The 144,179-nt window shown below is 36.5% G+C and overlaps 1 protein-coding gene across 1 annotated transcript; it reads right to left on the bottom strand.

Moving 5' to 3' along the window:
- Nucleotides 1-122,662: 122,662 nt before the first annotated feature.
- LOC149231771 (cytochrome P450 76T24-like) lies at nt 122,663-124,867 on the bottom strand. Its single transcript, XM_089376369.1, has 2 exons — nt 123,735-124,867; nt 122,663-123,584 (listed from the first exon to the last, which is right to left on the bottom strand). The coding sequence occupies exons 1-2, from the start codon at nt 124,620-124,622 to the stop codon at nt 122,952-122,954; spliced, it is 1,521 nt and encodes a 506-aa protein (XP_089232495.1). The 5' UTR covers nt 124,623-124,867; the 3' UTR covers nt 122,663-122,951.
- Nucleotides 124,868-144,179: the final 19,312 nt, after the last annotated feature.

The following is a 144,179-nucleotide window of genomic DNA, read 5'->3' on the forward strand; positions in this document are numbered from 1 at the left end:
ATACTCATAAGGCATAGGAACTTATTTGTTATCAGCACATATAGTGCATCAACTCTACTGATTACGATTCCTTGGTTGATAATTTAATTTTTGGTGATATATCATTCATATAATTGCCCCAACATTTTTGACGTTGTTGCCGAGGAGATGCAAATGGTAATGGGTAATGGTTTGGTTTTTTTTATGACTTTTGAGTGATATTGAGGATGACCTAAGGGCAGAGAGAAGATGGTAAGATGAGAGGTAAGAATATGCGCATCCACTTTAGTGGGGTTGCTCCAAATTTAAGTTGTCCTCTCTTTTGGTAAGTAGTTAAAGTTTGATGCTTTAAGTTCATGAGAAGAATTAGAGATAGGAAAGGTAGGTTTGTTTCATAAAAAATCCCAGAAAATGTATATGGTCCCAAAATTGTTAACCCAACTAATTCTTTTAATGCTATGCAAGGAAAACTCTAAAGGAGAAAAGTCTGGTGGCAGCAGTAGAGGGGACATCAGTAAAGTAGCTTGGAGCAGAAAGTATAGGAAGTTCAGACTACAATGGAGATAGTACCTTGGAACATTGAAGATAATCCAGTGTCTGAACCATCATCTTCTAGAGGAGAGACATCTCCTATTTCCACAAATTCCAAATTGTGGGAAGAAATAATGGAAGGAGGAGGAAGAGTAGACAATCCAAAAAACAATGAACCATAAATGTTTAGATTTCCAATTCTTGACATTACCAGGAATGTCACCATGAAGAATATGCCTTTGCCATCATTAACTCACGTCAACAATATGTCTTTTGAAGATAGTGATTCATTTGTATTCGAATTTCATATACTGTTTAGAAGTTATAATTATATAGATAATGCTCAAAAGTTAAAACTTTTTCTAGCCACCTTAAAAAACTTAGCATTGAGATGGTTCATGAGTCTGGGGGAACACACTATTACATCTTTGGATGATATGAAAGCATCCTTTCTCTATAAATACCAGGATTAATGTAGGCCTAGGGATGCCAAGAATGACATCTCTAAAATGCAGCAGACCGAAGAAGAAAGCCTAGAAGACTACCTAGAAAGGTTCCTTTACAACTACCAAAATACCAAGCAAGTTTCTCTCGACCTAGCCACAGTCAGAAACATTTTTATAAAAGGAGTATGGGATGAATGCATAGAAGTACTTAACATCATGAGCTCTTATGATGCTTATGAAAAATCATTTGCTGAAATTGTTGAATACTATAATAAGTACTCTTCTAGTCAAGCTAAAGCTGGGTCATTGAAATTCTTGACCCTATGTGGTCATTGGAATTCTTGAACTGGTTGGCCAGTGGAATTCCACACTAGGCCTGGTATTTCTTTTGTCAAATAACTATTTGGATGTGAAAATGACTCGATCTGGTTGTGGAAACTAGTTCCCATGGGTTAGGAGGAGAATTCTTTAGCCTATGTGGTTCTCATAGCTAAAGAAATTAACTAATCAGCTATATGTTATGTTAAAAATGAATTTTATATATAATTGTGTAAATATGTAATGTACATCTTAACAGGTAAGGATCCTTGTGCTCGGTAAGGAATTATTGGCAGTGGAGTTCCTTTGTTGTATTGCTAATCTTTTAAATGTCTTAGAATGAGTTAGGACAGTATGCACTTTTTGCATTTATTGATCATTTTGATGATTAGAGAGATAGGTGCTCTCTGAATACTTTTAGAAGTACTGTGTGGATGTCTTTACTGAGAGTTAATACAGTGTGCATGTGGTGCAGTGATTTATCATGTTGATGATTAGTGTTAGTGCTCTCTAAGTACTTGTAAAAGTACTGTGATTTAAATATCATCTAACATTGCACAATTGATTGATAGTTAAAAGTATTTCATTTGACTCAAAATATTGTGACTAATGTGATTGAATTTGTTAGTCATACATTACAGGTTACTTACCATGGAGTGTTGATGGGTTGTCCAAACACTATTAAAATGCTTACGTGAAAGTGCTCATGATTTTCAAGAGTAATTGGTAAGTAATGGTAAGTTGATATAGAGATTTGTTTTTGTATATTATGAATTTGAATAAGGGCCAAGTGATGGAAATTAGAACTTGCATATTTTTGCAGTTATAAATGCTTATGACTATTGATTTTTTCTTATGTTATAACATTACAATTTTTGTTTATTGTCATTTCTTGGAATGAAATCTTTGATTTTAAAGAGGAAGGATCACTTTTTGTGCGGTTTAGATGGTTATATCATGAGTAAAATCTAAGGTTCCAATGAGAGATGAACACCGAGGACGGTGTTCTTGTTAAGGGGGGCAGTATGTAGCATCCCTAAAATAACTCAGCGTAAAATCAAACAATTATGAATAGTAATTTTAAAAGTTACGCATCAGTTACAAAACTGATTCTTGATATTCATGAAACTAAATGAGGATGAAGATAGAAAGAAAATGAGAATCCCAGGGAAGAAACGAGGGAACTCTCCTAGGCAATGGCTAATTATATGGAAGAAAATGATTACACGTTGGGTTCAAATCCGTTTGCCTCACATCGATGACATTACGTGGAAGCTTGCATATGTTTTCGAGTCCATACTTATCGTCTTGTTTCTTTCCCTTTCCTTCTTTTGCGGTGGGTGTAAGATGTAGCCAGACCTGCTAATTGCATTGGACTTTCACTGACATTTCTGTCTGTACTTTTGCTTATTTGTTTCGAATATTCAAACTGTGGTTCTCAAGAAACGCGAAGGTGAGAGAATGCATTGGTTCAATGATCCCGTTTCAGTTGCACACGATAAATGAAGCATCGTATTTGCTGTCATAATTTTAAATCTGACAATCATGTGATAATAGGATATTGTGCATAGAGAGAGGTGGCCCCTCGTCGACCTCAGGGGACAATTTCAAAGAGTATATGGCCCAAAGGGCGTCGAGAAGTCGGAGAGAATCGGTAATATGTGGACCTGCACATGAACTTGGTCAGGTTTTCCTTTTCAATTAAAGAAAAGGAAAGGGCGTGTAGTTCTTCTTTCTGAAAGGGGCGTACAGTGCTTCTGTCCTGCCTTGCTGATTGTAAACATGCAATCGCTTTTGTTTTGATAGCAAAGACAACAGGCAACGATCAGCGTTTTTCATTGACTAATTGCACGGTGAAATTGGGTGGCCAAGTAAACTCTTCACTACTGTGGATGTTTCTTGAACGACAATGCAATGAGGGAAGAAAACTTTTGCACCCCGAAAGAAAAGTATTAAATGTTCAGACAATTGAGATTCTCACTTTTGGTTCCCTCTGCAAATTCCTACATGATACCAAGTATTCTTCATAAGGTTTTTACTTGAATAACCTAAAAAGGGTTTTTACTTAAATAACTTTAGTATGGGTAATTTAATATATTACTACATGTAGATTAAGGTTATATATGTTTTCTTCGTAAAGAAAATATATTAATGCATGCAATTAAAGATTGATTATTTTATATGTTTTCTTGGTAAAGAAAATATATTAATGCATGCAGTTAAAGATTGATTATTTTATATGTTTTCTTGGTAAAGAAAATATATTAATGCATGTAGTTCTTAATAACTACCTTATGTGTGAGTAATCTTTCTTGTTTTTATAAAACATTGCAAATACCTTTTATCTAAGAAAAGATAGGATGCATACTCTTTTCTTATCTAGGTTATTTTCTTTGAAGTGAATATTTATCCAAGTTATTTTCTTGGAAGTGAATATAGATTAAAGGGGGTAATTTGTGAAATATTCTCATGGGTAGAGAGTTCTCTTGAAAATCAATACTTAGTTATGAGAAAATATAATAACCTATGCATAGATGAAATGCACAAAGATAAGTCATAGGAACCTTCTTTGGAAAGAATATATCCTTTTATGTAGGAAAGATAATTTAATGGTGTTAGTCCCTTCACAAGAGTTCACAAAAGTTACATGTTTCGGTGAGTAAATAGGTAAAGGACTAGATTGTTGCATATTGGGTATTTTAATTTATTTGCATGATTTAATGCATAAACGGTTACCATTATTATTATCCTAGTTCTTATGTGCAAAAGAAAGGTTGATTATGAGACTTTGTTGAAAACAAATGCATGAGGACCTTGTTATGATACTTTCATGGAAACAAATGCATAATAACTTTGTACATAAATGAATAGAAGAACTATGTTGGGTTCTTGAAAAATAACTATGTGAAAAGAACACATGCAAAAGCATAGAAATAGTAGTTTATTACATGTATGGAGATATAACTATTGTGTTATATATTTTAAAGAGAAACATGGATTTGTAGAACTATTGGGTTAGATCTTTTAAAGAGAAATGTGCATTAGTGTGAAGAAGTATTGTGGAAAGTAAAACAAGTATTTACTTGAATAAATGTACTAGTTAATTATTATGACATGCTGGATAATTATTTGTGCATATCGTTAGAAGAAGCATGTTGTGATATTCTATTTACAACTCATGCACATGAGTAGATGTTAAAGATCACTTTTAGAGGCTGATTATTGATTGATCAATATCGTATCTAATCTTGTTGCCGAAGCTTGTTGACGACAACAATGACAGGAAACGATGGTGGTTTGTGCCAAGGAAAAATGATGTTTAACATTGTGCTAGGTAAAGAACTAATGGTCCATGCTCATGAGTACGAGTTGCAAGATCGTACATTGATAGAACAATCATGCCACAAGGAAGTAGAGAGTAGTGATATGTAGGTAAAGGGTTTCATGGAAAATGTAATAGCTTTTAGCTAGTTATGTGACATTTAATGTTATTTCATTGTAATATTTTATGACAATGGAAAGGGATGGAATCCCTTATAGGCCATTGAGTGGAGGGTGAAAACCCTCACGAGCATTTAATAATAAAATTAAACGTTTGCTGGTTTTCACCCTACGGGGTTTCCAGGGTATATCGGTGTTCAATGATGTGATTGCTTATTGTGTCAGAATGATGGTGTTACATCCTTGATGATGTTGATTCCTTATTTTTTGTGATAATCATAATGTCAAGTATGTGATTAATTAGTATGGTTAAGGGAATCATGAAATGGATGCAAGGTTCATCAGACAATTTATGTTAATGTACTACAGCATGGGTTGACAATGGTTATGCAACTTATTGTCCTCTATTGAAATTTACTTTATGTACTAATGAACATTATATCTAATGGCTAATGAGGAATGTGGAGTTGTGATTTGGATAATTACTTGTGGGTAATATGTGTAAAAAAATCTAACTCCCTGCTTTTACATGTGAGGTTACCGGGGTATGTTACAAGTCAAGTTGGAAAACCCACCACAAGTGGTTTAACCATAATAGAATTGGGAAATCTATTGGAAAATATTAAAACTGATATCCTTAGTACAATTAGTAACCAACTAGATACCCTCAATAGTAAGAGGAAACAAGAAGAGGAAAGAATTGCTTTAGCTATCTTTTGTCCTCGTTGTAGGAAGAAACATCCTGAAAAAGAATGCCCTTTTAATGCCATAGAGGTCTGTGGAATTTTCATGGATAATCACCCAACTAATGAATTCCCTTCATTACTTGGGTTGCAAGCTATTTACAAAGGGGGAACAGAACCACAAGATCCACCTTATCCCCCTAGGAGACCATGGAGGCAACAAAACCCCTCCATGTTCCAGGACCCTTCCATGCAGTTTACACAACAATAGTGGGCCCCTCAAATGCCTTACTCTCAATGGGGGCCTCAACCATCACAAGGAAATTCTTGGCAACAAGGTTGGAGGGGGACTACCTATGGGAATATTCCTCCACAACCATACCAAATAGCTTCTTACCCAACCTACACACAATATCCTCCAAATATTTCTTAGCTATTGCCAGGGTTTAACCCACCCCTATTACCTTCATTTCCTCAACAACAGCTGCCTATGAACCCAAGTTCACAATAACCTTCTCTTCCCATGAATCCAAGTCAACAACAACTACCTATGAACCCAAGTCCACAACAACTTGCTTTGCCCATGAATTTGACTCAATAACAAATTCCACCAAATCCAAATCCTCCTTGACCTACTCAATTACCTGCACAGCCTATTCCAAACCCTAATAATAAGTCAGCTCAACTTATACATAATATGGAGCTGTAAAAGTTCCCTACCTACACTATCACTTCAGTTCCAATAAATGAAATTCGACTAAGGTCCAGGAAGGTATTAAATAAAACAGGACTTGTAGTGATATTTCAAGAAGGACAACCAACAAACCCACCTCTTGAAGACAAGGAAACACTTATAAAAGAGGAATATTTTCCTCCCGATGAAGAAGACCAATTCATTCTACCATACAACCTAAACCATCTCAAGAGGTTACTCAACCACTCTATCTAGTGAGATTACTTGTCAAAAATCCTGAGGTCCTACTAGGATATGAATTAGAGGTTGAACTGTGAAATATATGTGTAAGGATACCCTTGTTGCAAGCTATCAAAGATATTCCTATCTATTCCAATATTGTAAGGTACATTTGCATCAAAAATCCAGGAAGAAAAAGGAATTATCTCCTTATTATAAAAGTATTTGGCCAATTTTCAGAAAACATGTCGCGGATGCCTTCTAAATACACTGATCCTAGGAATCCAGTAGTGACCATCCAAATTTTTGGTTTATCTTTACCAAACACTCTTGTCAGCCTAGGTGCAGCAATAAATGTCATGGCTGCATGGATATTATGCAAAATCTATAGTTAGAAGGCTTGAGTCCAACCCAAACACTATTGGAATTAACAGACAGATCCATCCTTAAACCTGCAAGAAGCATGTATGATATAACAATCATAGTAGCCTCCTAGGAATATCCTATAGATTTCATTGTAATCCATCCAAAATCCTCCAAACCTAGACTTCTAGTAGTACTCGACTGACACTAGCTAGCCAATATTGATGCCTTTATTGGATGCAGGTATGGAGAGATGATAATTTCCAATAGATGTCAAAGCCAAAAAAAAATGTATTTCCTCCTTCCCAACCTGCTACATAAATCCCTTTATGGATAGAAAACCCATATGGAGAGGAGGAATGTACTCAACTATTGTTAAAAATTGAACAATTTAAAGGTCTTCAAGAAAAAACTGAAGATCAAGTTTTGAACTTGTTCTTAGCTACAATGGGATGTATTGATTTTCCACAATCCTTTCAAGAATATGAGCACATTTTTAGCTCTGAATTTCAGGAAGCATGTCATCCTTCTACCTCCACATTGTTTGCCATAACAGCAATAGGTGAAGGTAAAGAGTCCTCTGTCCATGCTGTTGAAATTAACCCTGGGAAGTGTCTATATATTAATTTAGGCCTAGAAGTAGAACAACAATAACGATTTATTCAAATGCTTAAAAGACAATGTTATCTTTTGCATGGGATTACTATGATATGAAAGGAATCCACCTCGACACCTGCATGCATCACATATATACAAATGATGAAATTAGACTAGTGAGGCAGCCTCAAAGAAGGATGAACCCAACCCTAAAAGATATAGTAAAAGAAGAACTTCAAAAGCTCTTAAATGCTAACTTCATTTATCCTATTTCTGATAGTAAGTGGGTGTCACCACTAGTCATTGTACCTAAGAAAAATGGTAAATGGAGAATTTTTGTGGATTTTAGGGAACTGAATAAGGCTACCTTTAGAGACTACTTCCCCTTGCCTTTCATTGATCAGGTATTGGATACCTTATCTAGGAAAAAATATTTTTCCTTTTTGGATGGGTTTAGTGGCTACAATCAAATCCAAATTTCACCCGAAGACCAAGAAAAGACTACCTTCACTTGTCCATGGGGTACTTATGCCTATAAGGTTCTTCCTTTTGGGTTATGAAATTCCCATGCCAAATTTCAAAGGGTTTTCCTTGTTATTTTCTTCGATCTAACCCACGACTGTGTGGAAGTCTATATGGATGACTTCATAGTATATGGGGAAGATTTCCAACGAGCTTTAGACAACTTAAGAGAAAGTTTTAATTAGGTGTCAAGAGACTAACCTTGCCCTTAACAATGAAAAATATAGAATGATTCTTACTGAGGGTATTGTGTTAGGCCATCATATTTCCGATACTGGGATAAGAGTAGACCCTTCTAAGATTGAAATAATCGCTCAGATAAAAAATCCTAGCTCTCAAATAGAGGTTAGAATCTTTCTCGGGAATGTCGGGTATTATAGAGGACTTATTTATAATTTTACAACAATAGTCACTCCTATGTTCAAACTTTTAACCAAAGATGTGGATTTCCAGTGGGATTCGAAGTGTCAAATTTCCCTTGAAACTATTAAACAGAAACTGACAACTGCTCCAGTTCTGAGAGGACTAAATTGGGCCCTCCCTTTTCACATCTGTACTAATGCTTCATACACAACTTTGGGTGTTTTTTTGGGAAAACGATAGAATAAAATTAACTATGCCATTTATTTTTTTAACAAGAATATCTCTCCTACATAACTAAACTATACGGTCACTGAAAATAATTCTTATCAGTAGTTCATGCCATTAATAAATTTAGACGTTATATATTTGGGTATGAAGTTTTTGTACACACAGACCATTCAGCTATTAGATTCTTACTGAATAAAACTATCACCAATGCTCGTGTTACTAGATGGTTGTTACTACAGCAAGAGTTTAATATTACTATCATCGACAGTCCAAGAAAAGATAATCTTGTTGCTGATTTCTTGTCTATACTTATCCACACAGGTGACAATGCACTAGTCATTGATGATTTTCCGGATAAGAATTTATTTTCTATTTCTACTTATACTCCTTGGTATGAAGATGTTGCTAATTACCTGGTTACAAGATAGTTTCCACCAAATTTTTCTTCAACAAAAAAATAGATAATCATACAACTTAGTGCTAACTATATGTAGCATGAGGATTGTTTATACCGTACTGGACCAAATCTGGTAATCAGAAGATGTGTACGAGAAGATGAGATGCAAGACATTCTAAAATATTTCCATAATGATCCGTGTGGTGGAAATTTCGCTGACAAAAGAACTGCATATAAAGTGTTACAATCTGAGTATTATTGGCCCGCCATTTTTAAGGATGCAAAGAAATATGTGGCCAGCTATGATGATTGTCAAAGGATGGGGAAACCTATCCCAACAGATGAAATTCCTCTTCAAGCACAAGTAGTCATCAAACCTTTTGATAAATGGGCATTATATTTTGTAGGACCAATTTCTCCTATGTCCAAAAAGAAGAAATATATTATGGTATGTACGGATTATGTAACCAAATGGGTAGAGGCTAAAGAACTATATTATGCTAATGAACAATCTGTTGTTGATTTTTTATTTGAAGATATATTTACCCGTTTTGGTGTACCAAGGGAAATAATAACTGATCAAGGCACTCAATTCACTTCCAAATTGGCCAAAGCTTACAGAGTAGTATAGAATCAGACATTGAAAATCTTCACCTTACCACCCCCAGGTGAATGGACAAGTATAGTCTACCAATAAAGTAATCGAGGCCATTCTCAACCAAGATAGTACAACTGCATCATAAAGACTGGTTTGATAGGTTACCGAAAGCTTTGTGGGCCTATAAGACAACTTGGAGAAACACAACAGGGCATTCTCCTTATGAGTTGGTTTAAGGGAAACAGGTATTTCTTCCTATAGAATTCCAAGTTAAAACCTTCATAACTTCCATGCAGCTAGGAATGGATATAGATGCAGAAAAACAAAGGCTAATGGAATTGAACGGATTGGATGAGATTAGAAAAGATTCTCTTCAAAGGATGATGTTTGTTGAGGATCAGAGAACCAAATGGCACGATATGTTTATTAAGAAGAAACATTTTCAACTAGGTGACTGGGCCTTGTTTTATGATAGGATGTTTAAGAATTTCAAAGGAAAATTGTCAACACGGTGGCTAGGACCTTATGAGGTAGATACAATCTATGCCAATGGCTCGGTCAAGATAAAAACTATCGATGCAAATAAAACTTCCTTTTTTGTAAATGGACATCGATTGAAAGTTTATCATAACCACTCTTTAAAAAGGATTTTATCAAACATGTTCTTCAAAATTATGAAATGAAATTGGTTAGAAAGGGGAGTTCTGCTCTTGTTGATCCACCACTGCAAGTTTTGTTGTATAATTTGATTTAATTTTGTACATATATGTATATAGGTGTGTTGTTGGATAATGATTTTGTTGTTACTAACAAGAGAAAAAGCTAATTGTGTTTTCATATAGATAAGAAATAAGGAGGACATCTGCCAGGTGTAATTTTATTCCTTTATCCAACCCTAGTAGATTACTTATGGAAGAGGAGCCTAATGGAGTTTTCTTTAAGTTTTTCAGACTCCTAAAAATTTAAAACACTGGCGAGCAGGAACTGGTCTAGGCTCAAGAAAAATCCACGGGACAGTAAATGGAGTTTTCTTTAAGTTTTTCATACTCCTAAAAATTGAAAACACTGATGAGAAGGAACTGGCTCGAGCTCGAGAAAAATCCATGGGACAATAAATGGAGTTTTCTTTCAGTTTTTCAAACTCCTAAATTGAAAACACTGGCAAGATTTAACTGATCTGGGCTAGAGAAAAATACACAGAACAACAGTAGTAGCTAGGTTTATTTTCCAATAAGATTGAAGTGGCAACAAAAGAAATGGCTAGTTTGGTTCCAAAAAGTGGTGGTTGTCCAGCTACAGAATGCCTTCTTGTTACAGAGCTTAGAGCTTGATCATTGAATTCTCTTGCCTCATTTTCTGACCCTTCAATTGCAATTTCAAAGTTCCTATACCAATGTGTTGTTTGTAGTTTTTCTAATGTGATCCTTCAAGCAGAACAAATTCACATGCACAGTAATAGTAATCACTAGCACCTACTCCAGCTTGACCCTCAGAACATGCTAAGATACAAAGAGAAGCCTACAGGATCCTAATTTGAATACTATACATTTGGGTACCTTATTAAAATTTCATCAGGCACTGAAGAAAAATTCCTTGTATTTATCTAGTACTAGAAAGAAGTCTCCTGTGTTCGTCCAGTACTGGAAAATAGTTTTCATCCGGTATTAAAAAAAAAACTTGTGTTGATCTATTAATATAGGTATGAGGTCATTGGTTTATTTTATTCTATTAAGATTCATATTAATCATGTGATGGATATATAATTACCCTCATAAATTTTTATTACCATCAATTGTTAAGCCCCTATCCTAAATTCCGAAATACTCACTTGTATTCCCCTATTTTTCTAAAAAAAAAACATTTTTTATGATATGGTTTAATGGGATAATCATGGGTGTGATTGGACAGATGCCAATCATAATTTAAGAAAATGAATTATAAGTTGAATATCTCATGATAGAACTTTTATTTCCTAGGGTTGTTAAAACAATGATTTTATCACCATTTCATAACCATAATCTGAATGTTATGATGAATGATTACCGGAACCTTGACATTGGTTGTCCCATAATGACGTAGTTGGTCAAATCAACCACATTTTTTCCATCGTATCTAACATTCATTTGAATGAGATTCTACATCATTAATGGAGATGATCTTCCAAATAATCTCTGCATACTACTTATTTCCATCATTTCTGTATGAGCTTACCTTTCAGTTATGGAAACAATTTAACTGTTACCATCTCCTTTCAAATTATAAATTCTCTTTTGGATTGCTTCACCATCTATATGAGCATAATTTCTCTCCTGCATACCATTCGGCCTTCATTTCACTCATCCCGACTAATTCATCTAGTGCTAGCTCTGTCACATTGTTTCCATAACCAAACTTCTGGTACTATGTCATTTCCAGTACTAAACCCTTCTCGAGTTTTATCCCTAGAAATTGTCTGAGACTTGTTTGTAAAGCTGGCATGGGGGTAGATCGACATTAACTAGTGTTCCAGTTTTATCGAGAAACAAAGGAGTATTAGTTGTGCAAAGAAAAGTTCGAGCAAGCTGGATGGATCGTGTCTCTGGAAAAGTTTAAATGATACCATAAGGTCATTTCTCATGCCTTCACTGAAAGTTATGATGGAAAATATGTTCAGCTAGGAGGCCTGCAATTAAAGATCACATAATCTACCATAGAGGAGGCTACATGATTACCATCTACATGGGGAAATACTTCAAAGGTATAAGTATTAAAAAAGAGCTCTATCGAAAGTTCTTAAAGCATGAACATTTGAATCCTGACTAGACTAAGGGTATTCTTGGGAACTGGATAAAAGAAGAATATATGTTGGTGCTTAATAGCTTGCAGAGATTCTTAACATGTGAAGGAAAGTATGTAGCCATGTTTCTTTTATCATTTAATACTTTTATTACATTTTTAAGGGGGGCAATAGATAGACTCCCATTACTTCCTTTGGATGAATTTAAACAATATGTTAAGAGGAGTTAAATTAGTTTCCAAAAAGGTTGAAACTAGTATTTACCATCATGGATTGATAAAACTATTAGTTATTCACGAAATAAGGAAGTATGGCAGCAACGGGAAAACATTACTCACACAAAAAGTTTCTCCAGAAAAAAAGTTCCAAATCCATAGAAGAAAGCATGCCAAGGGATAGTAATAAGGATCGAGACAGCAAACAGGAGAGTATTAGGAAGAAACAGAAGAAGTCAAGAACTAAAGAAGGCATTGTTGGCCCTACTTCACCAGAATTCGTTAATAAGTCAAACAAGGGTAAAATGGTAGAGGAGGAGGAATCTCCTGCACCAACATTGAGGCGATCATTAAAAGGTAAAAGACCTTCTCTTGATTCATCCACTCAAATTAAAACCTCAAATAGTGAGAAGAAGAAAAGGAAGCAAGTTGATAGTGATGCAAGAGAACTCACAGGTAATATTTCAGAGGTATTTGTTGAGTTACCCAAGGAGGAGACTCTTGAGATAAGGGTTAAAGAGACGAAATAGCCTAGAATAAGTGAAAAAGGTGACATAACACAAACTTCTTAAATAAGGGAGAAACATGCACGGAAAGGATAAATATCAGGGTCCATGTCACAGACCAAAAGGAAGAAGTGGTGATTGTTTGAAGATAATATCCTCACTCCCGACAACAAATCTGTTGAGTCATCAACACCTACACAACAAACTACTAGGAGCATGGTAAAATAGGTAATGGCCACTCATACCCCTTCTCTTCCATAAAATGCAGTAGACGTCTTTGCCTCACCTGAAAAGAAACATGCACATGTTGAAATGCTTAGTGAAACAGAGGAATTAGTTATAGAAACCTTGAAAGAATTAAGAAAATAAGTTGAGGCTAGTGAAGAAATCACTAAGCATGAAACAATTGAACCTACTAGTTCTTTAACTAGACATCAGATGACAATTAGAATTGAAAGACTTCGGAGGAAAAATGAAAAACTAAAGGAAGAAGTGAAAGAGTATAAGTTGTTGGACAGGTACATCAAGAAAGAGAATGAGAAATTAAAGGAGAATAGCCAAAGGTTGCAAGATGAGTACGATGAGGTCTCCACCAAGCTTAAGAAGTTTCTTCGCCTTATACAATATACAAGGGTTATTAAAAGGGAACTCAAAGAAGAGGCTTCAGGTTTTAATATCTTAGATCCAAATAGATAATGTTCAAGAAAGTTGTAAGAAGACTCCATTTCTGAAATTTTGAGGAATAGTTCAACACTTTTTGCATGAGGACATGCAATGACTTAGGCATGGGGGAATGTTGGGTCTCCTTTTTGATGCCTTTAATACCCCATATTGTCCTCTATTTTTGAACAAATTTACCTCAAACCTATTCACCACTTTCCTATCTTCTTCAAGAACATAACTTTTAGCATCCTTGTGTATCTATGAGGTAATTTATATTTAAAGCATGGTTTTTATGATTTCTTGTTAGTAGAAATAGAATAATTGATTCTTTATATTCTATAATTATTTGGATTGACTCAAATATATTTTAAGACTAAGTCCCTATTCATCCAACACCAATATTATCCATCTGGCACTTGTGTTTGTCCGGTACTTGTGTTCGTCTGGTAGCTGCATTCGTCTAGTGCTAACTACGTTCATCCAGTAATGAACCCGAATTTTCAGTGTTCCATGGTTCGAGTGAGATATTTTTGATGAGACCAAGGGAAATGATTGTCAAAGCATCATATTTTTATGGAAAATCAAGATATGCTTCATCCTCATGCACTACGTGTCATGAGGATGAAGGAAAATATGTGAAGGAAAGTCATGTGATGGATTGATTGTGATATTTACACAATGATTTGACAATATATTTAAGTTTTGTATGTAGCGGACATTCCTCTATAAGAGAATGTGATGCAGGTGCATCTACCCTAGGTCAATCATTTACTAGAGGAGTTAGTTTGTAAAGTGGGGATTTAATTATTTATTGTATTTTTCTATAGTTTTTAAGAGAGAATGAAAATTATTGTAAATAGGAGAAGATTTTAGAGTATTGTTGAAGGTTTGAGAGGATTATGGATTAGTTAGCTCTTATATAGGGTTAAGGGATTAGATGAAAGATTTTATGGATTATGAGAGATATTTTGGGAGTTTGTTGAGGCTCTAGAACCTATTTGGGTTTAGATCCATTTGTATAAATTGAGGTGAACCTATGAGGCATGTAAGATGTAGAAGTGTATGAGTGACTACGAGGAATGAAAGGCCATGAATAGGCTATGATTTCTCCTATAATTATTTTTATATATTAATTAAACATTTTTTGAGTTTATGTGCATATCGATTGGTTGCTTTTCAGTTTGATATGCCTTTGATCCTATGTTCTTTGTACCTGCGTCAATGGTATGATGTGGATGTTGTTAATTATTAGTTCAAGGCCACGACTTCGCTGATTCAAGACTTCCTTTCAATCCATGGGCTTTGAACAAACATATGTTGTTACGTTGAAACAACTCGTATGCAATTGGAATGCTAATTCTGGTGCAGACACAGTTGCCAAAGCCTCAACCGTGGTGTAAAAATTGAAATATATTTTTAGGAGTTACAGGGTACGTGGAAAAGCTTCTTAAAAAAAAGGACAAGAGCAAAGCTGGACTTTTCCGGCGAAATCCCTCGCATAGTCGACTTTCGATTTTGCAAAAATTATCAACCATTGTGATTTCCGGCCGAAATCCCTACCTCTGAAGATCTCTTCTTCAGATCATCAATTGTGTTTTCCCTATCTATAAGGGCCTGTTTGTGGAAGAATTCAAAAAAAGGTTGTAAGTAGAAGCTCTCCTTTGTGGCTACCTATGCTTGTAGCAGGTAATTGTTTGCTCCATGCTCCAGATAAGAGTTTGCATTTTTAGAAGCAACATTTTTTTTTTATTATCGTACTCATGCTTCAGCTGAATTGTCTTTTCAAGATCTAATATGGCAGAATAATACATGTTGTACGTGGAGATTGCGTGATTGGAAACAACGTAAATATCATTTAATTTTGAATGTGGGGAAGGAATTACATGTAAGTGAATTAATTTTCACATGACGTGAATATATGTGAAGGTTTAATAAAATTCTCATGAGAGAAAATAAATGGACAAGAAAATAAGTGCATTATTTTTATATATGGTGGTGTTTTATATTCAAAATTATAATTCCATATTGTATATACGTGGACTATAAAGGAAAGAGTTTTGTAATTTTAAGTGGAGGTATAAGGGTAAATATATATCATAAAAATAAAGTTGAGAGCTATGAGGGATTTATATAAGACTTTGTAAAGGAGTTATGTTCCTTGTTTTAAGCATTTTTGTAAAGGGTGATACCATAAGGATTGTTGAAATAAGATTATTGAGTCATGAAAAGAGTTGTAATTGTGAAGTTAATGTCTAAAGCTTGAGTTAGGTCAAGATAGAGTCTAAAGTCCACCATTAATTATTGAGTTATTGTACAAAAGGGTGCATTCTCAGTTATACCCGACACTCAAGGTCCACTAATGCAGAATTGATGTAAAAGTTTGGAGTCAAAAGGAAATTTACATTCAAGTCAAAAATGTCATTGTTTGTAATGGGTGCATGATCGACGGAGCCCGACACCCAAAGTCTGGTCAAAGTGTTGTAAGGACAATTTGAAGAGTTACTGCAGTTGTTGTTTGCAGCAAAAGGAAGCAGAGGAGCAAGGAGTGCTCAAAAAGAAGGTTCAAGTGAAGTGAACCATTGGCCAAGTTCAGAGGAGATAAATTGGTAAAGTGATTCAATTGTAGGTTACAGTGAACAAGGTGAAGTTCACAAAAGGAGAAGAATATGAAGTTGCAGATTGCAAAGAAAGGCCACAATGATGCTACAGAAGTTATCATTGGTGATGAAGAGAAAGAGATCATGGAATTCAAGGCACGACTTGACATATTAATAGAGTTTTTACAAAAACAAATACTGGGATGGATAATAAATCGAATAGTTAAATGGCCAATTAAACAATTGATGGAAATAAGACAAGCGTAAACTGAAAGTTTTAGAAGCAGAGAAACTCCAGACAAATATATACATTTGTGAACCAGAGCAAGGATCATTTCTTGGTGACAAGGATGATGAATGTATGGATATGTACACCAATAAGAAACTTGAAGAAGATGAGGAAGATTCAGTGGACAACTTGAATGATTGTATGCTACACAAGGAAGAGATGTAGGAAGTTATAAGAGAGACCTCGAGGTCTCACGATTTTGAAACTAATACTTATTTTGTGTTTTCAGGTAGTGGAGAATCACAAGAAAATGAGAGCAAGCTCGAAATTAAGAAAGCTCAGGAACTATTAGAGGAACCTATGCAAGTCTACAAAGGCATAGATATGGAGGTTGTTAATGCATAAATGAATTTTTTAGAGGATTGGTTGGACAATCCAAAGAACAGTTTTGAAGCAAATGAAATGATGATGGTCTGCAACAATTTCATAGAGGATGAGGACAAGGTTTCAATGAAGAAAATGCAACAGTAAAGTGGCAAAAATAAGGACGAATTCCGAGAGAAGAGGCAGAGAATGATAGAAGATGAGTGGTACCCTAGTGAATTCATGGAGGACAAGAGTAATTTTCAACAAAGAATGGGTGATTTTTACCAGCAAGAAGACAAGTTGGACATGGAAATTGAAGAGATTAGAAGATTGATGGTGAAAGTGTCACAAAAGAGACATATTGCAGGAAGAAAAGAAGATAGCAGAATCTTGTTGATGACAACAAAACAAGCATATATCAGCAAGGAGAAGGGAGAATTGCAACATAAAGTTTGGAATCCTGGAAGACAAGAAAAAACAACCACAAAACATCAACAACATAACAAAGTACATGATCAGCGACAAACTAAAGTTTGGGATCCAGGAGGATTTTTATCATCTTATGAAGACTAATGGTCAGGAGACCATGATTTTCTTTTACCTGGGGAGTCTGATGCAGGTGCATCTAACCTAGGTCAATCGTTTATTAGAGGAGTTAGTTTGTAAAGTGGGGATTTAATTATTTATTGTATTTTTCTATAGTTTTTAAGAGAGAATGAAAATTATTGTAAATAGGAGAAGATTCGAGAGTATTGTGGAAGGTTTGAGAGGATTATGGATTAGTTAGCTCTTATCTAGGGATAAGGGATTAGATGAGAGATTTTATGGATTATGAGAGATATTTTGGGAGTTTGTTGAGGCTCTAGAACCTATTTTGGTTCAAATCCATTTGTATAAATTGAGGTGAGCCTATGAGGCATGTATGATGTAGAAGTGTGTGAGTGAGTGTGAGGAATGAGAGGCCATGAATAGGCCATGATTTCTCCTATAATTATTTTTATTTATTAATTAATTATTTTATGAGTTTATGTGCATACCAATTGCTTGCTTTTTAGTTTTATATGCGTTTGATCCTATGTTATTTGTACCTGCGTCAGAAGGCTCATAGATGATAGGTGATATACAGAGATTTAGATAATATTATTATGTTGGAGATTTAATTGAGAAAATAGTTTTGTAAACCTTTTCTGAAATCAATGGTATGAGCAGCAGTTGATAAGTCTGTTGTGTTAATAGAATTTTTAGTTTTGTAGTTCTCTTAGCTTTCCTTGTTAGCTCAACAAGGGCCCATCGAAGCCATCAAGGTAAGTTTTTATTATAATTATTGTGAATATAGCTTGGTATGTGTGTGAAGAGTGACTCAGTGTTATGATTTGATTTCAAAACATTTGATGTGATTTTAGTTATGTTCTATGCGAGTAATCTGTTTGAGAGTGTGTGATATAAGTCTAGAGTTGTTAGTTTTTGAGTAAGGATTCATTAGTTTTGTGAATGCAAAATTTATTTCTCAGGTTGTATGTTTAATTGTTGATTTCTATTTTGAAGAACAAGAAAAGTTAAGATAAGAGATCTCACCATTCACCTACATGTGTTGTTAAGTGAAGACTCTTGTTATACCTAACATTTTCTGTATAAGAATGCATAGCTTCCTTCAGAACTAGTTAAATTAGGAATGATTGCTTTTCTTGATATTTGAGTGCAGTGAGTTGATTTTAGTTCAATGATTGAAACCAGTTGCTATAGGAAAACAGAGTTGAATCCATATTTTATTTCATGAGCCTGTAAATGGACAAACTCATTACATGAGCAAGAACCTTTAGATCACATGCTTGTTGAGATTCTATTTATGATTTTTTCTTTCTGATATTTAAGCTGTGTGAGGAAGTTAGATTGAAAATTGTAAAATGGAGTATTGGTTTTGAGTGCTTCTTATCTAGGCTATACTCATCAAACATAGGAACTTATCTATTATCGACACATATAGTGAATCAAATCTACTGATTACAATTCCCTGGTTGATAATTTAATTTGTGGCGATATATCATTCATATAATTGCCACAACAAGCCCAAAATTGCCTCTTTTTGACAACCTTCTTACACTCCATCCTCCTTCTTTTTTACTCTAATAACTCTAATTGAGCATTAGTTTACAAGGTTCATGGAAATAACAGGTACTCAAACATATTATTTCATAAGTTTCATTTTTCTTTATTATTTAACTCAATATTTTCATAAGCTACTAAATTTCACCAATTCTCTAGCTAACGATTGATTCTACAGCATAGTTGAAGGTTCGATGTGTTTTGAAACTCCAGCTGAGGAACGAGACATATGGGTAGGTGGATAATAGCTGGCATAACAATATTTACCTATCTTCATGCCCTGTATTGATGATAAGAACACCGCATAAGCGTAGTCAACGTGGAAGTCAACCGATGAAGAAGGAGTCGAAGGCGAACCAGGCAAGCGGGAAAATTAATGGAAGTAGATGTTTAGCCTCATTGTAACAACCTTGGTGAAAATTCCATGTAATAAAAGTTAAAAACAATAACCACGGTCGATGGGAAACTTATTCCTAGCTAAATGTTGGGCAAGACATCATAGGGGGTGTTCATTTGGTTATTTATGGCTAAGGAAACTGGAAAAGGAAATGGTTAAGGATTTGGAAAGGAAAAATGGAATTTTTGGCACATTTATTTATGAAAATAATGGAAATCAGGAGAAAAAGGAGGTGACATGTCATAGGTTTCATGTGAGGAGAAAAATGAAGGAAAATAATGAAAAATGAAGAAAATAGAGGCCTCATTCATAAAAAGACTTATGAGGATCAGTGGGTAACCTTTTGTTATTTCAGTGTTGGAGCTCTCTCATTATTCTCTCTCTCTCTCTCTCTCACTCTTGGACACTTAGATTTTCTTGGAGCACTTTGGCATTGGATAAAATAAGGAAAAAGAAAGCAAAGATCACGCAGGGAAAGGCAGGATCAAGCAGCTACAATAGGGTTCACTGCCAGTATCGACTTGCATGTGTATTTTGCTTGCTAGATTTGGAATGCATGGGATTGGATGTGTTTCTTTTCTACCATGACATGGGTTTTTCCAGGTGTGACAATATTTTTAGCCTAGCCTTTCCATTTCCTGATAGATTTGATGAGATGGGTTCTCTCATTCGATTTATGTGGGATGGTCAGATTGGATTTGAAGATGAGGGGTGGATCTCTGAATTGACAAACACATGGTCTAAGTGGTTGCTGAACTAGACTGAGGATCATGAAGCCAATGGCCTGGTAACCCTTGAACTAGACTATGGGTTGTAGTAAAGCCATATTGTGTGCCTCAGTCGGCCTAGGAATCCTTTATGGTGAATGGTGGGATATATGGTAAATCCAAGAGGTGAATTTTCTCTCCATTTGGCCTAGTGATCCCAGGATGTGATGCATGATAAAGCCTGGAGAGAATGTCTCGTTGTAGGGCCTAGTGATCCCTAGATCAGACTGTGGGTGCACGGTAAAGACTGAGAGACTAGGAGGCACTCAAATTCATCACGGTGTAGGCAGAGAACTATGTTGGCATCCATGTTGATTGGTGTTTATGATGTGTTATATGAGTCCCACATTCATGCTTGGAATATGGCACAGGGGTGATTGGTTGAAGAGAGATTTGGCTCAGCTAATCTATGGTCGGGTGGAATGCGGTGGTCCCTTCTCTGGTTGGTTCATTGCACTCATTAATGAGAAATTGATTCCCTTATTTTCATGTGTAAATGTATTGATGTATATGTGGATTTTGATGGCTGATATGTCCATGGTATTTCTATTCCTATTATGTTGGTTATATGTATATTTTATGACATCATCTATGTATGGCTCTCAACATGCTTTTACTTGTATATGAATGGATGATGTGTCTATGACCAAATAGAGGATAATGTAGCAATTAACATAAGGGAAAAATGGCTCATAGTGATTCTCAGATAAGTATGAGATCGCTACACTTAATTTTGTTGCTTACACCTGTAGGTTACATGTTGATGATTTGTTTGGCGAAATTCTTGTCATGGTTGGTAGGGCTCTGGTTATGGTCTTGTTCAGTTTATTGCTTTTGCATCATTGTTTCCCTATATTTTTACGGATTTTAAGATATCACTCTATTCTAGGAAGTGGCCTGGGCTCTGGGCCTGAAAAATTGGCATAAATCCCCATGTCACTGGCATAAAATTGGCAATTTTGGTCCCTCGCCGCTTGCAGGCAAAGCCCGTGAGAGCGACTTTAGGTTGTTGGTCGCTCCCTTGCCCATAGCATGATATAAGAGATCCAAAGCAACAGTGGGACCTAGGGACATGATGTTTGAGTGGATGACTTGTCTCCTAAGGCTTTTGTTGATGATATTGGATGATTGTGTGTGATGTTTTGTCAATTCCACTTCCTTAAGGTCACATAGGAGGTCAAATTTGATCATAGTAGCCTATCGTCTCATGTTTACCTCAATTGGCAGGGTTACTTGGGTGGATGTGGGAGGAGGGTGTTACAGAGTGGTATCAAAGCATGGTTCAACTCTCAGACTAGATGGGCAGTGTGTGTTGGTCATGCATGCATGTCAGTTGCATGTGTGTCTCTTACATTTGCATTTCATGTGTTTGTTGCATTGGCTTGGTGATTGATTATGGTTGTAGTATGGTTGTTATGGAGAATTTGATATTAATATTTTAGAATGTATTTTTCATGAGTATGTGACTAATTGGATATGGTTAAATGTCACTTACATGTTGATTTTATGTCACCTATCTACATCCTTGTATGTTAGGTTACATTCTTGAATATGTTGATTACATGTATTAGTATTGTAGGTTGATTACAAGAATTGATCGCTTATGTTTGACTACATGCATTTATGCATATGTGTAGTTGATTAGGCATTGCTTATGCATGTTGTTGGTTGCATGTGGCAATGTGTACAATGGAGTAATAGTTGTTGTCATGCATGAGGTCATAACATGCATTGTTGATATGGCCTTGCATTGATGACTGGACCCTAACTAGAGTGATGATTATATGTTGATACATTTATTTGCATATGTATATATGTTGTTATGATTATGTTATACATGTATCACACTGATTTGGCAATCTTGCAGACAAGGTATCCTCCCCGAGCTATACTAAGGTACATTGATTTATTGTGATTTGGTTTATCTAACATATTATGCATTGCAGGAAAGAGATCAAATGGCTAGAAAGATGGTTGAATACAAAGACTCTCCCTGTGAATTCAAAGAGTAGTATGGTGTTAGAAATCCTTCCGAATTGGTAGTTACACTGAGGAGCTTAAAGGAAGAGATAAGGAGTTGTAAGGTAGATAATGACCAGATCATACAGGCACAAGAGAAGCAAGCAGAGGTTAATGCTATACTTCTTCATAGTTTGTTGGAATTGCAGTGACAAGGGCCACTTCAAATCAGCCATGGACATTAGGACAGAATGAATGGGGCATATGGTAGTAGGTCTCCTAGTAGACATAGGTTAGATATATCTGATACAATGAGAGATGACAGGTTGTTGGACCATCTCGATAGGAGGGGCGATGAGTACAAGTACTATTCTAGTTCTAGTTCTGATAGACATCATGATCATGATCATTATCATTCTTACAGAAGGAATGAAATGGGATACTTGCCAGAAAAATTCAAGAAAGAAAAACCACCTACTTTTGATGGATATGTGAAGAATCTAGAAGATGCAGAGGCTTGGATACATGGGATGAACAAATTCTTCGAGTTGCATGAGTACACAGATAACATGGAGGTCAAAATAACTATATTCATCTTGAAAGGTAAAGAAGACATTTGGTGGGAAGATATTAAGCGGGTTAGAGACATCAAGACAGATGATTTGAGTTGGTGGGAGTTCAATAGGATTTTCAGGAAGAAATACTTGTCATAGAGGTACTATGATAGTAAGGCTAAAGAATTCTTTGAGCTAAAGATGGGATCAATGACAGATGAAGAGTACACAACCAAGTTTCTAGAGCTATTGAGGTATCTATCGTATCTCACTGATGAGAAGGCTAAAGTTTAGGGATTTGTTAGTGGTTTTCCATTGGCATTTACAGATCGGATTGAATATGAAGAGCCTTGGTCACTTGAGGAAGTCATTGGGAAATTGAAGCATTGTTATGAAAAGTAAAAGCGTAAGAATGAATCTCAGCATGGATGGAAGGGAAAGGACAAAGGTAGAGGTAAATGAAATCCTAAGAGAATAAGGCCTCATAATGTAGATGGGAAAGAAAATATGGCACCGCAAAAGAAGTTTAATGCAATTGGATAGGGACATGGGTCACAAAAACAACGTCATAGAGGTGAGGTCACTGGTCAGTTGGAGTGTTGGACATGTGGTGAGGAACACCTTAGGAGAGATTGTCCGCATCATCAAGGTGGAAGGCCTAAGATATATAGTGCACAAGAAGCGTAGACTGTTGGGGATGTCGGTCATATTATTCCACGTATCTATGCAGCAGTGGACAACATGCATGCAGAACACTAAGAATATATCATTGAGATGGACAGTAAGATTTGTGATCAAGTTATTTTAAATTTGATTGACCTTGGATCTAATTATAGCTATGTTAGTCTTGACTTGGTGGATAAGTGTGGTTTGAGTAAGGAATTGCATGCAGAGTCTTGGTTAGTGCAGTTGGCTACAGGTACAAAGAAGAAAGTTAATCATTGGGTAAGAGTTTTTGCATTTGACTTGAATGGTATGCCTACCACAACACATCTAAATATATTACTGTTGGGATCATATAAAATGTTGTTGGGCATGGATTGGTTGTATCTTCATAGAACCAAGGTAGATTGCTTTGATAAAGCTATTGAGTTTGTTGATGACAATGGGGAATGAATAGTCTTGCAGGGTAAGAAGAAAGCTGCATCAGTTAGGATGGTGACAACTATGCAAGCAAATCATAGCCACAGGAAAGGGTGTATGTTATTTGTAGTACACATTTCTAGTGATAACGATGTTGAGGACACAGATGTGTTGAGCAAGTACTTAGTTTTACAACATTTTCAGGATGTATTTCGCGAGGAAATTACAGAGTTTCCACCTCACAAGGAAGTATAACTTTTTATTGATTAGTTCATGGGGAAACTCCAGCATCGAAAGCACCTTCTAAGATGAGCACACCTGAGTTGGTTGAGTTGAAATCACAGTTGAAGGAAATATTGGACAAGGGATACATTAGGACAGGTGTATCGCCTTTGGGTGCACCGATACTATTTGTGAAGAAGAAAGTGATAAGCCTCAGTATTACAGAAAGGATGTTGCAACTCCTAGGGATACCAACTTTACTTTATTAACCCGGGGTTTCATAAAAACTTGGAGGTGAGAATGCTATATACACAATAGATGCATCATTCTATTCATATCACTTCTCAATTGGGGCACTTGACCATTAGGGTTCTAAACCAATCCTCTATTGACTAAAAGGAGTCTGACCATTAGGGTTCTAAACCAATCCTCTTTTGACTAAAATGAGTCTGACTACTAACACTGAATGTAAAGCTAGTTCTAATGCAGGAAAGAAAATGCTTGTCTATTCAGGAAATGAAAGCTGTCAAATGGTAAATGATAAGGAATGCCATAAATCATCTAGCTATGGAATGACACAAATCACTTTGCAAAAAGGAAACTATGCTAAGCTTGCAATTGATCATCTAACTATTAATACTGCTTAGAAATGGAAAGTTACTCTATCATCTTAGACTTCACACATGCATGCATTAACTATCTCATTTACATCTACAAAGAAGAAGAGTCTTTAAATGCTAATTTCAGAAATATAAATGCCAATGTTATATGTTCTTGCAGGAGGGAAAGGAATGTGAAGGTTGGTCTAGGTGGCACTCATGGGCATGGAATCCAAGATGAGGGGTTAACCTACTCCTATAATAGGCTATCCTATCATTTCTAGTCAAAACAAGGTCAAACCAGGCTGCCATAGGAGATCCTGTAGCTGCTACAAGAAAATGCAATAGGATGTCCTAATCTGCTATAGGATGTCCTGAAGTGCTACAGGAAGTTAGTTGAAGGGTTTTGGAGGGAAAAAATAGTGAGGTGAGTTGTTGGAGGGGTGTATTATAGTTGTAGAAGGTGTAGAGAAGGTGAAAATTTCCAAAGGCTAAGCCCAACACTCCAAGGAGGTTGGATTTGCCTAAGGTGGCTGTTCACGGTGGCTGGAAAATAGAGGTTCGGAATATGGGCTGGTATGCCGCAATAGAAGGTGGATAAGACTTAGGTGAAGATGGTTGGATGAGTGCCTTCCTACATATCAATAATCCCTACAACAAAACCTATTTCTCTTTCCATTTATGCATCACTACATGTCCACATGGAATAAAATGAATTGAATCCTAGGAAGATGATATATCTACTGTTAAGGACTAGGTCTATGATATGGATTGATTTTTAAGCTACAAAAAACTTAAGAAAACAAGATAAAAACTATAGGTGCTTCCAAGAAATCATAAACAGTGATCTAACTAAGAATGGTTCCCAATCTATGCAATGATCAAAAGACAACTCTATTTTTGGGGCTATGAGAGTGGGGTATTCTAGTCATGATCCCATGAGGGAGATGACGTAGGGGCCATTGTCACCATCTTTTCTGGTACAATTTCTCCACTAAACGGAAACACTAATCTACCTCTTCAAACTAATGGAAACAAGGTTGAAGAACAAATTAAGTACTTGTTAAGCTAATCAGAAGAAAAACATAAATAAACTTCAGCAGCTAACTATCATTCTAGGCTAAGAATATAACTTCAAAAGAGGAACTTATGCTACTGGGGTTGGGCCCTAACCTAAGAGCTTCACCCCTCAGCTCATTTGAGTGCTAGATCAAAACAAAATTTCTCATTATCTTAAAAATATCAATTACATCATAACAATAACGGTCAAAATTTTTTAGCTCAAAAGGACCTCTTGGCTACAATAATGAGTCCCTTGGCTCTCTTATTTATACAAAATTGGAGCTACCAACATCTCCCTAGTAAATAGAGATGCTTGGCTCCGTAACTCAAGAATAACTCTCCCTTGACTATCACTGGGTTGGCTACCAATGGACTTGGCTTGCTTGGCTACCAATGATACCGAGTTGATGAAATATGGTGGAGGAATCTTCAAATGATTTGAGGAGTTAAGGAGGGAGACCAACTCCTAAAATATCTCTTGCTTGCCTACTCTGAATTCCTACACTTAAGTCAACCCAAAACTACTCCAATTCTTGCATTTAACACAAATTAGGCCACATGACATAGAAACTTACCTTTACTCTTCTCACTAAGAAAAATATAACAAAATATGTAAATAAATGTGAGAAAAGTCAATTTAATAAGCTAAAGAGTGGCATTGTGACCCATATAGTTTACCTATTGATGAGGCTCATCATCACCCCCTACTGAAATTCTCTGAGCAACCTAGTCATCTATATCCATATCTTTCATAGCCCCGGTGGCCTCTCTGACATCCCAGACTTCTGTGGATGGTGCCTCTTCTTGAGGATAAAACCCTACATTTTTCTCTATCTCTTCCTACTGATTTCTTTCCTTTTCTTCTTTCCTACCTTCCAACAAAACCAATAGAAAAGGTGGATTGAGATTTAGTCCAACCCAATTGATCTTCAGCCTTTGCATGACCTTCTTATACAAGGGTGTCCTTTCCAATGCATTTCTTAATCTCTCAGGAGAGTGGTACTCCCCGATCCAGAGACTGCGTGGTAGGTTATTCCAACAATCTTAAAGTGTTCTCAAAATGGGAGATGGCCTGTTCTTGGGTAGCCAAGTATCTTGGTGCAAGTTGAGCATCATTGGAAATGATGTTGTGGTTACTAATAACAACCATGGAATTTATTTGTTCTACTTTGATGTAGAGGGGATCTCTTTCCTCTTTTTCTACTATTCTCTTCACCTCCTCAGCCCTGACCTCCTCATGACTCATCCATGATGCAAGGGCCATCAGCTGCAAGTCCCCCAACTTCACATTGGGGTCCCACACATTCAAGTATGTCAAGGCAAGGTTGTGCAGGTAGAATTCAGATAATTTGGCCTTGCCTTAAAAGGTGCTCTTGTCACTTAGCTCGATGAATTGCATATAATCTTGGAATGTAATGGTATTTTGTTTTGCTAATGTCCTGATTTTAAGATGCATCCATTGATATTTGAGGTGTATTGCATATGATTTGGATGGTAGCCTGCATTGAAGTGCCTCATTGGAGAGGCTTTCCATAGTGGCCAATTAGCTCTCCTTTTCTTGCAACTTCCTCCTCAACCATGTGTTTTCTGCATGCAATTGTGTTCTTATGGTGTGTTCTCTATCTCTCAATTCACTCAACTCCCTACCCATATCTATGATTTTTTCTTCCATATGGCCCACATATTCTACTTTCTTTGACTTAGCAATTTGCATCTAGCGATGTGTCCTTCCTCTTTCTTTCTCAAGATCAAAGAAGAGAGGGATCGCAGATCTTTCTGGTATTACTCTACCTCTCTCAATGAACTTGTAGTAGGAGCATAGATTTGGCTGTGGGCTAGGCTCCTATAACTCTGGAAAATATCCCTCAAATGTCTTTGGAGAACTTGCCCCCTCCTATACCTGTGGGTGTTTTGGGAAGCTTTAGTGTCTATAGATAAACGCTTAAACCCCTAGACTAGTAGCTAAGTCTAGAACAACATTGCAAAGCATTCTCTACTTTTTCTATGATCAACAAATTAAATAAGAGGTAAAGAAGCCTACCTGTAGCTTTCACTTACTCCTTATCTCCCTTGATCAATTCTTTCGCTCCTCTCCGTACTTAATCTACTTGAAGAGTACCTGCACATGGACAGAAGACAAAAACCGATCAAAGCATATGATAATGATCTATTGATTAAGCATAGCATGGAATCAAGTACATGATACACATATGAAAGAATAAATGAATAACACAAGCATATGAAAAATGATTTGAACACTTTATTAGTAGAAGGAAGAGTTACAACCCAATTTGCTCGATTCAAAATCACTCCTCCAGTTCAATCCCATCCTCTCCTCATAACAACAAGACATTTTGACATCATTACAATACTTGAAATCAACTCAAGTCTCATACTAACAACATCTCCCTATAATTCAATAATTTCCAGCCCAACCAGCCCCTGATCACTTAGATGAGTGGTCTTTTTATAGGTGACTGAAGGAAGTTAGGCCATTAATGGTGATTATGAATGCTCTCCCAATTTAGGATTTAGTTCCATGGAGAAAGGGATAAAGGGATTGATGTTCCTTAACTCCCTCCCTCATCCAAATACAAACCCAAAGGAGTGGATAGCCTTGAGAAACTTCTAGAGGCATCCAATGGATAAGGAATCTTTCAAACCCTCATGGAAATTCACTCAAATTTGCCCAGTGCAGGCCAAAGAGGGACCAAGTGCGCTGCAATGCACATTGACAGTGTATTGGCTGCACTGTAGTGCACCCTGGTAGTGTATCTACCTGCACTGATCCACCCTGCTAGTGTACTGGGCTGCACTGCAGTGCACCCTGGTAGTGTACTGGGCTGCACTATAGTGCACCCTCATGAAAGCTTGCCTGCGCTGATCTTCTTAGAGGTAGTTTCTGGATGATTTCAGTCATGGAACTTCTTGGGAAGCTAAGCATTCTGATGGTTGACTTCTTTAGGGCATGTAACAACTAAATTAGGGGTTGATGGGCCCTAAAGTACTGATCTATAAGATGGGAGTGATGTGCCCAAATCGATCTGTAACAGTTGCCCCTTAAATCATGAAGTCGAAAATATATATGTTGAGTGAAATGCTTTACCATGTGGAGAGGAGGTTTCGAAGTGGAAGGTGAACTGCATCAATTACAATACATATATCATGATAATTTGTTTTTTTCTCATGAACTACTGAGGGAAGGCATACCCATGCTCAGCATATAAAATTTCATTACATGTACATAAATCAGATAGTCATCTACAGATATAGATTCATGTTTCTACAGATATAGACCCATGATTAGGATGACCATCTGTGTAAGGCCATTGTACATTTTATTTAGTACTCCTAAAAATATTGTAGCCCGGATGGATGAAACTAGATCCGGGGTCTTCAATCTCGTTCAATCTTTTGCTCAAGTACAAGTCTAACCATGTGAATAGATGATTTGAAGTCGAACATGGGAAGACATCGTCTGATTACCAGCCAATGATGTAAGTCGTTAACAGACGCGAGAGGAATCACCGATAATGATAATGACCCTCAAGGTACTACAGTACATTTTGCATGGTGTGAATAAATGATTTGATGTCGAACACCATACAAAGTCTTTCGGTCGAAGGCCAATGATGTCAACCTATTGCCAGAAGTGAGAAACCTGCCATTGATGTATGCAAGCCTCAAGGTACTGAAGGGGTGTTTCTAAGTAAACTTCTTGGATGATGTGCTGATTTCAACAAGAAGCGACTCGTCACAAGAGGGCCTTGATGTATCCCACATCAATGACATGAAACGAGGTAAATGATTTTGGAGATGAAAAATCGACTGACAACAGAAGGTTCAGGAATGGCGGTCATGAAAATGAAGGTTTACGGTATTGCAAAGGATGAAGTTTGAACTGAATGACTTCTCTTGAACATGTCGGTGACACTAAGATGAATTGGTAGCATTGACCCAAAACAAAGTAATGGATGGTATGATAGACCAACAATGTGATAACCATCAAGCTAAATGACCCAACCCACATAATCATGGTGATGAGGTGAAAGTGTCATGCTCAAGAGCGACTTGCTACCATAAAGTGTTTTCCCATTTTTCCAATTTTCCCCAATCATTGCTGACCAGTACCTCTTTATTTTTAATCAAGCTTGAGGAGGATAACATATGCTTGTCGCTATTTGATGCTTTAACGAGTTTAGCAAAGGTGAAACTCAGTCTTGTCTAGATGGACAAGTTTGTCGCTATTTGATGTTTTTAACGAGTTTAACGACAAAGATAACTCAATAATTTTCATGTTTAGGGAGTTTGAAAAGCGATGAAAAGGAAACTCCACAAGTTATTTTTCGTAGATTAATCTCTCAAGCTCGAAAAAGCGTAAAATAATACAAGAGAGATATCAATTCCAATCCGTTAACAAGCTGGAAAGGACAAGTGCTCGACAATCTTTTCATATTTAGAGAATCTGAAAAGAGCTTAAAGAGGACTCCAATTTGAGGAATGAGTGGTGTCTAGGATAGAAACTGGTTCCGGTGATGTTGGAACTTCTTAAAATATGTTGATTTATCTGAAGAGGCTGGCTAATAAGACCACTCATTGCAACTGTTCCTCAAAAGGGTAAACAACCAAGTGAAAGCGTATGGTTGGCCAAAGGGATGGTGGCGATGGGATGAAAACAACCAAGGTTCAAAAGGCTGATAGAATGGCAATCACAAGGGTTAAAATGGAAATGGGTTCATTTTTACACAAGCTTGAACCATAGGGAACTATGCTTGGATTCAGTTTCATGTTTATACAAGCTTGAAACGAAAAACTATGCTTGGATTCAATTTCATTTTTACACAAGATTAAAATGAAAAACTATGCTTGAGATTGGTTTACATGCCCCCAGCATGATGAAAGGGAGAGTCTCCTATAACCAGATGGAAGTCGCTATGGTGAAGCAGGATGGTTATCCAACACCTTTTTGGCTTCGTCCAGATAGGGACAAAGGTGAATGGGGTGATTCCCTTCACATAACCTATAGGGAAACTTAACTTTACCACTAGGTGCATGCCCCCCAAGCTTCATTACATTCACCTAAGTAGACTACTCGTGGCTATTAGGTGGATGGAATGAAGGTTCTTTTACGAGATCAAGTGAAAGACTCGACTGGGATTTTACGAGATCTAATCAAAGACTCGACTTGGAACTTTGCTCCAGGGGACCTTGTTTCATTTTTTAATGAGCTTGACATAAGACAAGGAACTCTGCTCATATTCCTTGGTTTCATTTTTTAATGAGGTTGACACAAGACCAGGAACTATCCTCATGGGGCCTGTTTCATTTTTTAATGAGGTTGACACAGTAAAAGAACTATCCTCATATTCCTTGTTTCATTTTTTAACGAGGTTGACACAAGACCAGGAACTATCCTCATATTCCTTGGTTTCATTTTTTAATGAGGTTGACACAAGACCAGGAACTATCCTCATACTCCTTGTTTCACAACTCATAAGAGGTCATGAAGGAGAGATCTGGTTCCAATGCCCCCAGTACATGATGTACAACATCACTGAATTGATCGTCAGTTAATGTAGGTATGGAACGGGTTGCCACATAATTAACCCGTGGTGGGGATGATACCATTGGTACAAAAGGACCATTTAGGGAATATGGTTGACTGGGAGCCATATTTGGACCGGGAAATGAAAGCTGGTCAACGGTGACAATTTTTCCTTTATGCGAGACATAAATCACTTGAAAGAGTGTTGAAGCAATAGCTCCCATGTCATAAACATAGTCGCGCCCAAGTAGTAAGTTATAATCTAAAGGGCCTGGGACTACCATCACGTTCAGATAAATGATTTTTCCTCCCAAAGTAATCGGTAACCGAGGGAGGATCCCTAATGGTTGACTGGTTCCTTTGTTAAAAGCCAACAAATTCTAGGTAACTCGCACAAGTGGCGGCGAACCAAGTGCTTGCTAAGAAGTTGAGGAAAGGATGCTCACTAATGCACCTTCATCTATAATAGTGCCAGATACAATCATATTACAAACTTGTACTATGATTTGGAAAGGCACATAAGAAGGAAGATGAAATCTATCCAGTCGATTCCAATCAAAGGAAGTGACCAGACTACTTGGAGGGGGTACTGTAAGAACAAGAGAATTAACCCCTTGAGTTACGAGAACGGGAGGATTTTCCTCCTGTCTTGATGGAATAGGCAGATTGCCCCCAAGCTCATTTGAATCTAAAGAAAGAAAAAGAACTTGAGTGGTATCATATTCACTCTCTTCGGGAAAGGTACGATTTACTGAAGGTGAAATTGGGTCAATTGTTACCTCGACCTATTGATTTGGGTCGGGTATAGACTCAAAGGATTCACTTTCAGAGAGAGTGGGTTTGACCGACAGTTGATTTTGGTCAGTCAAATCATCAACTAGTGAAGGATTTAGGGAGAGTTTCCTGTAACCAGATGGAAGTCGTTGCGGTGAAGCAGGATGGTTATCCAACACTTTTTTGGCTTCATCCAGATAGGGACAAAGGTGAATGGGGTGATTTCCTTCACATAACCTACAGGGAAACTTAACTTTACACTTCTTTCCATGAACTTTACTATCATTAGTTGATGGTGTGTCACCAGCGTGATCTCGAGAAGTTGATGACACAAGATGATGTCAACGAGAAGACCATTCTGCTAAGATATGAGAAATATCAGGACAATTTCGAAGAAGGTGGTCTCCCGCACAAAGTTTGCATGGATATCGAACTTTGTGAGGCTTGATGGACGGTTTCTCATCAGATGTTGCATTCAAAGCAATGGTTGCTTGGTTGCCCCTCTGCTGAATTTGCTTCTTCTTCTTCTTCTTCCCTTTCTTCTTCTTCTTAGCCACCTGGTTACTAGTACCAATACTTTCACCAGGTGAAGAGGAAGAAGGGGAGGAAGAAACAACCGAGGAAGAAGGCAAAGGGTCAACTGGAGGTTGATTTTGTCTAGTTGGAGGTGTACTTGATTGTGGATAAATCACGACATTTTGAACCAAGGAGGTTGAAAACAACCATACTAGCAAGCCAATGGTAAATCCCGGTAGGGATAATGTAGCCATATATGGAGCACCAATATTTCCGAAAGGAGGAAAAGGACTAGGATTCCCATCAAAAGGAATTCCTTGATCGGTGGACTCCGGATTTGTCGCCATATGTCTCAACCTAAGATCAACTAAGGAGTGAGCATGGAGTATGTTATCTGCGGTCGATTAATTTTATTTTAACCAAAGTAACATAACAAAACAAAAGAGGGATAATCTAGGAAAAAGGTTTACCAAGCAACTTTGAATTGCAGAATACCTCCTGGCGAACCAAGAAGTACAGGCAGGCAATCTCCTCGAATGTTGTGTTTGGTGTATCACAGTTTACAAGGCGGCTGACTCGGTTATCTAAGGATGGATAGAAACCTAGAGTTTTCCTCCCATATATACCCGAAAGTACGTGGAGGCCCAATCCGTATAAGCATTGTCTAATGAAAAACCGCACAGTGAGAGCATTCCCATATACTTTACGTATTGTAACACTACCCTATATACCCGAAGGTACGTGGACAAGCTACGATATACTCATGTACGTGGAATGAGGTATCACACTCAGGATGTATTGCAGACAAGTTAGTGACAGCTGCTTTGTTTTATGACGCCGGAACACGTCTCTAGCCTAGACCTCTAAATGTTTTTCGTTAGGTGAAAATGCTCCATTAGGTAAATTCAGATAAATTTTAAGTTGATCTTCTTTAAAATTTTCCTTTCAGGTTCACCATGTGATGTATATTTGCAATTCCTAAAATGCAACTAATATGATAAGCATTCTTTCCATTCAATTTAACAATGAAAATCCTTAGCTAGTAGGGATAGAGCAATCAAATTTTTGACAAAGAGCAAAGAGCACATCTAATGCAATTTCCCTAGCTATTCCTTTCAAGCATTCACAAACTACAATATCTATAATGCAAAATGCATGTATTTCTTTTCGATTTCCCTTAATGTGAATGAACAAAAAGGAAAACTAATGCACAATCGATCAATAAACTCTTTTCATAAAAATGACAATTTTGCGACAATTTCTTTTCAAGGAAAGGAAGACTTTACGACACTTTCGTTTTCAAAGAAATGAGGAATTACGACACTTTCAACGAAAAGACTAATCATATGCACACATCAATCAATCGATCTTTCGTGAATGAATACTTTTACGACAATTCAATTTTCGAAGGAAAAGACGATTTTATGACACTTTCTATCGACAAAGATCAATCAACTAAAACACTAACTTTCGATTATAGATTGAAAATGACAAAGTAAATACAGAACAAACATTTATCAATCCTAGTCTAAGTAGGGCCTGCTAAGGAGATGAAAACCTATTTTCTGAGACATGACATCCATTTACAATCAACAAACAAGCAATTAGAAGAATTTTGGCAAAAATTAAATTCCAAGGGTGGGAATCTGACCCTAGGAAGATCAGCGCAGGCCAAAGAGGGAGTAACTGCACTGCAGTGCATTGTCTCTAACTGGAGGGTGCATTGCAGTGCACTGTCTCTAAGGCTAGCCTGTGCTGATTCCTATGAGGCCACTCAAGAGTCATCTAACCTCAAATTTTGACCAAAATTCAATGCAAAAGGCTGAATTACAACAAGTAAAGTATGTCAAGGTGTCTAAAGAGGCTAATAAGCTACTAAGATGGATGATCAGTCCCCAGTGGAGTCGCCAATTTGTTTTGGGAAGTTTTAGTGTCTACGGATAAACGCTTAAACCCCTAGACTAGTAGCTAAGTCTAGAACAACAGTGCAAAGCATTCTCTACTTTTTCTATGATCAACAGATTAAATAAGAGGTAAAGAAGCCTACCTGTAGCTTTCACTTACTCCTTATCTCCCTTGATCAATTATGTTGCTCCTCTCCATACTTAATCCGCTTGAAGAGTACCTGCACACAGACAGAAGACAAAAACCAATCAAAGCATATGATAATGATCTATTGATTAAACATAGCATGGAATCAAGTACATGATACACATATGAAAGCATAAATGAATAACACAAGCATATGGAAAAAGCTTTGAACACTTTATTAGTAAAAGGAAGAGTTACAACCCAATTTGCTTGATTCAACATCACTCCTCCAGTTCAATCCCATCCTCTCCTCATAACAAGCAAGACATTTTGACATCATTACAATACTTGAAATCAACTCAAGTCTCATACTAACAACATCTCCCTATAATTCAATAATTTCTAGCCCAGCCAGCCCCTGATCACTTAGATGAGTGGTCTTTTTATAGGTGATTGAAGGAAGTTAGGCCATTAATGGTGATTATGAATGCTCTCCCAATTTAGGATTTAGTTCCATGGAGAAAGGGATAAAGGGATTGATGTTCCTTAACTCCCTCCCTCATCCAAATATGAACCCAAAGGAGTGGATAGCCTTGAGAAACTTCTAGAGGCATCCAATAGATAAGGAATCTTTCAAACCCTCATGGAAATTCGCTCAAATTTGCCCAACGCAGGCCAAATAGGGACCAAGTGCACTGCAATGCACATTGATAGTGTATTGGCTACACTATAGTGCACCCTGGTAGTGTATCTACCTACGCTGATCTACCCTGCTAGTGTATTGGGCTGCACTGCAGTGCACCCTGGTAGTGTACTAGGCTGCACTGCAGCGCACCCTAATGAAGGCCTACCTACGCTGATCTTCTTAGAGGCAGTTTCTGGATGATTTTAGTCATGGAACTTCTTGGGAAGCTAGGCATTCTGATGGTTGACTTCTTTAGGGCATGTAACAATTGAATTAGGGTTTTATGGGCCCTAAAGTACTAATCTATAAGATGGGAGTGATGTGCCCAAATGGATCTGTAACAGTGGGGTTGCTTCCTTGCCTTCTTTATGCCCCTACTTTCCTTCCTGTAGCTCTTTATTTCTTTCCTGTAGCACTGTTTGGGGATCCTGTAGTAGGCCCTTTCCTTTCTGTTGGAGGGTGACAGGTGCCTTGGTTTGCTTAGATGATGTTGACCTGGTGACAGGCTTCCTGACATAGGTGATGGTAGCCTTTGGGGTTTCTTGCGGTGATGTTCCTTCCTCAACCTTCATTCCAAAGAACCTAGCTCCTCCTACTTGTTTGGTGATTATTCGATTATGATGGGAGTTTTTATAGGTGTTTTTGGTTTCCCCTGCTTGATCCTAGTGCTTCTTCTTGTTCCAAACTAGAGGGTAGTCTGCCTCTTCCATTTCCTCTTGGACTTGATGGGTGTGCTCAAGGTAGCCAAGGTAGAAACTTCCTCCTTTTCAGTGGGTTCAGGGGACAAACTTGGAAAAATCTCCCCTTCTGCAATATTTGTCCTAGGGCTAGTCTTTGCCTTCTGCTGCTCCTCTTCTTCTTTTTCTTCTTCCTCTTCTACTTCTTCTTCTTCCTTTTCTTCTTGCTTTGTTTTATCTGTGTCTACTTCCTCTTTTTCTTTTGCTTCATCTTCATCTTCCTCTTCTTCCTCTTCATCACTAGAGGTAGGGGTCCCACCATGTTCAACGGCTCAGGCTTCAAGGAAGGCTTTTCTGTCCATGTCCCTAAATGTGGACCAGAGAACAAGAATTCTCAATTGGCTTAAGGCATCTTCCATTATTAGCTTGATGAGACCATGGTGTGCTAACTGCTGGTGCTTCCCTTCTTTCACCTTCTCACTCATGTCTATAATGGATTGTAAAAGGAAATAAGGCACACTAAGCCTCTGGTTTATGGGTACTCTGTCTCTGAATCTCAACTCATGGAGGAGTCTGAATTGGTAGCCATAGACTACACTTAGTCTCCCTTCACAAGAAATGTACTTAAGGATGTGGTAGCTCACCTCATCCCAGGGATAGGGAAGGCTCTCCCTTCTAACCCCATTTTGCCTTTAATTGGTTATTCTTCATTTAGGAAGAAGTTTTTCTTAGCAAAAGTGCTACTAGCCTTGTCCTGTCTTCTCCATTGTATCCCTAGAGGAAGTGTGGTTACTCTATTGATCACATCAAGGTTTATTGTAATGGACAATCCTCTCACCATAGTGGTAACACTTGTTCTCAATTGAGGGTTTAGTGCCATGGAAAAGTCATAGGCTATATCATCATCGTATCCCTTGAGTAACTCAAAGAAGCCTAACCAATGATGCCTCCTAAATATATCTACCACAGGGGGATGAAGGTGAATCCTTGATGTATCTGTGGGTTCTATTCTATTGCATCCCTCTCCCATTTCTCTTCTCTCGTTATAGCTAAATGCAATATTTTTTGTAGGTGAGCTTTAGTATAGGTTTTAGGGTGCACTAAGAGCTTAAAATTTTTAGTGGATGACTGTAATTTATACCATTTCTTATAGCCACACAATTTCCTTATATTGCCCCAAAAATATGTTTAATTCTTAAGCTCATTGTAGTTACTAGAAGATTGCAAAGTTTTTTTAGTTATCAAAGCATGAACAGAGGAGATATGGGCCACTTACTTCTCACTATGATGCTTGGGATTATGAAAATTGATGACCAATTTGATCCCAGGCACCCCCTTGCAAACTCCTATGGGATTCCAGTGCTTCTTTGTTGTGGGGAAAAATGCCTATGTAGGACGATCCTATCCACCTAAGGTGTGACAGTGCCTTAGCAACAAACGGAGACAACTATTTTGGTTTCCTCCTTTATGAAATGTGAAAGAGGAGAGATCAATAGACTTACCGGTGTCTTCCGTTTGTCCCTCGATCCAGATCCTCTTCTCTTTGGGTGTTCACAGCTACTTGCCTCCTCGCTCACCCAAGAGAACAGCTACTTGATTCTTGCGAGATCACAAGAGAACAACTACTTGCGACAAGAGAACAACTACTTGCGACAAGAGAAGAACACAACACAAAGGCAAATATTCATATTCATAAATGATTCAGGATTAGAAATAAATCAAATACACTAATGCAATCATACATCAAGAAAACATCAGCATATAGGAGAAACCAAGATAGCTTTATTGATGAATAACAAGGTTCAGAAAGAGATACAACCCAGAGGGCTCCAATCCAGCATCTCCTTCCCAGCAAATGGAATTCCTATCTTCACCCCTTTCAAAGCATTAAGGACCTAATAGCTCCAGTCTCAAACCAACAGCAATTCTTTGCAATAACAAAATTCCAGCCTCCAGATCTCATGGAGGAGAGATCCATATATAGATGTTTGGAGAGAGGATGAGTCAGCTTGAGATGTGACTAGTTTCCTCTCCCTCTGTCAGTTCTTGAGTCCACTTGGAGGTTCTTGCTTCCACTTGGAGATTTGGAACCTCTTACTCATCACCAGTCGAATTCCCTGAGGCAAGTGTCATTTTGGAAGCTTCCTGGGTTTTGACACCTTGAGAAATGAGCTTGCCACTTGTCCATTCTCGTTCAGCGCAGGTAGCCAGTGTTCCAGTTGACATTCAACGCAGGTAGCCAGTGTTGGCTTTGACATTCAGCGCAAACAGCTAGTGTAGCCACTGAAATGATCCTGATTTGACTTGTTTTGAGTAGTTTTTGGTGGAGAACTTCTGTGAATTGTTGTGGTTTGTTAGCCTTGTTCCTCTAGGGGTAGGAACAACATGTTTAGGGACTTTGGATCCCTTAGATTATGGACATTCCATGCTCAATGCTGTAAGGCACAAAAATGTCTATAACAGTTGCCCCCTAAACTATGAGGCTGTTTATCGGATGAAATGCTTTATCAGGGGGATCCGAAGTTCATCCAATGCTGGGAGGAGACCTGTAATAAGATACAATACAATACATTATTTTTCATACTGCTTTCATGATCTAGCTGAGACGGGCATTCCCATGCTCAACTTTATAAATTCATTTTTCTGTACATAGAACAGACAATCGTCTGATGGTAGACTGATAATTTTGATGAAATTATCATCCTTTGAGTAGGATGATCATCTGCTGCAATGATGTACATGTCAATGTCTTTATCTTTCCTGAATATATATCGCAGCCCGGATGGATGACACTAGATCCGAGGTCTTCAAACTCGTTCGATCTTCACTCTAAGTACAAGTTGATCCATGTGAGAATTGTTCTGAAGTCGAACATGGAAAGACATCGCTTGATTACCGGTCAATGATGTAAACCGTTAACAAGCGTGAGAGGAATCACCGATAATGATAATGACCCTCAAGGTACTGCAGTACAATTCACGTGGTGTGAATAAAGGACTTGGCATCGAACACCACGCGAAATCTTTCGGTCGAAGGTCATTGATGTATACCTGTCGCCGGAAGTGAGAAACTTGCCATTGAGGCATGCAAGCTTCAAAGTACTGAAGGGGTTGTTCCTAGATCAACTTCTCGGATAATGAGCTGATGTCGACAAGAAGCGATCCATCAAAGGAGGGCCTTAATGAATCCCACATCAGTGACACGGAACGGAGCTAATGATTTTAATGGAGGTGAAAACGATCTGTGACATATGATTCAGGGTGGCGGTCATGAAAGGATGAAGGATAATGTATGGCAGTCGATGGGACACGGTTGACTTTTCTGAACGACTTCTCTTGAACATATGGCGACACTGATGCGATGGATTGGTAGCATTACCCCAAAGATGGATGGTATGGCGAGACCATGGATGTGACCGGTGAATGATACAACCCAACCCGATTGTGGTACGGAGGAAAAGTGTCATGTTCAAGAGCGACTTGCTACCATCAAAGTTTTCTTTAGTTTCTCCCAATTTTTCCCCAGTCATTGCTGTCCAGTACCTCTTTATTTTTGTCAAGCTTGAGGAGGATAACATATGCTTGTTCTATAACCTGCCCTTCGGGCAAGCCCATCGCTATGTTTTAACGAGCCTAGCGATAGTGAAACTCGTTCTCGTCTAAAGACAAGTTTGTCGCTATTTAATGATTTTAACGAGTCTAACGACAAGGATAACTCGGTCCTTTTCATTTTCAGAGAGTCTGAAAAGGTACATAAAGTTAACTTCGAAAGTCCTTTTTCGTCATCTAATCCCTTAAGTCCGAAAAAGTATAAAACAATACAGAAGGGATGAGTTTTCGATAGTTTTAACGTGTCGAATAAAAAAAGCGCTCGATCTTTTTGTGCAATAATCCCTCAGGTCCAAAAAGATTAAAATCTAGAGGGATAGCTCTTCCGGTCGCTTTAACGAGCTGGAAGGCCAAACCTCGGCAATCTTTTCATATTTTTACGAGTCAGATGAAAAGAGCTTAAAGAAGACTCATCTTTTGAGGAACGAGTGATAAACAGGGTTAGCAGCTGATTCCAGGTACAGGTTGGAATTTTCCAATCACGGCAGTGTCACAAGGATGGCTAGGTGAAATCACTCTTCGCAGCTGTTCCTCAAAATGGGTAAACAATCATATGGAGGTGAACGATCGGCCAAATGAAAAGTGGAGGTGACGGTGCAAACACGACCAAGGCTTTAATGGCTGATGATATTACATTCACAGTGGTTATTTACCGGGATAGTTCATTTTTTAACGAGCTTAAACGCGGGTGGAAACATTTGCTCGGTCTTATGTTTATTTTTTAACGAGCATGAACTATGTGCTAAAACTTCTCGGATCTTGCGTTTATTTTTTAACGAGCATGAACTTTGTGCTAAAACTGCTCGATATAAGTTTGCATGCCCCCAGCATAATAACGCAAATCGAGGTGCATGCCCCCCAAGCTTCATTGCATTCAACTTGGTGGTTGGAATGAAGGTTTACCTTTGAGATTTGGAAAGGGGATTGTTTTCATTTTTTAATGAGGTTGACACAATAAAAGAACTATCCTCATGACTCCTTGTTTCATTTTTTAACGAGGTTGACACGAGATTAGAACCGTCCTCGGAGCCCACTGTATTTACAGTATTTCTATTAGGGCGATGATCCACGCTGACAAAATGTTTAGGAATCTTCCGAATCCATTAGATATAGAAGATTTCATATTGTAGGTTTCCACTGTGGCCACTTTCGCCAGATTACTTGCAGGCGGTAGGGCAAAAGTACCCATTAAGGCAGGTTCTTTTAGGAGACCTACTCCAATATTTTGAAGCGAATGATTGCTTCCATGGATCATTGGAATGCTTCCCGTAACTTGTGAACTGTCGGGGAGGAAAGTTTGTTGGTCGACGACTGTAATTCCTCCTTGAAAGGGAAATGCAATCTTCCTAAAGTAGGTCGACACAACTGCGGCCATGGCATATATCCAGGGCCTTCCCAGTAGGATGTTGTAATCGAGGTTTCCATCAATTACTTCAACATCAATTCCTACTGTTTTACCTCCTAGTTCAACTTGCAAGTTACTTAAAATCCTGTATGGAGTGTATGATCGTCCATCAAATGCTTTTAACGTTGTTGACGATCTCGACAAGGGTGGTGAGCCTAAATTCTTCCAGCAACTCATCGACATAATACACGTAGATGCCCCCTCATCAATAATTGTTCGATGAATAGTTTTGTTGAGGGCTTTCACTTGAATAAGGAAAGCTAGTTGAGCTGGTAACTAAGGGTCATATCCTTTATGATCAAAGGCCACAAGATTGGAGTCCATTGGGTCAATTTCACCTATTGCTGATAATAAAGCTTGCTCTTGGGAGAGGCAATTTTGCGGTACCTCAAGCGTCGACATAGCGGACGACGATTGGGCCAGGTCCTCTATTATATTATAATTTTGTGCTATTTTTGCACAAGGATTAAATGTCGACTTGTACACTACTCCCTTTGGTGACTTTATCATTTGTTCAGGAATGGTGAGTGGGACAACTTTGGTCAAAGTTGTTGTCGAACTACTAGGTTGTTCATTAGCCTTGTTATTCGACACCTGTGGATTCCCGTAATCTTTATTCCTTGCCAAAGCATCATTCTGCTGCTTTGAGGCAGACAACATAAGCACTTGGGATCGGGAAGCATTTTGATTAGCAACCAGTTTGGTTCCCGGGCTTGGAAACGGATCAGTCAATACTGCTGGGGTTTTTGAACCCTTAAAGAGTTTCTTAACTTCAGCTATATGTGGACAATCTCTCGTCAAATGATCCTCATCGCATATATGACACCCTGCAGGGGGTTTCCTTTTTCTCCCTTTCTTTTTCTTCTTGCCCGCTGGTTGCTTCAGTTGTTTGCCCTTGTCGGTCGACATGGCATTTACTTCCGAGGCAAGAAGTTCTTCATTTGCATTTTGACTAGAAATCTCACAGGACTTCTTAGATGTAGCCTTTGTCGATTTCGTATCTGTTTTGCCAATCACGCCATCGCCGGCGTGAGAGTCATTGTTTGATTTAGGAGGAGGAGGAATTGAGAATTCCGGTCTAGGGGCGTCAGGTATTTTGTCGTAGAGCGTGCCAGACTGAGTATAGACTAAGTCTAGATATTGCGCACGAGCAATAACTTGCTCCTCTGTTACGACTCCCCCCTTGGCCACATCTTTTGTTATAGCAGGAAGTAACGACTTTATAAACCATTCAGCTAATAGCTGATCGGGAACATACGCTTTCACCATCCTACGACGACGACGCCACTCATGTATATGATCAGATATGTGAGTGGCCGTTGTCTGCTTGAAGTTGATTAAGATTTCTGTTCCCGTTTCATACCTTATCGGTAATTGAAAATGGGTTAAGAAAGTCGTGGCTAGGGAGCTGAAATTGTCGAACGAGGCTCTAGGTAATTCAATATACCATTTAGCCACTGGACCCGTTAACGTCCTCTGAAAAAGGTGAAGCCTTATCGAATCATCGTTCAGGATGTTTGATGAACACCACAGATGAAAAGTCATCACATGATTCGATGGGTCTTCACCTGGATTTCCATTGAATTTAGGAATGTCCGAAGGAAGTTTGTGAGGAATCGTTGGCCACCAAGGGGCGTAAGCAATTGGATCGTTTGTTAATCGGTGTAAATCGGGTAACTCTAAAGTTGCCACGAATGGTAACTGTTGATTCAAGTTAGGTGAAGCATACCCAGGATACGATGGGATCACCTGAGCAGTTGGCCTTTGCATACCAGCATAATGTAATTGATGTTGGTATGACTGATACGGTTGGTGGACTTGACCACTGTAAAGCGGTTGGTTTTGACCGTTTTGAATATACGGTTGTCCACTGTTCGCAAAGATCTGCTGCTCAGAACCTTGGTACACTTGCTGGAATTGTGGTTGTTGGTATTGCACCAGCCATGGTTGTGAAGCCATGTTCTGCTGTGCTATACTAACCGTTGGACCAAGGTGTGGGGTAATTGTACCCGTTTGGACCTGTGTCGCCCCACCAGTTGGCGATTGTGGTTGTGTCCCAGGGTCAAGGGGTTGTTGCATTACAACTTGAGAAATATGAGGTTGACATACAACAGGCAACGTTTGAACTTGCGACACTGTTACAATAGCCGGTGTGGTCGGGATGTTCGACATAGGTACACATTGTTGCATAGAATACACAACCCTTGGTTGTTGAGGTAGCATAGGTACCAAACCACTTGATGGAACTCCAGTATAACCCGAATACTGTTGTGAACTCCCGTATGGATATCCTCCCGGAGGGGGTAATGAAAGGGCATACTGCCCCCCATACGGTAGCAATCCGGAACTCAAGGGGATTGTTTGTTGTTGGGGACTGGATTGCCCAAATTTTCCTCCAAATGGATCAATCTGGCGAGTTTCAACATAAGAGTTGCCGGATATTATTCCGGATGAACAAACTGGAACAGACCACACTGTCGAAATAGTCCCTTGGTGGACTCCTTCTAGCAGTTGTGAGCTAGTCGGGACAGATGGTATGCTGGCAAACATTGTCGGAGTGACGGCAGGGGCTTCTGCTGTCGCTGTGTCATTCGACACAGTCCTAGATGTTGACGGTTGTTCAGAAATTTTGAGTCTATCCAATAGATTGCCTAGCGATTCTACAGGAACTTCCACTTGTGGTAGACTAACTTCTGATGTAGAAGGAAATAGAGTGACCCCTACTCCAAAATGGGTTGGAGTACTTGCTTGCGGATCCTCTACAATTTCCTCTATCGCAATCAAACCAGGTGGAAGAGGAAGACCGTCAGGTCCGTAAAATATTTCTGGTGCCGAAGAAGGGGTTGAATCGACAGCGACAGTTGTTTGAGGAGCAAGACTCTCTGAACCGGTCACAGATGGAACTGGTTCAGTAACGCAAGTATTTGCCCCCAGACTAGGATCAGTGTTACTGTCCCTCTGCGGCTGTTGAACTTCTTCTATAGAGGCAGGGTTTCCAGAAATGTTTGGAGTAACCGGAATCTCAGATGTTGTTGGAACACTTGTTCTAACTTTGATAGGAGATTTCGAACCGGTTAAACGAGTTCGCTTTGTCCGTATTGTTTTCGATTCCAGAGACAAAGACGGTTGACTCGTAAGCCTCCGCGAACGACGGGGTTTCAATTGACTTTCTTCCACGATTGCGGATTACTTGATCAACCAAAATACAAAAGGGGAAAGTGTGTTTCCGAATTAAATGCATTTTTAGACGCTTTTAGACATAACTTGCTTTTTCAATTTTAAAGAGTCGAGAAAAAGCTAAAGATGACTCTAGTCTCCTTCGATGTTTTAACGAGCCCGAAGTGACAAATGCTCGAATGGAATTTTTCCGTTATAGAGTCTGAAAAAGGCCCAAAAGGAACTGCTCTGGAGTTCTAGGCAGAGGGTGTGCCAAACTTTTCGCAAAACCGCAGAATACTTTTTAGGGTACGGGCGGTCGATCTTCCTGAATGTTGTGTTCAGTGCATTGTGATCAGTAGGGCGGCCGACACGGCTTCCTAAGGATAAAGGTTTTATGCCTATAGGGGTATCCCAATATATACGCGATGGTACGTGGGAGCACAATCCGTACTGGCGCTATCGTCCCTCAGGAGGAATTACCCACCATCAACGAGATCGACAGTCACCAGGCTTTACGACGTCGGAACACATCTCTAGCCTAGACCTCTATGTTGTGCGTTATGTTGCAAAGCGTTGTTAAGTTCATTCAACTTATTTTAGGTTGATCTTCTTAAAGTTTGCCTTTCAAGGTTCACCACGAGATGTATGATACAAATTCCTAAATGCAGTCTAAAGATGATAAGCAAGCTTTATATCTTTTCAACTTTGAAAATCCTAGCTACTAAGGGAAAAGAAAGACACCATCTTTTCTCAAAGAGCAATCAGCACACTCTAATGCACTTTTCCTAAATCAAACATGCAAACTATCAAGATGAAAATGCACAATGCAGGTGTTTGTTTTCCGCTTTCTTAGTATTGATGCCTACAAAGAAAGCTTTTTTGTACAACTTTGAATTTGCTTTTAAATGATCAATACAAACAAGTTTACTTTTTCGAAATCAGAGAGGGTAGAAGAGATTAAAACACTTAACGATTTTCGAAAATGAAGACTTGTTTCGACACTTAAAAGAGACAAATTCAAACCAATAAGCAAGAGTAAATGTATAATCAATCTGCAAACAGCCAATGAACTCTCTTCTAAGATCACAATCAACAGATCTAAATCAAGGGCTACAGGATGACTATTTCACTCATGCAAAGGAAAACTGTAAATGATGCCACAAACATATAAAAACACTCACAGTCTTTTTGTACAAAAGGAGGTGGAATCTAAGCAGACAAAAGGAGTTATCAGACTGGTACCTATGCTGGTTACAGGCTGCAAAAATCAGAGATCAAAACAAGGCAAAACAGAGCAGAGAACCCCAGTTGCACTAGGACAAACTGGTTCAGCGCAACCTCAACACAGGGGTTTTGACATTCAGCGCAGGTAGCCTTCACGGGACCTGCGTTGAAATGCAGAATCCCTTCACTGGGTCTGCACTGAAGGAGAAACTCTCGTTTCCCACTGGTTCTGGGTCACAGATTGTTATTTAATCTACTGTTTCAGGCCAAATCAAAGCAACAAGCAAGGTGTAATCAAAGGGATGCTTTGAGGGAGTACTAAGATCTATCACAAAGGATCATCAAATCATTTGTGAGTCCATTGTTCAGATCATAGACAAGTCCAGTGATTGGATCAAAGCAGCAACTGTCTACTTTGCATCCGGGAAAATCAGATGCAGTTCGATTGTTGCTGTCAAGTCTATGAAACAAACAATGATAGAAACACAAATAAAATGACTAAACAGATCTCCCCAGCGGAGTCGCCAATTTGTTGTGGGGAAAAATGCCTATGCAGGACGATCCTATCCACCTAAGGTGTGACAGTGCCTTAGCAACAAACAGAGACAGCTATTCTGGTTTCTTCCTTTATGAAATGCGAAAGAGGAGAGATCAATAGACTTACCGGTGTCTTCCGTTTGTCCCTCGATCCAGATCCTCTTCTCTTTGGGTGTTCACAGCTACTTGCCTCCTCGCTCGCCCAAGAGAACAGCTACTTGATTCCTGCGAGATCACAAGAGAACAGCTACTTGCGACAAGAGAAGAACACAACACAAAGGCAAATATTCATATTCATAAATGATTCAGGATTAGAAATAAATCAAATACACTAATGCAATCATACATCAAGAAAACATCAGCATATAGGAGAAACCAAGATAGCTTTATTGATGAATAACAAGGTTTAGGAAGAGATACAACCCAGAGGGCTCCAATCCAGCATCTCCTTCCCAGAAAATTGAATTCCTATCTTCACCCCTTTCAAAGCATTAAGCACCCAATAGCTCCAGTCTCAAACCAACAGCAATTCTTTGCAATAACAAAATTCCAGCCTCTAGATCTCATGGAGGAGAGATCCATATATATATGTTTGGAGAGAGGATGAGTCAGCTTGAGATGTCACTAGTGTCCTCTCCCTCTGTCAGTTCTTGAGTCCACTTGGAGGTTCTTGCTTCCACTTGGAGATTTGGAACCTCTTACTCATCACCAGTCGAATTCCCTGAGGCAAGTGTCATTTTGGAAGCTTCCTGGGTTTTGACACCTTGAGAAATGAGCTTGCGACTTGTCCATTCTCGTTCAGCGCAGGTAGCTAGTGTTCCAGTTGACATTCAATGCAGGTAGCCAGTGTTGGCTTTGACATTCAGCGCAAACAGCTAGTGTAGCCACTGAAATGATCCTGATTTGACTTGTTTTGAGTAGTTTTTGGTGGAGAACTTCTGTGAATTGCTGTGGTTTGTTAGCCTTGTTCCTCTAGGGGTAGGAACAACATGTTTAGGGACTTTGGATCCCTTAGATTATGGACATTCCATGCTCAATGTTGTAAGGCACAAAAATGTCTATAACATTCTTGTAGCTTCCTATAGGTTTTTGAGTTTCCTGTAGCTTCCTGTAGCTTTGTTTCCTGTAGGATGGCCAGAGCAGGGTTTGACTTTCTGATGGCTTCCCAAGATGGTCCCTATCTCTTTGATTTTGAAATGAGCAACAAGTGCATGAAAGTTTGTGTTTTTATGACATTTATGGTCAAGGCTTGGAGTGTTGTGCTGGATGTCAGTGGTACGCTATTTCCTAATTGGGACTGTTGGACCACTGTTGGTAATCATGCACTTGCTCCTTGTAATTATCACCCACTCTGACATAACTAAATCAACCACATTTTTAACCAATTCCCATTGATTTTACACTCCGACGTGTGCTAACTGGAAGTTCACTTTTGATCACAAGCTGAGGGTTTCCAAGTTAACTGGCAAACTCCAACTTATAAAAATATATTTTTTGACATTTATACATTTTCCATCATATTGTACTCAGAGAAGAGTTGGGTGAGTTTCCATACCTGTGCCTACATTTTGATGATCAATGCATGTTGGAGGGTTGGCATTATGTGTTGCTACTCAGGAAAGTTTTCCTTTGCTCTCTTCCTATGTATTTCTTCCTGCTTGTATAACTGATTGCTTGTTGGTTCACGTGTGCAAGTGCTTGATATATATTTGTTGTTGTTACTGTTGTGGAGCTTTGGCTAGGAGAAACAAGGTATTCAGGGATGACAGTGCTCCCATTTTCTCTAGGTGGGAAGAAAAATTAAAGCTTTGGTTGCAGTGATGGCACACATTGCTACAAGAGATCTTTTAGCTGCTACAGGAAATCCTGTAGTTGCCTTTTCTTCCTTTTTTCAATGATTTTTCTTAGAGGGAGGCTGGGTAGTGGTGTAGGGTTTGGAGAATGATGGAAGGGCTTTGATGGAGTAGTGAATGGTTGGGGCAAGGGAGGACATGTCCTATGGTCTTTTTTTTTTTTTTTTTTATGTTTTGGACATTTTCCTGTGTTTTTTTGAGTGAGACAAAGCTAGATATGGGTATGGTGACTTGGACCAGGGATGCATGGATGATGGGTGAGTGGTTTGATGAGGTGTAGTGTCCCCAATCAACCTAGAATAGGGCTACCTGATGATTTTCCTATCGAGATCCCTTTCCTATAGCATTTCAAGACATCTTGTAGTGCTAAAGGATCTTCTTATAGCAGCTACAGGACATCCTGTAGCAAGCTAGAAAATGAAAAAAAAAGATTTTGATGCCTGAAAATGGATATGAGTGGTAGGGACATGGTAGGCATGGATGAGATGGAGTTAGAGGGAGAAATGAGATGAAAATTAGCATTTTTTCCCTCTATCTCTACATCTTTTACTGCCTTCAAAACAAAATTTATTAGTGGACAAGTTTGAGGTCCCTACCATGGTATTTATTTATTTATTTTTTCTTCTCAAAAGCACACAGGCTGCCTCAAAACAAGTTTTTAACCTGCTTGCCTACCCTAGGCACCTCAAAGTAGGTTTTCACCCAGTGATCTTTTTATTTATTTATTTTCACTCATAGGCTGCCTCAAGGAGGTTTTCAACCGAAGAGTTGGCCTCAAATGCCTCATAGAGGTTTTCACTTAGGCCTCTTATTATTATTATTATTATTATTATTTCTTTTTTCCTTTTTTCACACAAATAAAAAATGGTCTTCAAGAATTGTGTGACTTGGAAGCTAAGACATTTCCAATCACATTCACCTCCTTACTAATGGTGTTGATGAAATCCTCCCTAGACAAAGGTCTTTTATAAGCTTTCAATCTATATACACTGACAAGTAGGGGAATACCTTCCTCATCAATGTTTCTGATTTGAACAACCCCGTTGTATGGCACTTCTGTCTCAGGTATGGACCTAACCAACTGGTCATAAATTTGCATTTGAAGTCCTTGAACCTGGAGTCATATAGTAGATCCCATTCCCCTTCTTGAAAAACCATTTCCTTGATGTTCTTGTTATGCCAAACCTTCCTCTGTACTTGGATAACTTCAGTGTGTAGGAGGGCCTGCATCCTGAATTCATCCAAGCCCATTCAGCTAGAGAAACCTCTCCTATTGTGCCTTTGTAACATCCAAATCCAACTGTGTTTCCATTCTCAAAGTGTTGTACTCAAACTCAATGGATATCAGAGCCTTCTTTCCATAGACCAAGTCATAAGGGGTGAAACCTGTAATGATCCTGGTGAAAATTCCATGTAATAAAAGTTAAAAACAATAACCATAGATGAATGAGACACTTATTCCAAGTTGAATGTTGGGAAAGACATCCTAAGGGGTTTTCATTTGATTTTTTATGGATAAGGAAATTGGCAATGGAAATGGCTCAGGCTTTGGAAAGGCAAAATGGCATTTTTGGCACATTTATTTATGAAAATAATGGAAATTGGGAGAAAAAGGAGGTGAAAGGTCACATGTTGCATGTGAGGAGGAAAATGAAGGAAAATAATGGAAAATGAAGAAAATAGAGGCCTCATCCATAAAAAGGCTTTTGAAGATCAGTTGGTAACCTTTTCTCGGTTTAGATTTGGAGCTCCTTCATTATTTTCTCTCTCTCTCTCATACTCTTGGACACTTAAGAGTTTTCTTGGAGCATTTTGGCATTGGAGAAAGAAAGGTAAAGAAGGCAAGAGGAAGCAAAGATCAAGCATGGAAGGGTAGGATCAAGCCGCTACAACAAGCTTCATTGCAAGTATAGACTTGCATGTGCTTCTTTTCTACCATGGCGTGGGTTTTGCCTGGTGTGATTCTATTTTCAGCCTACCTTGCCATTTCCTGATAGCTTTGATGAGATGGTTTCTCTCATTCGATTTATGTGGGATGGCCAGATTGGATTCCAAGTTGAGTGGGGTGGATCTTTGAATTGACAAACACACGGTGTAGTGGTCCTTGAACTAGACTGAGGATGCATGAAGCCACTGGCCTAGTAACCCCTGAACCAGAATGTGGTTGCAGTAAAGTGAAATTGTGTGCCTCGGTGGGCCTAGGAATCCTTGCCGCTGAATGGCAGGATATACGGTAAAGCCAAGAGGTGGATTTTCTCTCCATTGGGCCTAGTGATTATGGGATGGAATGCATGGTAAATCCCAGAGGGTATGTCTCGTTGTAGGGCCTAGTGATCCCTGCATCAGACTGTGGATGCATGGTAAAGCCTAAAAGACTAGGAGGCACTCAAATTCCTCACGGTGTAGGCGAAGAAGTCTCGTGGCATCCACATTGATTGGTGTTTTTGATGTGTTCTATGAGTCCCACATTCATGATTGGAATATGGCACGAGGGTGACTGGATAAAGAGAGACTTGGCTCAACCAATCTATGGTCAGGTGGAACGTGGTAGTCCCATCTCCAGTTGGTTCATTGTATTCACTAATGAGAAATTCATTTCATTGATTTTCATGTGTGAATGTACTGTGTATATATGGATTTTAATGGTTGATATGTTTATTATATTTTTGTTCTTATTATGCTGGTTAGATGTATATTTTGTGACAACAGCTATGTATGGCTCTCAACATGTTTTTACTTGTATTTGAATGGATATGGTATCTATGACCTAATAAGTGATAAGGCAACAAATGACATGAGGAAACAATGGTTCATGGTGATTCTTAGATAAGTATGAGATCCCTACACTTAATTATGTTGTTTACACTTGTAGGTTACATGTTGAGAATATGTTTGATGAAATTCCTGTCATGGCTAGTATGGGTCTAGGTAAGGTCTTGAATAACTATTTACTTTTGCATAATTGTTTCCCTGTACTTTACTTGATTATGAGCTTTCATTCCATTCTGAGCAGTGGCCTAGCCTCTGGGCCTAAAAAAGTGGCTTAAATCCTGAGGTCATTAGCACAGGACTGGCAAGTTTGGTCCACAGTCACTGGCATATAAGCCTATGAGAGTGACCTTAGGTTTGTGGTCACTCCCTTTCCCATAACATGAGAGCGAATATGGCCTCAAAGGTCCAGAACAATAGTGGGACCCAGGGACAGGATATCTGAGTAGCTGACTTGTCTCCTAAGGGTTCTGTTGATGATGTTGGATGGTTGTGTGTGATGTTCAGTTGATTCCACTTCCTTAACATTACATAGGAGGTCAAACCTGATCATAGTAGCCTCTCGTCTGATGTTTACCCCGGTTGGCATGGTTACTTGGGTGCATGTGGGAGGAGGGTGTTAGAGAGTGGTATCAAAGCATGGTTCAACTCTTGGATTGGATGGGTTGAATGTGTTAGTTAGGCATGCATGTCAGTTACGTGTATGTATCTTACACTTATATACTTGTTGCATTTTCTTGATGTTGGATTAGGGTTGTAGTATGGTTATCATGGAGAAGTTGATTTTGATTTCGTGAAGAGTATTTGACATGAGTATGTGATTGATTGTATATGGTTATTTGTCACTTACATGTTTATTTTATGTCACCTACTTACTGTTGATCAATGGTTGTCATTGATGTCAACCCAAGCAACACCAAGGGCTACTTCGATGTTATATGGGCATTTTGACTTGACAAATCATCCTATTCTAGGTCAAGGATCTTCTAGATGGATTCTAGTCATCAAGATGTTTCCATTGATATATGTCACGCCACATAGTTCTTTGCAGTTTGAGATTTATTCGTGTTTGAAGTTAGTAACCCCAGTTAGTGGGCTAAAGCCCCATGGGTTGTGGCATGACACTCATCGTTGGTTTTGGTAATTGAATAATCAAAAATTAATAATGTTTTATGCTCCTAAAATCCCTCTGACGTTCACTTGTTGAGGACCCTCTCAACTCAAGACATTTCTATAAATAATGACCCCCATATCCTCCTCCAGTAAGCCTTTTCAACAAACTATGTTGTGAGAAGACCTCTGTAATTTTTCGGCCCTCATGAGCTTCTAACATAGGATCTATTGCGGGGATTTTATGGTTTCGTTGAGGTCTAGTGAGGGCAAAAAATTATGATCATGTTTCAAGGTCAGTTTTGAAGCAAGTTTAGAGCCTTGGATTGTAGGATTTTGTTGCTTCAAACAGGTCATTATTGAATTTTTGCTATAACGTTGTTTCTACGAAGATTCAGAAGTTGATATTAAAACCCATTTGAGCCTAAATCTTAATGAACTTCATGACCTAATTTCATATCTTTGGTGTCTCCATTTTTGGAGATATGATTTGAGGAAGTTAGGGTTTTTGTAGGCTCCTGAATTCCATGTCAAACAGGTGACCTTGGGAAAATTATCATAACCTTCTCTCTACACATTGGATTCAAATTTCGTAAACATTGACATAAAGAGAACATAATATAGTTTTTTAGGTATCATTTTAGGGCCTAAGTTCAAAACCATGACAAGTGGAACTTCGTACAAGTTCGCTGTACTGAACTAGTCTATAATCAGGTCATTGTGGGAGATTGGGCATAACTCTTTCTTGATTAATCCAATATCAATCAGAATTGTGAAGTTGGAAAGAGGACTGAGAGTGCTACCACAAAACAAAAATTCATACCTTGGAGATCTGAAATTACATATATACAACACATTCAATATCGAGCTCCTAGAAGGTAAGAAAAAGTATGCATTAAAGGATCACTGCAATAAGGACCACACATCAATAGTCAAGGGTAAGTCTGCTACATCAAGGAATGTTTGATTAGTGTTTGCATTTGAATTTTGAGAATCATCTCTAACACATGTTTTCGTAGGACAACGTATGTATATTTCTTTGTATTTGTTTGGGTCTTGCTTGTTAATGCATGTGTAGGAAGGATGACACTTTAGAACAACTCAGACACATACTAGAACAACATGCAATTCCAAAGTACCATTACTTGAAGCAAGCACAAGAATACCTCAACAGTTGTAAGTGATCCAAGAAGTAATGTTGAGTCAAGTGTCAGGCCTTGTCAAAAAGCCAGTGTTGTAAAAGAATCAACATTGTAAATTTGTAAAAGAGTCATCATTGCAAATTTGTAAAAGAGTCATCATTGAAAGAGTCATTATTGTAAAAGAGTCGTCATTGAAAGATTCATTATTTTAAAAGAGTCAATCTACCTAGAGTCGAAGAGGCATTGTTGGGAGGTATAGGAGTCATTGTTGGGATGATGTCATAGTTGGGTTGCAGGTCATAATGTGATTGGGTGTTCGGTCAAGTACAAGGAAACCATTGTAAATCCTATTGTATCGTGGATCATTGTCCTTGGTACGGGAGTCCACACTCTTGTCTCATTTCTGGTCATTATAGGGTGGCAGGGAGGTGCTAGGCAGGTGCATGAATTCGCCTACAAGTTGGAGCCTATGAACACTTCAGGGTGGTAGGTTGGTATAAGATGTTGGGGCATCCATTTAGTTGACTACTAAAGAAACTAGGGCATTGGGGCATCCTTCTATGGGAGCTGGAGAAGAATGATTTTCTAGAATTCTAGGAAGTTGTAACTTTTATTTTAGTTCGGGCTAAAGATTAAATAATTTATTAGAAAAGCGTTCAGTGGTTTTTGACTCAGATGGCGTTTTCCACCTAAAATTATTATGCCTATTGTGTTATTTTTTTTATTGTTGCTACTGGATAAACATTAATAATAATTGACGATTAACTAATGCTATGAAAAGATTTAAAAGTTCTAATTGCGAAGGAATACTGGTTCACACCCCCCTCTCAGTATTTCCAACAATTGGTATCAAAGATTGGTTCCTTCAATATAAGTATAACAACTAGAAGGAGATCATGGGATACACCAAGGATAGAGTTCCATTGCTCACTGGAAATAACTATGCACTTTGGAGTGGAAGAATGCAGGTTCATTTGCTGGCACAAGGATACAAAGTATAGGAAATCATTGAAAACGGCTTCACATCGACCCCAGATGAACAAGGTAAGAAAAATATGGTATATGATGCAAAAGCTAAAGATCTTATTATCAATGGGATTATTGAATTTGTCTATCTTAAGGTATTGAGTTACAAAACTGGTAAAGAGGTATGGGGCAAGCTTGTGAATATATATGCAGGTGACTCACAGGTTAAAGAAGCAAAGCTTCAATTTTTTAGGGAAAATTTTGAGCAACTCAGAATGAAGGAAGATGAATATATTTATGCATACTTTTAGCATGTTGATGAAACAACAAATACATTGGAAGGTTTGGGAGAACCCATCGAAACAAAAATTGTTGTCCGAAAGACCCTCAGAACCTTCCCAACAAGATTCAACCTAAAGGTATTTGTCTTGGAAGATAGATCGAATATGACCAATATCAACATAGATGAATTGCATGAAATTATTACGGCACATGAAATGGGGATTGAAGAAGAGGATGGCACATCTCACTTAGAAACAACATTTTCCACATCCAAGAAGACTAGTAAGGAAAAGCAGACTCCGGAAGAAAAAACTTGTAGTTGTAAGGATGAAGAAAAGGAAGAATATGAAGAAGAATTTTCAAATAAATAATTTGGCTACTTAACACAGAAAATGAGAACAGGTATGGGAAAATTCAAAGGCAAACTTCCATTAATATGTTTTGATTGTGGTGAGGTTAGGCATTTTGCAGCCAAGTGTCCTCACAAAAATGAGGTTGTTATGAAGGGAAAGAAAGGTCCTAGGAAGTACAACAAGAAAGGCAAGAAGAAATGGTTTAAGAAGAGTTTATTATCCAAAGAAGATAGCTCCTCATCAGATGAAGACAATGACAACAAAGAAGAAATCAATGGAAGAGTATTGTTTATGACCAAGCACAATAAGTAAGAGGCATCTGACAAAGAAGGAGAAGAAGAGATGGCTGAGGTTTAATTTCAAAACGTGGTGATTAGGCTTATCAAAGAGCTCAAGGCTAAAAAGAAGCAATTCAACACTCTTGAAGACAAATTAAAGGCAGAAAGGGAACATGTCCTAAATCTTAAAATCAAGGTTGAAGAATACAAACGAATTGAATAATCGCTCAAGAAAGAATTAAAGGAAATCAACAAGGAAAGAGAGGCATTGGAAGTTGAAATAGTCTCTCTATGAAAGGAAGTAAAAAATTGAAAAAATATTCAAAACTATGCCAACAAATCAAAGGCATTGGAAGAACTCATCGGGAATCAACGATCATGCAGTGACAAGAGTGGTCTTGGTTACAAAGAAAAATATGGAAAGAACTCTCGTCCTTCTATGAAACCAAAAGAATATGGATATGAAAAATCTACCAAGAAGGTAGATCTCTCAGCTAAATCAAGAAATCAAGACTCGCTGGAAGAACCATGGAAAACAATTCGTCGAAGAAGATTTCCTCCCAGATATCAAACTATCTTTTATGGTCATTGTGATTCATGTGGAACGTTTGGACATTGAGCTGTAGAATGTCTCATGTATGTTTGGAATGAATATAGTTCCGGGAGATCTTTTAGAAATGGATATTCTATAACTCAACAGATTTGATCATTTGAGAGATGATGTCGAATGTTACAATGTAACAGTTTTGTCCAGACACCTGGCTAAAGATTGCAGACTTGGAATCTCTTCAAAGGAATTGTCACAAAATCGGAATTAACAAGTACAGAAAAAGAAGACTGAAAAATGTGTTTTCGCTCTGAAGGCTCAAAGCAATAGAAACATTTGGTATGTTGACAGTGGTCGCTCAATGCATATGACCGGAGATAAAAATAAGTTCATATCCTTGAAGGAAAAGAAGGATGGAACGATGTCTTTTTGAAATGACGGGTCTTCAAATGTCATAGGAGCAGATACAGTCACACTTGGAAGCAAGGATGAATTAGTGAAGGATGTGTTGTTGGTTGAAAATATGAATTGTAATATGCTTAGCATTGGACAAATGTGCGATCAAGGACACACAATGCTATTCAACTCTAAGAAATGTGAAATCAGGAAAGGCAAACTTGGAAAAATTGTGGCTACAACAAGCAGAGCTCCAAATCGCATATACATTTTGGATGAAACACCTAAAGGGTGCTTTTTGGAAAAAGAAGATGAAAGTTGGTTATGGCACAAACCAATGGGACATATAAATTTCGACAATTTGGTCAGGATCAGAAAAAAGGAAGCTTAAATGCCTAAAATTTCAAAACCTACCAATACGATATGTGAATCTTGTCAGCATGACAAATAGAAAAAAGTTGAGTTCATGACAAAGTAACACTTTGTGTCACGTCCATTGGAATTAATACATACTGATCTATGTGGTCATATGAGAACAAAAGGTTTAGATGATGAATTATACTTTATGCTAATGATAGATGATTACACCAGAATGACAGTCGCCAGTTTCTTAAAGAAAAAATGTGAGGCATTCGAATGTTTGAAAATCTACAATAAATTGGTCGAAAATGAAAGTGATTTGAAGATCAAATGTCTGGGATCAGATAATGGAAAAGAATTTACGTCCAAAGTATTTCAGCAATACCGTGATGGAAATGGAATAAAAAGGAAATTCTCAACAGCCAGAACACCACAGCAAAACGGAGTTGCTGAAAGAAAAAACATAATCGTATAGGAAATGGCTAGAACAATGTTAAATGACTCAAAATTGGATGATAAATTCTCGATTCAAGCAATCGATACTACTGTATTCATTATAAATAGAGGTCTGCTAAGGAACAATTGTAACATGAATCTGTACGAACTATGGAAGGGAAGACCGGCTAATGTGAAATACTTCAAAATATTTGGAAGTAAATTCTACATAAAAAGAGAAGACCAAAAATTGGACGCGTTCGATTCCCGTGTTGACGAAGGTATTTTCGTTGGTTATTCATGCAAAAGAAAGGCTTATAGATGCTACAATTTGAGGTGAAAACAAATAGTTGAAAGCATAAATGTTACTTTTGACGAAGGCCGTGTTCTAAAGGATAACAATGAGATTGTCTCTGAGAGGTTTGAGGTAGAATCTATGAAGGATGAAGAAGAAGCTCCAGAAGAAGACCAATCAAATAAGGAAACAATAGTCAACCAAGAGGAAATAAGAAATGATCAGCAAGATGTACAAGAAACTTCTCCAAAAGTTTTAAAAGAATGGTGTCAAAAGAATCATCTGTCAAATCAAATCATCGGCAACATAAATGAAGGAATTAGAACTAGAATAAGTCGACAGCTTCGTTCATCACAACAAGCCCACCTTTCTCTTTTAGCAACTTTTGAGCCTAGCAATTTTGAGGAAGCTAGTCAAGATGAACACTTGGTAGCAACTATGAATGAAGAATTGGATCAAATTGAGAAGAATGACACTTGGGAATTGGTTCCACGATCAAAGGATAAATTTTTTATTGGAACTAAATGGGTCTTCATAAAAAAATTTGAATTAGGGCGGACATGTTACCAGGAATAAGGCAAGATTAGTCTGCAAAGGATATGCACAAGTAGAAGGAATTGATTTTGAAGAAACATTTTCTCCCGTTGCCAAAATGGAAGCTATCAGGATGTTTCTCGCTTATGCATTCTTGAGAAAAATCAAGGTGTACCAAATGGATGTTAAGTCAGCCTTTCTAAATGGTGAATTGGAAGAAGAAGTATACATTGAACAACTCGATGTTTACATTGAACAACCTGAAGCTTTTGAACAAGTAGCAAGATTCCAAGCAGAACCAAAATAATCTCATATTATTACCATCAAAATAATTCTTTGATATCTTAAGGGCACAATAGAATATGGTTTATGGTATCCCAAAGGAACTAATCTAGTTATCCAAGCTTATACAGATGTAGATTGGGCAAGAAGTGTTAATGATAAAAAGAGTACCAATGGAGAAACATTCTATCTAGGTGGTTGCTTTGTTTCATGGTTAAGTAAAAGCAGTCTTCAATCTTGTTATCCAGAGTGGAAGCCGAATATATTCTGGTAACATCTTGTTGTACTCAAGTTCTCTGGATGAAGCAAACTTTACAAGATCTTCAAGTCAAGTTTGATGAGCCTATTCCCATTTTCTACGATAACACCAATGCCATCAGTATCTCCAAGAATCCTATGATGCATTCCAAAACAAAGCACATTTCGATCAAATATCATTTCGTTAAATAGAAAGTCACCGAAAATAATATCAAGCTTGAATATGTTGGCACAAAGGAACAAATTTCTAACATCTTTACCAAACCATTACCTCGTGAAGAATTTGAGTATATTTGCCAAACTCTTTGGATTTTCCCACATTCTCATTAGACTCTTTCTCTTATCTAAGTAAGTAGAAAGGGGGAGTGGAGGTGTGTACAGGTCCGTAGGATGACCATTTGTCAGGGGGAGTTACCCTTTGTGATTGAGGACAAAGGGGGAGGGAAGGCAGTAGGAAGAGGTGTCATGATCACAGGGGGAGTACTTGTGTTGCCATCAATGCCAAAGGGGGAGATTGTTGATCAATGGCACCATGGGCTACCTTGACTTTAAAACTCATCCTATTCTGAGTCAAGGACCTTCTAGATAGATTCTACTCATCGAGATGTTTCCGTTGATATATGTCATGCCACGTAGTTCTTCACGGTTTGAGAGTTATTCATGTTTGAAGTTAGTAACCCCAAGTAGTGGGCTAAAACCCCATTGGGTTGTGGCATGACACTCATCATTAGTTGTGGTCATTGAATAGTCAATAATTAATAATATTTTATGCTCCTAAAAGCCCTCCAACATTCACTTGTTGAGGACCTTCTCAACTCAAGACATTTCTATAAATAATGACCCTCACATCCTCCTCTAGCAAGCCTTTTCAATGAACTATCTTGTTAGAAGACCTATGTAAATTTTAAGCCCTCATGAGATTCTAACGTAGGATTTGTTGTAGGGAGTTTAAGGTTTCATTGAGGTTTGGTTAGGGAACAAAATTATGATCAAGTTTGAAGGCTTGTTTTGAAGCAAGTTTAGAGCCTTGGATTCTAGGATTTCTCTGCTTGAAACAGGACATCATGGAATTTTTGGTATAACGTTTTTTTGCTACGAATATTCAGAAGATCAAATTAAAACCCATTTGAGACGACATCTGGATGAACCTCGTCAAATAATTTCAGATCTTGGTTCGCTATATTTTCGAAGATATGATCTCAGGAAGTTAGGGTTTTTGCAGGCTCCCAAATTCCATGTCAAACATGTGACCTCGGGAAACTCGTCATAAATTTCTCTATGAGCATTGGATTCAAATTTTGTAAATAGTTATAGAAAAAGGATGGACTGTAATTTGTTGGGTATTTTTTTTAGGGCTGAAGGTTGAAACAATGACATGTGTCACTTCGTACACATTCGCTCTACTGAACCAGGTCATTGTGGGATATTAGGCATAACTCTTTCTTGAAGAATCCAATATCAATAAGACATATGCAGTTGGAAAGAGGACTCGGAGGGTAACTCAATGACTAAATTTCAGACCTTGGAGATCTGAAATTACATAGATACAACATATTCAATATCAAGCTCCTAGAAGGCAAGAAATAGTATGCATTCACGGATCATTGCAGTAAGGACCACACAAACAAACAAGGGTAAGTCTACTACAACAAGGTATGCATGATTAGTGTTTGAATTTTTAATTTTGAGTATCATCTCTGACATATGTTTTTGTAGGACAACGTAATTATATTGTTTTGTATTTGTTTGGGTCTTTCTTGTTAATTCATGTGCAGGAAGGACGACACTTTAGAACAACTCAGACACATACTAGAAGGAAAAGCAATGCCAAAGTACCATTACTTGAAGCAAGCACAATATTACCTCAGCATATGCAAGTGATCCAAGAAGAAATGTTGAGTCAAGTGTCAGGTCTTGTCAAAATGCCAGTGCTATAAAAGGGTCATCATTGTAGATTTGTAAAATAGTCATTATTGTAAAAGAGTCAATCTGCCAAGAGTTGAAGAGGCATTGTTGGGAGGTATGGAGTATTTGTTGGGATGATCTCATAGTTGGGTTGCAGGTCATATTATGATTGGGTGTTCGGTCAAGTACAAGGAAACCATTGTAAATCATATGTATTGTGGATCATTGTCCCTGGTATAGGAGTCTACACTCTTGTCTCATTTCTGGTCCTTATAGGGTGGCAGGGAGGTGCTAGGCAGGTGCATGAAGTCTCCTATAGGTTGGAGCCTGTGAACACTTTAGGGTGGTAGGTTGGTCTAGGATGTTGGGGCATCCATTCAGTTGACTACTGAAGAAACAAGGGCGTTGAGGTGTCTTTCCAGTGGGAGTTGGAGAAGAATTCTTTTCTAGAATTCTAGGAAGTTTTTACTTTCATTTCAGTTGGGGTTGAATATTAAAGAATTTATTAGAAAATAATTTGGTGGTTTTTGACCTCGAGGGGGTTTTTCGACTAAAATTATTGTGCCTATTTTGTTCTTTTGTTTACTTTTGTTACTAGATAAGCATTAATAATAATTGAAGATTAACTAATGATCTGGAAATATTTAAAAGTGATAATTGCTAAGGAATATTGATTCTGCCCCCCTCCTAGTATTTCCAACACTTACATCCTTGTATGTTAGGTTAAATTTTGAATATTTTGATTGCATTTATCAGCCTTGTAGGTTGATTGCAATAATTGATCGATCATGTTCGACTACATGAGTTTATGCGTAGGTGTAGTTGATTTGGCATTGCTTATGCATATTTTTGGTTGCATGTAGCAATGTGTCTAATGGAGTAATGGTTGTTTTCAAGCATGAGGTCATAGCATGCATTGTTGATATGGCCTTGCATTGATGATTGGATCCTATTTAGAGTGATGTTTATGCATTGATGCATTTACTTGTGTATGTCGATATGCTATTAGGATTATGTTATACATGTATCATGCTGATTCAGTGATCTTGCAGACAAGGTATCCTCCCCAAGCTATACTAAGGTACATTGGTTTATTTTGATTTGGTTTATCTAACATACTATGCATTGCAGGAAGAGAAATATCAAATGGCTAGAAAGGTGGTAGACTACATAGAATCTCCCTATGCATCAAATGAGCAATGTGGTGTGGGGCATACTTCTAATTTGGCTGATACATTGAGAAGCTTGAAGGAAGAGATAAGGATTTGTAAGGCAGATAATGATAAGATCATACAGGCACAAGAGAAGCAAGCAGAAGTCAATGCTATACTTCTTCAGAGTTTGTAAAAACTACAGTGACAAGGGCCACTTCAAATCAACCATGCACATGAGGATGGGACTAATGGAGCATATGGAAGTAGATCTCCTGGTAGACACAGGTCGGATAGATCTAACATAGTGAGAGATGGAAGGTTGTTGCACACTCCGAAAAGGAGGGGCGATGAGTACAATATTATTTTAGTTTTGGATCTGATAGACATCATGATCATCGTCACTATCATCATTACAAGAGGAATGGTACGAGATACTAATGAATTCAAGAAAGAAAAACCACCTACTTTTGATGGAGACGTGAAGAAGAAGGAAGATGCAGAGGCTTGGATACTTGGGATGAACAAATCCTTTGAATTGCATGAGTACATGGATAACATGAAGGCTATAATAGTTATCTTCAGCTTCAACGGTAAAGCATACATCTGGTGGTAATATGTTAAGCGGGTTATTGACATCAAGACAGATGACTTGAGTTGGCGAGAATTCAAGAGGATTTTCAGGAAGAAGTACTTGTCAGAAAGGTACTATGACAGTAAGGCTAAAGAATTCTATGAGCTAAAGGTGGGATCAAAGATAGACAAAGAGTACATGACTAATGTTCTGAAGCTATTGAGGTATGTACTATATCTTATTGATGAGAAGCCTAAAGTTCATCGTTTTGTCAGTGGTTTTCCATTAGCATTTAGAGATTAGATTGAGTATAATGAGCCTCCCTCACTTGAGGAATTTATTGGGAAACTGAAGCATTTCTATGAGCAATCAAAGTGCAAGAATGAATCTCAACATGGATGGAAGGAAAAAGACCAAGGTAGAGGTAAATGGTAGCCTAAGAGGACAAGGCCTCAACATGTAGATGGGAAATAAAATGTGGCTTCGTAAAAGAGATTTAATGGAACTAGATAGGGACATGGATCACAACAACAACAACAATAGCATAAAGGTGAGTGCACTGGTCGGTTGGAGTGTTTGAAATGTGGTGAGGAACATCTTAGGAGATATTTTCCGCGACATCAAGGTGAAAGGCCTAAGATATACAGTGTACAAGAGATGCAAATTGTTAGGGATGTTGGTCATAGTATTCCACGTATCTATGCAACAATGGAAAACGATTAAGTAGAACACTAAGAATCTATCATTAAGGTGGACTGTAAGCTTTGTGATTAAGTTACTTCTATTTTGATTGACCCTGGATCTAATTATAGCTATGTTAGTCCTAACTTGGTGTATAAGTGTGGTTTGAGTAAGGAATTGCATGCAGAGTCTTGGTTAGTATAGTTAGCTACAAGTACAAAGAAGCAAGTTCATCACTCGGTAAGAGCTTGTGCAATTGATTTAAATGGTATGCCTACAGCAACACATTTGAATGTGTTACCGTTGGGATCCTACAGTATGTTGTTGGGCATGGATTGGTTGCATATACATAGAACTAAGGTAGACTTCTATGACAAAGTTGTTGAGTGTGTTGATGACAATGGAGAACCAAGAGTCTTACAAGGTAAGAAGAAAGCCACATCAGTTAGGATGGTGACAACTATGTAAGCAAAGCATAGCCGCAAGAAAGGTTGCAAGCTATTCACAGTAAAAATTTCTAGTGATAAGGGTAAGGAAGCTAAGGATGCGGATGTGTTGAGTAAATATCCAGTCTTGCAGCAGTTCTAGGATGTATTTCCTGAGGACATTATAGAGTTTCCACCTCACAGGGAGGTAGAATTTTCGATTGAGTTAGTGCTAGGGATAGCTCCAACGTTGAAAGCACCTTACAGGATGAGCACGCCTGAGTTGGTTGAGTTAAAATTGTAGTTGAAGGAAATGTTGGACAAGGGATCCATTACGCCAAGTGTATCACCTTGGGGCGCACCGGTCTTGTTTGTGAGGAAGAAAGATGGTACTCTCATATTATGCATTGATTATAGGTAGTTGAACAAAGTGACTATCAAGAACATATATCCTTTGCCAAGGATTGATGACTTGTTCAATCAGCTGAAGGGAGAAACAGTGTTCTCGAAGATTCACTTGAGATATGAATACCATCAGGCGTGCATCAAAGAGTAGGATATTTACAAGACTGCATTGAAGACTAGGTATGGGAATTATGAGTTTGTTGTTATTCCATTTGGCTGAACTAATGCTCCAACTACATTCATGTGTTTGATGAATAGTGTGTTGGGTCCATATTTGGATAAGTTTGTTATTGTGTTCATTGATGATATACTGGTATATTCTAAAAATGAGGAAGAGCATGCTGAACATTTAGCAATAGTGTTGAGGTTGTTGAGGGATCATCAGTTGTATGCTAAGCTCAACAAGTGTAGTTTCTTTCAGTTTGAGGTCCACTAATTGGGACATGTTGTCTCCAAGGAAGGCATTGCAGTAGATACATTGAAGATAAGGGCCATCATGGAGTGGGTAGCTCCTAAGAATGTGGATGAGGTAAGATCTGTCATGGGTCTGGAAGGCTATTATAGGAGGTTCATCAAGAACTTCTCATAGATTTCTTATACCATGACATCATTGCAAAGGAAAGGTAAGAAGTTCAAATGGACAGAGGAGTGCAAGGCTAGATTTGAGCATCTTAAGTAGTTGTTGACGTATGCACCAATACTACAGATTTCAAATATGAACAAAGAGTTTTTGGTATGAACAGATGCTTGCAAGAGAGGGCTTGGTGGAGTCCTTATGCAAGATGGACAAGTGGTATAGTATGAGTCCCGAAAACTAAAAAAGCACGAGAAAAACTACCTAACACTTGATCTTGAGTTAGCAGAAATTATACATGCACTGAAGATGTGGAGGCACTATCTTCTTGGTAGGAAGTTTGTGCTTATGAGTGATAACATTAGGTTGAGGTATTTGTTTGACCAGCTGAATCTGAATGCTAGGCAGGCTAGATGGTTTGCCACGATCAATGAGTTTGACTTCGAGATAAGGTACATCAATGGTAAAGATAACAGGGTGGCAGATGCTCTCAGTAGAAGAATACAGGTAAATCACTTAGCAGTTATGAGCTCCTGTGGGACAGACTTATAGGATAGGACCTTGCAGGCAGGACAGTAGGAAGTTTGGTATATGGAGATTGTGCACAGGTTGTAGGAGGGTGATAGTACAAGTACATGTCATGGTATAGGTACATGTGCAGGTATAGGTACATGTAGTGGTACAGGTACATGTGGCAGTTTAGGTATAGGTATAGGTACAGGTACAGGTGCACGGAGCATGGACTATCATCTCACCATAGATGGATTGGTCAAGTTCCGAGATAGGATATATGTACCAGATAGAAATGAGCTCAAGAAGGTGATCTTGAGGGAGTTTCATTCGAAACCATATTCAGGTAATCCAGGTTATCATAAGACACTGACAGTGGAAAATATATATTACTATTGGCCGAATTTGAAGAGGGATATAGCAGAGTTTGTGGCTAGATGCTTGATTATCATATAGTGAAGGCAGAGTGTAAACATCCAAATGGATTGCTACATCCAATCGCGATTCCAGAATGGAAATGGGAGGTCATTTCCATGGACTTCATCACACGGTTGCCAAAGACAATGAAGTAGCATGATTCCATGATGGTCATTTTCATTAGGGGACTTTTGAGGTTTAAAATGGATCTCCTAAAAAAATGTAGAACAAAAATAAACTTTATAAGAACCAATAGTATTCAAGATGATAATGTCAACCATGGGGGATGATTCACCATTTTTGGAGTAAAAATATTAAAAAATAATAAAATTATTTTTTTAACTCGTATTTTTAACTTATCTCCCTAAGTTTTTGCTCAAATTTTGAGCGGGAGTACTCATTGGATGAAAAATTTAATTCCTCATCCAAGGATTACCCATGTTTCATACTTTCAATGGACATTGCTACACGAAAAATGAGAAATACATGAAAAAATGTGATTGCAATCACGTTTTTCATTTATTTCTAATTTTTCCTGTAGCGGGGTCGATCGAAAGTATGCAACATGGGTACTCCTTGGATGAGGAATCAAATTTTGCACCCAACAAGTGTTTCCACTCGAAATTTGAGTAAACCCATAGGGAGATAAGTTGAAAATACAAGTTGAAAAAATAGTTTTTTATTTCTTCCCTCTAAAATTTGATGATGTAATCTAATCTTATTTTATTATTTGCAATATTATTTTATAATTTCCTTAGGAGGGCCATTTTAGACCTCAAAATTCCCCTAATGGGACAGATTGACAAAGGTTGCACACTTCATTCCGATGAAGTCTACGTTCTCAGATAGTGATGTGGCACATGTATTCATCAGAGATGTGGTTAGACTACAAGGTGTATTGAAGAAGATTGTGTCAGACAGGGATGTGAAGTTCACTTCCAAGTTTTGAAAGGAGTTATTTGCAAGTTGGGGCACAGAGTTGGCCTTCAACAAAACTTATCATCTGCAGACAAATGGATAGACAAAGAGGGTTCAACAAGATATTAGACGATATGTTGAGGATGTATGTGATGCATCAACAACGGAAGTGGGAAGAATATTTCCCTTTGGTAGTGTTCACATACAACAACAATTATCAAGAGTCATTGAGGATGAGTCCTTTTGAGGCATTGTATGTGCAGAGTTGTAACAATCCCATTAGTTGGAGTGATCCAATTAGCAGAGTATTGATTGGACCAGATATGTTGGCAGACATGGAACGAGAGATGCAGGTGATAAAGAAGAATCTTAAAGCAACACAGGATAGGCATAAGAGTTATGCAGATAGGAACAGGGTGTTCAAGGAGTTCCAGGTTTGGTAACAGGTGTACTTGTGTATCAAACCGAAGTAGAGATCCTTGTGGATTAGCTCATGTGCCAAGCAGGCACAATGGCTTTGTGGACCCTTCAGTATCATTGAAAGGATTGGGCCAGTAGCCTATCGACATGCACTGCCTCGAACAATGAAAGTCCACAATGTTTTCCATGTATATTTGATTAAGAAGTATGTTAAGGATGTTGATCATGTAATTCACTGGTATGTATTGTAGGTGGAACCAGGTGGAGAATTCCAGCTAGAGCCTTAGTGCATATTACAGAAAAAGTTGCTCATTCTCCAGAACTGAGCAATCGAGAAAGTTAAAGTTCAATGGAAGCCCTTTGGGTCCGGTGAAGCTACATGGGAGATGACAGATAAGATGTGGGCCATGTATCCTTCCTTGTTTGTCGGTTGAGATAAAGCAGCTTGACATGGTGGTTTGGTATTTTCTTATGGTGGTTTGGTATTTTCTTATGGTGGTTTGGTATTTACTTATGGTGGTTTAGTATATGCTTTATGGTGGTTTGATATATGCTTTATGATGGTTTGATATATGCTATATGATGTTTTGATATGTGCTTAGACATGATGTTTAGTATATGTTTTGATATATGTTTTGGTATATGATTTGGCATATGTTTTGGTATCTATATTTTGATGATTTTTCTATATGTACACCTAGGTATGGATGTAAATACCGTAACGAGCTATGTTATAAAGCTCCACTATGCAGTATGGGTGTCATGTAATTATGGTTATGTTGTCATGTTATTATGCTATCATGTGGTTATGTTATCATGATGTTATTATGTCATGTGGATTGGCACTCAGCAGGATGATCATTGTAAAGACTGTAATGAGTTGTGATATAAAGCTCCACTATGTGGTATGTTTCATGATATTCTTCTTGAGCAGATATTTCATTGTAAATATTACATCAAGCTATGTTATAAATCTCCATAAGCAATATGTCTTCTTTCAATAGGTTGCTGAGGTATATGAGTGATTGAACACTGAGGACGGTGTCCCCCAAGGGGGAGGGTTCTGTAACAACCCTGGTGAAAATTCCATGTAATAAAAGTCAAAAGGAATAACCAAGGAAGAATTGGAGGCTTATTCCAAGCTGACTGTTGGGAAAGACATCCTAAGGGGTGTTCATTTGGTTGTTTATGGCTAATGAAATTGAAAAATGCAATGGACAAGGCTTTAGAAAGGTAAATGTCATTTTTGGCACATTTATTTATGAAAATAATGGAAATTAGGAGAAAAATGAGGTGAAAGGTCACAGGTTGCATGTGAGGAGGAAAATGAAGGAAAATAATGGAAAATCAAGAAAATAGAGGCCTCATCCATAAAAAGGCTTCTGAGGATGAGTTGGTAACCTTTTATTAGTTTAGCTTTGGAGATCCTTCATTATTTTCTCTCTCTCTCATGCTCTTGGAAACTTTGAGTTTTATTGGGGCATTTTGGCATTGGAGGAAGAAAGGAAAGGAAGGCAAGAGGAAGCAAAGATCAAGCAGGGAAGGGTAGGATCAAGTAGCTACAACAGGCTTCGTTGTAGGTATCAACTTGCATGTGTACTTTCCTTTCTAGATTTGGCATGCATGGTATTGCATGTTTGCTTTTCTACCATGACATGGGTTTTGCCAGGTGTGACAATATTTTCAGCCTAGCCTTGCCATTTCCTCATAACTTTGATGAGATGGGTTCTCTCATTCAGTTTATGTGGGATGGACGGATTGGATTCGAAGTTGAAGGGGGTGGATATCCAAATTGACAAACACATGTTGTAGTGGTCCCTGAACCAACCTGAGGATGCTCGAAGCTACTAGACTAGTAAGCCCCGACCCCAGTTTGGGTTGCGGCAAAGCCAGATTGCATGCCTCGGTGGGTCTAGGAATCCTTGTCGATGAATGGTGGGATATACGGTAAAGCCAAGAGGTTTATTTTCTCTCTGTTGGGCCTAGTGATTCCGAGATGAAATGCATGGTAAATCCTGGAAAGTATGTCTCGGTGTAGGGCCTAGTGATCCCTCGATCAGACTACGGATGCACGGTAAAGCCTGAGAGACTAGTAGGAACTAAAATTCCTCACAGTGTAGGTGGAGAACTCTAGTGGCATCCACGTTAATTTGTGTTTTTGAGGTGTTATATGAGTCCCACATTCATGCTTGGAATATGGCACGGGGGTGATTGGATGAAGAGAGACTTGGATCAACTAATCTATGGTTGGGTGGAACATGGTAGTCCCATCGTCGGTTGGTTCAATGTATTCACTAATGAGAAATTCATTTACTTAACTTTCATGTGTAAATGTATTGGTGTATATATGGATTTTGATGGTTGATATGTTTATTGTATTTATGTTCCTATTATGCTGGTTAGATGTATATTTTGTGATAACATCTATGTATGTCTCTCAACATGTTTTTACTTGTATTTGAATGGATATGGTATCTATGACCTAATAAATGATAAGGTAGAAAATGACATGAGGAAACAATGATTCATGGTGTTTCTCATATAAGTATGAGATCCATAAACTTAATTATGTTGTTTACACCTGTAGGGTACATGTCGATAATATGTTTGATGAAATGCCTGTCATGGCTAGTAGGGGTATAGGTAAGGTCTTGAACATCTATTTACTTTTTCATAATTGTTTCCTTGTACTTTACTTGATTCTGAGCTTTCATTCCATTCTGGGCAATGGCCTAGGCTTTGGGCCTGAAAAAGTGGCTTAAATCCTGGGGTCGCTTGCACAAGACTGGCAAGTTTGGTCCACGGTTGTTGGCATGTAGGCATATGAGAGCGACTTTAGGTCTGTGGTCGCTCCCTTTCCCATAGCATGAGAGCGACTATGGCCTAAGAGGTCCAGAAGAGTAGTGGGACCCAAGGATGGGCTCTCTGAGTAGCTGACTTGTCTCCCAAGGGTTCTGTTGATGATGTTGGATGACTATGTGTGATGTTCCATTGATTACACTTCCTTAAGGCTACTTAGGATGCCGAATCTGATGATAGTAGCATCTCGTATCATGTTTACCCCGGTTAGAATGGTTACTTGAGTGGATGTGGGAGGAGGTTGTTACAAAGCCAGTGGTTGTCTTCCAAGTTGTATTATAGGCCCAAGTGGCCTCCATTAGTTTGTCAGCCCAATATTGTATGTTGTTGCTCACAACCTTAGTGAGGATGCCTTCCAATGCTCCGTTAGTGACCTCTACTTCTCCATTGGCATGAGGATGATAGGCAGTTAACTTCCCGTGTTGTATCCAATGTTGCCCCAACAAATTCTCAATAAGATGGGATGTGAATTGAGCTCCCTGATCAATGACTAATTCTGTAGGGTACCCAAACTTGTAGAATACATTCTCCCTTAAGAACTTAGCCACTTTATCCTCTGTTTCTACCTTGAGAACCTTCATCTCAACCCACTTTTTGAAATAATTAGTGCATACAATTATGTACTTTTTATGCCCTGATGGTGGTTCAATGGACCCAATGAAATCCATGCCCCACTTATCAAATGACTCTAGAGTCACCTAAGGTTGCAAGGTAATTTCATCCTTGGGATTAGGTTTCCCCATTCTATGGCACTGATTACATTGACTAGTGTATCTTATTGCATCTTGGTGGAGAGTGGACCAATAGTAGCTAACTTGCAGTACCTTGAAAGTTGTCCTCTTGGCTGCAAAGTGACCTCCACAAGGCCCATCATGATAGGCTAGAAGGATTTCAAAGACTTCCTCCTCCCTAACACACCTCCTCAAAATTTGATATGGACCCAGCTTGAAGAGATTTCCCCCAATCCAAGTGAATGGGGTGCTCTTCCTTACAATTTTACTCTTCTCACTGATGGAAGATTTAGAGGGAACTTTGTAGCAACCAGGTAGTTGGCTATGTCAGCAAACCATGGAGAGACGACTGAAATAGAAAATAAATTCTCATATAAAGTTGATCATCAACGATTCCTTCCTCACCTGTAGGAAAAGAAAGTCTAGACAAAAATTCTGCAACCAAATTTTCTCTACCTGGCTTATTAATGATAGTTAAATCAAATTGCTATAATAAAAGAAACCATCTAATAATTCTAGCATTCACATCAAGTTTTTTCATTAAGTATTTGATAGCAGCATGGTCATTATGCACAAAGGTTTGATAACCAGTGATGTAGTGTCTAAATTTGTTCAAGGAGTGGACAACAACTAGGAGTTCCTTTTTAGTCATAGTGTAGTTCAATTCATCCTTGGACAAATTTTTGCTAATGAAGTAAATGGAATAAGTCACTTGTCATCTATATGGCCTAGGGCTGCTCATATATATTTGTCAGATGCATCAACATGGATGTGGAAATGAAGAGCCATTTTTGAGCCTCTGAGTATGGGTGTAGTAGTCAACTTGTCCTTCAAGATTTCTAGGGCCTCTTGGCAACTTTTTGACCAGCAAAATTTAGAGTCCTTGGCCAACAATCCAAACAATGGTGAGGCTACTTTGATGAACTCCTTGATAAATATCCTATAGTATCCAACTAAGCCCAAGAAACTCCTGACATCCCTTTGCTTTTGAGGAGTAGGGACACTTTTTATGATAGCATTTTATTTGGGTCCACTTGTAGTCCTTCCTGGGATTTTGAGTGACCCAAAACAGTCCCTACATTCATCAAGAATTCACACTTCTCAGGACTAAGTGATAGGTTCATTTCAATGCACTTATTTAATACTTTCCCTAAGTTAGAGAGAGCTTCCAGGAAATCACACCCATAGAGAGTGAAATCATCCATATAGATTTCTACAGAGTCATGGACTAGCTTAGCAAAGATGCTTAGAACTTCCCTTTGAAAAGTGGCAAGGGCATTAGATAATCCAAAAGAAAGGACCCTATAAGCAAATATACCCCAAGGAAAAGTGGAGGTAGTTTAATCTTGGTCCTCTGGACTAATCTGGATCTGATTATAACCACTTAATCCATCTAGGAAAGAAGAAATTATTCCTTGAAAGACCATCCAAGACTTGATCAATGAAAGGTAGAGGAAAATGGTCTTTCTTAGTGGCTTTGTTTAGCTCTCTATAATCCACATAGATACTCCACTTTCAATTCTTATTTGGGACTAAAACTAAAGGGGACACCCACTCACTATCTGAGATGGGGTAAATGAACACTGCATCCAACAACTTCTGCAATTCTTCTTTGACTACGTCTTTGAAGGCTGGGTTCATTCTCCTCTGAGGTCGACACACTGGTTTACATCCTTCCTTAATGTAGATTTGGTGAGTACACACTGAAGTATGCACTCCCTTCATTTCCTTATAGCTCCAGGTAAAAGCATCCAAGTGCTCTATCAGCATGTTACACAACTTCTCTTCCTGATGGGCTGAGAGAGAGGCATTGATTTTCAACATTTTAGATATGAGCAGGACTTGAGTCAACTAGGCACAAATCATTCCAAGGGTTATCTTCAAAATTCTTCACCGTCTCATCAAGAGGCATGGTGTTGGGGGGCTGGTTCTGGAGGATTTCATCAATGAGGTAGGATGTGGTATGGTATACATCATATTCCTCCTCCTCTTCCAACCATAAGGGTAAGTCATGCTCTAGGGATGGTTGAGCAGGAGGGTATAAGACTAAATGTTTGGACAAATGCCCATTCTTAATGGTCATGTTCGCAGCTATGCAACTTATGTAAGCATCAGCAGTGGCTAGCCATGGACCTCCAAGGATGAGAGGATAACCATGGAATTTAGTCTTGGGATGGAGAATTAAGAAGTCAATAGGGTACTCCCAAGAATTAATAAAGACCATCACATCCTCAACAACTCCCTCAGGAGCTATTCTGGATCTGTCTGCAAGTTGCAGTATTGTTGTGGTCTTTCTTAAGGACCCGTAGATATTAATTTTGAGCATGGTCTCCTTAGCCATCACATTTATGGTAGCCCCAAGATTAAGCAAGGTGTGGGGGAAAATGATGCCATCAATGTGCACATCTACCACATGATTTCCAAGGTCTAGATACTTTGGGAAAACCACTCCCCCCAGCATTATGTCACACAACTGTCTAATGACACTAATGGTAGGGGTGTATTTATTTCTCCTCACAGGATGTATGAAGAATTTCTCCTTGATTAGCTTGTTGGAGATGGGGACATCCTTGATGGCTTGGAGGAGTGGGATTTTAACACACAAGTTTTTCAATTCTCCTAGAAGTTTAGTCTCTTCTGGGGTGTGTTGACTAGGATGGATCAATCTTTCAGGAAAAGGAGGTGGATTGGATTTAGGAACACTCTCTTCCTTTTCCTCTTCAAGCTCCTCAGGTGGAGATTTAGATTGGTTATTTGGAAGCACTCTTCCAGAACTGAGGTTGATTTCTTGAATTTCCACTACATAGGTAGGGTAGAATGTCTCTCCACTATAGACTTGTTTTTCATGTTTGTTGTTCGGGTTTGGAGTTGGTTGAGCAGAAATATGAGGTTACTTAGGTGGAGCGGGATGAAGGATATGTGGTTGAGATTGAGGTGTAGGCAGTAAGGCTGGAGGTTGGTTGAATGGAGGCCTCCAGCCTTGTGATTGGGTATTCAACTGAGGATTTGGGGAGCATATGGATGAAATGACTGATTGACAGGTTGGGAAGGGTATTGAGGTGCATAATACCAAGGAGAAGGTGTGGACCATGAAGGATGAGTAGGAGAACACCAAGGGGGAAGGGATGCATTATAATTGGGATTGTAATAGGAATAGGATGCCCCTTGCATGCCCTGCTGGTATGGTTGAGGTCCTTGAGGCCTCCTTTGATTGATATAATAGATTTGTTGAGTCCCACCTTCAACCCCTTGGTATAGAACCTTCAATCCAGGCAGAGAAGGGCACTTATCTGTGGAATGGCTTTCCTCACAGACTAAGAAGACCTCTATAACATTCAAGGGACATTCATTTCTAGGGTGCCTTCTAGTGCATCTAGGGAAAAAGGTAGATAAGGCTCTCTATGCTTCCTCCTACTGCCTCTTAATCTACATGGTGTCCACTTGCAAAGCAAGGGTGTGCATCATTTCACTTTTAAAGTCTTCCAACATGTTTCCAATTTCACTCTTAATAGATGTGTTGGAGGAAGAGGAACTGGCCAAAGCTTGAGTAGCCCTACCGTTCTTTCTGGCGGCCATAAAATGGTTTTTTAAAAATGTCTTGATATCATCATAAGATATTTGATAAATGTCCCCTTTAGACAACATGTTTAGGGTTTCCAAAATATCATCCCTGATTCCTCTAAGAATGACTAACTTGAGTGATTCAGAATCAAGGGTGCAACTAGCCCTTTTGTAACTGAGTTGGAACCTTTCCTCATAATCTTCCAAGGATTCATCATGTCCCAAGGTCATTCTAAAGATTTAATATTTGGTGTCTTTTGACCTATGATAGTCTGTGTACTTGTTGTTGAAGGCTTGCTGCATTTGAGCCCAGGTAGTGATGTTGTCCCCAAGTAAACCCATGAACCATCACAAGGATGCATCCGTAAGGGTGTATGGGAACAACTTTAACTTCTGGTCATCAGAGGTATAATCATAAGTTCTACACATGACAACAAACTCAAAAAAAAAGGTATAGGTCCTCTGAGGTTAAGATATGGAAGTGAGGAAGGGAAGAGGGGCTTATGTTTTTCATCCTAGCATCTCTATTAGTCTCTCTAATGGGAAAATAACCCTCATTTATGTTTTCAGTCTCATTCCTATTTTCAGCCGTGGTGTAAGTGTGTGGAATGGTTTCTTCTTCTTCTTCCCCAATAGGCTCTTCAAGGATCTCTGGTTGTTCACCTAATGGGTCCTCAAATTCCCATGCAGTCAGAGAGGAAAGCTAATAGTCACTGAAGAACAGGGAAGGTTGACTACTTTATGGTGTGGGGGTATTTTGCAAGAATTTCCCTAAATTGTCTCTACTCCTACAAGGCATGAAATAATTTTTTTGTTTTTATGTGTTTTTTAGAATTGATTGTAAAATAGAAAGGAACGCAGAATAACATCTACCTACTGACTGCAAATTAGAAAAAAAACAAAGAAGCAAAAATTACATATACCTAGACACCTCCCCGGCAACGGCGCCAAAAAAATGATGAGCCTCAGTATTGTAGCAAGGATGCTGCAACTCCTAGGGCTACCAAATTTACTTTATCAACTCGGGGTTTCATACAAACTTGGAGGTGACAGTGTTATATACACAATAGATGCATCATTCTACTCATGTCACTTCTCAACTGGGGTGCTTGACCATTAGGGTTGCATACTATATTGACTAAAAGGAGTCTAACTACTCATAGTGAATGTAAAGATAGTTCTAATTTAGGAAAGTAAATGCTTGTCTATTCAGGAAATGAAAGCTTCCAAATGGTAAATGTTATGGGATGCCATAAATCATATAGCTATGGAATGACACAAATCACTTTGTAGTACGGAAACTATGCTAAGGTTGCAATTGATCATCTAATTATTAGGACTTCTTAGAAATGGAAAGTTACTCTAGGATCTCATGATTCACACATGCATGCATTGACTATCTCATTTACATTTGCAAAGAAGAAGAGTTTTTAAGTGCTAACTTCATAAATATAAATGGCAATGTTATATGTCCTTTCAGGAGGGAAAGGAATGGGGAGGCTGGTTTAGGTGGCACTCATGGGCATGGAATCCAAGCTAAGGGGTTAACCTACTCCTATGCTAGGCTATCCTTTCATTTCTAGTCAAAATAGGGTTAAAACAGGATACTACAAGAGATCTTGTAGCTGTTACAGGATGTCTTAATCTGTACAAGATGTCCTGAACTTCCACACGAATTTAGCTTAATGGTTTTAAAGGGAAAGATGTTGGGTCCCTATAATACTAGTGATTACCCCATTACTATTGTAGTTATACCCCTTATTTATATTGTTGTGCCCCTATTACCCCCATATTGTTATTTCTGTGCCCCATAGAATCCCTCTATTGTTATTTTTGTGGCTTTATATTATTATTGTTAGGTTGGCTGGATTATATTGTGGCTCCTTAGACTCCTATATATAGAAAGGAGGTTGTGTCATTTGTATCATCCAAGAATTGTTCATTTATGTAATGTAAAGGAGGTCGCCCCCTCGAAGAGGCTGAATTCTAAGGCGTTGATCTATCTTTTCTATCTTTTTTTGAGCTGGTTTCATAACATTTGGCATCAGAGCTTTGGATTCTAGGGTTTCGCTGCTCCAAACAGGTCATCGTGGCATTTTTGCTATAACATTTTTTCTGTGACGTTTCAGAAGTCGCAAAAAAAACCCATTTGAGAAGAATTGGCGCTGAACCTTGGGTCCGCATTTCAGAGCTTTTCGCGTGATATTTTCGGAGATATGATCTAAGGAAGTTGGCCTTTTTGCAGATTCCTGAATTACATTCAAAACAGGTGACCTGGGGAAAATCGTCATAACTCTCTCTCTGAGGATCGGATTGAAATTTTTTATAAAGATATAGAAATAAGACGGACTGCAGTTTCTTTTATGTATGTTTCAAATTCAAAGGTTGAAACAGTGACTCGTGGCACGTCGTACAATTTCGCTCTACTGAACCCGTCTAAAAGCAAGTCATTGTGGGAGATTTCACATAACTCTTACTTGGAGAATCCAATTTGGCTCAGACTTGTGGCATTGGAAAGAGGACGCAGAAGGCTACTACAGGTAGCAATTTCAGAACTGGATGATCCGAAATTACAGAGATACATCAGATTCAATATCAGGCTTCTATAAAGTGAAAAAAGGTGTAGTTTTTTTTTAAATTTTTTATCTAAGCTTGGTTTAACGAAATTCAAAGGGCATAGTAAAGCATTATTATCGGTCACTGATGCCCCGAGGAAAGAAAATGCAAACACCTAGTAAGGAACCTGAAAGCTCTAGCATGACTCATGAAGAAGAGGAAGAAATGCTACATGATATATCAAAATTACAAGAACAAGTGCAACAAATGTCACGCTCACAAAAGCTAACAGAAGCTAAGATAAGTGGTGTGGAATCTAAGATAAATGGCGTGGAATCTAAGATAAATTGCGTGGAATCTAAGAAAAAGGGCATGGAAGCTAAGATGGAGGATTCGATGGTAAATTTGAAGATAGATTTGAAGACAGACATGGAAGAATTGAAGAACTTGCTACAAGAAAGGGTCACTAATGGTGAAAAGGTAGTAAAGGAAACTCATGATGAGAACAAAAGAAATGTTAATCATGATTCCATAGACTCTAATGTTGGATCGAAGACTAACCATGTTCCAAAAATCGATATGAGGAAGTTTGATGGCAAGGATCCCGCCACATGGATATTACAGATGGAGCAATTCTTCGATCTCAATAATGTGCAAAACACACAAAAGGTACGTATGGCAAATTTATATTTGGAACCAAATCAGTTTGTATGGTATCAATGGCTTTGTTCTCGTAAACAATTTATCACTTGGGCAATTTTTACGGAAGAATTGATAGCACATTATGAGGATACAAAAAGCAACACTTTGTTTAGCCAATTGATAAGTCTCAAACAAAAGGGTTCAATAATGGAGCACATTGAGGAGTTCCAAAAATTGAACATAAGGGTAAAAGATATTCTAGAGGAGCATAGGATTGATGTGTTCATAGGGTCTTTAAAGGATAATATCCAACATGATGTGTGCCTTTGGGAACCTGATTCATTAGAGAAGGCATTCAGGTTAGCAAGAAAAATGGAAAGCAAAATTATGGCAACTAGGAAGCATACCATTCTGTTGGGCCTCACAATGGTCCCTATTTTCACTCCATTATTCACCAATATCTTCACATTTTACCTTCACGTCACCTCCATTCCACCTCCACATCATTCCATTTACCTCATTATTGGGTTATAACTATGCTTTTCCAAAGTTTATTAATTCTTAACATTTTTAAGTGAATTTATGGCTAAACTTTAGAAAATAATATGCTTATACTTATACCTAACAATTAGAATGAGTTTGTTGACATGTGTAGGTACAAAGGAAGCTTCCAGGGCATCTTTATGTGGCCTTGAATGATCAAATTCGAATTTGATAAGATAAGCCTCATGGAAAAGATCATGGAGAAAATCATGGACCTCATGGAGGAGATCATGGAGGATAGGGTTATGTGTCTAGATGGTTGAGAAATGTATGGAACTAAAAGAGAGATTAGTGGATCATCATTATGAGTTTGTTATCTCATCCTATTGTATAAATAGGAGTACCTCCTCCATTCCAAGAGGAGGACTCTTAGAGCATTGTATCCAACTTATGATGGAATAGAATAAAGCTTCATTTTACATATATTTTCATTATGTAGTTTTAGATATAAGTTTTTCATATATTTTCATTATGTAGTTTTAGATATAAGTTTTTCATATATTTTCATTATGTAGTTTTAGATTTAATTTTCCTTAATGTAGTATATGGAATAATTTGTCTTGTTCTTAAGAGAATTGAGCTCACTCTAAAAGGATGAGAGAAACATTTTATTTCATATTAGATCTTATTTCATTTACTTGTTTAGATGTTTGAGGATTTGTTTGTGATTGATGAATGAGTTTTAAATTAGAATCTAATCAGCATATGAGAGGACAACTAAGGGTCTAAGTTAGGCTCTCTCTCTCTATTTGATTTGCATGATAATTGAAATTCATTCTTTTGCTTTTATGTTTCAAGTATCATATGAGGAGATACCAAGAGTCTAAGTTAGGCTCTCTCTCCATTGATTTATATGGTAATTGAAATTCATTCTTTTGTGCTTTTATGTTTCAAGTCATTTCATTTCTCATGCTTATGAATGAATCTTAGTTTAGTTTGGATTAGTAAATGAGAGGACAATCAAGAGACTAAGTTAGTCTTTCTCTCTCTTTGAATCTGAACAACAATTAAAGTTCATTCTCTTGTTTTCATTTCAAGTTTCTAGTTTTATGTAATCAATTATTTCTCTATGATACTGTAGGGAAGGACAACCAGGACCTCCTTAGTTAGGAGCCTCTTCCCTTGCATATTATATTGAATCATAAATTATTTAGTTAGACATAGAGTTAGTTGCCTACTCCTGCATATATTTTGCTGGCATCATCACAAGATCACGAGTTTCCCTGGTTGATTATTTAATGCAGCAATTTAAGCCCAATAAATTGCCCAACATTTTGGCGCCGTTGTCGGGGATGGTGCTAAGGGATTAGGCATTAGGAATTTAATTCAGTACTAGTATTTTTCTTTAGACAAAATAATTTGTGAAACCTGGTGACAGCAGGCTCTTCATAAAGGAGTTTAATTTTGAGTTTTCTGATATTTTAATGTTTAGCTAGTTTTAAATTTTGTCTTTTCACAAACACCCCCCCTGCATGAATAAAAACAAATCAAGTGATTAGTATGCTCTCTTCCTACGCTTCGTGCGATCAGGAAGATCAGAAAGTCTATTGATTTTGTTCAAATAAACATACTCTTGCTGGAGAACTAATTTGCAAAAAGACAATCAAGAATTTTGTGAATGAAAAAAACATCTTTAAATTTTTTAGATGAAATTTAGTTTTTTTTAGTTTTTAATTTTAGATTTAAAAAAAAAAATAAAAAAATCCCACAAAATAATAATAATATATGTATCACATATACACATATTATTATTAAAAAATAAATAAAAAAGACTAACCATTTTTTATTTTGTTTTTGTTTTTTATTAACCATTTTTTGTTTTTTTAAATATTAAAAAAAAACATGCAAAACATTAAATAAAAACAACATAAAAGAAATATAATAAAAAAATCATTTAAAAAAAATTCATTTAACCACTAACCATTTTTTTTTTATAGGATTACCATTTGAAAAAAAATAATCCAACCAACCAATCAGCATATTCACGAAAATAAAAACAACATTAAAACAAAATAATTAAAAAAAAATAAGAAAAAAAAAAGAAAGAAAAAGGTAAAGACATCGAGTCCACCATGCACTTGGTATGCCTTATTTCATTTACATATGATGAAGATGCTATATGGTAATCAGCTTTGTTACGTCCTGGGATGATCTTATTGGCAACGACTAGAAAATGAGCTCACCTTACTCATATGCATACAACATAAGAGCTCCATATCATCTGTAATTCGAATGATGAATCATCAGAACTGTAAACAAGATGCATGGATATCATCTGTAATTCGAATGATGAATCATCAGAACTGTAAACAAGATGCATGGGTATCATCTGTAATTCGAATGATGAATCATCAGAACTGTAAACAAGATGCATGGTTGTATGTACAGTTAATAGTTTCATATTAAACACACCATGAAGATTAAGTATCATTCCAATCATCGTCATCTTCATAATCTTCGTCACTTCCAGCAAAAACCTGCCGTATTGCATTTGTTTTTTTTTCAAAATAGCAGCCACATTAATGTTTGTTTGAGGCCTAGGAATATTCTGCTTTACCACAGAAGTGCGTCTCAAGTTGAATGACCGGATCCTTATTTGCTCAAAGCAGAACTTCTCTTTCATCTAACGGCTTTAGCTATGAATTTATGATTTGCCGAAAAGAGTCGAAATCATTGAAAAATCCAGATCCATTTTTTTTAAGACAAAGAATGAATTTGAATTAACAAAAACGTCTTGGTGTCATTTTGAAAAATTACAGGTGGACGTTATGGTTGGGCGGTTTGGAAAATCCGGAGTAGATCTCGAAATCTGGCATGAACGACTTGGAAGACGCTGGAGCCAAAGAAAACGCAGAGAGAAATGCTAAGAAGAAATCGGCAAAGACACTCCTACTGAAGGATTTGATTTCTCCAGAAGAGCACATGCATGTTTTTGAAATGAAGGAGAAGCAGCTTCAGAAACAAGCCCTACTTGCTCGTGTCTTGATACAGATGGAAAGATCAACCCAAAATCACTGAAGTTCAGAAGAATACATTTGGGAAGCCAGAGGTAATATGGCCTGGTGCTAGGGTTTGTACTGGGACTGGAGCTGCAGCAGGAGCGGAAAAAAAAAAAAAAACAAATACTGCCCATCCAGTGCGACCATAAATCAAAAATTTCAAGGCTGGTTTCTGAGAGATACTTTTCGAGGGAATGAGCATTCGGTCCTGTTTCCAATTATTAACCTCTGGAGAAATCCATCAGCAAGTCTCCCAACTCCAGCCATCGTAAGCATTCGAGGATGAGGTAGCAAAGCACCAGTAACATCACCCCACCAATCTGGATGACTTATATACCAGTCCATTGTTTTCTTCAGTCCATCTTGCCAAGTCGTCCGCTCTGACCAACCCAGATCCTTCAGCTTCTGATCGTCGAGGAAGTATCTCTGATCATTGAAAGGCCGGTTGTCAACAATTTTTTTTTTTTTTCATGCTTGAGGGAAAATAGTTTGCATATATCCTTAGCACATCAATAACTCTCCTCTCATTCTTTGTACCGATGTTATAAACATTTCCTACTTCGCCACTGTGCAAAACAACCTCAAATGCTTCTGCCACATCCTCACAGTAGAGATGGCTTCGAACATTCGATCCATCTCCATGAATGGGAAGGGGTTTACCCTGCATGGCCAAAAGAATGAATTTTGGAATGAGCTTCTCAAGGAACTGATTGGGCATTTAGACATTGTTACCTCTGGTAGTAATCACCGGTAAGCCATAAGATCTTCCCAATGGCGCTTCTGGCCGAGAAAACTGTGTCCGAACGCGAATTCAAGGTGAAGGATCTGTCCCAGGCGGATTTTGGGAGGTTGGAAATTGAAATGGCCGAAGTTGATGTGCCTGGATTGATGGCTTGCAGAGCTGAGTTCGGCTCCTCACAATGGCGAAGAAGAAAAATGGATCGAAGAAGAAGAACTTTCAAACCCTCGCCCTGATGGACCCTCAGACCTGGGGATAGATCTGACTCAACTGATTCCATGATACTCTTGATTTTCTAGATAAAAAGCCAGATTTTCTGGATTTGACTTATTTTGAGTTAATTTATTTTTAGAAATTTTCTTTATTAGTTTTCAATAGAATTAGTTTTTAATAGAATTTCTTTATTAGTTTTTAATAGAATTTCTTTATAACTATAAAATATATATATATTAAAAAATAATAATAATGCATATTGTATTGAATCTTAAATAATTTAGTTAGACATAGAGTTAGTTGCCTACTCCTGCATATATTTTGCTGGCATCATCACAAGCTTACGAGTTTCCCTGGTCGATAATTTAATGCAACAATTTAAGCCCAATAAATTGCCCAACACATTCACAACTATAAAGATGGAAGTGTTGTTGCCCATAGTCTTCCACAACCTACAAGGTTGACACCACAACAATTGGAAGAAAAAAGAGCAAAAGGGATTTGTTACAATTGTGATAGCAAATACACAAAAGGTCATAAGTGTGCTGAGAAGAAATTATTCTACATAGATTGTGAAGAGGAAGAAGAAAAGGAGCAAGAAAGGTCAAAAGAAGAGGATATATTCCAGGAACAAAGCCTAGATGAAGAACAAATAAATCCGACCATATCTTGTAATGCATTGGCGGGAATTACCACTCCTCAAACCATCAAGATAGAAGGACAAATCAAGAAGAAAAAGGTAATAGTGTTGATTGATTCAGGAAGCACCCACAATTTTATTCATTGTAGGGTAGCAAAAGAATTGAATTGCTTCCTATATCCAGCACCAGAGTGTCAAGTGATGATTGCAAATGGAGGAACAATAAATTGCTCTGGAAAGTGCCATAATATCAAGCTATCCATGGGAGAATATGTATTGACTAGCCCAATGCTTTCCATTCCAATGGGAGGTGCTGATGTTGTACTAGGAGTCCAATGGCTACAATCCTTGGGTACAATAGCTTTTAATTTTCAAGAACTTTTCATCAAATTTTCTTCGGAAGGAAAGGAAGTTGAATTAAGGGGTATTGCAGGGAAACCAGGAAAGATAATCAGCTCTAATGGTATGACAAAGCTTCTAAAAAAGGAGCAAAGAGGTGTAATTGCACAATTATGTTCGCTAGATGTTTCCACATTGGAATCATCTATTTCTCCAGATCTCCAAAAAGTCTTGGACAATCATTCCAAGGTATTTGAGACTCCCAAGGGTCTCCCACCTATGCGTGATCATGATCATGCTATTCATCTGATTCCAGGAAGTGTTCCTCCAAACATCAGGCCGTACAGATATCCCTATGTCCAAAAAAGTGAAATTGAACGTATGGTTGCAGAAATGCTAGAGGCTGGTATAATTCAACCAAGTCAAAGTTCTTTCTCAGCTCCAGTAGTATTGGTGCACAAGAAGGATGGATCATGGCGCATGTGTCGAGATTATAGGGAGCTCAACAAGCTCACTATTAAAGATAAGTTCCCCATTCCTGTTATTGATGAATTACTGGATGAATTGCATGGATCAATTTACTTCACCAAGTTGGATCTTCGTTCGGGATATCATCAAATCAGAATGAAGATTGAAGACATTCCAAAAATGACATTTAGAACTCATGAGGGTCATTATGAATTTTTGGTCATGCCTTTTGGCCTTACCAATGCACCTTCAACATTTCAAGGTTTGATGAATTCAATTTTCAAACCATTCCTTAGAAAATTTGTGTTAGTATTTTTTGATGATATACTAATCTACAACAAGTCTTGGAAGGATCATGTTGAACATGTTGACAGGGTGCTACAACTATTGGAGGAGAAACAATTATATGCAAAAAGATCCAAATGTTTCTTTGGAGTCCAGGAGGTGGAATATTTGGGTCATATTGTATCTCATGAAGGAGTTAAGGTAGACCCTAGCAAAATTAAAGCCATTAAGGAATGGAAAATCCCCACATCCATAAAGCATCTGCGAGGATTTCTTGGGTTGACAGGGTATTATCGCAAGTTTGTTAAGAATTATGGGAGAATAGCAGCACCTCTAACAACATTATTGAAGAAAGATTCATTTTCATGGACTTCGGAAGCAACAAAGGCCTTTGAACATCTTAAAGAGGCAATGTGCCAAGCACCGGTCTTAGCTACACCGGACTTCACAAAAACCTTTATTGTGGAATGTGATGCTTCAGGAAATGGAATTGGTGCTGTTCTAATGCAAGATGAAAGACCCATTGCTTTTGAAAGTCGTCCAATCAAGGGAAAGTTTTTAAGCAAAGCTATTTATGAGAAGGAAATGTTGGCAATACTCCATGCACTTAAGAAATGGCGACCCTACCTAATGGGAAGACACTTCAAGGTAAAAACGGATCATGATAGCCTTAAATACTTTTTAGAACAAAGATTATCCTCTGAAGAGCAACAAAAGTGGGTCACAAAGATGTTGGGTTATGACTTTGAAATCATCTACAAAAAAGGGAAGCAAAATGTGGTGGCAGATGCACTCTCAAGAAAGGATGAGGATGTGGAAGCATTGTTGTGTGCCATTTCTATTATCCAACCAGATTGGATAAACGAAGCAAGGGAGGAATGGAAGAATGACGAAGAAGTGTGGGCACTTATTCGAAAGCTACAACAAGATTCCAGTACTTCTGATACATTTAGCTGGCAAAATGATTCGTTATGGTACAAAGATCGCTTATACCTCTGTAAGAATTCCCAGCTAAAACAAAAGATTCTTATGGAATTGCACACTTCTCCCTTAGGAGGGCACTCAGGATTTTTAAAAACTTACCACAGGGTTAAGAAGGAATTTTTTTGGGATGGCCTTAAATCAGATATTCAAAAGTTTGTGGCGGAATGTTTGGTTTGCCAGCAAAATAAAGTTGAAACAATTAAGACACCAGGTCTATTACAACCTTTATCCATTCCAAGCCAACGTTGGGAGGAGGTTTCAATGGATTTTATCACAGGTTTACCCAAGTCTGAGGGAAAGAGTGTCATCATGGTGGTAGTTGACAGACTTACCAAGTATGCACACTTTTGTGCATTATCACATCCATTTAAAGCCAGTACAGTTTCTACTGCATTTATGGAAACAGTTCAAAAGCTACATGGAAACCCAAAGATTATTGTAAGTGACAGAGATCCCATTTTCACTGGAAATTTTTGGACAGAATTATTTTCTTGTCTTGGTACTCAGTTAGCTCATAGCTCATCTTATCATCCTCAATCTGATGGGCAAACTGAGATAGTAAACAAATGTTTGGAAGGATATCTTCGTTGCTTTGTATCTGATAAACAGACACAATGGGTCAAATGGTTGCCTCTGGCTGAATGGTGGTATAACACTTCCTTCCATACAGCAACAAAAATGACCCCATTTATGGCACTTTATGGGTATCAACCACCATCCATCACATCATATTTAAGAGAAAATTCTAAGGTTCAGGCAGTGGAACATCACATCGAACATCAACAACAAGTCCTCCAACTCTTAAAGGATAACCTCGTGTTGGCACAAAATAGAATGAAACAACAGGCAGATCAACATCGCAGTGAAAGAAGTTTTGATGTAGGTGATTGGGTATTCCTACGGCTACAACCATATAAGCAAATGTCCCTAAAGCAAGCTAAGAAGGATAATAAATTATCACCAAAGTATTATGGTCCGTACAAGGTGTTGCAAAAGATTGGTACTATGGCATACAAATTGGAGCTTCCTGCAGCTTCTCGATTGCACCCAGTTTTCCATGTTTCATGTTTAAAGAAGGTTATAGGTGACAAGCTCCCAATTCAAACAATATTGCCAGAACTTGATGAGGAAGGAAAAATTATATTGGAACTGGAAGCAGTCACAGAAACAAGAACTCGACAGCTACGAAATCGATCAATTTCAGAGTATCTTATCAAGTGGAAGAACTTATCCGCTGAAGATTCCACATGGGAGGATGAGAATTTTATGCAGAAGTATCCAGAACTACTCAAGCGTTGAGGACAACACTTTTTTGAAGGAGAGGGGCATGTTGGGTCCCTATAATACTAGTGATTACCCCATTACTATTGTAGTTATACCCCTTATTTATATTGTTGTGCCCCTATTACCCCCATATTGTTATTTCTGTGCCCCATAGAATCCCTCTATTGTTATTTTTGTGGCTTTATATTATTATTGTTAGGTCGGCTGGATTATATTGTGGCTCCTTAGACTCCTATATATAGAAAGGAGGTTTTGTCATTTGTATCATCCAAGAATTGTTCATTTATGTAATGTAAAGGAGGTTGCCCCCTCGAAGAGGCTGAATTCTAAGGCGTTGATCTATCTTTTCTATCTTTTCTTGAGCTAGTTTCATAACAAAAGAATAGTCAGATGAGGTGTTAGAGGGGTGTATGATAGTTGTAGAAGGTCTAGGGAATGTGCACATTTCCCAAGTTTAAGCCCAACTCTCCAAGGAGGTTGGATTTGCCTAAGGTGGTTGCGCACGATGGCTGGAAAAAAGAGGTTGGGACTATGGGATGGTATGCCTCGACAGAAGGTGGAGAATACTTAGGTGAAACTGGTTGGATGAGTCCTTCCTGCAGATCAAAAATCCCTAAAACAAAACTTGTTTCTCTTTTCATTTATGCATCACTATATGTCCACATGGAAAAGATGAATTGAATTTGAGGAGTGTTATTTATCTAATGTTAAGGACTAGATCTATGATATGGAATTCTTTTTAAGCTACAACAAACTTAAGAAAACAAGATAACAACTGCAGGTGCTTCCAAGAAATCATAAACAATGATCTAGCTAAGAATGAAACCCAATCTATGCAATGATCAAAACACAACTCTATTTTTTGGGTTGTGAGAGTGGGGTCGTCTAGCCATGATCCCATGAGGGAGATGATGTAGGGGCCATTTTCACCATCTTTTCTGGTACAATTTCTACACTAAACTGTAACACTAATCTACCTCTTCAAACTAATGGAAAAAAAGGTTGAATACCAATTTAAGTACTTGTTAAGATGATTCGGAAAGGAAAAGCATAATAAACTTCAGGAGCTAACTATCATTCTAAGCTAGGAATATAGCTACAAAAGAGGAACTTTTGCTGCTAGGGTTGGGCCCTAACCCAAAAGCTTCAGCCCTCTGAGTCAACTCAGTGCTGGATCAAAACAAAATTTCTCATTATCATAAAAATGTCAAGTACATCATAACAATAACAGTCAAAATGTTTTAGCTCAAAATGGCCTCTTGGCTACAAAAAAAAATCGAATCCTAATGACTCCCTTGGCTCTCTTATTTATGAAAAACTGGAGCTACCAACAACTCCCTAGAAGATAGGGAGACTTGGCTCCCTAACTCGAGAATAACTCTCCCTTGACTGTCAATGGCGTGGTTGCCAGTGACAACGAGCTGATGAGATATAGTGGAGGAGTCTTCATTTGATTTGAGGAGTTAAGGAGAGAGACCAACTCCTAAAATCTCTCTTTCTTGCCTACTCCGAGTTCCTACACTTAAGTCAACCCAAAAATGCTCCAATTCCTTAATTTAACACACATTAGGCCACATGACATAGTAACTCACCTTGACTCTTCACACTAAGCAAAATATAACAAAATATGTAAATAAATGTGAGAAAAGTCAATTCAATAAGCTGGAGAGTGGCATTGTGACCCATATAGTTTACTTATTGATGAACCTCATCAGAAATATGGTACTCTCAGATTATGCATTGACTATAGACATTTGAAAAAAGTGACCATCAAGAACAGGTACCCTTTGCCAAGGATTGATGACTTGTTTGATCAGCTGAAGGGAGCAACAATGTTCTCAAAGATTGATCTGAGATCCAGATACCATCAAGTATGCATCAAAGAGGAAAACATTTACAAGACTATGTTCAGGACCAGGTATGTGAATTATGAGTTTGTTTTTGTTCCATTTGGCTTAACTAATGCTCCAGCTACATTCATGTGTTTGATGAATAATGTGTTGCATCCTTATTTGGATAAGTTTGTTATTGTGTTCATTGATGATATACTGGTATATTATAAAAATGAGGAAGAGAATGTCGAGAATTTAGCAGCAGTGTTCAGGTTGTTGAGAGAGAGTCAGTTGTATGCTAAGCTCATCAGGTGTAGTTTCTTTCAGAATGAGGTACATTACTTCGGGCATGTTGTTTCCAAGGAGGGAATTGCAATAGATCCAGAGAAGATAAGAGTCATTAGGGAATGGATAGCTCCTAAGAGCATGGATGAGGTGAGATATTTCATCGGCTTGGTAGGCTATTATCGAAGCTTCTTTAGGAATGTCTCACAGAGAATGCCGAGCATTTAACATCAATGTTCAGGTTGTTGAGATAGCATCAATTGTATGCTAAGCTCAACAAGTGTAGTTTATTTCAGACTGAGATACATTACTTGGGGCATGTTGTCTCCCAGGAGGGCATTGCAGTAGATCCAGAGAAGATAAGAGCCATTTAGGGAATGGATAGCTCCTAAGAGCGTGGGTGAGGTGAGATCCATCATGGGCTTGGTAGGCTATTATCTGAGGTTCATTAGGAATGTCTCGCAGATTGCTATCCTAGCACATCATCGCAGAGGAAAGGTAAGAAGTTTGAATGGACAGAGGAGTGTGAGGTTAGCTTTGAGCAGCTTAAGTAGTTGTTGACACATGCACCAGTGCTACATATTGCAGATCCAAACAAAGAGTTTGTGGTATGCACAAATGCTTGGAAGAGAGGTCTTAGTGGAGTCCTTATGTAGGATGGACAGGTGGTATGTTATCAATCCCGAAAACTAAATGAGCATGAACATAACTACCCCACGCATGATCTTGAGTTAGCTGTGATCATACATTCATCGAGGATGTGGAGACACTATCTTCTTCGTAGGAGGTTGGTACTGATGAGTGATCATATTAGGTTAAGGTATTTGTTTGACCAACCAAATATGAACGCCAGGCAGGCTAGATGGCTGGCCACAATCAGCGAGTTTGATCTCGATATCAAGTACATCAAAGGTAAAGAGAACAGGGTGGAAGATGCTCTCAGCAGATGGGTACAAGTACATTACTTGGCAGCTATGAGCTCCTACGGGATAGACTTACAAGATAGGGTCTTGCAGGCAAGTCTACAGGATGTTAGGTATATAGAGATTGTGCATAGGTTGCAGCAGGGTACTTGTACAGGTATAGGAGTAGGTACAGGTACAGGTGGAAGCACATAGGGTATGGATTATTTCTTACAGCGGATGGATTGGTCAAGTTCCGAGATAGGATATATGTATTTGATAACAGTGAACTCAAGAAGGTGATCTTGAGGGACTTTCATGCGAAACCTTATTCAGGTTATTGAGGTTATCAGAAGTAACTGACAACGGTGAAGAGATTTTACTATTGGATGAATTTGAAGAGGGATGTAGTAGAGTTTGTTGCAAGGTTTTTTGACTGTCAGCGAGTGAAAGCATAGTGTAAGCATCCAGGTGGAATGCTACACCCGATTGTGATTCAAAAATGGAAATGGGAGGTTATTTCCATGGATTTCATGACAGGGCTGTCGAGGATAGTGAAACAAAATGATTCCATCATGGTCATTGTGGACAGGTTGACGAATGTTGCACACTTCATTCTGGTGAAGTCTACGTTCTCAGCTAGTGATGTTGCATAGGTATTCATCAAAGATGTGGTTATACTACATGGTGTTCTGAAGAAGAATGTGTCAGACAGGGATGCAAAGTTCACTTCCAAGTTTTGGAAGGATTTATTTGTAGGTTTGGGCACAAAGTTGGCCTTCAGCACAACTTATCATCTATAGACAGAAGGACAGACAAAGAGGGCCAATAGGATATTGGAAGCCATGTTGAGGATGTATGTGATGCATCGACAACGGAAGTGGGAAGAGTATCTCCCTTGGGTAGAGTTCACATACAACAACGACTATCAGGAGTCATTGAGGATGAGTCCTTTTGAGGCATTGTATGGACATAGTTGTAACACTCCCATCTGTTGGAGTGATCTGGTTAGGAGGGTGTTGATTGGACCAAAGATGTTGGCAAACATGGAACAAGAAATGCAGGTGATCAAGAAGAATCTAAAGGAAGCACAAGATAGGCAGAAGAGTTATGCAGATAGGAACAAGTTGTTCAAGGAGTTCCAGATTAGGCAATAGGTGTACTTGTGCATCAAACCGAATAAGAGCTCCTTGCGGATTGGATCATGAGCTAAGATGGCACCACGGTTTTATCGACCCTTCAGTATCATTAAGAGGATTGGTCCAGTAGCCTATCGACTTGCACTACCTCTGACAGTGAAATTCCATGATGTTTTCCATGTATCATTGCTTAAGAAGTACGATAAGGATGTTGATCATGTGATTGACTAGTCTGTATTGCAGGTGGAACCAGATGGAAAATTCCAGTCGGAGCCTCAGTGTATATTGCAAAAAAAGGTTTTTATGCTCTGGAACTGAGCAATCAAGCAAGTTAAAGTGAAATGGAAGCACTTTGGGCCCGATGAAGCTACATAGGAGATGGCGGATCAGATGTGGGCTATGTATCCTTCCTTATTTTCCAGTTGAGGCAAAGAAACTTCGATATGGTGCTTGGTTATATGCTTTATGGTGGTTATTATATTCTTTATGGTGGTTTGATATGTGCTTTATCGTGATTTGGTATATGATTTATGGTGGTTGATATATGCTTTATAATGGTTTCGTATATGTTATATGATGTTTTGATCTATGCTTAAATGTGGTGTTTAGTATATGTTTTGATATATGCTTTGGTATATGATTTGGTATATGTTTTTGGTACATATTTTTGGTAATTTTTCTATATGTACACATGCATATGGATGTAAATACCGCCATGAGATATGTTATAAAGATCCACTATTCAGTATGGGTGTTATGTTATTATGATTATGTCGTAATGTTACTATGCTATCATGTGGTTATGTTATCATGATGTTATGATGTTATGTGGATTGGAACTCAGCAAGATGATCATTGTAAATATCGTAATGAGTTGTATTATAAAGCTCCACTATGCAATATGTTATCTTGTTGTCATGATGTTTTGTTTCGAGTAGATCTTTCATTGTAAATACTGCATCGAGCCATTTTATAAAGCTCCGTGAGTAGTATGTCTTCTTTCAGTGGGTTCTTGAGGTATATGTGTGATTAAACACTGAGGATGGTTTCCCCCAAAGGGGAGAGTTTTGTAACAACCTTGGTGAAAATTCCATGTAATAAAAGTTAAAAAAAATAACCACGACTGATGGGACACTTAGTCCAAGTTGAATGTTGAGAAAGACATCCTAGGGGGTGTTCATTTGGTTGTTTATGGCTAAGGACATTAGTAAAGGCAATGTCTAAGGCTTTGGAAAGGAAAAATGGAATTTTTGGCACATTTAATTATGAAAATAATGGAATTTAGGAGAAAAAGGAGGTGAAAGGTCACAGGGTGCATGTGAGGAGGAAAATGAAGGAAAATAATGGAAAATGAAGAAAATAGAGGCCACATTCACAAAAAGGCTTTTGAGGATTAGTTGGTAACCTTTTCTTAGTTCAATGTTAGAGCTCTCTCATTATTCTCTCTCTCTCTCTCTCTCTCACTCCTGGACACTTAGAGTTTCTTGGAGAACTTTGGCATTGGAGCAAGAAAGGAAAATAAGGCAAAAGAAAACAAATATCACGCAAGGAAACGCAAGATCAAGCAACTACAACATGCTTCATTGTTGGTATCGACTTGGATTTGTATTTTACTTGCTAGATTGTGCATGCATGGGATTGCATGCATTTATTTTCTACCATGGCATGGGTTTTTCCAGGTGTGACAGTATTTTCAGCCTAGCCTTTCCATTTCCTGATAGCTTTGATGAGATGGGTTCTCTCATTCAGTTTATGTGGGATGGATGGATTTGATTCGAATCTGAGTGGGGTGGATCTCCAAATTGACAAACACATGGTCTGCGTAGTCCCTGAATTTGATTGAGGATCACAAAGCCACTGGCCTAGTAACCCTTGAACTAGATTATGGGTTGTGGTAAATCTAGATTGTGTGCCTCAGTGGGCCTAGGAATCCTTGTTGGTGAATGGTGGGATATACGGTAAAGCCAAGAGGTGGATTTTCTCTCTGTTGGGCCTAGTGATCCTGGGACAGGATGCACGATAAATCCTGTAGAGCATGTCTCAATGTAGGGCCTAGTGATTCTTGAATCAGAATGTGGATGCACGGTAAAGCCCGAGAGACTAGGAGGCACTCAAATTCCTCACGGTGTAGGCGGAGAACTCCAGTGGCATCCATGTTGATTGGTGTTTTTCATGTGTTCTATGAGTCCCACATTCATGCTTGAAATATGTCACAGGTGTGATTGGATGAAGAGATACTTGGCTCAACCAATCTATGGTTGGGTGGAACGTGGTAGTCCCATCTCCAGTTGGTTCATTGCATTAATTAATGAGAAATTCATTCCCTTTATTTTCATGTGTAAATGTATTGATGTATATGTGGATTCTGATGGCTTATATGTCTATGGTATTTATGTTCCTATTATGCTGGTTATATGTATATTTTATGAAAACAATGATGTATCGCTCTCAGCATGTTTTTACTTGTATATGAATGGATAATGTGTCTATGACCTAATAGATGATAATGTAGAAATTGACATGAGGGAACAATGACTCATAGATATTATTAGATAAGTATGATATCCCTACACTTAATTCTATTGTTTACACCTGTAGATTACATTTTGAGGATGTGTTTGACGAAATGCATGTCATGGCTAGTAGGGGTCTAGTTATGGTATTGTTGAGTTTGTTTCTTTTGCATCATTGTTTCCCTGTATTTTTATTGATTCTAAGCTATCACTTCATTCTGGGAAGTGGTCTAGGGTCTGGGCTTGAGAAAATGGCTTAAATCTCAGGGTCGTTGGCAAAAAAATGGCAATTTTGGTCCAGGGTCACTGGTAGGCAAGCCTGTGAGAGTGAATTTAGGTTTCTGGTTGCTCCCTTGCCCATAGCATGAGAGCGGCTATGGACTAAGAGATCCATAACAATAGTGAGACCCAGGGACAGGCTGTCTGAGTGGATGACTTGTCTCTTGAGGGTTCCATTGATGTTGTTAGATGACTGTGTGTGATGTTCTATCGATTCCACTTCCTTAAGGTCACATAGGAGGTTGAATCTTATCATAGTATCCTCTCGTCTCATGTTTACTCCAGTTGGCATGGGTACTTGGGTGGATGTGAGAGGAGGGTGTTACACTCATGATTTGCTTCTTCGATAGAAAATCATGAGGAAATCATGCCATACTATCTTCTTATGTTATTTTTAGTCTCTCTCGAGTAGGATAGGTTTGTAAATCTCTAAAAGAGTTATTGATAGGGGTTATATATCTACCTCTCGACATGATAAAAACATACCTAAGTATTATTTTTAAAACTCTATTTACAGTTATAATTTTTTTTATTATTTGATACCCTTGTTGTTCGTTATCTCAATGCATATATAATCCTTTGAGGAAGTTGTGTTGTCACCTATATCTCACAGGAGGTCCCCCATGAGTTGTAAGGTTTTATCGTTTTTAATTAACATTTCAATTCTACATTTTATATAGTGTTTAATTAGTTCAAATAATTATCCATTTTCAATTTTGAATGAATGTTTAGGACTAAGTTTAAAGCAGAATTTGTTTATCATTTTGCTGTAGGATGAATGGGTGAAGCCGCAATATCTTATGCACATGAAAAGTAGTATGACAGAGTGTGGATTGATTTAGGATTTGTAGTATAGTTTGAGTTACATATGAGTTAAATTACATTTGAGTGAAGAAGATTTCAATTTCCAATTAGTGTGATTATAGAGTTAATTTCTCTATTTTTTGTCAAAGTGATTTAGAATTAATTTCATTATTTAGTTAAGCAAGTGTGATATTTATTTCCAGCAAGCGTGATGTTTCTTTCAAGTAAAGTGTGATATTTCTTTTAAGAAAGTGTGATAAACTTAGTTTCATTTCTTTTAAGTGTGATATATTTACTTTCATGAAAGAGTGATAGTTGTAGAGAAAACATGTGCATCTCGATATCTCAATTTAATCTAGGAATTTCTTGAATAATAAGGACTTCTAGCACAAACAATGCACATACACTTCATTAGTTTACAAGCCCCGTGGATAATTTATGTAGTAATTTAACATCAATTAAATTACCAAATAGACATGAACCAAACCTCCACTTGGTTGTTCCAATAACGACCCGCAGCACCGCCACTAGCCCATGGCATCATTGGTGCCCATCGTCACATATGCGGGTCCCTGGCAGGACCTGGTGACACTGCTAGAAAAGGTCGTAGCATCACGACCCGCTCATACATAATAATATAGAGAATGTTGGCATAACAAAAGCTCTGAGCCCCTGTTTGCCAAAACTTCGTCAGTTAGGATACCATCCTCTGATATATGAACCTGACCTAGCCAAAAAAGTCCCCTACCTGTAGCCTTTGTAATACTACAATATGGGGCCTCGATACCTAGTGAAAGGATGTCGACCCTGCTAGATGCATAATCATTGCCAGTGTTGCTCGCTCAGCGAGATCTCTAATAGCAGGAAAAATGACGCACTCCTCATAATAGGGGTTAGGCCCAATATCACCCTCTGCCTCCACGCAGCTATGAATATCCATATGCCCCATCGACAAGGGATTCGACAATGCCTCCACATGAGGCACCAATCCGGTCACAAAATAGATACCTACTGAAGTGGTAATCGGTAGCTCAGTCCGTCTGATGATGAATATCTAGCAATCCACATCCCAAAATTGAATTAGGAAGTGCACGAATGCATCTTGCGACCTCAAAATGGGGTTTTGAAGGAACTTTAGCAACCCCTAATAGGACAATGTCCTGCTCATAGAAACAACCACTGCGACAACTGCACGAAGCAACTCCCAATCCCACTCTCACCACAACATCCTACCATCAAGGGTGTCAAAATGAAAAAAATCATCCTCCCAGGCTGCCAAAATTAATTGTCACTCAACTGTTCATTTTTTCCCATAATAGGCACACAGGATGTGCGTGTCTTTGAGCCCACAAACCACGGTGACCCCATATCTAGGGCTATGTGTCTCCTCTCTGATTAGACGCATTATCAGGCATGTCCTTAACACAAGCACGCAGAGTCCGCAACATTGGGAGGATGAGTTGTAGTGTCACTAAACCAATGATGCCACGACACTACGACTGTCATCCCATTACCCAAGGTGTCGCCATGTGTATCCATGAAATACACACAACTACTACACGACTGAAGCTTAGTCACCCACGTGGTTGATTTTTTCGTAGGATAGCCTACCAAAATGACAAAGGTTAGAAGTTCTAACCTGTCTCTCCCCGCGCGCTTCCTAGTTACACAGGCTAGCCGCAACGACAAGAAACAACTCCAGGAATAACTCTAGCCTCCCAATATAGCAAGTAAAATTAGGTGGCATAGGGCCCACTTTGGCCAATATATCACCCTTTTTGACATATTCCAGATCCCAATACAAGAGCTCATGACATCCGTTTCCAGAACTATGAGAGACACAAGGGTTAGGACCACTTCTTCTTCTTCATGGTACCCTCCATTCCATTTCAACTCCAAACTCATTTTTTGGGCCCACTGCATGCTCAAAAATTTACTTCAGGTGCATCTTCTCCTGTTTTTTTATTCATATTGCTTAGCGCATTTTTAGCTTACATATGTTTTTATGAAGATGTTTTTACTTGAATTATGGGTCGTTGAAGTCACAGGTACGTCAGTAACTTCTCACCAAAATCAGCACCTCGGTGGCCAATGACAGGGCATGTATCATTCATCACTCATCATGATAGGATTCCTACCAAGCTTTGCATATCCTAACATCATTTCTACAAAATGCAGCATAGGCTCCATCATCTCGATCACGTTTACCACCACCTCCCCTTGCACATGGTAAATGTCCATGTCAGTGAATAGAGCCTCCCCACTCATGGACTACCTCATGTTATAGACCCCCACATTTTATTTGGAATCCATGACCATATATTCCCGCCCGGGAGCCACATCACTTGCATATCTTGAAGATTAGCTTCATTCACCTTTTCTTCACTTACTGCTAACCCACCCTACTCCCAGACCACCTTACTCATTTGTGATGAATCAAGGTGAACACTATTTCACCTTATACATTGGGCCCATCATTCCTCCATACAAAATAATATTTTTTGCATCACTTCATCCGCCTCATCAACCCAACACCGAGACCAGTGAATGGGTCCCTCACCCTCTGCAAATACATTTTACCTCCATCATCATGCAGGTCACTGTTTTCATGGGACACCCATCTCCTTGTATGCACATCCCAAACCACCTTTACATTATTTTGGAAAGTGTACAATTGTTTTTTAGGAAAATAGTTCCCACCCATATTTTCATGCCTTGTACTCAGTGGCAGCCCCTAGTCTCCCTTGGTCGAAGCTCGCACATGATCTACATTCATTCACCCTCTTCACGCCAGTCAAAACATACTCACACCTACCCCAGATGTCCTATCAAATCTAGGGTCACTAGCCTCAGAAGAATTATTTTGACTGCTAGCAATCACATTATAGATCTGACCTCAGGCAAGTTTTCCATATCCATTCTATTGTCGGATTTCATTATCATGCCTTGTTTACCCACCCTATTACAATTTGTTTCACTACACATCTTTATTTTGAATCAACATTTTGGGCAGTTGATGCCTCTTTCCCGTCAACTTCAACACCCATCTTCTAGGATCGAGGCAGTACCTTGGATGCTCCCCCCCGCCCTTTTTTTTTCAGGGATATCCTTGGGTGGTAGAATGGGAATCATCATTTCCCATTGATGTCACTGGACCCGCTGACATTTGACACCAATATAAGCTATCATGTTAGGGTGGTATCATACTTCATGACCATTTTAGTTCTCTTACTTGATCGAAGACCCATGCATCACTTAGCACCTCGTTCAACAGTGCTTGCATTTTGATGTGTGGGAGGTACCCACAGCCAAAGACCCATGCATTCATAGTAACCTCACTCCGGCAGTTCTTCACCTTTTCTTGATGCATGAGGGCACTTGATTCCGTCTATGTGTTAGAAGTGCCCTTGAGGGCGTCAATAGTTATCATCATCAACTATCAGCATGTCATCCATTTCAACACTGACTTGATAGAAGTATTTCCTCTAGATTGCAATAGCCTATCACTAGTCATCATAACTAGCATGGGACTTGCCTGCCTTATATAAGCACTTTTTTCAAAGCATTGTTATCTTTTATCCTTAGTTAAGGTTGTTTCTTTGCTCACCTCCGAAATAAGTTATTCTCTCTATCCAGAAGTTGATCAGACTGTCATTCAAATAATAAAACATGATGTATTTCAGTTATACAATTTCTCCTAACCTCACACATCAGGGAGAAACTGTTAACACCATAAAATCATACACATATTTGTACAATAAAAAAGATGCCCAAAATGGTCCAGCAGAATGCACAAGTGAATATTTTCCAACTGAATACATTATAAAGATCAAAAAATTTAATTTCTCTTAAGGTACAAAGTATATGGGATTTAAAAATTGATGTCAGCACGACTTTTTCTTCAATAGCCGCGCTATGCATGGTATTTTCTTCGAAAGTCGCAAGGCTAAAGGAATGGCTGACTCAGCAATTCATGATCACTTCCCACACATGGAAGACGATTCCATGATAGGGTTTCAGTCAAGGACAAAATAATTCGAGTCGCCTTGAAGATATGCAGCCCTCAATGGAATCATCTTGTCCTACTTATAAGTCATTATCATGAGAGGGAAATGGATTCAAAAAAATTCTATATGAATAGCTCGTGGGAGAACCAAAACATGAGACAATTTTATGTTGGCCAAATTTCTATCAGAGAAAACCTTCATTTCATTGTTGAAGCAGAAGAAGTAGAGCATCATTGTGTTGGAAATTTTCTTCTTAGCAATCCATCACTCTAGTGTGGACATGACTTCACCATTGAGAGAGCCTTGATACTTCTTGGATAGAGAGGAGAAGCTTACAAAGAGAGTGAAGAAAATAACCTCCTTGCTGAGGATTTTTGAGAACCATTTCTAAAGAATTCTCTTCAAGTGTTTAGAATTCTTCTATTTGTATTCATTTCCTACCACCAGTAGTCAATAAAGAGAGTCATTTACCATAATTATGTTGACATGTTTTCTTCATTAATAATTATTTGTGTATTCATCTCTTTGTTTTAGTTTATGCTTGTGTATGTATTGTCTCCACCATTTAGAATACTTTCTTTCTTCATGATTTTCCATTGAAAACAACCAAACTTCTTGTTTTTCTTTGTAGGGAACAACCTAGTGCTAAGAAGGTGTCTTTTGGTACAACATTGCTACAAAAACACTACAACATATCTAACCATGGACAACCATGGTCGAATGTTGCATTGTGACAAGGATTGTCTCAATATGAAAATAAACCATGGTAAACCATGTCTATTTTAGTGCTTATAATATTTATCTTAGGGTTTATATATGATTTGTAAACTGCCATGGATATTCCATTGGACAATTCGTCACAATAAATCTAATAATATTATATTAAAACCATGAAAATTCTACACTATTACAATTTATAAAACTTTAAGATTTGTGGATTTAACTGTAATTAGTGCATGGATGAAAATGGAATTATACAAAAAAGTAGAGAACCACAAAATAAGCACACACACACACAAGACACAAGATATTCTCCCTGGGAAATCCTTTCGGGAGAAAACCCAGCTGGAAGGCGAGGCTGCTTCACTCTCTCTCTCTATGGAAATATGGTTGCAGCTACAAAGAAGTAATGCCTATGGCCCGTGGGCTACTAAAGTGCATATATCCTTTCTGTGTTCTATACCTCATTTATCTCCTAGCTATCTTTTCTCAGTTATGGAACAAAATTCTCTCAAAGGAATGGAGTGCCTCTTCCTCCTAATGGCCCTGTTATAACACAGCCTGATAGCCTACTAGTGGTTAATTTTGACTACATCAACTCTTAACTAGAGTTACAATATAAACTCTTCCAAACACTTTTACATCACAAACACGTGGCTAGCCCCTTTTCCATGAATAATGGGGGCTGACCCGACATCCTCCCAAACCATAGGTGTGAAAACAAGAAGGTCAACTTCTGAGTGGCCAAAATTTTTCATACGGATTCTGATTGACCCGCTTCTTACATCATTGGAAAGTTATCTATGTAGAATAGCATGAAAAATTTCTGCCCTAAATCGAAAAAAATTTACCCCCAAAAATTGTCATTTGATGCCTCAAAATGCTCTTGGAATATTTCAAACCCCGTTTTGCCAAACTGGGTACCACTGGTAAAAATGGTCCTGTGAGATGATTCCTCCACTTTTTCCACTCCAAATGCATCGAAATGGATGAAAAACAATATAATGATCCAATTTGGATCACACCTCCCCATTTTGGGAGGCTTTTGGTCCACAAAATATTTTAGTGAATGAGGTGAAGAAATTTTTTCTCCACCTTCTCTCTGGCATACCATTTAGCTTTTCTTGGAAGTTGTCCCTTCAACTCAATTTTCCAAAGTTTATGTTGCCCTTATCTTGTAGTTTTGGACCTCTTATGCAAAATTGTATCTTCTATCAACTCCGCTTGAGCTTCTGGTGCGAAATCGTCCACAGAAAGTAGGACCTGTTCCTCTTCCATATTTAGCATGGAAGGCTCATAGATTTTCAAATTCTCTACATTCACAACTGAGTAAATGTAGATATATGGTGGTAAACTAAGTTGATAGGCATTATCGACCAAATTTTCTAGTATCTCAAAGGTATCATACCTTAGATCCTTGATTTTCTTACTAGGCCCCTGCAGCCTCTTGTTGTTCAACTGTAGCCATGCTTTGTCTCCCACCTTGAATGATTTCTCTATTCTGTGTTGATCATGCCTGGCCTTTTACTTCTCCTGCAACTTCTATATCATTTCTTGTACATGTAGATGGATCTACCTTATCTTCTCTATAAAATTTTCAACCCTCAAAGCATCTCCTGTAAGATCTTCCCTCACTCCTCCTTGCTTCCCATATGCAATATCTAAAGGTGAAGGTGGAAACTATCCAAAACAATTTTCAAATGGGGACTTTCCTGTAGAAGTGTGGACTTCTCTTTATAAGAATGTTGTATATATACCATATTTTCATCCCAGGTCAGATGATTCTGGTTGTATTGTCTTAGAAGATGCACCAAAGTCTTGTTGACTACTTTTGTCTTCCATCTATCTGTGGATGGAATTTTGTAGATCTCTTCAACTTTGTGTCCATCTTCTCCCACAATGTAGTCCAAAACGCAAGAAGAAATATTATGTCCCTGTTTGAAATGATGCTCCTTGATATCCCAAAGTGCACCCAAACCTGTCCAAAGAACAAGTTTGCTTCTTCTTGTCTACTGATGTTATTTTTACAGGACATCAAAATAGACATCTTGTTGAACCTGTCAACTACCATGAACAGGTAGTCACGTCCCTTCCTGGTTGTTGGAAAACCTCCCACAAATTCCATGGAAATGCTTTCCCAAGGATGAGTAGGTACATGTAAGGGATGATACTGACCCTATTTCCTATTGTTAGGCTTGCTGGTACAACACCGCATGCATCCTCTTATGAATCTAGCTACCTGCTCTTGCATATTGTGCCAATACACATACCTTTCCAAGTTAGCCATAGTCTTCCCTATACCAAAGTGCCCTGCGACCTTGGAGGTGTGAGCCTCTCTAATCACCTGCAAATGCTCACCTTTAGGAAAACATAGCGTATCCAGCCTGCAAAGTGACCCATCTTGGAGATGGTAGTCAATGGTGTTTTTTCCATCATTCACATGACTCTAACTATGCAATTGCTGATACACCTCCTTGAAGTCTTCATCTTCTGAATATGCCTCTTTGTATGCATCATGGGTGAATGTCTCCATGTGGATAAGAGTCCCCAAAGTTGTAATCTTTGATGTGGGTGGCCTTGAAAGCATATCGACCAACTTATTTTTGTTGCCCTTCCTATGCGTGATCACCAAATAAAACTATTGTAAAAACCCCATCCACTTGTAATGACTAGTCCATTGAGGCTTACTCTGGTGCTACAAGTACTATAATGGCTAGTGATATGTGTGGATTATTATCTCCTTTCCCATCAAATAGCGCTTCCACTTCTTCACAGCTTGCACCGTGACATAAAGCTCCTTGTTGTAGTTAGGGTAGTTAAGGACGGCCCAATGAAATAATTCATAACGGTAGCATACATGATTTCCTCCCTGCATCAAGAAAACTCCCATGGCATACCCACTCGCATTTGTATCCACTTCAAAGGGTTGTTGCATGTTTGGTAACACAAGAATTGGTGCTTCACTGATCTTCTTCTTTAGCTCTTCGAAAGCCTTTTGCTAACCTTTTCCCCACTAGAAACTCTTTCCACTTGTTGTTATGGAATGGAGCGGTGTTGCTACTACTGAAAACGAGGCTATGAATTTCCTCAGGTACTGTGTCACCCTATTGAAACCCTTGACCTCAGAAACATTAGTAGGCACCAACCCTTTCATGATAGCCTGCATCTTGGAAGGATCTATCCTCAACTCTCCTCCACCCATAACATAACCTAGATACACGAAAGACTGTTGTGTAAATTCACACTTCTTGATATTTTCTAACAGCTGGTGCTTCTTCAATGTTTCCAACACCTGCATCAAATGTGAAATATGCTCCTCTCAAGTAGCACTATATACTAGTATATCATCTAGATATACAATAAAAAATGAATCTATTGAAGGTCGCAATATATCATTCATTAATTTCATAAATGTAGTTGGTGCATTACATAGTCCAAATGGCATAACTAACCACTCATACAAACCTTGCCTGGTTTTGAAGGTGGTCTTCCATGTATCTTCTTCTTTGACTCGAACCTAGTGATATCCAGACTTCAAGTCCAGCTTAGTTAAATACTTTTCTTGCTGCAACTGATCTAGCAGATCATCTATCCTGGGCAGGGGGTGTCTATTCTTGAGTGTGATTTTATTCAATTCCCTATAATCTATACACATCTGCCAAGTCCCATCCTACTTTGGCACAATGATGATGGGTGACCCACATGGTGATGTACTCGGTCGAATGACACCCTGTTATAGCAATTGCTACAACTGTTTCTTCACCTCATTTGATTCTATAACAAACTCCCTGTACAACCCAATATTTGGCAATAAGGAGTCAGGAAATCGTTGGATCTCGTGCTCCAATTCTCTCTTAGGTGATAACCCTTTAGGCTCTCGGAACACATTCTTGTATATCTGTAAAAAAATCCTCCAATTATTGTTTCTATTTCTTATAACACCCCTCCAGGGATGCCTTGCCTCTTATTGACTCCTCTTCAGACTAACTTTCTCTTAAAAATAATAAAACATACTTCTTGCTAGAACTGATCAATTTCTTGGCTTGGTTGGCACTTACCATTGAAATTTTTGACTTGCCTTTGTTCACATTGATGATGAACGATTTTCCATCCTTGATGATCTGGTACTGTTTAACTCTCCTCATGAATATCTCATCATGCATGTACATGTATGGACTCCAAAACATGACTCCACATACATCAAGAGGAACCACATCCAGATCTACATCAATAAAATCAGCACTGATAGCAAATCTAATTTTTCATTATTTTGTTACCTCTAGCTCTGCATCCTTATTTACCCATCCTAGTGGATATGGGTTTTGGATGGTCACAAACTTCCAGCTCCAACTTCTTGAACAACTCTGTTGCAATTAGATTTGCTTGTGATCCTAAGTCAAACAAAGCATCAATCTTTGTCTTCTTGACCTGTATCTTTATATGGAATATTTTGTTCATTTCTTTCTCTTTATGTTGATGAAGGCTACTCAAATTCACCTCCTTTTACACTGATGTACAGATGATATTCTCATCCATGTTCGAGTTTCTTTCAACTTGGTTTCTCGAATTAGTGGCCATGAGATTCTTCTTCTTATTATCATTTTTTCTCGTTCTTCGGGTTTAGCTCTGAATGCAACTTCCAGCACTTCTCCTTTGTATGGCCATCAATATTGCAGTGGTTGCTAGGATCTTTGCACTAGTGTGTTGTGGTTGCTGTCCTTTTATATTTTTCCCCTTTGTTCTTCTTCTTCCCCTCCTTAGAAGCTTCTTGTTTCTCCTTCTGCTTTGATCCACTTGATTGTACTCTTTTCAGACCTATGTTCTCCAAGTACGGTCCCTGTACACAAGCCTCGTCCACCGATTTGGGCTTGAACAACATCACCTACTCACACAGATGGTGGTTCAGACCCCCAAATACTTGAGGAGTACATTTGGGTTCTTTGGAGAGATACCCAGCATTATAGCCATATTTTTGAATTATGTGGTGTACTCCTACATGCTTTGGCTTGACTTTTGACTGAAGTAATTCCACCGGATCCACTGGTCCTCCACATATCTGATGGGATAAGGTTGTGAGTTAATGAGGGTTTTGAAATCCTCCCACTTAGTCACTGGAGGTTCTCCCTCCAACCTCAGGGTTTTCGTGTGGCTCTCCCACCAAGTCAGTGCATGACCCTCTAATTTCAGTCATGCGAATGAGATCTTTTTCCCTTCCTCGATCTGATGGATGCTGAAATAAAATTCCAGTTGCTGCAACCAGTGGTTCAGATTCAAGGAATCGCTATCACCATCGTATGACTTGATATCGACTTTTGCATCCATTTTGAACAGGGATTGATTCACGACACTCGAACTGGGTTGATATTTTCTGGGTTCTTTCTTCGCCTAGCTCTTCGTATCTTCCCAATCTCTCGATCCCCCTTCTTATTTTTCCTCTGCATTCGAACCCTCATATTCTCCAAATATGCTAGTTAGGGTTGCCATGATGAGGTTTACATTGTGGTTTATATCCGCAACTATTGTTCAAACTGTGAAAAGCTCACCTCTATAGGATTACAAGGTTTGTTTACAAATTCGTCAGCCATGATTAGGGTTTTATGATTTTCGACTCCGCCAACCAAGATCCCCTGCAAATATCCACAAATACCCAAAGAAACATGGCTCAAATACCAAATGATCCATAAACTGCCATGTATATTTCACTGGATAGTTCATCACAATAGATATAATAATATTATATTAAAACTCTGAAATTCTATTTATTTATTTATATATTTAAAAAAATGAAATTATTATTATTATTAATCAAATTTTATTTATATTTAATTGAATATATTTATTTTTAAATATTATTATTATATATTTATCAATGGCTTGTGTGATAGATACAAATGAAGCCTTCGGCGTATATCAACCACATCCTTTTGGATTCCTTCCTTTTGCATCTTAACAATCAATCTAATTCCATTAAGTTCACAATGTAGACTGAGGTTAATGATAGCCTTCCGTTCCTTGATGTTCTTATCTCTAAGAAATGGGATGGTTCATTTTCTCATCAAGTTTTTCGTAAAAAAACTCACACTGAGAAATACCTTCATGCAAGTTCTCATCATCATCTAGCTCAAAAGTTGGGTGTCCTCAACACACTAGCTACCCAAGCTTTAAGGATATCTGATGAAAGTCACTTTGAAGAAGAAAAATCCCATCTCCTAAAAGTTTTTGAAGACAATGGTTATTGCAAACCCCTAGGTCTCAAGGCTTTCCAAACATCTAGCTTAGGACCTAGGCGTAAGAAGGATCCCGAGGATTTAGTTAACTTTGTTAATCTTCCTTTAATTCTCTGTACCACTGATAAAATTTATCGTATTCTTAAGAATAATAAATTTCATTCCACCTTTAAGCCTCTTAACACCATCCATAACTCCCTAATATCAGTCAAAGACCATGTGGACCCTAAGGATTCTAAGGGTGTTTACTTAATCCCTTGCTCTTGTGGAACACCCTACATAGGAGAAATGGGTCGATCGATCAAGCAGAGGATTCAAGAGCACACCTAGACAACATTTTTATTTATTTATATATATTTGTAATTAACTTTCTTGAATAAAGTATTCATTGTTTTATTAACTCTTTTACTATATTTTTTTTTAGTCTTTTTGGTAATTTTTCTTTTCACTAACTATACTTTTATTTTTTTAAATTTTCTTATATTTTATTTATTCCTTTTATTTTTTGTATTTAACATTTAGATCGAATTTTGACTTTTTGGATTGACTTTCTAACGTTTAATTTGGGAATCTTTGGGGCATCTCTACAATATTTATTTTCCTTATTAGATCAATTCCTCCATATTTGTCGTGATGATGAACTCCAATAGTGGGTTGGAACGTTTAGATCAAATTTTGACTTTTTGGATTGACTTTCTAATGTTTAATTTGGGAATCTTTGGGGCATCTCTACACTATTTATTTTCCTTATTATATCAATTCCTCCATATTTGTCGTGATGATGAACTCCAATAGTGGGTTCGAAACGTTGACACCAAATAACTGATATGTGATTATTTCAAAAGAATTTGTTTTCAATCATGACGAATCAAAAAAGTTTGATTTGACAATATTACTACTATTATCAATTAATATTTTTTTTCTCTGCAAATACTAACTTCTATTGACTGTAAGGCAAAATATTTTTACATAGTGTCGAGGCTTGGAAGCACTCGACAGAGCATAACTGATCCTTTGCAGACATAAGCTCGGGAAACCAGTTACAAAGATCAAGAAACCAGATAACAGACAAAAAGAGAGACATGTGTTGCCGAGAAGGAGAACTGCGCCAGCACAGAAACATAAAAACATTGCAACCCAGCATATAATGTGTCATCAAATTCCCATCTGGGAGCCAAAAAATAGTAGGACAATTGCATTGAAACTTGACCACGATCCTGAAATAGAAGCCGAAACAAAAAGAGACAGTCCCAAGTGGCGCTACTTCTCCTTTGCCGGGTCATGGTTCTTCTTCTCAGCTAGACCTATACCAACAGTCTTCAGACCTTTATTGCCTCTCAAATCATTGCCAGGGATTGCCATGGCATGGTCTGCCTCGCCATGAGTCCTGTCCTTAGCCGCAGGTCCTATATCTTCAAGGGGAGGAAGATCTTTGAGAAAATCCTCCTATTCAGGCTTCTCATTTTTCCAATTCTCCATGCTGTCTTTGTCCGAGGAACGCTCACTACTTGGGGAAGGATCAAGGGCGATGCAGGCCAAAGGGGAGACTAGGTTTTCCTCTTTCGAGAGAATAATGGTGATGTGAGCAGTGACCAGGGGCCTATGCAAATTACTTTGGAATTTAAAGTGTGTGGTTTGGAAAGCACTGTTCGGGATAGGCTTACTACCAGAACTTACAGAAGGCCCAGCTTCATGGACGAGGGAGGGATTGAAGGGTTCCGGCGCAGTTTCCATGGCATGACCGACTGGAGGATGCAAGCGACTGTCACGACGCCCCCCTGAACGCTTCCTCTTGCCCGAGCGAACCATGATGACAAACAGGAGGTAGGGCGCAAATGGATTATGGACGGGATAACCAACAGGACGGAGTCGATTGAGGCGAGAGGGATGCCCAACAGAGCTTGCAACCGACAATGCAATATAACAGAACTTACAGACGACCACAAAACTTGCAGACAACAACACAATGCATGAATCCAGAACAGGGGAGAAATTACCCTTGATAGAGTTGGCTTGGAGCTCGCAGCAGTGAACCAGAATTAAACCATCACCAACAGCCTCCGCAGACCAGGTTTCGTTACCGCGCGACTGAGCACAAGGCATGGTGAAAGAACGATGGAGGGGCATGATTATAACAAAAGGAATGTTGCGTCGATCAATGCAGAACATAAATGCAAATCCGCCAACCGATCCAACATTAATAGCCTTTCCCTGCTCACATGAGTTTACGTTTCGAGAGGCCACGCTGCTCTGCATCTGGCAGTATCGGGCATTAATTCCTTGCATGGGGAACGGTAAGGTCGGTGATGCCACCCGAATCCGGGACTATTTCTTCGATCTCAGGCATTTCCTTCTGCACAAGATTATTGAAGTCGAGGAGTTGAGATTCAGAGATTAAATTTGCGGGTGATCCAATATGTAGATGCCGCCCACAATCAACTACCATATTAGCCAAGAGGTCTGCAACTTTGTTCCCGTCCCTCCGTATGTGTTTCAAGGAGATCGCTCTGTGGGAGGAAAACGAGCGCTCAATATGCAGTAGCCGTTGAGCCATTCTCCAACTGTTACTGATCTTGGACGAGGGGGATCCCTGTAGAATTCTCAAGACCATCTGGATGAGGATTTGAGAGTCTCCCTCTATTAAGAGCGGGAAGAGATTCCTATGTTGCGCTAAAAGTAGCCCCTGCCAAAGACCTTCTAACTCTGCTGAGTTATTGTTGTCCCACCCTTGTGAGCCTAAGAAGGTTATGATATTAGCTCCCTTATAATCTCTGAAGATCCCTCCAAAGCCAGAATTCCCTGGGTTACCCTTTGATGCACCATCAAAATTTAGCTTATACATGTTCCTGGGGGGAGGGAACCATTTCGCCGTTGAGGGACCTCTCGGAGACTTTGTTCCTTTGATCAGTTGTTCTTGCTTTCTATGGAAGTTCCAGTTATTCCAGATTGTTTGTTCCTGAGGGAGAGTGGGGAGATCCTCTTGGTACCATGTTTTTAGAGATATGGTTTCTTCAATGTTTTGATTAATGATTTTCCATATGTCATCCAGCGGTCTGGATTGATTTTTGAAAATTCTACCATTTCTCTCCTTCCATATGGCCCATATCACAAATCCTGGGATGAGCTTCCAGAGAAAGTTCAAGATCTTGCTTTGAAAGGGGTGGGGGTCCCAGTTGCGTATTGCAGCAGTTATATCTCCATTGGCTCCTCCTCCTTTTGGACAACGAAAGTTGATTTTTTTCCAGAGCTTGTGTGCCAACGGACAGTAATACATGAGGTGTTCAATGGTTTCCTCTTCCTTTTTACAGTTGGGGCATATGGAGGGGCCACTGAAGTTTCTTTTTCTCAGATTGTCCCATGTGAGAATCCTCTTGTGACAGAGGAGCCAAAGAAAGGTAGACACTTTCGGCCAGATGGATGGATCCCATATTTTGCTCCAGAGCGGGTCGAGCCTCATTTGTTCCTTGATAAGTATATTGTAGGCCTCTCTAGTGGAATAGGTTCCCCTTTCTTCATATCCCCATCTGAGAATGTCTTCTTCCTCAGAGTACTGTATTTTCTATTATCAATTAATATTACTATTATTATCAATGAATATTAATAATAGTAATAGTAGTAATAGTAGTAATAGTAATTAATAATAATAATAATAAGGAGGTCATCAACCCCACCCTAAAAGATCAAAAGTATCTCTCTGTTTTAACTAGCTCAAAGAAGAAAATTAATATAGCCAAGATTAGATTGAACTCTCATGAGATCCATAGTGAAACGGGTCGTTGGGCAGTTCCTAAAACTCCATGGATGGAAATGTTCTACCATCTCTATGAGAATACAAACATCGAGGATGAAAATCACTTCCTCTTAGAGTGCCCCGCGTACAACCACATTAGATCTCAGTTTCAAAATCTTTGTTGCAATACTGACCTTCCTAGCCTTTTACAATGTCAAAATTACTGTGAGCTCGGGAGGCTTCTCTCCAAGCTTTTTGAGCATAGGAATAAAATCTTAAATCAAATAAATAATTCGTTTCTTTAGGTCCGATAGACCAAAATTTGGTCTCAGTGGACATTAACCATCATCATCATCATCTATAATCATCATAATAATCATTATTTATATCAACCATATTTACTAATGTGGTTGTGCAAGTAATATTTCAATTGCGTGCTTAAATAAACCATTTTAATATCTATATATATATATATATATATATATATATATAGAGAGAGAGAGAGAGAGAGAGAGAGAGAGAGAGAGAGAGAGAGAGAGATATTCATGTGCAAAGATAAGAAGTAATTGAAGGTAAAAAGTTTAAAAGTATTTAAAAATATTAAAAAAAAAAGAGTCTTTTCCGTAGAAATCACATAGAAGAAAATTTTGCTTGACAAGTTTCGAACTAGCTAGCGTAGTTCATCATTAGGGCAAGATGAAGATGCAAATCATGACACATGATTAAATAGAGGGCGATGTAGAGACCAAAAGATCATATAACGACTAGTTTATGAAAAATGATATTTTAATAATGATTATTAAGATCAAATAATATTGCTATAACCACCGACTAGTTTAAGAGTAATAATATTATAATTTATAATAATAATAAAGATAAATAATAATAATAATTAAGAAAGATCAAACGTAAACATTAATAAGAAAATACTTAAATATGGACAATATAATCTATAAATAAAATATCCTAATGCTCATGTGAACTAAATTAGTTCAATGTCAACAATTTACAAATTAAATATATGATGTAAAATAATAATAATAATAAAATGTATATATATTATATAAAGTAATTGAAAATTTAAATTCTTATTGTTATAGCATTTCAACTATCATTATTTTACATTTTGAATTTTGAATGGAACAAATATTTGTTGAATTACATGTTTAATCTATTGTATTCCATGCATTGAAGACATTTTTAGGGGATTGAATACATTTATGCATTTTAATATATATATATATATGGGTTAATTTTGAATGGAGCAAATATTTGTTTGGAATTACATGTTTAAGATATTTTATCCCATGTATTCAAGGGATTTTTAAGGGATTGAATCTAGTTATGTATTCAAAAATGCAATTTAAAAAATTAAGATATATATATATATATATATATATATATATATATAGAGAGAGAGAGAGAGAGAGAGAGAGAGAGAGAGAGAGATCTTAACCATAATCTATTAAGTCCCTAGAGAAATGAAATCTTTTGAGGTGCAATTTTTTTATGTTTTGAACTATAAAAAGGGTTAGGACATCAAGAGATTTGATCCCTCTTGGCTCTATCTATATCCGTGATTAAGATGGATCTAAACTGGTTGTATAACAGTTCAACCCGCAAGGAGCTAATAATGGGTTTGGAGAACCTCCTTTTCCATGGTAGGAGAGGAGACAACCACTGTAGTTTTCATTCGAAGAGAGACAGGCATTAGATGACCGTATTTTATAGCAAGATGGAAGAGATATTCGTAGGGATTGTTACCCAACTACAATAGATTTCCCACAATTGGACACCCTAGAGGCCCAGGCGGAATCATGTGATAACTCACCATCCTGCACAAATTCAACAACAAGAATATGATGGTGGAGGTAAACATAGAAATATGTAACAAATTTTGTTTTTGGAAATAAAAGCTTGTTGTTTCTTTCCTTTGAAAAAAAAGAATGTGATGGTGGAGGTGATCCCTAGAACATAATACCATGTTACCAATGTAATATCCATTGAGACCAAATATATGCAAACAAGGTAAATCAGAAACCATGCAAAGAAAAGGGAGCTATGGTACATCTGTTTGCACTAAAATAAAATCATCCCACAAGTTATATGTAATATAAAAATGCACGCCGAAGAGGTTCCTAAGACGGGCTTCTAACCCTAGATTTTTATGTTAGTTGTATTCATAACCATTTCAGAGGAAAAATGATAACAAAGACACACACCATAATAATACACATAAGCGTGATTTATCTTGGAAAACTCTAATAAGAGAAAATCCACTCGACAATAGATTTATTATTATTTTTAGCAAAGGCAATTAATAAATCTTTTTTCATGGCCAATAAGCCAATCAATTCTTGGCTTAACCATATTGTTTCATGGCTACATTAAATCTTTCATTATTTTCCTTTTTGGGGTTTAAACTTATATTGTGAATATTTATCATGTGTACTGTTGTAGTTGTACATTTAATTGAAACAAATTTCATGCCTTCTTTTAATCAGGTTTGTGATTAATACATGCATATTATTTATGCATATGACAATGAATAGAAAACAATAGGTTTTATTCAATTTCTACCACAATTTTATTAGGGTGGATGACCCCCCTCATCTACTCAACCATGAATGGTATGGGTAGAGATGAATGGAATAGAAGGAAAATGCATGTGCTTAGATATTTCATGGTAATGAAGGCTCCATCCACTCAATGGGTTTGGCACAAATACAAGCCCGCATACATGGATAGGTAATTAGGTCTATTTGACATTCGCCAAGAGGATCAACAATATTTTCTTTGAAATTTTACTTTCTTCTTTCATGTTAAAAACTCAATCAGACAAACATGGGTGTTTCAATTAATATAATCGCATGCTCAGACTAAACCGGAATATACCATGGCCATTGGAGTAAGTGTAACCATTTGTGTTTATGGAAATATAAAAGGAGCTACTACACTCCTCCCAACTAATGAACTATTATCTCAGCAATTCCTCCCAAGCTCCAAACTCCTTTTCTATCAGGAAACAAACCAGTAGCTTTCAAAATTTTACGTCCTCAAGCCCTAGTAGTCCTGCTAAATCTGGGCTAAAAGAATTTTATTTTATGTAGGTTCGGTCTTTCTCTCCCACTAAAACCTCACTCTTCATATTTTTTGAAACATTATGTGCATACAACTTCCCACTTATCATTTCTAATTGATATAACATGTTCTTTGTCATAGGAAACTTTGCAACTAGAGTTTTATTTCGATGAAAAATTGTGTAAATAGTGTTGTGAAACTTAACATCATAGACATGAGAATCTAACTGACCAACGCTCAACAAATTATGCTTGAAAATGGGTACATAGTAAACATCATGAATAATATTCACCACATTTTACTTGGTTAGTACTAAAACAATACCTTTTCCTGAAGCTTTGACTTGATGATCATCACCCAAACCAATGATAGAAGTGAAAGATGTATCAAGATAAGAAAATAAATCACTATGACTAGTCATCTGATTACTACACCCACTATCAACCAACTAGATATTCTTGTTAGATACTTGCTCAGTGACTTGACGTGAGAGAAATAAAGCCTTAGATGTTTCACATTTAGTATTTAAAAGATTGGCTTTATTTCTACTTAAACATATTGCAATTTTTGACATTCAGATTTATAATGGTCATACCTTTTACAATAGTGACATTGCATTTTTGACTTATCTGTCGAATTATGACCACAATTGGGTTGAGGCTGCTCTGAATCTGCTACCTTTGGTTTATCCTCTGTCTGAGATTGCCCTCTACCTTTTCCTTTCTTTCCACAAGAACCTTTGTCTTTACCTCTGTCCATTGAAACTTTAGACTTGAAATCATGTTCTAAAGTACCAACATCCAAATTAATTCTTGCTTCATGAGATAATAAGGAACCTGTTAATTCTTCCACGAAAATTTTTGTTAAATCATCAGACTCAAGAACAATCTCTATCATGTCAAATTTCTTTGGAAAAATTCTTATAACTTTTTCAACAACCCTTTGATCTTGTAATTTCTCGTCATTCATTTGAAGCTTTTTAACAACACCCATAACTCTAGTCATAAAATTATCAATAGTTTATGATTAAGTCATATTGAGGGTTTCAAATTGATTTCTAAGGGTTTGTAATTTCACAAATTTCACCTTTTCATTACCTTGATAGAATGTACTAAAAATATCCCCAATTTCTTTAAAAGTCTTTGCACAAGTTATTTTGGGAAAAATAGAATCATCTAGAAAATTCAAAATGCAAGATTTATCTTTCCCTTCTTTTTGTTTATGTTCCTCTAATTATTTTCATTGAGAAAAATTCATAGGAGCAATAGAATTTGAATTAGGTTTTGTGAACCCTGATTCAACATGATCCCAACAACCTAAACCTTGCGAACAAGCTTGCATCTTTAAAATCCAAAAATCATAATTGTTTCCACTGAACATTAGTGTTGGAATTGAAAACTGACTTGAAGACACCATTCTTCAAATAAAAATGCAATAGACGAATCCAAAGAAAATATAAATGTTCTCTGAAAAAGTACTCTTGTGATAGTGGAGTGCTTCAAATGTCTGCTGAAAACTTCAAACTGAACAAAATAAGCCCCAAAGAACTTTGATCTTGATAAAAAGAAAACCACACATAAAATGAAAAATAACTTATAAATTTTATAGAAATTCAATTAATATAACCAATATTGAATTGTGTACCTCGATGCCATATAGTGTCGTTTTTATTGGACGAGGCTAGGTAAATGTCTACACAACACACGTTGCTGCAACCAATTCGTATAAAGTTACCTGCGACAAATTAAAGCAATCAGAACATTGTGCCTCAACAAAATTCCCCTTTCCACACTTACAGGGGCATATCATCACCAAGTTTATCAACAAAGAAAGGGCTTGTAACCATATCAACTTTGAAATCTAAAGCTTATAGGAATTCTAAAACCATAAAGTCAGGGAAACATACCAAATGGTATTACTTACTGACAAACTTGTTTGAGTCGTTTTTTATCGTAGGTTCCACTCCCAACTTGCAGTGGTCGCGCACTTTGATGAATGATGAGGACAATTCCAATTATATTTTGTAAATCCTAACTACATCCACAACAAGTGCTGCATGTGGCCGGTAGTCCCTGCCGGGGTCTGTTAGAAGGCAGAAGGTCTATTTTGCAGATGGCATACCCGCCGAAATTTTTTAGAAATTATTTTTAAATGATTTGTATTACTCATAGTACAACACTGAAATCTTAAGAGTAATTTTTTATTTTGTAATAAAAAGATGTCGGTCGAAATTGTTTTCAAATTATTTTTGCAGATTTGTTTTTAAACTAATTGTATTGGTCAGAGTACAATGCTGAAATAGTAAGGGAAGTAATTTTTTTTATTTTTTAATAAATATGTCTTGTCTATTGTTGGCAAAGCAGTGGTGGTATAACCATGAATGGGAAATCCAATATAGTTATTGAATTAATTGTTCATTCTGAAATACAATACACTATATAAGACATTGAACTTTGTTGGTCATTATGAAATACACGATGTAATTACTGAATTAGTTGTTCATTCTCAAAAACATGATATAAGACACTGAGGTTGTTATTCATAATTTGTTCATTCTGAAATACATGATATAAGACGTTGAACTTGTTATTCATAACTCGTTCATTCTGGAATACATGATATAAGATGTTGAACTGGATGTTCATAATGAAAGACATAAAAATAGATGATTTTATGATAATAAAAAAACTAACATTCACGAATGCGATTTTTTTGTTATAATATTTCCTTGTAGTTTAGGCCTATTACTCAATAACTTAAATTTTTTGAAATCCCTAAAACATGGTTTTCACGTAACAGCGTGTGAAATGTTAAGAGTAAAAAAATATTGTAGGTATATTCAAATAAGTATATGGGAATAGTTTACTTTCATTAATTAATAAATTAATAAATTTATTATATTTTTCTTTATTATTTTTATTTAAATAAATTTTTAACTATAAATTATTATATATATAATTTATTTGATAAATAATTTAATATAAAATTATTTTTCAAATATTTTAATATATATATAAAAAATTAAAATATAATTTTTTAAATTTTAATTAATTATCAATAATTATAATTATAGATAAATAATAAAGAGTTAAATTTTACAAAATATTGATAAAATATTTTAGTAATTTAAAAGTTTTTTACTTTTCAGTTTAATTAAAAAAATTATATAATTAATTAAAAAAAACTCTAAAAAATAAGAATTAGTATATTTAATATAAAGTAATTGTTAGAGGTTTTCATTATATTAAATAAACTAATTATAATAACAAAATTTTAATAGATTTATAAAGGATATGGTTAAGAATTGCTATAAAGATATTATATATTTATAAAGTAGTTAAGAGTGTATTTAATAATTTTAAATATATTAAATAAATTTATAATATTGCAAAAAATGAATAAAGATAAAGAATTAAGAAATTGTTATAAAATATGATTTATGTAAAAAGAAAAAGAAAATGTTAAGAGTATATTTATAATAATTATGTTAAACAAAATAAATCATAATATAGGAAAATTTTAAATAGTAATAAAGAGATAGGGAACTATAAATAGTAAAATGCAGCATAAGAACCATAAATATCGAAATATTAGTTCCTTACTAATATTAGTCATATGTTAAGACATTTATCTACAATATATTGAATGTGAAATGAATCATAATTTTTTCTCACCTAATATTAATAAAGTATGATATTGACTCATAATATTTTAAGCAAGCTTATTTATAAATTGAAAATAATATTAATAAAATATAATATTTACGAATACTATTTTAAATAATTTTATTTATAAAATAAATATAATAAAATGATAAATAATAGAGCTGAGGCTTCTGTGATCCATAAGAAGTTTGCGAGAGATTTTTCGGCGAAAATCACATGAGAAACCATTTGTCGACGCATTTCGAACCAACCAGTGTGGTTCATCGTCAGGACAAGTTGAAGAAACAGATCCAGCTTAGCATGTTAAATAGTCTGAGCAGACACTCCAACGGCGTCTGCTCAACGGCTAAATCGACCAACGGCTAATTTTGACCTACGGTCCATAGATCAAATACTATTCATTAATTTTTTATTATTATTATTATTATTATTATTATTATTATATTAATACATAAAATATTTTTACGTTAGTTATAAAAATTAATTTATATATATATATATATATATATATATATATATATATATATATATTAAAGTTATAATATTAGGTTAATAATACAAGTTAGGATCCAAAATAAATAAAATATTATAAGTGGTTAGTTTAAGAGGATAATTCGCTTATTTATTTAAATTATCCATTGATTATTGTTGATATAAAATATATATATCATATAGTTAAGGTTAAAATTAGTTAGAAAAGGTAAATTATTTAATTTAATAATATAAGTAATTTTTGTTTAATTAAGTTATTTATTTTAATTATCATAAAAATAATAATTTTATGATAATAGTTAGTTAAAAATATTAATAAATAATTAAAATATTATGTAAAAATTAAATCATCATAATAGTTAGTTAAAAATAAATAATTAAAAATTATTATATTTAAGGGAAAAAAATTACCCTAGGGGGACCAATCCCTTAAAATAAATTAAATAAAAATAATATTATGATAAAAGTTAGTTAAAAAAAAAAAAATATTAATAAATAATTTTATGATAATAGTTAGTTAAAAATATTAATAAATAAATGAAATGTTATGTTAAATTAGTAATTAAAATAATTCATGATAGTAGTTAGTTAAAAATAAATAATTAAAAATTATATTTAAGGGCAAAAAAAAAGAAGAAGAAGAGTATTACCCTAGGGGGACCAATCCCTTAAAATAAAATAAAATAAATAAAAATAATATAATGATAATATTTAGTTAAAAATTATTAATAAATAATTAAAATATAGATATATATTTTTATTTATTTATTTAATTAATTTATTTTATTATTATTATTATTATTATTATTTTTATTTTTATTTTAAATAAAATTCCTATTTATTTATTTATTTATTTTAATATATATATATATATATATATATATATATATATAATTATATTCATTTATATAAAAATAGTCATGTTTTTATTTCCTCTAATCTAATTTAACTTATTATTTTTAATTATTTATTTGAAATAATAATAATAATAATAATAATAATAATAATAATAAATTATTAAATAAATAAATAAAAATATATATCTATATTTTAATTATTTATTAATAATTTTTAACTAAATATTATCATTATATTATTTTTATTTATTTTATTTTATTTTAAGGGATTGGTCCCCTAGGGTAATACTCTTCTTCTTCTTCTTCTTCTTCTTTTGCCCTTAAATATAATTTTTAATTATTTATTTTTAACTAACTACTGTCATGAATTATTTTAATTACTAATTTAACATAACATTTCATTTATTTATTAATATTTTTAACTAACTATTGTCATAAAATTATTTATTAATAATTATTTTTTTTTTATTTTTTTTTTAAACTAACTTTTATCGTAATATTATTTTTAGTTAATTTATTTTAAGGGATTGGTCCCCCTAGGGTAATTTTTTTCCCTTAAATATAATAATTTTTTATTATTTATTTTTAACTAACTATTATCATGATTTAATTTTTACATAATATTTTAATTATTTATTAATATTTTTAACTAACTATTATCATAAAATTATTATTTTTATGATAATTAAAATAAATAACTTAATTAAACAAAAATTACTTATATTATTAAATTAAATAATTTACCTTTTCTAACTAATTTTAACCTTAACTATATGATATATATATTTTATATCAACAATAATCAATGGATAATTTAAATAAATAAGCGAATTATCCTCTTAAACTAACCACTTATAATATTTTATTTATTTTGGATCCTAACTTGTATTATTAACCTAATATTATAACTTTAATATATATATATATATATATATATATATATATATATATATATATATATATATATATATATATATATATATATATATATATATATATATTAATAAATTAATTAATTAATTTTTATAACTAACCAGTAAAAATATTTTATGTATTAATATTAAATAATAATAATAATAATAATATTAAATTAATGAATAGTATTTGCCCTATGGACCGTAGGTCAAAATTAGTCGTTGGTCGATTTAGCCGTTGGAGTCTCTGCTCAGACTATTTCACATGCTAAGCTGGATCTGTTTCTTCAACTTGTCCTGACGATGAACCACACTGGTTGGTTAGAAACGCGTCGACAAATGGTTTCTCATGTGATTTTCGCCGAAAAATGATGAATAATCTCCACTATTAAAAATTTTCTAACAAGTTCCTTTAAATGTAGATATCTAACTATTGCTTTTATAATTAATAATATTAATTTAAAAAATGTAATTTTCTTAACTTTATTTAACAACTAAATTTATATACTCGTCATAATTTATAATAAAAGAATTAAAACAAATAAACAAATGTTGCGCCACGCAGAACCATCGTTTGCGAACGAAAGTCATTAGCTATTTGATGAGAAAGCTTCATGCGCTACACGCGAATTTATATTCTAAAACACACCATGCGATTTTATATTCTAAAACACTAGTGCTCTGACGTCACGTTTGCTAACGTTGTCCACGTTTCAAATACCACTATGAATATTCAAATAATTAAAAAAAAAAATCTAACAGATCCTGAATCAACAACCTTTTATAACAAATTATTTAAGCAGATATATAGAAATGAATCTCTATTTTCGCTCATAAACTCACTTCTTTGTTTATCTTCTGTCTGTTAGATTGGGTTGGAGAGAATGAGCTTCTCAATTATCACCCTTATTATTTCTACTTTGCTTCTGGTTGCCTATTTTGCTGCCGTCTCCCGCTTGATATTCATGTATAACAACCCTTCGGATATATCTTACAGCATATTGAATTTTAATGGAGTGGCAGAAGCAATCATATATACCGCAGAGTTTTCCCCAGTGAGTATGAGAATTTCCTTTGTACCCGACGTAAGCAATGGCAGCCGCTGCAGAGACCCCCGCCGATACCAGCGCCACCATCACCTGCACACAATTATGAAATTCAATTCGAGATTTGAACAACATTTATAACGCAGCTTTCACACCTTCATAGCAAAGAAGAAGAAAAAGGCATTACCAAATCGGTGACAGAGAGAAGAAAGGCTGACAGTGTAGAGGAGGAAAATTTGCCGGTTACGGAGAAGATGAATGAAAACAGTGTGTACCCACAGGCAATTGCATTCGCCACTACAAAGAACCTGCAAAACAACATATCATAGGGAAGATCTCAACTTGTGACCCCGCCTTCCCTTGTGTTGGGTTCTATGATAAAAAGATGTTCTAATAAAGGTACGAAACACAATATATAAGTCACTGTAAGAGCCTATTGCTGTAAATTCCGCGAATGTGAGTTATGGATGATCCTAACAAATAGAGTTTTTCGCAATTAAAAAAGCCCTTAAACACCATCTACAAATCCCAAAATTAAAATGGAAATGGAACTAATATATTCAACTTAAGGAACTAACTATGGAAGACAAGTGGCTAAACTTCGACTGGACGAAGAAATGGCATGAACAAAAACAACTACTGTAATGGTGGAACTGCTGTAATCGTGGAAAGTAATATTAAGTTATTGTAAAATGGAACTTACAAGTTGTAAAGGTGAACCTCCGCTCGACGCTCTCTGCTCCTCTGCTCCTCAAACTAGCTGCTCCACACTCTCTGCTCTGAACTTACTCCGGAGAATTAGCTGCTCGACACTCTCTGCTCTGAACTTACTCCGAACTCCGGACAAGGCATTTGTAGACCACCGTGGATGCCTCTGCATATGCAAATAGCTGGCACTTGTAGGATGCACGACACTGCATGCAGGACACGGAGAACAAGTACCAAAAACTTAGGACAAACTAAGTTGTGCTTTTGATAAAATGTTCAGCTCGGAAATATGAGGAAACTTTGGATAACAAAAACTTTTCATCTCCGAAAGCTTTGGATATCTTATTTTTACGCCGAACATAATGTCTTGAAAGCTGCGAAGCCCGCAATAAGACCCCCAACTTTGTTGTCCAATAAAAAATTACATAATAAATTTTATATTATTTTCTACTATGAAAACTTTGGTTAAAGTTGTGATGCACAACGATATTTTTTGGTCAAACAAGAGATTAATACACGGTCAACGCACAATCGATCGCTAAGAGTCCCAGACAGGAACTAATAACAGTCGTGGGTAGGCTATTCACACATAGTTGGTCGAAACACTACAACAAAGAGCCAACTCTGTCACATACAACCCTAAAATTTACGTGCTCACACTAGGGGCTTAACCTCTTCATGGATATGAAGACAAGGAGGATCTACTCACCTTCACAAAGAATCAATTGCCGACAATCAATTATAACCATAAGCAGCACCTACAAACAATGCCTAGCAATCTGATTGAGCTACGAATAGGGGCAGCTGCAAGATGGTGTTGTAGTGGCACAACAATACTCAGACCTCAACACACACAAAAAAAAATGAAGAAAATGGAGGAAACAAATGCCCTATAGCTTGGATACCATGATAAAATATGGACAGAGAAACAAGACATGAATTATGGTATCAAAATCACTCCAAAAATGTTTTTCATTACAGTCCAATGTATACTTCTATTTGATAGTTATAACTCCACAAACAGACTCATTGACCCAATAACAACTAATTACCTATGTAAACAATTAAGTAGACTCAAGATTGACTCATAACAAGAATGTGTTTCGCTCCAACAATATTTCTTCATCCACCCATTTCTGTCATCATAATTCTGGTGGTAGGGAAATATTTTTTAAAAATGGAGGATTTCTTTCTCTATATAATTGTGACATTTGTCACCTCAAAACTGTCCTTTCTTATACTACAATTGATTCATAACCACTTGTTGGTAGTTGGGAGGTTGAATACTTACATGGAGACTCCTGTTATATTTCCAATTAAACAAATAAGTTCAAAGTAATATTGTATTCATAGCACTATGTTAAAATTTACATCTATCAATCAACCACCGCACACCCAATATTTCCACAATGTTTACAAATAATATATATAATAATGTTTACAAAAGAAATTGCACTAGGGTATCACAAAATCTTTTTTGGATTTCAAGGAAAATTCACAAAAATAATATACCTAAAAATGACAAAAAAAAAGAAGAAGAAGTAAAACAATGAAACTAGTTCAAACATTTTAACCACAACACTTGTTTTTTTCAATTGCTTTATGTGATATATATACATAATTTTTTGAAACAATATATAATATTTACATGGTTGACATTAAAATATTTTACACATTTTATTTATGGGTTACATTGTCCAAATTAAAATTATTTTATTATTATTAAGTATATGTCAATATTACTTAATCCCACATGTTAAAATATTTTGTTAATGACTTATATTGATTTTTGTATTATTATGAATATTTTGGAATGTGAGATATTAATTTTATATTAAAAATTGAATGAATTATATGTCTCCCTATTATTATTGCACTCTCCAACTCATTATGATAAAGATGTTGTAGCCTAATGTAATGCAATGCAAACATTTTAACTTAGTCAAAATAAAAATAAAAATAATCCTATGATTTTTTTCTATTTAGAGAATAAAAAAGAAATGATATCAATATTTAAATATTTATAACATTACAACTTTTCAAATTTATAAAACATTTTAATCTTTATTTTTAGATAAAGAAATTTATTCAAACCAAATGTAAATGTACAATTTGTATTACACTAAAAATATAATACAAAATAAAATAACTGAAAAATAATACAACAAACCCTTTTTACGTTTACCAAAAACCTATGAATTGAATTGTTTTCATTCTATACACTCTTATGAATTGAATTATTTTCATTCTATACTCTTATAACACTTGCTAAGAAGGATCATTTTGGGATTAATAAACATAGATTTCTCTGAAGAATGGAAATGCAAGATTTCATCAAAAATATTCATCCCTATTTTTGAAGTATTATTGTTGTATGTTTATGACAATGCGTACCTCAGTATTTTGATAAAGGAGATGCTTATATAGTTAACATTCAGTGTCATGGGCTACTCATTGGATACATCACAATTATATAACATATCTAGAATGATAATAATTCATTTTTTCTTTTATATACTTAAAATAAGATTAATTCACTCTTTAAAGTTGTGTCAATAAAAGCTCCTATAAAGACTCCTATAAAGTTTTACACTAATAACTATTAAAAAAATACTTTAACATTATATTTATTTACCAACTATTCTATACTCTATATAAATATTTAAAAACTTTAATTTCAAATTTTATTTCCTTGTAAATTTATATACAAATAAATAATTATATTTAGAAATATATAATAAAAATATTAAAACTGCGATGAAAATGTAATAAACAGTTAACATATCCATACTCACAGACTCGAAACGTACCCTGTAAAGGATATGAAAAAAGAGTGGATGGCTCGAGAAAATAGACCTGCCATAAATTTATAGTTGACATAATAAAAAGCCATCCAAATTTCACCCATGTATCAATATAAAAAATGTGAAAGGAATATTTCAAAAAACTTTTAAATGGATGAGAGAGAGCCTACCAAATTTCAACAATGATATCGATATGAATCTGAAAAGACTATTACTATTTACTGGCCTCAAAAAACTCGCAATCAAGACTTGGGATATTACATGGACCAGTTCTATCATGATAAGATAACTCGCAGTAAAACGGAACAGGGCGTTGTCTTTAGTTGAATTTAGGAAATAAATTTTGGTTAATATTAATTTATTAATTTATTTATTTTTGTAATTCAGGATTCCAGAAATCCAGACAGTATGTGGATTCCAGAGAGTGTATTATTCAAATTTTTTATTTTAACACATTTTTATCAAATGTCAGATAAGTTTTAAAAATAATATAATAATGCTTAAATTTTCTGGAGAAATCACATAGATAATAAAATGTCAAGGTTTGAAAAGCGTCTACCCTTTATTATTTATGTAATTTCTCAGAAAATTTTTATTATTTATGTAATTTCTCAGAAAGATTTAAGCATTATATCATGAATCACATAAACATACAATTTGAAATAATATAATAATTTTTTCTTAAGCTTTACTAAATCTTATGAATCTAATTGTTTTTATTTTATATATTCTATTAGCACTCCTTAAAGGAGATTATTTTGAGATTAAGAAATACAAGTTTTTTTCATGAAAATAAATACAAAATTTATCTTTAAGAAACTTATCATGTAACCAATATTGACTTTCATGAGATGTTCATTTGGACATATTACAATCATCCAATATATTTAAAAGGAAATTAATTAATTTATTTTTAATTAAAAATTATATTCATATAATAAATTTGATCAAAACATCAATAGAATTTCAAACCAATAATCATTATAAAAAAAAATTCTTCACAATATACTTATTCACCAACTATTTTACACTTATAAGAATTTAAAAACTTTAATTTTAAAATTTTACTTTTTATAAACCTATATATAAATAATTATAATATAAAATACAAAATAGAATCAAATTTGTTTGAAAATGTAATAACATATCCATTCTCATCAAATTTCAAAAGGCTATGGAAAATAATGGATGGCTTAAAAAATGGATCACTATAAATCTATTATTGACCTATAATAAAGACATCCATGCCAGGGAAATTTAAAGCATGCTATCATTACAAAAATGGATATACTTATTCACCAACTATTTTACACTTATAAAAATTTAAAAACTTTAATTTTAAAATTTTACTTTTTATAAACCTATATATAAATAATATAATTATAATATAAAATACAAAATAGAATCAAATTTTGTTTGAAAATGTAATAACATATCCATTCTCATCAAATTTCAAAACACTATGGAAAAAAATGGATGGCTTAAAAAATGGATCACTATAAATCTATTATTGACCTATAATAAAGACATCCATGCCAAAGAAATTTAAAGCATGCTATCATTACAAAAATGGATATACTTATTCACCAACTATTTTACACTTATAAGAATTTAAAAACTTTAATTTTAAAATTTTACTTTTTATAAACCTATATATAAATAATATAATTATAATATAAAATGCAAAATAGAATCAAATTTGTTTGAAAATGTAATAACATATCCATTCTCATCCAATTTCAAAAGGCTATGGAAAATAATGGATGGCTTAAAAAATGTATCACTATAAATCTATTATTGACCTATTATAAAGACATCCATGCCAAGGAAATTTAAAGCATGCTATCATTACAAAAATGGATATACTTATTTACCAACTATTTTACACTTATAAAAATTTAAAAACTTTAATTTTAAAATTTTACTTTTTATAAACCTATATATAAATAATATAATTATAATATAAAATACAAAATAGAATCAAATTTTGTTTGAAAATGTAATAACATATCCATTCTCATCAAATTTCAAAACACTATGGAAAATAATGGATGGCTTAAAAAATGGATCACTATAAATCTATTATTGACCTATAATAAAGACATCCATGCCAAAGAAATTTAAAGCATACTATCATTACAAAAATAAATATACTTATTCACCAACTATTTTACACTTATAAAAATTTAAAAACTTTAATTTTAAAATTTTACTTTTTATAAATCTATATATAAATAATATAATTATAATATAAAATACAAAATAGAATCAAATTTTGTTTGAAAATGTAATAACATATCCATTCTCATCAAATTTCAAAAGGCTATGGAAAATAATGGATGGCTTAAAAAATGGATCACTATAAATCTATTATTGATCTATAATAAAGGGATCCATGCCCAGGAAATTTAAAGTTTGCTATCATTACAAAAACGGATGTGCGGAGAAGATGCCAAATATCAACAATGATGTCGACATGAATCTCAAAATATTATTATTGCTTTTGCCAATTGGATTTACTGATCTGAAAAACCTTGCAAGGAAGACTTTGGATATCACATGGAACAAACACAGAAGACTTTGGTTATCACATGGAACAAACACAGTTATGTCTGTCAGGACACGTCAGTAGAGATCCGGTGGCAGGCGTGGCGTAGGCATTATTTCCAAGGGCGCTGCCTTTTGCATGACCACCCCAAACTTCTCGGTCATGTCCACATGCTCTGCAGTCATGCCCTTGGGAGGTGCCCAGTCAAATGAATGGAGGAGAGAAGCCAAGACCAGATGAATTGTCCGACTCGCCAACGGAAGCCCCACGCACATTCTCCTACCTGATCCGAACGGTAGGAGCTCGAAGTGTTGTCCCTTGAAATCCACACTACTCAGCTTGCTATCCATAAATCTCTCCGGCACAAATGTCGAAGGCTCATTCCATATGGAAGGGTCCCTTCCGATGGCCCATACGTTCACGATTACTTGGGTGTCTTTGGGTATCAGGTATCCCCCAATTTCACAAGCGGTAACTGCTCTGTGTGGGAGAAGCAGAGGAACTACCGGGTGCAGTCGTAACACTTCTTTTACGACTGCACAAAGGTAAGGAAGACTCTCGGTGTCACTTTCCTCCACCCTTCGGTTACGACCAACAACCTGGTCCAACTCGGCCTGGGCTCGTTTCATTTTCTCCGGATTGTGTATGAGTTCTGCCATCGCCCACTCCATTGTCTTCGCAGTGGTGTCAATTCCTGCCCCAAATATGTCCTGCAGCAAGCAAGTAAACATCAGAGGAATTGACATTGATATTATTAATTGGATTAGTAAACTTGAACAAGTTTAAAATCGTATACTATCTATTACTTAATACATTCATCCACTTGAATAAGACCGACAAGTGGTAATAAAAAGAGTTACAGTTAAGTAGCTTCTGATATGCATGACAGTAAATTCATTGCTTCTCATGTCCAGCAGAACATCCAAGAGATCCTTCGCGCCATCGTTACCGTCCATGGTTTTGCCGCTTTTGACCAGGCGGTCCTCCATGAATTTGTCCAGAATACGGAATACCCTTTCCATATAGATTTTTGTGTTATGTCCAACACCCTGAGGATCCAACCGCTGAAGAAAGGGGAAATAGTCCGCCAAATTGGGAATTCCAAAACTCGTCATCATATTAGAAATACTATTTTTAAACTCTTCGAAGGCTAGAGAGTGGGAATCGAACATGTCCTTGCCAAAGGCCATGTTGCCTAATAGATTAACAGCAAAGTGGACCATATAATCTTCGATATTTATACTTTTCCCCTCTATACCTTCCTGCAGAATTCGCTGGATCGTTAACAATACTTGATCTCTTCTCAAATGTTGCAGAGTCCCTAGCCTCTTGACACTGAAGAGCTCTGTATTGGATATTCGTCTGAGCATACGGCAGTGAGATCCATATTGGGCCCAGACAAATGAGTATTTGTCGTGGGAAGCAGGCTTGACTGATTGTATGACAGTTCGCCCCGCAAGGAGCTGGTCACGGGTCTTGAGAACTTCCTTTGCCATGGCCGGAGAGGAGACAACCACTGTGGTTTTCATTCCAAGAGATACAGACATTAGAGGACCGTATTTTGTAGCAAGATGGAAGAGAGATTCGTTGGGGTTGTTACCCAACTGCAACAGATTTCCCACAATCGGCCATCCCAGAGGCCCGGGAGGAAGCCTGCCATAAGCCCTCCTCCACAAATCCAACACCAAGAATACAACGGCGGAAGTGATTCCCAGCACAGAATACCATGAAACCCATCCAATATCCATTTTGACCGTGTATACGCAAACAAGGTAATCGGCAACCGTTCAGAGAAAAGAGAGATACCAGTACATCTATTTGCGCTTAAATCAAATCATCCCACAAGTCATATACAACAGAAAAATGCGCGTGGAAGAGGTTCCTCACACAGGTGATATATTAAACAAGGAAATGCCTCTTGGAGGGGTTTCTCACACTAGATTTCTCAAACAAGTCATAATATATATACATCAAGCAGAAAAATGCGTATGGAACAGATTTCTCACGGGTTATGTATTGGTTGCTCACGCAAGCAATACATAAAACAAAAAAACGCATATCATATGGGTTGCTCGGTTGAAGTTCAATGAACGGTACACACGTAAGCGCGTATGGACGATGTAATCTTCAAATTAACGTTATACAGACATAAATGTGTGTTCAAGATTAACGAGCGTCCTACGCCACTACTCACAAGGTCAACGAACCTCATCCACAACTCATGTTTATACTCTTTATGTTCGCGTAGTCTAACCAGGCAGAGGAATTGCTTGGAAAGTTATGGAAATTCCGGTCATATTTAGAGAAAATTCGGCAAAGTTTTTTGTAAATCCAAGTTATAGTTGTTAAACTTCAAAATTTTAGTTGTCTTAGACGTTTTAGATGGTGCTCAATCTATTTCCACCATCAAAAACACAATTCAAACACTACCTCTACCAGATTTTTTCAAATTTTTTTCCCGGATTCCGGCTACTTTTGGCGTCCAAGCAATTCCTTTGCTTCATTAGACGATTCCCTTTCTGTTTTTTCAAAAACTCATGTTTAGGCAAATATGCCTCCTTTCTTTGAATCAATGCACTTCCAAATTTCGTCTAACCTTTTTCACTATAATTTGACAATGGTGTTTTTGGTGCCGGTGGGATGACTCTTCCACTTCATTGACATGTGTTTAACTGTATTCATTATGGTCTTCAGTTACGGGCAGAATGGTGGGCATTTCAGTTATGGGTAGAGTTTTTGAAAAAAAATATGATAGGCTTTTCTCTACAATTCTTCTTCTTTTGCTCGAGGTCTCTCTAGTGAAATCGTCCTAAAATCATCCACGTAGGAGAAGGGCTGAGGGCAAGGCGAGGCTCAATTTGGCAGGATTTATCTGAGGGTTTTTCTTTTGCTTTTCTACGACTCGGGTTTACAGTAGTAGCATCTGGAAAATGGCGTCATAAGAGAACTCAAAAATGGCGTCACAAGAGAGCTCAAAATTGCAAGAGGAAGGGAGTGCGACAGAGAAGTGCCGGAAAGCCCCATTCACTGCTTGAACAACTGCGGCTTCTTTGGGAGCACAACCACCATGAACTTGTGCTCCAAGTGCTACAGAGAGCTTAACGTCAAACAACCTTTGTTTGCTTCTCACTTGAAACCCCAGCAATCGACGCTTGAAAAACTAAATGTGAAGCACCCATCTATTCCACTTCTCGCGGTGTGCGTGCCCTCAAGTAGCGACACCTCGAAGGTGGAAGTGATGAAATGTGACAACAAGACATGTAATTATGCGTAAAATCTTAGTAATTACTACTAGTTAGTTTTGTAAATTAGTTTTGTAGCGAGATTGCTAACGAATAGGAGTTATGTAATGGAGGAGAGGCTCATATGAAATTGGTGAATGCCCGAGAGGTTATATCATGGAGAATCAATCTTGATTAATAAATATTTCCAATCCCTTGCCCTGTGAAAGTTTCCTTAATACACTGTAAAGGTTTTACCACGTAAAGATTTTGTGTTTACTTGTGTGATTTTCAGTTTCCATTCTGTTTTCATTTCATCTCTTTCTTGCTTAATAAACTGCTCGAACCATCAGGAAGCAGTAGCAGTAGTGGAGACGGCCATTAGCACCGTCCCATCCAGCTCGACAGAATAGTAGGTCGAGAAACGTGAACAAGATGAGGAGGAACATCTGAGGAAGAGAAAGAATAGGTGTTTTGCATGCAACGGGCGGGTGGGGCTGACGGGCTTTAAATGTCGTTGTGGTGAGCTTTTATGCACTCAACACAGATACTCTAATATGCATGACTTCTCTTTTGACTACAATGCCGCCAAACAAACAACCAAATGAAACCTTGGCATCCTCTACAGCTTCACGCATCCAACATCTAGCCTCTCCAAAGAAGTCAAATGTTCCACACCAGGCAGCCCTCGTATCACATTGTATTGACAAACATTCAACGTACTCACAGAAGTCAAATGCTCCAAACCTTGAAGCTTTAGTAAATCACAACATCCACTGAAATCAAGTATCTGGAGCTTTGTAAGTTGCCCCAACTCTGGTATTCTCTGAAGCTTATCGCACTCACTAACATTCAATAGTATACAATGACATTTAATATTCGAAGCTTTGTGAGCTACCCCAACCCTGGTATGCTTTGCATCTTCTTGCATCCACTAATATTCAATGAGTTCAAAGAAGTCAAATGTTCCAACCCTGACAACGTATGTATCTCACTGCATCCACTAACATCTAGTGTTTGGAGCTTTATGAGCAACCCCAAGCCTATTATAATTTCGAGTTTCTTGCATCCCCTAATATCCAATACCTCCAAAGAAGTCAAATGTTCTTCCACACCTTGTATCTCACAAAAATCGCCAACATATAGTGTTTGGGGGCCTGTGAGTTGCCCAACCTTGGTATGCTCTGGAGATTCTGGCATCTACTGACATTAAAAGTCTCCACAGAAGTCACACGTTCCAAGCCTGGTAGCATTTCTATCTCACTGCATCCACTAAAATCTATGCTCTGGAGCTTCTTGCATCCCCTAACATTAAAAGTCTCCAATGAAGCCAAACGTTCCAAGCCTGGCAACATCTATATGTCACTACATCCACTAACATCTAACATTTGGAGCTTTGTTAGCTGCCACAACCCTGGTATACTCTGGAGTTTCTTGCACCAACTAACATTAAAAGACTCTAAAGAAGTCAAATTTTCCAAACCTGGCAGCGATTGTATCTCACTGCATCCACTAACATCTAGTTTTGGGAACTTTGTGAGATGCCCCAACTCTAGTATGCTCTGGAGCTTATGATATCCGCTAACATTAAACTTTTCAAAAGAATTCAAATGTTCCAAATCTGACAGCATTTGTATTTCAGGACATCCATTAACATCAAGTGTTTGGAGCTTTGTGCGCTGGCCCAACCATGGTATGCTCTTGATATTCTTGCATCCCCTAACATCCAACATCTATCGTGTATGGGGTCATGTTTCCCTCAATATAGAAATAGAGATTTTTACATTGTAGGAGAGAGCTATGGAGGTACATAAATTTATCCTGTATTCAGTATTTAGTCTTATGTTATGAAAACAATGGATTAACTCAAGTCTAGAGCTAACAGACCTCTGCTGAAGCTCGTGTGTATCATCGTGATACTTCTTTTGTGTATTGAGGACTGGGAAACAGGGCAAGGTCATCCTTGTTATCAAGTCCAATTGTTGGGTTGATGTTTGACTAGACAATGCAAGGAATATGCTCTTGACTTATTCACCAATTCTTTATCCCTGGCAATTTGATGATGAGCAATGTTGAATTGGAGATGAGTACCCAACATTTTCCACTACATTGCCAAAATTGGCTCAATAATTTGGTATCTGTTTTTAGAGATGATATAGTTGGGGAATTTGATTTAGTCAAATAACCTCATTGAAGAAGACATAGTCTAAGTGATTCATCTCTTCTTTTTGGAGCACAATATTGTTTGTAATGTGATGTCAATACAAAGATAACACAATTTCCAAAGTCCAGGTTCAGTGAAATAGGAATTGAGAGTTTGACTTGTTGAATTGTGAGTTTGACTCAGATTGGCAGTCAAACTTTTTTCTCCTGTTAGGGCTCAGTCAATTTCATGGTTAACAAGTTTGACTTGGTTGGTAAACTATATCTCCCATAAAAGGGTACCATTTGCTCATTTTTTCATGATTTTACCGCCAAGCTTTTTCATGATTATTTTATCTTTCCAATTAGTTTTCCAAGCAAAGTCTCGTAATTATGAGTAAGCTTGTCATTTGAAAATTGAAAATTTAGAACATGTGCTTGGTAACTTTTGCATTGATACAATACGAGTGTCCATTTAAAAAAATTCATTAAACATTCAGGATGATTCAAATCAAATATTATTTCAGTAACTTCCTTTTAATTGTTCCTTCTCTCAAGCTCAATATTATCTCTCTGTGCAAATTTCATGTTTAAATATTTTCATTTCAGATTGCAACGTTGATAGCATTATATGCACACTGGGGATTTTCTTCCATAAAAGGCATCAAATGGGGATGGGCTGGAGTGATATGGCTTTACAGTGTGGTATTCTATGTTCCTTTAAAGTTTAGATATAATCAATTTTTCAGTGTGTTACACTCTGAGTGGACAAGCTTGGGAATTTCTCTTTGAGAGGAAGGTTAGTTTCAGGCATTCTCCACACTTCATAGGTATTATGTTTTGTTATGTGTCACAAAAATTTCCCTGGAGCATATATTCTTCTCTTGCAAAGGCTCACTTTGGTAACAATGACATCATGTAGATGACTTTCACAACAAAGAAGGATTACAGAAGAGACGACGTAGAAGCCAAATGGGCACTTGCTCAGAGAACTTGACATGGTCTAATTTCTCTTGATGCTTACACTTCTGCAAGGTATTCATCCATGATTGCAGAGCAAGCCAGAAGACATGAAAAAATTGCAAGGTAACAACTAATGGAAATGCATAATGATTTCAGAGTCTATGTTATCACCCTAATCCTATTTCATGAGAAAAACCAAATTGATTTGAATCTCTGCATTTTGAAAATGGTTTTAAGGTTCTAAATACCATTCCCTGAGCAAAAAGTGTGTTCTCTCTGTTTTTTCACAAGTTTTATTATTTTGGAAAATCTACATGGCTTGCATTCAATTCCATTTCACCAATGATCTAAAGCAAGAAAAACCTATTTTTGATATTTGCAAATTTTTGATGATCAGTTAAAACAAAAAATCAATCCTCATGCATATTCAATTATATGATATTTTTTTTTGTATTTTGGAAACAACGTTGGGAAAGAACTATTGTTTTAAAATACCACACACAAGTGATCCCTTCCATTTGCTTCATGCAAGAAAGTATACTCAAGTTATTCATCTAGAAACTTTGAGTTTTGCTTCACTTGACCATTTTGTCGGGGGGTGGAAATACATGTTGATGCTAATAGTACTTGTGCAGGTTGAGAAAACTACATACATTGAAGGGACATGTGGAATCAATTGTTTGGTTAAAGGGATTATACATCAATGCCATTCAACAAGCATATATTGTTTAAACCAGACCAACTACATTAAGAGGATTATATACTCAAGAGGATTCACTTTGAAATTTGGGAAAACATCTGAGCAACACTGGTTTGTTTCATAAAACCATATTGGCAAGTCACTAGGAGAGAGGATTCATCAGTCACAGAAACACCGGGAGTTTTAATTTGCCTATCATTACCACAATGTTTGTTTCTTCTTGTATTGGATTTAAAACAATTTCAGAGTTCAGATTTCTGAGGCCCTTTGTTAGATTGAAATGGATCAATTCTTAGGAGTGAGTAAAAATTGCAAGTCGATTCACATGAAAGATATAGTTTAGATAACACCTATATATTCATATTTTGAACCTTCTTTTCTTTCTCTCCTATTTCTCCTTCCTCTCTAAGCCTATATCTCGGAATCACAATATATTATAATACTTTGCTAGGAAAAAACAAAGAAATTCCTCATGATTTATGTTGTCAGTAGAGAGTTCTAATGATTAGTGAGGAACCCAAAAGCAACGATGTGTATAAATGCAAACATAGGAGACTATAAGCGGCTTTGTCTCAACAATGTCATGCAAATTGATCTGGCCAATTCCGTACCATCTTCCATCGTTGCATTTTTGGTTCTCATGTGTTCACTTTTCTATTCGCTCATGTAGGTAGTATGAAGGGCATTTCTTTCTTGACATATTTATTAGATACAATGAGGTGATAATTTTGACCGAAGGGCCAATTTCTTATCAGAATTTTGTGAATTTTTTCAAGAACTTTCATATTGAATTATTTTTGTAGGTAGAAATGGATTCAACACCATCATATATATATATATATATATATATATATATATATATATATATATATATATATATATATATCCAATTTTGAATCATTTTTGTATAATAGAGATGGATTCACACCATCAAAAATGAATAAAAGACCGAAAGCTTAACAACTATAATATGGATTTCATCAAAATAATGCCAACAAAAAAGTCACCTCCTCTACTCTTTTTAAAAGGTTATTTTGTGGGTTTTTTACAAACCCACTGCCTTTTAGCTTTTACATTAATATTTATGGGAAAATTTTAGTTATGCTTTTTAAGGATGGTTCAAACAGAATAATTTTAACGCTTTCGATTATAATGACATTGATATTGTTTCTAAATAGTATGAGATACCTTGCAAATCATAAAACTATATATTACTTATTGGCCAAACTTATGATTGAAGATACTTTGAGTTTTGTTGGTTGTTATATAAAGGAATTGGTAATTGATTCATATTAATATGACATGAGGTTTATTTCTACAATGACCATTATAATTTCTAGGTATTATTATAGTTTTTAGGTGAATTCATGTACCCTTCATGCATTTATTACAAAGTTAATTGGGGGATTTAAACCTTAAACTACAATATTTACATAAGACTTCATATCACAACCATCACTAATTAAGCTAACCACAAGACAAAATACTAAACTTTATCGAACAAGAAATTAATCATTAATTATATAGCTTATCATACATGACATATAATTTTATGTTACTAAACAAATGAGGTTTATCATAATTAACATGTAATTTTATGTTATTAAACAAATAACTTAAAAAGTAAGAACATAAAGACAAAATACTAAACTTTATCTAACAAGAAATTTAGCATTAATTTTATAGCTTATCATAATTGATATATAATTTTATGTTACTAAACAAATAGAGTTTATCATAATTAACATGTAATTTTCTGTGATTAAACAAATAAGTTAAAGTTAGAACTGAAGTTTGAAAGTATTTTCTTTACGATATTTTATAATTAAAACATTTTTCATTTTATGTTATCAAAAATCTCCTCTCTTCTCTATTATCCTAAAAAAATTCTCTCTTTTCTCTTCTCTATTTTTTATTTTATTTATGATACAAAGTTTAATTTTTTTAAGTAATTTTTGTTATTTAATTTTGTTAATGAAACATTAAAAAATCATTATTAGCATTATGTCATATTATCTTTTTAATATGCATTAAAAAAAATAGTATTAAGTTATATACACTTAAAATATGTGTATTTTGAACTTGTTTTTACGATATAAATATTTTTTAATACAAAAAACTAATTTTGTATTGATAGATAAATATAGTTCACACTAACATATATGATTTGATATATCATGATCATTTTTCCATTGAAGGTACAAGTTGCATCTCTTAGTAACATAATGGTTAATTGGTTGTGGTGTCAATATTTCCCCCTGCGCCTCTCCTTCTTTGCATTTTTGAATTTTTTTTTATGATATAAATATCTCTCTATACTAAATAGAATCCCACATTGGTTGAGTGATGTGGTCCATAAAGTATAATCTTTAGTATACTATGACCTTTACGCCAATGGGAATAGCCACAAGCGAGTGGTTCCTCCTATAAACATAATGAGTAATGATGTCAATGTCACACTCTTTTTGCACTCTACAAATGTTTGACACTTCCCATTAGAACACAAGACCATCAAACATATATGTACTTTTATGCTTAGACACTTCTTTAAAGCAAACTTTAAAAAGGGTATGGCATAAATATATTCTATATGTCTCCAACCCCAATCTTCTACAACTTCTAACCTAAGGATTCAAGGGTGTTCTCTTTGTCCCATTAACTATATTTAACCAATATATTTTTTGTGTTAACATGTTTTTCGTTGAACATTAAGATGTGTTGAAATTAAGATTTTGGACCTTTATTCCAATGTGAATAGCCACAAGCAAGTGGTTCCTCCTATAAACATAATGAGTAATGATGTTAATGTTAGACTCTTTTTTCACTCTACAGATGTTTGGCACTTCCCATTAGAACACAACAACATTAAACATATATTAACTTTTATGCTTAGACAATTCTCTAAAGAAAACCCTAAAAATGTATGGCATAAATTATTCTATATGTCTCCAACCCATTCTTCTACAACTTCTACCTAAGGATTTAAGGGTGTTCTCTTTGTCCCATTAACTATATTTAACCAATATATTTTTTGGGTTAACATTTTTTTTGTTAAACATTAAGATGTGTTGAAATTAAGATTTTCGTTTAAGTATATATTAACAATTGTCCTACAAGTTGCAAACATGTTCTCTTTGTCCCATTAACTATATTTAACCAATATATTTTTTGGGTTAACATTTTTTCATTAAACATTAAGATGTGTCAAAATTAAGATTTTGGTTTAGGTATATATTAACAATTTCCCTACAAGGTGCAAACATATGTCGATAAGATTGTTAAATTGGAAAAACTGTATTTCGGTTTGAAATAATAATTATTGTATTATTATTAGTATAACCAACCATCCAACATCACGCATCCAACATCCAACCTCTCCAAAGAAGTCAAATGGGTTATGTATTGGTTTCTCACGCAAGCAATACATAAAACAAAAAACTGCATATCATATGGGTTGCTTAGTTGAAGTTCAATGAACGGTACACACGTAAGCACGTATGGATATATGGATAGGTTTCTCGATGTAATCTTCAAATTAACGTTATACAGACATAAATGTGTGTTCAATATTAACGAGTATCCTACACCACTACTCACAAGGTCAACGAACCTCATCCACAACTCATGTTTATACTCTTTTTGTTCGTGTAGTCTAACCAGGCAGAGGAATTGCCTCGAAAGTTATGGAAATTCCGGTCATATTTAGAGAAAATTTGGCAAAGTTTTTTGTAAATCCAAGTTATAGTTGTTAAACTTCAAAATTTTAGGTGTCTTAGACGTTTTTGATGGTGCTCAATCTATTTCCACCATCAAAAACACGATTCAAACAATACCTCTACCAGATTTTTTGAATTTTTTTTCCCGAATTCTTGCTACTTTTGGCCGTCCGAGCAATTCCTCTGCTTCGTTAGACGACTCCCTTTCTGTTTTTTAAAAAACTCATGTTTAGGCAGATATGCCTCCTTTCTTTGAATCAGTGCACTTCCAAATTTCGTCTACCTTTTTCACTATAATTTTACAATGGTGTTTTTGGTGGCGGTGGGATGACTATTCCACTTCATTGACATGTGTTTAACTGTATTCATTATGGTCTTCAGTTACGGGCAGAATGGTGGGCATTTCAGTTATGGGTAGAGTTTTTGAAAAAAATATGATAGGCTTTTCTCTACAATTCTTCTTCTTCTGCTCGAGGTCTCTCTGGTGAAATCGTCCTAAAATCATCCACATAGGAGGAGGGCTGAGGGCAAGGAGGGGCTCAGTTTGGCAGGATTTACCTGAGGGTTTTTATTTTTCTTTTCTACGACTTAGGTTTACAGTAGCAGCATCTGGAAAATGGCATCACAAGAGAACTCAAATTTGGCATCACAAGAGAGCTCAAAGTTACAAGAGGAAGGGAGTGCGACAGAGAAGTGCCGGAAAGCCCCATTCACTACTTGAACAACTGCGGCTTCTTTGGGAGCATGACCACCATGAACTTGTGCTCCAAGTGCTACAGAGAGCTTAATGCGAAACAACATTTGTTTGCTTCTCACTTGAAACCCTAGCAATTAATGCTTGAGAAACTAAATGCGAAGCACCCACCGATTCCACTTCTCGCAATGTGGGTGCCCTCAAGTAGCGACACCTCGAAGGTGGAAGTGATGAAATGTGACAACAAGACATGTAATTATGGGTAAAATATTAGTAATTACTACCAGTTAGTTTTGTAAATTAGTTTTGTAATGAGATTGCTAACGAATAGGAGTTATGTAATGGAGGAGAGGCTCATATGAAATTGGTGAATGCCTGAGAGGTTGTATCATGGAGAATCAATCTTGATTAATAAAAATTTCCAATCCCTTGCCCTGTGAAGGTTTTCTTAACACACTGTCAAGGTTTTAACACGTAAAGATTTTGTGTTTACTTGTGTGATTTTTAGTTTCCATTCTATTTTCATTTCATCTCTTTCATGCTTAATAAACTGCTCAAACCATCAGGAAGCAATAGTAGTAGTGGAGACGACCATTAGCACCGCCCCATCTAGCTCGACAGAATAGGAGGTCGAGAAACGTGAAAAAGACAAGGAGGAACATTCTAGGAAGAGCAATAAGAGGTGTTTTGCTTGCAACGGGCGGGTGGGGCTGATGGGCTTTAAATGTTGTTGTGGTGAGCTTTTTTGCACTCAACACAGATACTCTAATATGCATGACTTCTCTTTTGACTACAATGCCGCCAAACAAACAACCAAACGAAACCTTGGCATCCTCTGCAGCTTCACGCATCCAACATCCAACCTCTCCAAAGAAGTCAAATGTTCCATACCAGGCAGCCCTCGTATCACATTGTATTGACAAACATTCAACGTACTCACAGAAGTCAAATGCTCCAAACCTTGAAGCTTTAGTAAATCACAACATCCACTGAAATCAAGTATCTGGAGCTTTGTGAGTTGCCCCAACTCTGGTATTCTCTGAAGCTTATCGCACTTACTAACATTCAATAGTATACAGTGACATTTAATATTCAAAGCCTTGTGAGCTACCCCAACCCTGGTATGCTTTGCATCTTCTTGCATCCACTAATATTCAACGTTTTCAAAGAAGTCAAATGTTCCAAACCTGACAGTGTATGTATCTCACTGCATCCACTAACATCTAGTGTTTGGAACTTTATGAGCAACCCCAAGCTTGTTATAATTTCAAGTTTCTTGCATCCCCTAATATTCAATGCCTCCAAAGAAGTCAAATGTTCTTCCACACCTTGTATCTCAAAAAAAATCGCCAACATATAGTGTTTGGGGGTTTGTGCGTTGCCCCAACCTTGGTATGCTCTGGAGATTCTGGCATCCACTAACATTAAAAGTCTCCATAGAAGTCACACGTTCCAAGCCTGGTAGCATTTCTATCTCACTGCATCCACTAACATCTATGCTTTGGAGCTTCTTGCATCCCCTAACATTAAAAGTCTCCAATGAAGCCAAACGTTCCAAGCTTGGCAACATCTGTATCTCGCTGCATCCACTAACATCTAACATTTGGAGCTTTGTTAGTTGCCACAACCCTAGTATAGTCTGGAGTTTTTGGCACCAACTAACATTAAAAGACTCTAAAGAAGTAAAATTTTCCAAACCTGGTAGCGTTTGTATCTCACTACGTCCACTAACATCTAGTTTTGGGAACTTTGTGAGATGGCCCAACTCTAGTATGCTCTGGAGCTTTTGATATCCACTAACATTAAACTTTTTGAAAGAATTCAAATGTTCCAAATCTGACAGCATTTGTATTTCACGACATCCATTAACATCAAGTGTTTGGAGCTTTGTGAGCTGGCCCAACCATGGTAAGCTCTTGAGATTCTTGCATCCCCTAACATCCAACGTCTACCATGTATGGGGTCATGTTTCCCTCAATATAGAAATAGATATCTTTACATTGTAGGAGAGAGCTATGGAGGTACATAAATTTATCCCGTATTCAGTATTTAATCTTCTGTTATGAAAACAATGGATTAACTCAAGTCTAGAGCTAACAGACCTCTACTGAAGCTTGTGTGTATCATCGTGATACTTCTTTTATGTACTGAGGACTGGGAAACAGGGTGAGGTCATCCTTGTTATCAAGTCCAATTGTTGGGTTGATGTTTGACTAGACAATGCAAGGAATATGCTCTTGACTTATTCACCAATTCTTTATCCCTTGGCAATTTGATGATGAGAAAAGTTGAATTGGAGATGAGTACCCAACATTTTCCACTACATTGCCAAAATTGGCTCAATAATTTGGTATCTGTTTTTAGAGATGATATAGTTGGGGAAATTGATTTAGTCAAATAACCTCATTGAAGAAGACATAGTCTAAGTGATTCATCTCTTCTTTTTGGAGCACAATATTGTTTGTAATGTGATGTCATTAAAAAAAAAACACAATTGCCAAAGTCCAGGTTCAGTGAAACAGGGATTTAGATTTTGACTCGCTGAATTGTGAGTTTCACTCAGATTGGCAGTCAAACTTTTTTCTCCTGTTAGGGCTCAGTCAATTTCATGGTTAACAAGTTTGACTCATCCGGTAAACTATATCTCCCATAAAAGGGTACCATTTGCTCATTTTTTCATGATTTTACTGCCAAACTTTTTCATGATTATTTTATCTTTCCAATTAGTTTTCCAAGCAGATTCTCGTAATTATGAGTAAGCTTGTCATTTGAAAATTGAAACTTTAGAACATGTGCCTGGTAACTTTTGCATTGATACAATACGAGTGTCCATTTAAAAAAATTCATTAAACATTCAGGATGATTCAAATCAAATATTATTTTAGTAACTTCCTTTTAACTGTTCCTTCTGTCAAGCCCAGTATTATCTCTCTGTGCAAATTTCATGTTTAAATATCTTCATTTCATATTGCAACGTTGATAGCAGTATATGCACACTGGGGATTTTCTTCCATAAAAGGCATCAGATGGGGATGGGCTAGAGTGATATGGCTTTACAATGTGGTATTCTATGCTCCTTTAAAGTTTAGATATAATCAAGTTTGCAGTGTGTTACACTCTTAGTGGACAAGCTTGGGAATTTCTCTTTGAGAGGAAGGTCAGTTTCAGGCATTCTCCACACTTCATAGGTATTATGTTTTGTTATGTGTTAGAAACATTTCCCCGGAGCATATATTATTCTCTTGCAAATGCTCATTTTGGTAACAATGACATCATGTAGATGACTTTCACAACAAAGAAGGATTACAGAAGAGAGGACGTAGAAGCCAAATGGGCACTTGCTCAGAGAACTTTACATGTTCTGATTTCTCTTGATGCTTACACTTCTGCAGGGCATTCATCCATGATTGCAGAGCAAGCCAGAAGACATGCAAAAATTGTAAGGTAACAACTAATGGAAATGCATGATGCTTTCAGAGTCTATTTTATCACCCTAATCCTATTTCATGAGAAAAACCAAATTGATTTGAATCTTTGCATTTTGAAAATGGTTTTAAGGTTCTAAATACCATTCCCTAAGAAAAAAGTGTGTTCTCTCTGTTTTTTCACAAGTTTTATTATTTTGGAAAATCTACATGGCTTGCATTCAATTCCATTTCACCAATGATCTAAAGCAAGAAAAACCTATTTTTAATATTTGCAAATTTTTGATGATCATTTAAAACAAAAAATCAATCCTCATGCATATTCAATTATATGATATATATATTTTTTTAATTTTGGAAACAACGTTGGGAAAGAACCATTGTTTTAAAATACCGCACACGAGTGATCCCTTCCATTTGCTTCATGCAAGAAAGTATACACAAGTTATTCATCTAGAAACTTTGAGTTTTGCTTCACTTGACCATTTTGTCGGGGGGTGGAAAAACATGTTGATGCTAATAGTACTTGTGCAGGTTGAGAAAACTACATACATTGAAGGGACATGTGGAATCAGTTGTTTGGTTAAAGGGATTATACATCAATGCCATTCAACAAGCATATACTATTTAAACCAAACCAACTACATTCAGAGGACTATATACTCAAGCGGATTCACTTTGAAATTTGGGAAAACATCTGAGCAACACTGGTTTGTTTCATAAAACCATATTGGCAAGTCACTAGGAGAGAGGATTCATCAGTCACAGAAACACCAGGAGTTTTAATTTGCCTGTCACTACCACAATGTTTGTTTCTACTTGTATTGGATTTAAAACAATTTCAGAGTTCATATTTCTGAGGCCCGTTGTTAGATTGAAATGGATAAATTCTTAGGAGTGAGTAAAAATTGCAAGTCGATTCACATGAAAGATATAGTTTAGATAACACCTATATATTCATATTTTGAACCTTCTTTTCTTTCCCTCTTTTTCTCCTTCCTCTCTAAGCATATATCTTGGAATCAAAGTATATTATAAGACTTTGCTAGGAAAAAACCAAGAAATTCCTCATGATTTATGTTGTCAGTAGAGAGTTCTAATGATTAGTGAGGAACCCAAAAGCAACGATGTGTATAAATGCAAACATAGGAGACTATAAGCACCTTTGTCTCAGCAATGTCATGCAAACTGATCTGGCCAATTCCGTACCATCTTCCATCGTTGCATTTTTGGTTCTCATGTGTTCATTTTTCTATTCGCTCATGTAGGTAGTATGAAGGGCATTTCTTTCTTGACATATTTATTAGATACAATGAGGTGACAATTTTGACCGAAGGGCCAATTTCTTATCAGAATTTTGTGAATTTTTTCAAGAACTTTCATATTGAATTATTTTTGTAGGTAGAAATGGATTCAACACCATCAATATATATATATATATATATATATATCCAATTTTGAATCATTTTCGTATAGTAGAAATGGATTCACACCATCAAAAATGAATAAAACACCCAAAGCTTAACAACTATAATATAGATTTTAGCAGGATTTCATCAAAATAATGCCAACAAAAAAGTCACCTCCTCTACTCTTTTTAAAAGGTTTTTTTGTTGGTTTTTTACAAACCCACTGCCTTTTAGCTTTTACATTAATATTTATGGGAAAATTTTAGTTATGCTTTTTAAGGATGGTTCAAACAGAATCATTTTGACGCTTTCAATTATAATGACATTGATATTGTTTCTAAATAGTATGAGATGCCTTGTAAATAATAAAACTATATATTACTTATTGGCCAAACTTATGATTGAAGATACTTTGAGTTTTGTTGGTTGTTATATAAAGGAATTGGTAATTGATTCATATTAATATGACATGAGGTTTATTTCCACAATTACCATTATAATTTCTAGGTATTATTATAGTTTTTAGGTGAATTCATATACCCTTCATGCATTTACTACAAAGTTAATTGGGGATTTAAACCTTAAACTACAATATTTACATAAGACTTCATATCACAACCATCACTAATTAAGCTAACCACAAAACAAAATACTAAACTTTATTGAACAAGAAATTAATCATTAATTATATAGCTTATCATACCTGATATATAATTTTATGTTACTAAACAAATGAGGTTTATCATAATTAACATGTAATTTTATGTTATTAAACAAATAAGTTAAAAAGTAAGAACATAAAGACAAAATACTAAACTTTATCTAACAAGAAATTTATCATTAATTTTATAGCTTATCATAATTGATATATAATTTTATGTTACTAAACAAATAGAGTTTATCATAATTAACATGTAATTTTCTGTTATTAAACAAATAAGTTAAAGTTGGAACCTAAATTTGAAAGTATTTTCTTTACGATATTTTATAATTAAAACATTTTTCATTTTATGTTATCAAAAATCTCCTGTCTTCTCTATTATCCTAAAAAATTCTCTCTTTTCTCTTCTCTATTTTTTTTACTTATGATACGAAGTTTAATTTTTTTAAGTAATTTTTGTTATTTAATTTTGTTAATGAAACATTAAAAAATCATTATTAGCATTATGTCATATTATCTTTTTAATATGCATTAAAAACATAGTATTAAGTTATATACACTTAAAATATGTGTATTTTGAACTTGTTTTTACGATATAAATATTTTTCAATACAAAAAACTAATTTTGTATTCATAGATAAATATAGTTCACACTAACATATAAGATTTGATATACCATGATCATTTTCCATTGAAGGTACAAGTTGCATCTCTTAGTAACATAATGGTTAATTAGTTGTGGTGTCAATATTTCCCCCCTTTGCCTCTCCTTCTTTGCATTTTTAATTTTTTTTATGATATAAATATCTCTCTATACTAAATATAATCCCACATTGGTTGAGAGATGTGGCCCATAAAGTATAATCTTTAGTATACTATGATCTTTATGCCAATGGGAATAGCCACAAGCGAGTGGTTCCTCCTATAAACATAATGAGTAATGATGTCAATGTCACTCTCTTTTTGCACTCTACAAATGTTTGACACTTCCCATTAGAACACAAGACCATCAAACATATATGTACTTTTATGCTTAGACAATTCTTCAAAGCAAACCTTAAAAAAGGTATGGCATAAATATATTCTATATGTCTCCAACCCCAATCTTCTACAACTTCTAACCTAAGGATTCAAGGGTGTTCTTTTTGTCCCATTAACTATATTTAACCAATATATTTTTTGGGTTAACATGTTTTTCGTTGAACATTAAGATGTATTGAAATTAAGATTTTTGTTTAAGTATGTATTAACAATTGTCCTACAAGGTGCAAACATGTTCTCTTTGTCCCATTAACTATATTTAACCAATATATTTTTTGGGTTAACATTTTTTCATTAAACATTAAGATGTTTTGAAATTAAGATTTTGGTTTAAGTATATATTAACAATTTCCCTACAAGGTGTAAACATATGTCGATAAGATTGTTAAATTGGAAAAATTGTATTTCGGTTTGAAATAATAATTATTGTATTGGATTTAGGTTGTTTAATGTATTTGTGTTAAGTTGGTAATACACAATTAAAATAATAATTGAAATACTAAAATGAAAGTTAACATCCATATTATAATAAAATTCGTCATTTTTTTTAAATATATTCAAAAAAATTACTTTAGTACATCTAAATGTATGAAGTGATATTAATAAAAAATATATTTATAAAAGACATGATATTTTTTAAATGTATTAAAGGATGTTAACAACAGAGCGTTAATAAAAGTATGAAAGAATATTAACAACAAAATGTTAATAAAATTATGAAAAAATATTAACAAAAAAAGGCATAATGCTTCATATTAGTAAAATTTAATACTTCGTTCATTTTAAATAATTGTTTAGTGAATTTAATTATCCATGCTTCCATACGCTGAGAAAAGTACCTCTTTAATTGTCACATTGTCCATTATTGAATTTAAAATGGCACATTACTTCACAAGTTTATATATTTTTTCCAAATAAAAGAAGAGCAACCGGTAATCATGAGTAAAGCATGATCATCCCAAAAACAATCTACCAAATTCATTGGCTGGTATCATGTTCACACCATGGCTTTTTATTTGTTTAATTAAATACGAAACAAAATTGTCGAGCCTTCGTGCCATCTTGTTGTTTTAAGTTTGACTTAGATTTATCATGAAACAACATTGTTGAGCCTTCATGCCATTTTGTCATTACTCTTGAGGCTATCATTGCATTGTCAAATTTTATGTTACATAAATCTTGATTCTAGATATTAAAAATATTAATATTTATCTCTATCTACTTTGCAGGCATTACCATTTTGTGTAACTAGGGTCCACTGTAAATCCATAAATGTCAACAGAATCACATATAGAGAGAGAAAACTCAAGAGCTTATGCTTTTCTGTGTAAGGATTCATTGAAAAAAAAATTATTAAATAAAATGTAGACTTTGGAAATTTTAAATTATCTTTTTAGCTATGTTGCATGTATGCTTTTTTGGTTTGATAGTCCACCATGCATATAATTACCAAACAAAAAAAAGAAACACTAAAATACTAAATCTAATATGACGATTATTATTTAAAACAAAAGTAAATTTTTTCCAATTTAGTAATCTTATCGGCCTCTCTTGCACCTTTTGGAGCAATTGCTAGTTATACTTCTAATGACAATTATGTGCATATAAAATATAAAATTGTAATCTTTCATTAGTTGGGAAAAAATATGACATTATGTTAATTAGTTGTTCTAATTTCTATTAGTGTGATGAGAGGTGTTTTGCACTTAGTATGGGGATGTTGTACTGGTGAAATAGAGAAATATGTTGTAATGTCACTAAATGAGTGTAAACATTTATATATCAACCTAATAACACACACCACACACACATATATGTAATGAATCTCTTTTAATATTTTGACCTTCATAAATTTTTGTAGAGAACGGTGTGGGTTTAAGTTTAAAAGCTCGCATAGTGACAACATAGCAAAATAATTTATTTTTTCGTTTGTTATATGATAATATATGTTAAAATAAGATAAAAAAAAATTAGACTTATTATATATATATATATATATATATATATATATATATATATATATATATATATAAAGAGAGAGAGAGAAGAGAGTCCAAATCGATTTTTTATTATTATTTCGACCTTCATAAGTTTTTGGAGAGAAAGTTTGATTTGACAAGATGAAGTTCCCTGATGTGAGTGATTCTCTGTAGATCATTTACTAGCAACAAAGGTGACGCTAATCCTGGTAGGTAGGTTTAACTATTTCACCATTTAAACACCATGTTAATAGGACACACACATGTCCTCTCCATGACACCAACTTTGGTGGCCCTCGTAAACTAATCTGGGCCCTCTACGCTACCTTGCATGGCAACCATCTAGTTCAAGTTGGTTCTCAATATAAGTGATCACTTGAATTGACACTGTCATATTAATTTCCCAACTTTCAATAACTCCATTCTCATATGCCTCGGGATCGTCACACTATTCATTCCTTCTGTCCCTGCGGATATGGAGACCTCCTGCCATGGTGGATTGGCCATAGCTAGAGATTTCCATGGCACGAGAATTTACCTCATTAATGGTTTCATCATGCCCTTCTGCGTTGGTTTTGTGAGTTTTGGATCCAACTATGACACTTCGCCCTCATTGTGTGTTTCTCATAAGTCTCTCTCTCCTCTTCTTACCAGGCTTCCTATGTTGACGGTCCAGTATAAATTACCTACATTGTTTGAAGGGTGGTGGAGCTCAGGGGTTCTTATTGTTAATAAAATTGTCACTTGTCACTTTCTGGAGTTGGTGCTCGCTTTTGCATGGTGGGTAGAGCACTAGCTTGTGACGTTGTTTCGAGGTCATCCACATCTGTGCTTACCACTTTCTGTTTTAGAAATACTTTGTGTATGTTTTAATCGTCAACCACACTAGTGCTCAAGTTTTCAAGGTGGTAGTCTTTCTTAATGTTCTTTATGTTCTTGCACAATACGCAATCTGGACCGTCTTTTGAGTTGGTCTTTGTTTTATCCCTGACTTCCTTACAGAGCACAGACTCAACCAGAGTGTCTTTCAATTGTCTAGTGCTTGTGTGTGGGGTTTGGTACTTGGGGATTTTCTCGCTTTGGTTCTAAAATCGGGTGTTGTCACTCCTAGGTATTAAATGTTCACATAGTTACAGGAGGTCTTGTAGTCTCTTACAGTCATAAGGGGCGTTTAATGGTCATTTAGTCATATGTTCAATTATGTCACGAGGTATCTTTTATGCTCCCCTTCACCCTCAAGTCCTCCATTTTCTTACCTTCCATTGTAGTCAATTTTCGTTTCAGTATACGGGTCGATTTATTTTCCCTTTGTCATATTACTGGAGTACTTTCCAATTTGTCAGTCATAGTAGTA

Source organism: Pinus tabuliformis, chromosome J (genome assembly GCF_031772625.1).
Source record: "Pinus tabuliformis cultivar Carrire ecotype Pingquan chromosome J, CPIR1, whole genome shotgun sequence".
Classification (NCBI taxonomy): domain Eukaryota; kingdom Viridiplantae; phylum Streptophyta; class Pinopsida; order Pinales; family Pinaceae; genus Pinus; species Pinus tabuliformis.

Bases quoted from the DNA above. Each gene is read 5' to 3' on its own strand.
- LOC149231771 (XM_089376369.1), bottom strand. From the start codon at position 124,622: ATGGATATTGGATGGGTTTCATGGTATTCTGTGCTGGGAATCACTTCC. The intron at 123,585-123,734 runs GTAACTCTTTTT...TGCTTGCTGCAG, and splicing joins ATATCAGAAGCTACTTAACT to GACATATTTGGGGCAGGAAT.